Source organism: Anastrepha obliqua, chromosome 4 (genome assembly GCF_027943255.1).
Source record: "Anastrepha obliqua isolate idAnaObli1 chromosome 4, idAnaObli1_1.0, whole genome shotgun sequence".
NCBI classification, from domain to species: Eukaryota; Metazoa; Arthropoda; class Insecta; order Diptera; family Tephritidae; genus Anastrepha; species Anastrepha obliqua.
In genome coordinates, this window is record NC_072895.1 from 62504216 (window position 1) to 62636731 (window position 132516).

Sequence of the window (132516 nt, forward strand, 5' to 3'; positions counted from 1 at the left end):
CTGATAAATCTTCCAAACCAAATAATTTCATCACTGCACAATATTCGATTCGTTCCATTGTGAAAAAATTCACTAGCTCGTGAACTTTAAATGGCTTGTAAACAACGAATTATTAACAGATGGAAATAAAATTGTTTCTATGTGCAAATGAAAAACACAAAAGATCTTTTATGACGAAATGTTGGTCATTAGGTACACTACAGAAAGAAATTGTGTTCAAAAGAAAGATAAGATATTGAAATAAAATAAAACATAAATTTTGGTTCCTCTACTGTCGCGTTCAAAACTTTTCAACCAACCTGTGCATTCGTAGTAATTTTTAATAATTTCCAAGCGTTGCTCGTTTGCGAGCTCCACCCCCTAAAGATGTATACCTTGAATGACTTGTGGACATTACCAGAAACATGGCAGCTTTGTCTAAGACTCTTGAATTCTTTAATCTTATTATCTACAAATGTATGTATGAATGCATTATGCGTATGAAAGCATACAATGACGATCTATTTCGGCCCGCTTCCTGCTTAAGTGGTTAAAAAATCCAGCTGTATCTTATCTTCTTGTGAACACACCTTCTTTGTAAATCGTAACTTCGGTACTTTTGTAAAAGTGAACCAAAAAACTAATAGAGCGTCATCCTCCGACGGCCTCGTCATTTTCAGCGCGAAGGTGTTAATTGAGTAGTAAACTTGAATTTGCACGCTCCATTAGATACTACGTAAAAATTACTATTCCCAAGCGGTTAGTAGCCATCGGGCGACATTAGCAGGCAAGGTGCGTGACTAATGAGCTGCAGTGAAAACGTTGCCAAAAACACATATTTCGCTTAATGTTAAAGTAAATAGTAAAGACAAATCGAAAAATTTAAATCATTTTGGTTTTGTGTACTTTGTATGATTTTGACTCTTTTTGAGTGTTTCAAATTGGGCTTATTTGCTTTACAGCCAATTTGAATTTACTTGGTGTTTAACACCTACAACTTGCTATACATACCTGCGTATGTGCGTATATACAGGTAAATAAACAGTCGTTGAATAATTTGCTGCATACTGAACGGCCACTTGCTAAGCTGGGCTCAACTCAAATCGAGGCTTGCAAGTCTCTAAGTGACAGTCGAATGTGTTGGAGTTGCATTTAGCGAATTGCGGGTGCATTCAGTAGTGATTTTTTTGCTTGTAAAATATTATACTGAGAACAGAGCAAGGAAGTGCAGAGTATAACTATCTATAAAGTCCATGGTGAAATATGGATCCCGACAATGAATGTATTCTTTTCTATGAAAAACGTTTTCATTGGAATCAAGCTAAACTTTTTAGGGGATACTCCACGGAGCTGTATGAATATGTATTTATTTTAAATAGTCCCAGTGCTTGACTTATTGACAAATTTTGACAAGGTATTTGTTTTATACTTCATTTTCATAATACTTGTTTGAAAATATAGTTCATTCTACTACAAAAACCATTCAAATTACATACAAATAAAAACAAGATCAACAAATTTTCTCAATGCTTCTGGAAATTTGCTAAAAAAAAAATTAAGTATACAGTTTTATAAAGGCCTTTAAATTTCAATGCAAGAAAGTGCAAATTCCCACCTGAGCCAGCTGGCGTTGGTTGTTGGCTTTTTTTGTTGACGGTGTTGGGTGTTTTCTTCAGTGTGGGAGCACTCATCTTTATGTGCATAAAGTACACTAAACCAACAGCAAAAAAAAAAATTTCAAAAATTATTTTGAAGTTCGCACATAGCTTAAAACTTGTATTTATATGGTTTTGGAGAAAAATAAATTATAATATATATGTATATTAAAATTAAATAAAAAACAAATTAACTATCAAAATTTGTCAATCAGCTCTTGTACTACAGTTATTTAACGCAGTGTGTTTTAGAATATTTTATTTATTTATTTATAAATAAATTATTAATATAATAAAATTATTTTATTTTATTTAATTTATTTAAAAAATTGTTATTTTCATATTTATTGAAATAAATTTTGTGCACATGCATTATTTTGCAGATCATGTAAGTCCAACTATAATAACTATCCAGCGAACGGACATCTTCGACCGCGAATGTCTCTCTTAGGAAAGCCGCTGGCCTACAATCGCGGCACACGCCGTGACGCTCGCTATCGGCGGCTACAAAGTCGTGTATATAATTTTTTAGAGAGACCCCGCGGATTGCCTGCAGTTTTATATCACATCATGGTGTAAGTGTTATTATTGAAACTAATTTTCATTCATTTTTTTATAATTTTTTTATACTTTTGTCAAGCTTCATGCTTTGAATAAATTACGATATTCTGTTCATTACATTTTTATGTCATAGCAATGAAATTCGGTTGGTGACATATGTACATGAATATTTATGGGTACTACCTAGATTTTTGCACAATTATCGTACCATTTTATTTCACATAAAATATATTTTTTTTAATTCTCTCTATTTAAAGGTTTTTTATGGTATTCACTTGCTTAGCTTTAAGCGTCTTCTCCACCATCGAAGAGTACGAGAAAGATGCAATTTATATACTATTTCGTATGGAAATATTAGTTGTAATATGGTTTTCGTTGGAGTTCTGCTTCAGGTAAGTTAATCCCAAATGAGTAAAGACATCTATGCTTTCCGTGTATCCTTACTTTTACTTATTTCCTTCAAACAACATTAAACTACTATAATATCATTATTACTATTGCGAGGATCTGAAAGATTCTGATGAAATATTGGTGCCGCCTTCAGAGGTTTTCTCTGACCCCAACTTCCTCAAAAAATTGTAGCATTTATCCTATTGTATTGAGTTTTATTTCCTCTATTAGTAAAATATGTTGACCCAGATGTTTTATGCATTAGTTCTGGACATGATGCCAGCACATGTTTGGTCGTTTCATCTTCCTCCCTACAGAACCTGCAAGTCCCATTAGAGTATATGCCCAGTTTAGTTAAATGATAATTAAATCTACAAAGGCCTGTTAGAATTCCAGCGATGATTCTCAAACTCCTTATTTTGCTCCATTCCAATGTAAAGTAGTTGATCTCCTCTACTTTTCTTATACTCGTATATAATAATAATAATATTCTTATTTAATTTCATAAAATCTTTAAAAGGGGTTATGTTAAAGCTTACTCTCATTGATTTTGATTGTTCGAAACCCAGTATGAATAATCCTATTCTGCATTTTTTTTCTGTCCATATTACAACATCTTTATTTGACCCGACTTATCTACGCTAGCAGCGCTACTGAATCTTTGCAAACCCGAAAACCATAGATTTTACAAATAATAGTTCTCTACTATGTATCTAATTTTTTCGAAGGCACGCTAGTAAAACTGATGCTGTTTCCACAAGATATCTTCGTTTATAGTCATTGAGTACAAAGAAATATGCGATCCTTCCTCCAATCTTAACATGGCATTATCTATTCAATAGAGCTTATGACTTTCATTACATTTCCAAACTCATATTACCAGAACTCTTTCAAAACCTCAGCGGATTCCACTGTAGCGGTGGCAAAAAATATCATATTTAGGGGATCTTTGCCCTATGGCAGTGAAATAAATCAAAATTATGACAAAAGGTGCTTTGAGGAACGTCTGCAGTTTTTTTTCTTGTTTTTCAAAGCAGCATAGCCGAAAACGGCGCCTGTACAGTGAAGAAGAAAGCGCGTTCGAGCCAGTTGCACTTACAATTTTTTATTTACAATGAATGAAAATTTTCTTCGATTATATATGTACATGTATGCGAATAGCTATACAAGTACATACACTTTGATAGGTATGTATAATATATGAGTGATTCTACGTCGAGTCATCCAAATATTTGGGGCTTTGTCGTAAATTGTACTGAAAACTGGTTTATTTGCAGGCTTTAGTATAATAAGAATATGATGTTGTGAGTTATTCAATAATTTTGATATGGAGTTTTTTTAAAGTGTAATATCTTCGATTTTTTTTTTTTTTTACTTTTAAATATTTCTTTTTTGTTTTATTTTTGGAAGAAATATGCGGCTTAAAACAATTTTTGTTTTTGAATAAAAAAAAATCTGAGGGGTTTCTTTAAAAAAATGCAAAAAAATTATTCCACAAAAATATTCAACAAAAAAAGCGTTAAGGATATCTTTCAAATAAACAAAAAATTCTTTTTTTATGAAATTTCGGCAATAGCTTAACCTCCAAAATCGTTCATTTATCAATCCGGTTCAAGCAGTGAAACTCGATTAAGGCCAACAAAAATAGAGCCTAGAATTTTAAAGTTATTTTTCTAGCCTGTTGGAAAATCATACTGACAACTTATCAATTATATCAGTAATAAGACTTCAAATTACACTTATAAGGTAATATCAACTGATTAACAATGAAATTTAGTCGTTCATCAAATATGAAACTTTTGTCCGCCAAAGAGGGCATTTTATTTATTTATTTGTTTATTTATTTATGTATTTATTTATTTATTTTTTTAATTATTTATTTACTTATTTATTTATTTATTTTTTTTTATTTATTTATTACTTATATTTATTTGTTTTTTTTTATTTATTTACTTATTTATTTTTTATTTATTTATTTATTTATTTATTTTTTTTAATTATTTATTTATTTATTTATAAATTTTTTTTTTATTTATTTTATTTATTTATTTACTTATTTATTTATTTGCATATATAGTCTATAAAGCAATAATTTGTTACAAACTAATTGAAAATTATACATAAATTAGCATATCATATTCAGAATATCTATGTATAAAAATAGTTTTAGGCAAAGAAAAATCAAGATCGATAGAATGGAGAAGTGCTCACTGGACCTCAAAACATTACGGCGAAGCAAATTTCTGATCAACTAAATTTCGCATTGATCGTAATTACAATATATAAGTTTAGGATCCCGATGTTTTTCAGGTCCCTGAAATCCAAGTTTAGTTTGTTTTTGTCCTGGGATCCCAAAAAATTTTAAATATCGAATTGAAACATGCGAAAAAGTGTTTATCAGGAATTTTATTGCAATAAAAGCTGTTGAATTTCCCAGAAACTTGGTTTGATTTACTTCTTGCTTTACGCCCAGAGACACGAATTTGCATAAGCGCAAAACAGCGTTGCACATAATGCTCGAATAAATGAAACGTAAGGAATTTATGTAATAAAGATTTGAGTTTCGAAAACTATTGAAAGAATTAAATGGGGTTGAACAGTTATGACATTTTCTCTTTTCTAACGTATCCTAATAATATTTAAGAGCTGAAATAAAGTTTTTGTGAAATACCATTTTTGACTACAGATAAATAAAGACCTTGAAACTATACTTTTAAGATTTGCAGCCCAAGTAGTTTTGTGAAAAAGATTTAAATGAATGTATGACGCATGAGGTCACTAATTTAAACGAAACAAAAACGTTTAAGGAATAGTTAGTGGCATTTTTTATTAAATAAATCTGCGCAAGTCAAGATTAGAAAACTGCACTTTATATCCTTTGCTTTCATACATTTTAAATCGTGAAATATGTGATTTAAATATTCAGCTATTAAACTTATACTCATTAGAAAGTTATCCCTAAGGTGAATCCAGAGACGATCGCCGAGATGCCAGGACTACTTAAAAAATATTCCGAAATCGAGGCATCAAAATTTTACGCTAATATTGGCATATCTATGATAAGTATAATACATTGTACTCGATCATTTTGTAGAGCTGAAGCAACTACTCTGTAATCAATTATTGTTGGCCCAGTTTCCTCTTCGGTTTTAAGCTGAATTTAAGAGTATTCGTTTCTTATCTCTAATGTATCATCAAAATAGGTAAAGGTAAAAAACTTTGGAAGAATTTTCTCTGTGCTCTAAACTAAACATCCGCTGCCAAATATGTAAAAAATGCTGGCAAAGTTTTTGTATACAACTCCACATACGCACACCTTATTCTCACTCTCATTACTATTTCCCCTTATAAAGGAGTTGCTCTCTTGGACTAGAATAGGCATTCATTTTGTATAGGCTGCGGACTTGGCTTCGTCAGTTACTGCACCAATAAAAACGAAGAAGAATTTTCCACATATAAGGAATGCGTGCGTTACAAGAATTAAGTGAATTCTCATTAGCAAAATACGATGTAACCGCAACTTTATGCACAATTGAGAATCGAATTAGAAAATTGTTGAATATGCTTTCCGATTATAATTAACCCCTTTTTCTTTGCATGACATTTTTATCAGGTGTTATATTATGTATTATTTGGAAATGGCACTAATCAAACTGTCTACTCCAGTTATATGAAAGCACTGACCCTGAAAGATTCAATCAATCAATAGCAATCTGCAGATAACGCTTGATTAGAGGCTTATACATTTTTAAAAGCCCATGAAATAAAGGCGTTATTCTGATACTTTTTAAAAAAAGTTTAAACAACTTTGGTACATGCACAATAGTTACATTCAGACTAAACTTATCTTCCTCTTTTGAACGGCATGCAACTTAATTAACTTTTAACCAGAGTTTAATCGTATTATTATCATCGCTCACAAACAAGAGTGTCAGAAGTCTACAAGGAATTGTAGAGGTGTAGTCATGGATGATGTACGAGCGAACATAGATTACCATTACTTACATAAATATGCTTATGAGCATTTACAGAACTTTTCCCCCACAACTGTCAGCATTCATTTAAAGTGACTTTTTTAATCCTTATACATTCATAAACCTGCAAGTACTAGTTAAGTGAAATTGCAATATACGAATACTATAGAGTGTATAGTACATATACTTATACATACTACACAGTTAGCCACAGCGAAAATCGTACATTTATATATTATTCTCATAATAGGCAAAATAAAAAAACAGCTCAATTTAGTTTTTGTATTTTTTTTTTTTTATTAACTTAAAAATCATTTGATTTATTTTTTAAAAGCATTCTGAAAGCTTCGCAAATTTTTAAAAATCTTAAAAATTGAATTTTCACAATTCCCAAAAAAAATCTTCTCTCATTTTCTTGGACATTTGTGAAGGCAAATTAAAAACGCAGATTGAATAATATCGATCTGTAATTTTTTTTAATTTTTTTTTTCATTTTATACCAAATTCACGGAAAAGTGCACCTTTTCCATAAGAATTCAATCGTAATTCTCAAAGCGTTGGCGTTAGGTTATTAAAAAGTTAAATTAATATAAAAAAGATGTTTCGATTTTTTAGCTATAGAAGAAATTTGGATAGTTGGCCGAATAAAGAAAAAAAGCGTTTTTTGGCCACCCTAATATACTTGTGCATACAAAGCACGCAGTGAAAAGTACACTCTTTCGTTTTTAGGATATCAAAAAAATGTATTAGCTCTATCGAATTTCAGTACAGCTGAAAGATTCGGAAAGATTGAGGTGTCTACGCAGACCAAAAGCAAAAAAACTGAATGAATTTTAAGTATTAAAAAGTAACTGTAGAACACGGAATCGCCTCGCCAGTCAAGCGATTGCCTCAGTTCATAAGGTTGAGAGAATTATAAATCGTTTTGTGCATGTTGGTATATTAAAAGATGTGGCTTCCGGCTAGTGAAAGATGTCACTCATAGTAGATGGAAGCTCCAATAGGCCAGGCACATAAAAACACCCCTCTAAAATGTATAAAGCGCAAGAGGATAGAAAAGCCTGATTGATCAGAGCAAGGGGTTAAAAATGCCTGATTGGTCTACCCATTCCGCTGATCCTAATTATAGTGATTGAAAGCACAAAAGTTGCTTGAGAAGGAATATCTCAAAATATCATAAACTCTAGGGCACTAACGATATTTTTCGTGATGGCAGTCATCGAATGGACGAACATTAGCATACCAAACATAGGTCGACAAAATTTGATTAACCTACTGAGCCAAGAAAACTTTTTCCGATATTTTTTGGAGTGCAGAATTCGAATCTAAACCGTGAATCGCAACAGGTTTTTGAGATATTCTGACTTGAAAGTGGAAAAAAACATGATTTTTTGGCTTTCTAATAACACGACGATTTTTTAAAGGTAGTGAAAGCAACCGAAAGTCAAAAGCTATTGCTTTTAAACAAATTTGAAGCGTAAAAAGTCTTTATTTGTCTCTGAGATGATTCTTGATTCAAAAATTCATATCTTCTCTCTTTAAGAGATATGCAAGTGTCATCGATAATAATAATGCAAGTAAATTCTCTAATAATTTAAAATAGAGATTCTCTAAAATTTCAAACTAAGTAGTACTTTAGTGTTGTCTATTAAATTATCCGCTTAAAATGTTTCCTTGATCTCAACCCTTATTTATGAATCACTGAATTCTTTTAATTTTCCTTTGTCAATAATAAATTCATAAATATATATAAACAAAACTACAGAATGTAATTCTGAACCTCATATTTGACAGAAATGTCTTAAAGGGTGCTTAAGTTTTAGCCACTACTGTGCCAAGTACGTCAATTAATGTAATGACTTTCTCCAGCCCACCACGCGCATTTCCGCTTATTTCTCCTATGCCCTTTTTTTAATCCATTTTATGTTTCCTACATTTTTTTTATCGCCACGAACAACAACATCAACTAACAAACCAACAACAGGCTGTGGTCATCCGGATGTCGTTCACGCTATCAAGGATGTGTGGGACGTCTGAAATTCGTGAAGCGACCCTTTTGTATTATAGGCAAGTCAAACACCAACTATGTATGTCGTCTAAATTATGCCAGCATGGGAAAAAGAAAAATAAAAGTTAATTAATTTATTTAATTTATGTATGTTTGTATTGTTTTGTGTTGCGCAGATATTATAACAATAGCCGCCTCGTCGGTGGTGTTGGGCATGGGCACCTCGGGTCAGGTGTTCGCAACAAGTGCACTTCGGGGGCTGCGCTTCTTTCAAATATTGCGCATGGTGCGCATGGATCGGCGTGGCGGCACGTGGAAGTTGCTGGGCAGCGTCGTTTACGCACATAGACAGGTAAAATATATAAAATTTTTCTATGTTCAAAATATGTAATATTTTAACTACAAACTTATATAAAATTTATTTATTTTAGATTTTTTTTTTATTGTATATAAATATTGAAATCGCAATACCTCACAGCCAGCGAGAGTAGAAAAATTAAAATTGATCTCACATTTTTAACTTTTGCCAACAATTTAATTATGATGAGAATTTAGCACAAAATCTTATTGAATTTTGTTTTACTTAAAAAAATCGATTAACTACTTTAATGAAAATGTACAGTATGCGAAATAAAAGCAAAACTTAATTCATTTATTTTTAGTACAATAGTTAACAATATAAACCCATATACCCCTACACATACATACATATTTATTATACATATTCATATAAAACAATTCATATATTTTTTTCATATTCTCCTTACAGGAACTCATAACGACTATGTATATAGGTTTCTTAGGACTGATATTTGCATCATTCCTCGTTTATTTAATGGAAAAAGATGTCAATAAAAAATTTAGTAATTTCGCACAGGCGTTATGGTGGGGAGTTGTGAGTAAAATTTCAAAAGAAAACAACTATGCATTTCCGGTTGCAGCTAATATATTTGTTGTTTTTTTTTTATTTTGTATTTTAAGATCACTCTGTGTACAGTGGGCTATGGTGATATGGTGCCTGAGACGTGGCAGGGCAAATTAATAGCGTCCTTCTGCGCGCTTTTGGGCATTTCGTTCTTTGCATTGCCAGCGGTAAGTGGAAACAAGAGATGAGTAAACATAAAAATAAAAACATAAAAAATAAAAAAAAAATAAAAACATACAATTAAGCGCCATTATTTGAAAATATGAACTGCCAGTGCGAGATGTTGTTGGTATGAAATCAATCAAGTTTTTTTTATTAATATTTAACTTGAAAGCTCAAAATTCTATGAGATTACAAAAGCATTAAAGTGAATCAATATTAGGGCACTCATTGCCTGTTCGCAGAATGAAACCAATTTAAGATGGAAGTACATGAGCCTTATAGTAAAACCCGCAAAGTTTTTTTATATTCACAGATAAAATTTTTTTATAGCGTAATTAATTTTTAATTTATGTTCCCGTGCCTATCCAAACGAAATACCTAGTTTGACGTATAGGGGAGAATGGGGAGTTGTGAGACGGGTTTTGTTTTTGGACCCGTATTACTCAAAATCTTAATATTCTGCATATGTCAACGATGGAATCTTTAGTCAATGAATACTGGAAACTATTGGTATGGCCTATTTAACAAAACTACAATTTTCCTTAAAATTAAAATTGTATATAATAATATAAAATATAATACAAAATACAAAAATGTGGGGAGTTGTGAGACACCATGGTTTAAATCAATAAAAATGACTTATTTTAGTTGTTAGTTCTTTATTAAGATGAAAAATAAAAAAAAAGACAATTGTTATAAAAAAGTGTAAAAAAAATGCAATGCCATCAATCTGATGATTCGCAGTGAGAACATGTATAATAACCAGTTCGTAAATTGGCACACTTTAGGTGCACAGCTCGATCGCATACATTGCAATGAATGGAGTTGTTTCTGCTTAACTTTTTCGGCATTTGCAGAAAAATTTCATGATATATATACAAACAATGCAGATGCGTTAAAACGTCGAAAAAAACGGTATCTCACAACTCCTCACATTTGTTGTCTTACAACTCCCCAAATCGTTTTTTTATAAATGGTCGCTTGGTCATAAACACATCGAACGTTCATGCCCAAGTGAATGTGTAAATTCAAAGCTAATAGGACAATGAATAATTTGTATATATTAACATTTGCAATTTGCTTCAGCAACTGATCGAATGTATCGCAAAACAAATGATGAAAAAAACTTACCGAGAAATTCCAAAACACAGTAACTGGAGAGACGCGTCGAATGCGTGTAAATATGACCAATGCTAGCTGAAAAGTGAGATCGCATCGAGAATACTTGTTGACACTTAAAATCGAATGTAAACAAATGAATAATGCCGAAAGGTAACAATGTCTCACAACTCCCTATGTCTCACAACTCCCCATTTTCCCCTACAATATTTTTACAAAATATTTCAACCCATTAGCTTCCTCTACATAAGGTCGCTGGAGCACTAAAATGTTCTAAAAAATTATTTGTAAAATTTGTCAAGTACTAGGGGTCTTCTCAGACAAAATCTGCGTAAAACGAACATAAAAGTCCATAAAAATGAAAATAGCAAATCGTTCTTCAACTCTCCCCTTAAGATATGCAACAATTTTTATTCTTTTACTCGTACATTGCGAATGCGCAGAGCTTCCAGCTGTAATTAAATTTATTATTTATTTATAATTATTTAGTGTCTTAGAAAAGAGTTTGCTTGTTCTTAACTACTTCAAAGAACAGCAAAGCCCAAATTAGAAATTATATGTGATTCAGATATTGATGATTGCGATGATTGTGCTAGTGACGATTTTAGTCCCGAACCACCATCGCCAAAAGTATCTAAAGTTACTTTTATGAACAATAAAACGTTTATAGTTCTGCGCTATATATTTAAATAATAATAAAACTTTTCTAGTTCTAGACTTTTCTCAAATACGCCTTTCATTAGCATATGTATGTAAAATTTTTAGCGAAATATATTTTTGCGAAAATGTTTATTACTTATGGTCATGTACCTATGCGAATTTTTACACGAAGGAAATTCTAAACAAAACAAGCAAGGAACTTCGTTGAAAGATAATATTTTTTAAGGAAGCATCTTAAGCATTTGAAAAGCAGTGGTCAAAAGAATTCAGTGATCTATTCCCTTTTTTACAACTTTAGTAAGACCAATACGAAAATATGGTTTAATTGTCTGACATCCACTCTACCGTATTTACATAGACAGATACTGTTTAAAAACACTTTTTACTTTTTGCAGTAAGAAATTTTCAATATGGTGAGTTCGGCCTTGGAAGTGATTGAGGTCTAACAACGTACCAAGTTTTTTTTTTATTTTTATTATTAGTATTTTCATTGCAACTAGTATAACATTACATATATATACTAACGAGCAATTTTTGTGGAGTTTTGTTACAACAAATAATTTGAGTTTTACGTTTGAGCCTTCGTTTCCATTTTGTATTATCGTTAAGAATCAAGGCTTCATTGTTCACATGCTTGCTTAGTCGCGTGCGACTTTGCAAATTTCTTTATGGTTGCCGTAACCGAATCAATATTGAGGTCAGGTTCTAGATCTTGCGTCCTAATATACCATGGAGCACAAACTGCATGCTTGAGTGCCTTAGTCTGAAATTTTTGTATATGCTGTGTTACTATAGCTGGTGCATCCCCATAGCTGAATCCCATAGGTCCAGATAGGTTTGAGAATTTGTTTGTAAAGCAGTGTCTTATTGTGTGCGGATAACGCTGATTGCTTACCCATTAGCCAATGCATATTTTGGAATTTTAAGTCCAGTTCTTCTCTTTTCTTTTTCACATGCGCACTCCACCTAAGTTTCGTGTCGTGCGTCATACCTAGATACTTTGCTGTATTAGAGTATGGTACTTTAATGCTGTTTATGTATATTGGCAGGTAGTTGGTCTTTTTGTTTGTAAAGTTGATGTGTACAGACTTTGTTTCGTTCAATTTAATGTGCCATTTATCTGTCCAATTGTATATTTTATTGGTAGCAAGCTGCAGTTGTGTAGTAAACTCTATTTCTGTCTTTCCGGCGGTTAGTATTGCAGTGTCATCAGCAAATGTTGCTATAAAGCAATTTCTGCTGTTTGGCAGGTCGTGAGTAAAAAGTAGATAGAGAAGAGGACCGAGCACACTTCCTTGCGGCACACCAGCTTTTATCTCTTTCAGTTCAGAGAACTCATCTTCGTATCTGACGCGAAAATAGCGCTCAGACAGGTAGGTTTTTAAGAGATTAAAACATTTTGTTGGCAGTACATTCTTTATTTTCCTATTTATCCTAAACTCAATAAAATTCCTTATAAAATCCCATTCTAATACACAGGAATTGAGTTTAGTCCCTAGTAAGCAACATCAGGCCTATCTTTTTTCTTAAATATCTTATCAGTCGTCTTGGTATTTTTAATTTGCCTCCTCGGAGTTGCGTTTAGACTGCACTCGATTTTTTTGTGAAATATCGCTATTGTTATGCGTTGTAGAATTTTTTTATTTTTCAAATTTGTCGATCAAATTTTTGCGATATTTTGGAATTAACATTTTTTTTCGAAAATATTTGGTACTGGAATTTAAATTTGGTCATACAGAAATAATCGTTAATTGATTTTTTATTTATCGATTGTATGTTATCGATATTTAAAAATTTTTATTTTTCGAAAATATTTGATGTACTTGGATTTAATTTCTTTAAATCGGAAATCATGGTTGTTCTTGTATGTAAATTCTTTCAACCCAATAGCTATTATTCAATCGAGAAAATATGACTTCAAAACTTTTGCTCAAATATGATAGCAAAATAAAAATCGTGAAATGACTAGTAATAAGGGGTGTTTTTTAGAGGTTAAGTTTTCAAGTTGGCACTACTTTTTTCGTAGATGGTCTTTTTGACAGCTGTCACTTGATTTATGCTCAGTTTGGTTTGCCATTTCATAATGAATAGACTTACACCTGAACAATGTTTGCAAATCGTGCAAATTTATTACGAAAATAATGGTTCGGTTCGCGCGACGCATCGAAGAAAATTTTGTTCAGCGATGAGGCTCACTTTTGGTTGAATGGGTATGTCAATAAGCAAAATTGTCGCATTTGGAGTGAACATAATCCACGAGCCATTGCTGAGACGCCGTTACATCCTCAAAAAGTCACTGTTTGGTGTGCTCTATGGGCTGAGGGAATCATTGGTCCATATTTCTTTAAAAATGAAGCCGGCCATAATGTTACAGTCAATGGAGAGCGCTATAGAGCATTGATTAATGACTTTTTCGTGCCTGAATTGGACGATGTGGACGACGTTTGGTTCCAACAAGACGGCGCTACATGCCATACAGCCAACGCAACAATCGATTTATTGAAGGAAACTTTTGGTGAGCGTATTATCTCGCGCCGTGGACCTGTGGCGTGGCCTCTAAGATCGTGCGATATAACACCGCTGGACTATTTCTTGTGGGGCTATGTGAAGTCGCTTGTCTAAGCAGATAAGTCCGAGACGATTGACGTCTTGGAAGAGAATATTCGGCGCGTTATTGCTGACATACGGCCCCAATTGCTGCAAAAAGTGGTCGAAAATTGGGACTCTCGGCTGGAATTTATTCGAGCCAGCCGCGGCGGCCACTTGCCCGAAATCATTTTTAAAACATAATGGCAAACCCTTATCTTAATAATAAAGCTAAATTCTTGGCCATAACATTAAATTATATACGTTTTATTTCATCTTGAAAACCTAACCTCTAAAAAAACACAAAATGCATTGCATTCCTTTTTTTTAATAATGTTTGTTGACACTGCAACTAGTTACACATAAACTAACGAGCAGTACAAGTTTGGTAACATAAAGCGAGTTGTGTGAAGAGATTTTCATAGTCCCTTTCTTAAGTTAACAGCCATCATGGCAGATCATGTGGTTCGATTCGATGAAGTCATCGCGTTAGGCCTGAGGTGTTGAGGACTTTGCTAGCTTCCTCATTCACGTGCCTTTGAAGCCTGCAGAAGTGGGCTTCTGCTTGTTTTTTAATTTCTTCAGCGACTGTAGGGATTTTCAGGTCTCGATGAATATCCTTATTGAGAACGAACCAAGGTGAGTTTAGAATATCGCGAAGAATTTATTCTGGAGTCGTTAAGAATTGAATTGCAAATAATCTAAAATCATGGAATTCGCAAAATACCACAGTACCGCAACAACAAAATGTATATATGGGCTAAAACACGTCAAGTGTACCCACCTAAAAATTTCATCGGTTCGATTTAGGTATTTTAGGTATCATTTTAAAGGAACAACCTTGCATTCAAGCATCATGTAAAGAAAATCAATAATATCGAATTTGAAATAATAAAAAATTATAATTGGAAAAAATTTTCTACCCAAATTTTTTTTTAATTTGTTACATTTTTTTAATTTCACTTTACGAAGTGTGTCCCGAATTCTTCTCTAAGATCGACAATTATTTGACTTACTATTAACAGAAAACCAAACTTCCATAAAACACACAAAATTTTGAAACTTTGACTCTCGGCAAATACGCAAAATTTAGAGAGCGACCGAGCTTTTGCTTCGGCTTGGGCCATTTTCAGTCGCAAAATTTCAGTTCGCCCAAAAAAGAGGCGATCTTCGGTTAAACATTTCTGTAAACTTCTTTTGATCAAAATGTTTATTACCTTTCAGTTTTTGTTTTTTCATTTGCTCCTCCAAAGGGGCTGCAAGTCTGTGCTATACCACTAGCAAAGTGAAAATGCCGATAAGCTAATGTTTTTGCATTCCAATATAAAAATATTCAACCTTGATATTAAATAATATATATATATGTCTATATGTGTAGAGGAAACAAAATTTTTTTTTACATGTTAACAAACATAAGTACATATATGTAATGAGCTGAGATTAATGTGATTGAGACTTATGCACATTTTTTGCTTTTTATTAATAAAAGTAATGTATTTTTTAAAAAATCTTTACTTATTTATTTCTTCTTAAATAAGTTCCTCTTAAAATATTCCATTCGGTTTCGGTTCGGCTTCGGCTGAAATTTATCGAAGTTCGATTCGGTTAGGCTCGGCCTAAAAGTCGATGTTCTGTCGTTCTATAGTTTTGCCCCATATTTGCCATCATTTGCCCTTAATTGTGAATTTTCTTTTTATAAGTTTGCTCCCTTTTCAATGGCACTTAAATAAAAGTAGGTTATGCTCTTCTACTCTACTGCGTGTCACTGTATTAAACAATTATTGTGAAAGTATTCACTTGACATTGTGGCGTGGCATCTGCCACTTACAGTCTCTTATCATTCAAAACTATATTCGTTTGTATTTGATTTTTAGTCTAAGTACTTTATAAATATAAATAAATGTGTGTATACAGTATGTATCTACGCATGAATGTGTGTTTACATATGTCATATATGTATGTATTTTTAGGGCATTCTTGGCAGCGGTTTCGCCTTGAAAGTGCAGCAGCAGCAAAGGCAAAAGCATATGATACGGCGACGGCAACCAGCTGCAACGCTAATACAGGCCGTCTGGCGTTGCTATGCCGCGGACGAGCATTCAATATCGATCGCCACCTGGAAAGTACACGAAGTGCCTTTACCAAGTCCGCCCACCTCGTAAGTAACAATACATACACATGTATGTACTTTTAAAAGATTTCAAGTTCTTACAAAACAAAATTAGAAATAAATTCTTAAAAGCTTGCGTTTTTTGTGGGCATGCTCTAGACTGTCGCTTAATTACTTTAGAAACTGTCTACTATATAAATAAATAGTATAATGGGAATTTAATTAAAACATGTTGATCAAACAAAATTGTACAACTTTTTTTTGTTTTTGTCTTTTTGACAACTGTTATACATTTTCAAACACCAAAAAGCAAAAAAGAAGCATTTGCCGCAGCAATAAATGTCACATCTACACCCTTAGCACAGCCAGAGCAGCACCATGCCTCAAACAGAATGCTTCACAATGTGCGCAAGAATTTTCCTACACACTGTTCTTTAGAGCTAATGGCACGTTTACACTCAGCAAAATATAAGCGAAGTCCAAAAAATAAACACACCAATTCAACTGAACTTAAACACCAGTTTTGTTGATTTTCTTCTATAATTTTTTCTTTGTCCAATGGGTTCCTGCAAATAACTACAAATGTGTATATATATTTTTTATATCTATTTTGTTTTTACAGTTCGGAATATTGGGATAGATTATTTAAGAATTTAAGTGAATATAGGTAAAAAAAATATATATTGAATATTTACATATATAAACACCAACATCAAACATGACATGAACACAAGCATACAAATGTAACCAAGTGCCACATAGAATACATCAATTCGTCCTAGACACATCCTCCTTTAATTGTGAACTCTCGCTAGAGTGTATAAAAATTTGCGATTGTAGCATTCTTTAAGCAATACATATTTCAAAATATATGTGTGTGCATTTATGTGCCTAACGTCGACTCTTTAACATACAAACACCAACCATTGATTGAAAAACATAAAAAAAAAACAACATTTAGAATAATCTTAGATTTTGTAGCTTAGTGTGTAGTCACTAATGTAACGACGTCAATGTTACTAACTCACTGAAAATTCATACAAAACTATGTATGTATGTTTGTAGCTGCTCTACTTCTATTTTATGTACGTATGTATGTATGTATATTTCTCTATCGATTTAGACGAGCTTCATCTAGCTTTAAGCACAATGCCTCATTCGTTACACGTCTACCAACAATTAGACGGCACCGGAGTCAGAACATGCCGCCACGAGAGGTGAACACCATTATACCGCAGGGTCCGTCAAAAATCACCAAATACACGCGTACAATGCGAGAGATTAATACGTCTGTGGAGAATTTGGGTATGTTTAGTTGCCATAAAGCTAACTAATCGTATATAAAATACACTGTTTGCACCACAACTTTGCACCACTAACGAAAATCAGCAACAAATACCTACATCACTCATTGCGAATGAAATACTTACATTTACCTACTCATGCAATTCACGTTTCGAAATCGCTTCCAACTCATTTAATATAATACATATATATTTAAGTAACTTGTACTCACATAATAGCATACCAACACAAACGTGTACATCGAATACTCTGAGTACTCGCACATTCGTGCCTGTGCTCGAATTCTCAGTCCACACCTAAACGCATCTTTGACGAATACGCGGAGCATTGCCAAATTATTATAGACAATCAGAAATCAATCTACGTTTTAAAGAGAAATTAAAACATTTAATGAACGTTTGCCTTTGCTAAAACACGAAATATACATAGATACGAATATACATTTTGAAAACCATTTTCTTTCAGTTCACAAAAATCTGTATTTATTTGTTAAAATGTTAGTCATGGATTTTGCTCCAGAAAAATTTCTTAATATGTTTAGAGAGACTGCCACCACCCATACAAACTGGAATTTCCATTGGACATATCTCTGAAAGTATTTGTAGTGCAGTAAAAACATTTGCTATGAAAACATTTGTTATCTATCCCATACCCATGGAGAAAAATTGTGGCTTTTGGAAAAGCGGGCATGACACTTTCCATTCAAACTGAAACTTCCATACTTTATACTTCTCAGATGAGGTATGAAAACATATTTTATCAATACGACTTTACTGAATCTTAGTTGGAAATATTAAAAAAGGGCGTAACAACTCCCTTGGAAAGTTGTTTGTAAAAAAAACATGCGTACACGAGCATAAGCAAGTATGATATATAATAGAGGCATGTGAGGCGCTTTTCTATGGCAGATAGACACTCGGGAGCGATCGCTATTAGCAAAAACTTTTTCCATCATTTGGTGCTTCATGCCCACAGTGGGTCTCGAGCCGGGCCCTACCGAATGACAGTCACGCAATCAATGTAAAGAACGCTGGTAAAGAGTATGCCAAAACCACCATGCTAAGAGTGCAGCTGTATTATATTCGTTTAAAATGAAATCCATTATTTTCTCGGTAGATGGCTATAGTGATCGATATCTCGTAAAGTATCGATCAAACAATTTAACTCACAACAGGGTGTTAAGAATGAATGAATAAAAAATAAATAAATAATTGGCGCGTACACTTCTGTTAGGTGTTTGGCCGAGCTCCTCCTCCTATTGTGGTGTGCGTCTTGATGTTGTTCCACAAATGGAGGGATCTACAGTTTCAAGCCGACTCCGAACGACAGATATTTTTATGAGGAGCTTTTTCATGGCAGAAATATCATACAATCGGAGGTTTGCCATTGCCTGCCGAGGGGCGACCGCTATTATTGCTTTCACCGAGATTCGAACCAACGACCTCTCTGTGAATTCCGAATGGTAATCACGTACCAACCCATTCGGCTACGGCGGCCGCAAAGAATGAATATGATATAATAATATCAGCAAACTACAAAAATAATAAACTATATTTATGAGTATGTATGTATGTATATGAAGATTAAGTTCGATTGCTGCTGCACACTTTCTGCATTCAATTTCTTTTTTGTTTTTTTTTTTAATATAATAATTTGGCTACCCTCTATACACATACAATCCTACATATTTTTACAACTAGCTATAATCACTTTTTTCATTTTTTTTTTTGTCGCAATTTTCAAAAATCTACGTAGATATTTTCTAACAATTATTTAATATAAGTTTATAAACTTGCCACACATTTTATTGCGAGTAACTGAAGAATTAAATGCTGCGCATTTCAATTTACGTTTGTGCAGGGTAGCATCCGAGGGGGTCTCGTGGCGCTTCCGATCCGATCATTTTCAGAATACTACCTTTTAAAAGAAATGCTTTTACATACTACATATTTTCTTACTTAATACTCGTTAATGCGTTCGCACTTTTGTCCCCAACGGTGTTAGTAGAGTATAATTTCGTTAGTGTTGTTGTTGTTATTATTATGAAAAAAAAAATATACTACAATACATTTATTTCCACGGTTATTGCATTTTCAATTCGTATTCGCATTAGTCTTGTAAATTTATTTTGTTTTGTTTTTTTCTTTTTTGTTCGTCGTATTTTTGGTGCCAGTTTTTTCCCAAGTACGTTTTGTTAATTTTTTATTACTTTCTGCTGCCTTCTTCTGTACATTTCCAGAAATTATGCAAAATGGCAAAACTTTAGATCCCTGTTTTAGTGAAGATTCGGTGGTAGAAACAAGTGTTTTGAAAAAGAATTCCGATGGTAAGTGCAGTTGTTGTCAATTTCACGTCATTGCTAATGGATGTTGTCGTCTAGTTGTTAATCACTTCTAACCAATTACAAAACAAAAAATAAGCATATGTTAATACTAGAACAATTTCAATATATACAGGGTGCATGGGTATAACTAACATATACATTTACATATATATTTTTATAGGAGAAATTATGAAATTTTCTGCTATGAACATTTTAAAATTAAAAAAAAGATCAATAATTAAAATGCTTTTAAAAGGAAATCTGACTAGGAATAGAAATTTGTTCATTAAAATATTATAATTTGGATCTGTTTTCTGAACGTAAAATCTTGCTGGCTTTTTCTCTTTTGTAGTAGACGTAGTGAGTATGATTTTATTTGAGTTTTTACTCGTTATATTTATTTTAGCCTTGTTTTCGTTGTTTTGTGTATCTGCAGCTACTTAACATTGTTAAAAAGTCTGAGCATATATCACTTTATACTCCTGATTTATTTGTAATGTTTGTTTGTACACAACACTCACAATACATACATGCACTAGACTGTTCAACCTACAGGAAACAAAAAATGGTCGCCATTCGCCCCTGAGTCTAAAGTATTTTTGCAAATAAACTTCGATTTTTTTTTTTTTAGCCGAATGTAGGAGTCGCCTTTTTACATTTTTCGTCATATCTTCGGCATTAATATTCGAATATAATATATATCCACTTTGTGTTCCTCATTGGTCTGAAGCGCCTCATTTTAGTACTTACCCACAAAATCTCAGTTTCTACCACCCTAATGCACCACACTAAAGTTAGGAAATCAAAGCTCGTCTAAAATTATTAAACTTTTGCTAAGGAAGTATTTCGATTATTACAGAAGAAATATTGACAGAATGGCATTACTGTCGAATGTAGAGGTCGCCTAAAATCCGGTTATAAAAGCTGAAGATTTGACGAAAAATATGAAAAGATGACCTACAGTATGTACACAAAAAATGTTTTTACTTATTTAATATATATCCACAAATTCAGGTACCTACAGTTTTAAGCCGACTCCGAATGGCAAATGTTTTTTCTATAGTCACACAGCGACCATTCGGCTACGGCGGCCCCCTTCATTATTTTTCTTAATTACTTGCAAAAATACTTCCGACTCAGGGGTGGTCTGATATATGCGCACTAGACATCGTTCCTTGCAGATTCAAATTATACATAAAATCTAAGAAAAAAGGTTCACTAGAGCAAAGCTCTAAAGTCAATTTAGAGCTCCCAATAATACGAAATGAATATTAAAGTTTGATATTATTGTATTTTTGAAGTTTATTTTTCATGTAAATAATCCCACGATGGCGCTACGAAGCAAATTATTGAAATTTTTCAATATTTTAATAGAAAAAGTGGTTATGAAAAAAACAAAAACAATTTCATTTTACACTATTTATCTTATCATATCATTATCATACAAATAAAAACGTACTTACAATATATTAGTTTTAGATTTATGGAAGGTTTGCACATTAGTTATATTAAAGATTCTTTTTACTTTAAACGGGATGTGTATTTTTTCTCTTTATTGCCCCAACTCCCTCTCAATTTTCTAAAATTGGGGAACCATGAACTGACTTAGGGCTATAATTTAATTTCATAAGATTGTAGAAATATAAAATCCGACTCTATTGGGAACGATGTCGAGAAAAATTGTTCCATACAAATTGACCCACCCTAATGTACACACTATTCTGACTTGCAAAGATTTGAGGAAACGTAAAAAGTTAAAATGGACTCAGTAGCTCTGGAAAAGCTGATTTCCTAAACATTTCTAAAAACAAGAAAGAAAGAAAAACAAAACACAGAGAACTGTTTAATTTGACGAGTTGAGTATATTTCTATTAACTTTTGGTGAAAAACATGTGTGTTGGGAACTACGCACGCAAAACGATTACCTCTCAAAATTCCATGCGTTCGCGTCATTGAAACTTCTCTATGCATTAACGTTCTCCGCAAAATACCAATGCGAATCTATTAAAGGTAGTATCGGTAAATCAGCTGATTTGGTTTTTTTCTGTCGCCGTGTCCATATGGCTGTCAGCCCAGAAAAACAAGGCGAATTCATTCTTTGTTTTCCACTTCGCCAGTACTTTGCTTTGACAATCGAAACGTACAAAACATCGCTGTTGGTTTAGTAATGAATGCGCCTTGCAAAATACAAATGCTCCCACTTTGCAAATGTAATAAATGAAAATTTTAAAATTAAGCAAATTGAAATTAAAAGGCAGAATAATTGTTATTATGCCATACCGGCGATACCAAATATTATATGGTCTAGCATCCTCCGAACCTGCTTTTCTCAAAAATGTGGCATATTATTAGATATCGAAAAAAGTATGCGGCTTTGTAAAGTGTCTGCTTCAAATTGTAACACCCATTTTTAAGAGGCTTCAACTTAATACTCGATAATGCGAAGATGAAGCTTCGTCAGCGAGCAAGACACTGGTCCAGTAATAGTCCCAATTATCTTTCATGTACTCCAGAAGTTTCTTGGTGGGCTTTCAGTGAGCAATAGCTTTTGCAAAGTCTAAGAGCTATTTTAATAGGATTTTTTACCGAGAAAGGGGTACTAGGCGCAGAAACCAGCTAACAGTGAGCAGCATTTATTTTAATAAACTTGCAGAATCTTCATGAGGAACTCTTCTTTCTATTCGCTTACGTGGCAAACTGTGTTTTCGCTTTTTAATTGTTAAATACACAAAAATGCCTTTTTATTCCATTGCAACCCAGAAAAGCTTCCTTTATGGCCCCTCAGATTGGCTTGAGTAATTGTTGTGAAAATGTCTCCATACAAACCAACTGCACTACACTACCATTGTGGAACACATCGATATGAGAGAGTTGGCATTGCGAATTGAACGATGACTAGGCGTGAAACTGTCATTTTGTAGTTCCTGCAACTGTTAACTTTGGACAACTTTAAGAAATTTAGAAATTCTCTTTTCTTATCGTCTGTACATTTGAAATTGTATATTTTGAGAATTCTTCCAGCAGACATACCTATGTCAAAATTTAACCTTTCGTGGTCCAAAACTCCTATTTCTCTTTAAACCAGAGCGAGCAGAACCAATCTGAGCATCTACTGAGATGGCATTTCACCCCCTACTACTGAGATCATTGCGTACCCTCACTATTTTACCTTCTCCTATATTTTGCAGAATAATAATTTGATGAACTCTGGGTCTCCTTCGTAATGGCAGCTTTTTTACTGCCACACTTCATAACTTGAAAACTACACTTCTGGCAACATTTTCACTGATTGCGCCCCCCATTTGTTGTTTTGTTATAGCATTTTTTGGTTTTTGTTTTTGAAACTTTTCCTTCAGACTTTTCCTGTTAAATTTATACTTTTGATTGCTTATTTTCACGCATTTGCTGTTACAATTTTTTGCTAATTGTTATTCACTGTTATTCAGCGCGAAAATTAGGGTTCATTGATGGCAATGAATAGAGGAGTGAGCCCTTTAACAGAAATGGTTGTAATTTACAAAAATCTATTGAAAGGAATAATTTGCAAAGTAAGATAGTTCCACGTGCACGTTGGTTTTAGAGAATTGAATAGTGATCGTTGCTTTCCACAGTGACGTTGTTAGCGATTAGAGATTGAGTGAAAAGACCAACCACGTCTCAGAATGTGCCTTGGAGCAGCTAGAAGGGCACGACGATGTTACTCAAAATCATGAAGAAAATATATTTTCTTTATGTTTTCTACGTTAACAGGCAAAATTTCCCTATTTGCAGCGCGGAAAATCCACGCTTAGTCGTAAAGAGCGTGTAATTGTATGGTGTAACATCTGAAACGCGGGCTCATTTTTCTTGGAACAATGTTACGATTAAAAAAAACGCTTCGAGGACATGCAGCGCATTGGAGATTTAGATGTTGTATATAAGTCATCCACAATGGATCGTTCCCGCAATAATGTCGATGCTTGTGTAACCAGCCGATTTAGTGATGTCACTTGACTTCCATGAAGAGACGGAGCGGAGAGCGATTTGACACAGTTAGGCGTTATTAAAGACGCCAAAGCTATGTTCTTTGGCTGTCAATTTTTTTATAAATGAAAAACTTTAGTTCTGCTTTTGTATTCTGTTTATTTGATGTCTTACTTGTTTGTCAGCCAAGAGACCGCCCCCAGAATTGATTACCAATCAGGCCCGATTTATGGCATTTTCCTAAACTCTGGCATTATTAACCGATATTCTTCAACACTTTAAGAATCTGAGGCTGCCTAAAATAGACTTGTGACTTCAAAAAACCGCCAAAACAAGAAATTAGACGATCCGGAAACGTAGAAATTTCGATTGTGGCTCGTGCTCCGTCCAGTATAAATATAAACAGCACATTAGGCAGTAACTTTGAGTGTGTATAATGGCTTTTCGTGAGTCATACGCGAATTTTCATTACCACAGAGCGATAATTTTGCTTGTTCACATATCTCCAGAGATGGAAATGGTCCTCGTCGCACATAATGATTTTCGATGAATAGTAGTTGTCTTCCTTGAACGTAGGTTTAACACAGTCAGCACTTTGTAAGGGAGCATATTGAAACCTTTAAATAAAAAATTGGAACTTAAGGATAGTTCCTTATTTTTTAAGAAACTGTTTAATTTTTAATGAGTTTGCAATATAAAAGTATATTTTAAATAGAAAAATATTAAAGTATTTAGTTTTAACTATCGACATTTGGAATTATCGACAAAAAGAATGGTTTAAATCGATGCCGCGCACTTGTTTTTGCCTATCGTAACTCTACTAAATCCTCGGCAATTATTTAGCAACATACCAGTAACAGGATAATGATGATCAACTTTGTTGTATGTACATATATACTGGCCGTGCGTACATACCTACATATCTACATGCATATACCCTCGTATGGAGTAGTCATCCAGGCATTTTAACGCTGCACACAAGCCATTCGTAAATCCGCTATTATCTCCCACGTCCACACTTGCGCAGTGGAATGCCATACTGCATACTCGTACACACATACATATGGACCAATGTATTCGTTGTCTCTCTATGGTGTTAATTACTTACTCTTTGAATGTATATGTTCTCCAAATATTTCCGTTTCACACTTAGCAAAGCCCAATCCCCGTAAAAACGATTGTCAACAAAGGTTCAGCTCTATTTCTCTTGGAAGTTTTTGTAGGAATGCAACAAACAGCTCTCCGCAGCAGCAGCAACAAGACCAGCTACAAGTACCGCAACAACACACCGATCAACAACATCCATTAACATCATCACAACAAAAACAACAGAATTTCAAAACGCCACCCACCTCTGCACCAGTTGCAAATCACAATGCCGCGCTGCCAATGAATTCTTCCTGCGCCAAAAATATTGATTTAGAGGCTAATAGCCACAACAGTAGTACTGCTGCTTTGGCGAACATACCTGTGATTCTTTGCGGTTTCATGCAGGGCGACTTTTTTGGTTCGAATTTTTCACTGCCTCAAACAACGAACTGTGATGAAGCGCAAGATGAGAAACGCTACAATCGGACGCAGTATCTTGAACCGCGTCTACTGGCCAGTGTACATGATAAGCGAGGCAATAGTATGGGCGAGGGTCGATGTCGTTTTGGTGGTCTAACCTTAGGCGGTATAGGTGGTGGTGGCGCACGTGGCCGTGGTGGATGTGTAGAAAGTGGGTATTCGTATCTTCGTGAATTTACCGGTATCCCTAGTAAATGAAATGCTGTACTCGTAAAAGTAATATGTATAGCTAGATTGCTGAACTCCATGTCCTCTCTAGTATCCAAACTATGTAGAAATCGTGCTAGATGAAAAATATGCATTTTATGTGTAACTCCAATAAAAACAAACTACTAAAATAATCTTCTTTGGTGTGTATATGTGTGTAAAGCAAAAAACAAAAAAACGTGTAGAAAAACGACTAAATCTGCTGAAAAATTAATGCATCAATAATTATATTGTTGTACCTGTAAATGCCTACGTATATGCATACATGCATTACATTATACAAATGAGTAGCCATAACGGCCTCCAATGATTCAATAACTTTAACGCAGACGTGCCTCTCGCTCAAAAAATGCATTGCCTAAAATTTGTTATCATTTCCCATTGAGTTGTTTAGTTAAACCTGCTGTCAACAACCTTAACTTCATATTTACATATTTCCTAAACTATTTACCTACATACTCGTACCTTATTATTTACCATAGCAACTCTCATACTACATTACTCGTATTTACTCTATTTACTCTATACTTGCCTATACTTGTACTCGTAATTTCCATTGTGATTGTACAATTTGTATTTGATTTGTGTGGACGTAAAATTGTCAAAGAGTTACTTTTGTAGCACTCGTCGTAGTACATTGTCATTTTTTCGCCTTTTTTCTCTCTGTATTCAGATGAAGATGAAGAGCCGCGATATACACAACTGACGAGTCAACACAAAACGGCCATAAGATTCATCAGAAAGGTAAGCGAAGCGCAATAATCATGTGTACGTATGTATTATAATGTATTGTACTTAGTAATTAAATCAATGATGTAACTAATTAGTTAAGTGCAACTAATGGCTAATTGGCTAATGCATGGATATTTAAGTAAGTCACGTCAAACAATACGCAATTTTAGTATGGAAAATAAAACTGAACAAACGCCGTATGAAAACACATTACAATAAAAAATATAAACCAACCAATTCGGTTAAGGGGGTGGTAGGGTTTAGCGCTAAAAAAAAACACTTTTTTTTGAATTTTTTACAGAAATATGGCTTAAGATACTTTAATAAAATCAGTTGCATGTTATTGTACATCTTTTCAATAAGTTTTTAAAAAATATTAATAATAAAATATTGACAAATAAGCCCATGACAGAGTTTTTTTGGAGATATGTTTTTCGAGAGGTGCTCTGCGGTGCCAATCGGCATCCGTCGTAGAATCACCTGAAACTAAAAAAGTCGAATTTTTCAGTTAAAGTATGACGTAATGCTACCCCCCATTAATAAATTTTTTTTTTTTCATTTTTGTAGTTTTGGTGGCAAAAAAACGTAAAACGAGCATTTTTGGCGAAAAATTTCGCCATATTTGTAAGTGAAAAACAACCTTAAAAAAAAAATTAAAAAAAAAACAGTGGGGGGGGGGAGGTATTTTTGATTTAGAAAACGTGTGCCAAATTTGAAAAGAATCGGTTGAATAGTTTCGGAGTTGTGATTGGCACCGACTTTTAAGAAGTCGTTTCGGGAAAAACGCGTTTGAAAAAATGACGCCGACAGCCGAGCCCTTGGGAATTGCCAAACATCTATCGATGCTCCGCATTCGAGGTAGAGTGCCTACAAAGGCTATAACTTTGAGAGTTCTGCTCCGATCCACTTAAAATTTTGACACAACATTCTTGAAATGATTTACTATAAGATGAGTGAAGAAAAAAATTTCGATTTTGTGACCTGATGTGAAAATTCTGTAGGCTGAACTAACCTATGTAGTTAAACAGTGAGAGCCAAAATGTTGAAAGTATAGCCTGCACAAAGTGTTCGACATTATGTTGAGACATATCGCACTCATGGCATAATATACAGTTAATACCCCCATCACCATGAGAAAAAGCTTTTTACAATAAAATATGGACTTTGCGAGGACCGAAAAAAAAATATAAAAAAACTAACAGCCTCCGTTAAAATCGATAGTTAGCGGATTTTCAGTTCATATACAATCAAGAAAGAGATGAAATTTAATTAAAGTAAATTGAATTTCAGCACCGCAGGATGCAAAAATGTTTAGTTTTCGTAACCAGAAAGTAAGAGAAACGGAAACGATTTGCCTGCTATCATTCTAAAAACTTCAAAATTAAAGTTAAATCGCGCTCCGTCCGATCCAATTTCTATTGATTGTGATGCATTTCATCAAATTACGATACTAGATGAAAATTTTAAATTTCTTAAGAGGCTATTCAGTTTTGGTATTTTTTAGCTCCTCTTGTAAAAAATTTGCTAGTTACAGCTTTTTGCATTTCAAGTCACCATATGTAGTTATTGCAAGGAATTTAAACATCCATGACGACATAGACATAGCGCAGCGAATAAAGATCCAGCGGCTACGTTGGCTGGGTCATGTCGTCCGAATGGATACAAACGCTTCGGCTTTGAAAGTATTCGATGCGCTACCAGCTGATAGTAGCAGAGGAAGAGGAAGGCCTCCTCTTCGGTGGAAAGAACTGGTGGAGAAGGACTGGGCTTCACTTGGTGAGTCCAATTGGCGCCGGTTAGCACGAGAAAGAAACGACTGGCGCGCTTTGTGAAACTAGGCCAAAATCGCGTAAGCGGTTATCGCGCCAATTAAGAAGAAGATGAAAATAACTGGTAGCGGCAGGCTAATCACCTGTCCCGTCAGAAAGCAAACTAGATTAAAGAAACCAAAGCAAGACTGAGTCTTGACGAGGCGTTATGCTCCCGAGTGGAGTGAACAAGGAAAATAAAAAACAAATGCAAATAACTAGACACATAAAGAAGTTATGTAGTTGTGTAGGCGCGGCTAACCAAGTTTCTATCTGCGAAATGCTCATTCTCCATAAATAAATATTATAAATATTTTGGGGCTTTCGCCAATTTGTTGATGCCGTTCCGTCAACAATCGCTTGGTCTGGTGTCAAAGTAGTTGTTGAGCCAGATTTTAGGGGTCTCTTTGTTAACGAAGGTGAGGTTTGAGCGGAAAAGATGGTCATCGGTCGGTGCAAGGTCCGAAGCATACAACGGATGTTGAAGGACCTCCCATTCGGGCTCTTGGAGTGCGGCTTTGACGACTTGTGCGCAATGGAGACTGGCGTTGTCACGAAGGAGTATGGTTTGACCATGTCCATCAGGTCTTTTCAGTCGATTAGTCTCATTCACGCGGTGTAACTGGGCAATATGGAGCTCCTTGTTGACCGTGGCATTCTTTTCGAGAATTTTCCAGTGCGCCATGCCCTCCCAGTTCCACCAAACACATTTTATGATCTTCTTTGGATGAAGATCCGACTTGACTCTCGGCGTTGGCGTATCTCCTGGAGCCACCCACTGCTTTCTTTGATGTATAGGCGCTATTTCTCATTTCCTGTAAGGATTCGGTACAAAAATCACTGTTTGTGACCGAGTGTTGCTCGATGGCGGGCGAGATGCTAAGAAGCAAGTTGAAGGCCCCTTTTTTTTGTTTGAGCTCGTGAGGCCCCCAGGCTCCCAATATTTCGGTAAATCCCATTGAATGGAGGTGACTGAGAATCATTTTATGATCGCAGCTCATTTTTTCGCCAATTCACGACTGGTTTGGCGACCGTACCCCTTCAAAAGGGATTTGACTCGTTCTTCATCGAATTCAGAAGGTCTTCCGTTGAAGGACTTGTCATCAACGTCAAAGTCCCATTTCTGAACATTTCCATGCTATAGACTCGCCTATGACACCTTCTCCATATACGTCGCAAATGTCCCGGGTTGCTTCGGCAGCTTTTTGACTTCCATGAAACGCAAAGTCGAGTAGGTGTCGAAATGGTGATTTTTACCTACTGGGTATTCCATTTCTAAGCCTCAAAATTAATAAAAAATTAAATAACTCAAAAATACAATTAACATATATTAGTTTTGTCGAGCAGAAAGAGTTCTATCGAATGAATACTTACTTACCCCTTGCCAAAAAGCGAACAAATCGAAGAATAATAAAATAAGAGAAAATATAAAAACGCTGTGAACTTATTCCCCAACCCATAGATTTCGTAAAAATATTAAGATTTGCTTGAAAGTAATTGAAAAAATCGAGTATTTCATAAATAAAATTAGTTTTTAAAAATCCTCTTTCCAAAAACTCAGCTCAGATGTTAGAAGAGTTCAAGTTTAAAATTAAAAAAAAATGTGTCAACGGAATCAAAATAATAATATTTTCGACTTCAATAGGTACCAATATTTCTTAACTGAGTTATTCCAGTTTCCCTTTCATTATTTCCTATCTTCCAAGAAATAATCAAAAATAGCAATAAAAATCCCATTATTTTGATTCTGCTGATATAATTTATAATTTAATTTAATTTTAAACCTTTTTTTTTGCAAACAAGATTAAACTTTTTACAAAATTGCAAAGGTTGCTGCTTATATTCTGGTCTTAGGCGCTTCTAGTGCTCTCAGGGGACATCTGACGTTTCTATGGAAAAGTTTGACATATGTATTTAACCATAAACCCGCTCAGAACTTTGTGTGAGCCATTTCGTGTTGTTTACAGTGTCTTTAAAAATTCATCTCGACAAGAAAATGGAATTAAACCTTGAACATTTTCGAGAACATTTGGCAAGCATCATCCTTTAGCACCGTAAAAAACTGCTGCAATGAATTTCTCGTAAGCGCTGTTCGCTCTCCGACGAAATCCGGAAAGGTCGTGTAAAATCTATTTTTGTGCCAAAAAATATTGATGCTGTAGGCGAAACGATTGGGCAAGATTTTCACGTAAGATTGAGGCATCCTTGGCAATAGACAATATAGGGTGAGCCATGTACAGTTTGCTTTTAGAATTGGCTATAAAAAAAAAACTAATCAATATTTTTTCAAACTTTTTTTTTTATTTTGAAGATTGAACATTGTCATTTGTGAATGAAAAATAATATCGTTCAAATGACTGCCACGACTGGCTGTACAGAAGGCCATTCGATCAACCCAATTTTTAAGCACATTTTCGAATGTTCGGGCTCTAATTTCATAAATGGCAACTTCGATTTCGTGTTTTAAAGCATCAATCGTCTCTGGATGGTTCGCATACCATTTGTCCTTAACGGCTCCCCACAAAAAATAGTCCAACGAGCTTAAATCACAGCTCCGAGGCGGCGAATTGATATCGGAATTTCGGCTGATTATTCGGTTTTCAAAAACGGTAGCCAAAAGTTCGAGTGTAACTTTGGCAGTGTGACAAGTTGCACCGTCCTGTTGAAACCAAATGTCGTCCATGTCATCCTCTTCAATTTTTGGAAACAACTCGTTGAGATGTCACGGTAACGCTCGCCATTTACTGTATCCGCAGCTCCTCGCTCATTTTCGAAAAAAATGGCCCGATGATGCCGCCAGACCAAAAACCGCACCAAACAGTGACTCGTTGAGACCCAAATCCGACAATTTTGTTTATTGACGTAGCCACCGATGTGAAAATCAGAAAAGAAGAAGAAGGCTCAGCACTTTGGAAATAGGTTTTCAATATTTCACAATTTTGTTCAAGCGTATAGCGTCTCATTTCGTAAATATCAAACCTTTAAGTAAATTATGAACTCATTTGACATGTTATTTGAGTTACCATTCTCAAAAAAATAGGTGGTTCAAAAAGCAAACGCTATATGGCCCACCCTGTAGTTTGACGAGCATCAATCAAATTTTGCGTAATCACCTTGTGGTAAGAAAGTTTTGTTGGCGTTGGATCCCACACAATTTAAAAAACGCTTTAAGGGGGTGGTAGGGTTTAGCGCTAAAAAAAACACTTTTTTTTGAATTTTTTACAGAAATATGGCTTAAGATACTTTAATAAAATCAGTTGCATGTTATTGTACATCTTTTCAATAAGTTTTTAAAAAATATTAATAATAAAATATTAACAAATAAGCCCATGACAGAGTTTTTTTGGAGATATGTTTTTCGAGAGGTGCTCTGCGATGCCAATCGGCATTCGTCGTAGAATCATCTGAAACTAAAAAAGTCGAATTTTTCAGTTAAAATATGACTTAATGCTCCCCCCCCCCATTAATAAATTTTTTTTTTCATTTTTGTAATATAGTTTTGGTGGCAAAAAAACGTAAAACGAGCATTTTTGGCGAAAAATTTCGCCATATTTGTAAGTGAAAAACAACCTTAAAAAAAAATAAGAAAAAAAAAAACTGTGGGGGGGAGAGGTATTTTTGATTTAGAAAACGTGTGCCAAATTTGAAAAGTTTCGGAGTTGTGATTGGCACCGACTTTTAAGAAGTCGTTTCGGGAAAAACGCGTTTGAAAAAATGACTCTGAAAAATTATCGATGCTCCGCATTCGAGGTAGAGTGCCTACAAAGGCTATAACTTTGAGAGTTCTGCTCCGATCCACTTAAAATTTTGACACAACATTCTTGAAATGATTTACTATAAGATGAGTGAAGAAAAAAAATTTCGATTTTGTGACCCTACCCCCCCCTTAAAGACGTAACTGTAAAAAGTAGATAATACCTATTTTGAAATACAATCGAACCGTTTTCAACCACCAATGTATTTTTTCCAGGTAAGAAATTTAATTAGCAACCCTCGTAACAGGAAAAGCATTTTTTTAAATAATTTTATTCATAAAAAACTCGATTTTTGGTGGAAAAACTGTTCTTTTTAGATGAGGCACCGTATTGTACATATATATACTACTTTCTTACCTCTTTTCACAGCTGAAATATTTTGTGGCTCGCCGAAAATTCAAAGAAGCTCTCAAGCCGTATGATGTTAAGGATGTGATGGAGCAATATGCGGCAGGTCACGTGGACTTGCTGGGTCGAGTCAAAAATGTGCATGCAAGGTAACTAAAATTTCTACATATACCTACATACATAAATATATGACGCATGCATAAAAATACTTTATTTCTTTATTTTTGCTTTTTCCAATTTACCCAAAATTCAGACTCGATCAAATCCTGGGTAAGCAGGGATCAAAATCAAAAGATGTTTACGCTTCTAAAATTAGTCTAGCTTCGCGTGTAGTTAAAGTAGAGCGACAGGTGAGGAAAAGCTTCACTACTATATATTATACACACATACATACTTATGCACAGATGTGTAAATTTCTATTTTTGTCAACAAATTATTTGAGCTTACAATTCATATTTTTGCAAAAATTTTAGGTCGCTGATATCGAAGAAAAATTAGATGTACTCATCAAAGCGTATATGGAGGATCGCGAACGCTTCTTAGCACTTCCATTATCTACACAGCCTGTAGTTAAACATTCCAATAATAACAATGAAGATCACTCGAAACGGGACGATTGGGGTACGGGCAATAATAAAAATAGTAATAGTATAAATACTAATAATACACATGCGACAATCAGTGCTAGAAGGGATTTCTTCTCGACGACGAAAATCGGGGTCAGAGATGATAGCAAGGTAAAGTTCAAATTGGTGTTGTGAATAAATCAAATAAAGTAATAGAGAAAGTTTGGCGTTCTAACTTTTCTAGTTTGGGTGAGGTAAAACAAAAGTAATGTCTTATTTTAATTATACATGGAGTCCTACTTTTATTAGATGAAAAAGGGTATACCATATACCGTATTATATAGTAAAATGAAAACACAAACCGACTTCTCCTTAGTACACGTTATATAGCTTTTTATGAGAAGTTGTACAATCAAATAAACTTTTTTAAGGACTAAAAATAAGGAATGGCCCTAATGTCAGCCATCGCGAATGATGCAGCCGTCAGATGTTTTTTTAAAGTTTATACTCTCGTCCGTTTTCTGAAGGAATTTCCAACAATAGTTGAATCCAATATTGCACCATCCAAGGCCTTGACGTCAGCACAGTGACAAGACAAAACTAAAATAGAAGAATAAGCGAATGCAAGAGCAAACATTGCATTAAGAAGATTTGTTATCATTCATGCTAAGACGAATTCATTAAAGGTGATGGCACTAAACCAACAAAAACTTGTTGTACATTAGAATGCCACGACAAAAGAAAGTTGAGTAGTAGTAAAGTAGAACAGGTTTTCGTCATTTTATTTTGTGCTGACATCCCAAAACGAATTAAGTACATTAGATGGAGCGTTTAGGAAACAGTTACTTTATTTTTCGCGATTTTGACAAGTCTGACGTCAGCTTCCTTCGCAATAAAAAACAAACAAACAAAAGGAGGAGAAAATATACAGACATGCTTGTGAAAATTCAATGAATGGCTTGGTAATTGGGATTTATGAGATTTAAACTAAACAAACTAATGAAAAACGAAGTGCCATTTGTTAAATTGCGAAAGCACAAATTAATAGAAAGCCTCCAAATGCAGTGTGTTTACGCTCTAATACGAAAGGCGTCGGCGGCAAAAAAGTATGTCTGTGCGGGTATTGTATGGTTGTTTCCATTGCTTTCGCCTGCTCTTCTTCTTCCCACTCCCTTCCCTTCTTCCCACGCCCTTCCTTTTGCTTGTTTATTCAAGGACTCTTACGACACAGCGAATTCAAAAGGCGCAATCTATTTCTCTATCATTCTTGCTGTCATCCTAATGTAAAGGGTCCGCCATATAACTTTACGGAATTAAAAATGCTATAAAAAAGAAACTACTCAATGTTTTTCCAAACTGTTTTTTTTATTTTGAAGTACAACCCTTCCGGTTAATGATGGAACACAACTTCATTCATATGGCGTCATACGGCGTCATACCAAGGTCTTTACGCAAAATTCGTCTCAATGATGTCTCCGAAATGTCCAATTGTTGAGAACGACGGTGAACTGATGTTCCTGGTGATTCACGAACACTCTCGGCCACAGCAGCAATATTTTGGGATGTACGCACGGTTTTTGGTCGGTCACGCGTTGGTTTGTCAATAAGCAACCCAGTTTCTCTTACTTTTTTCGCAAAGTAACGCACATACGCTTCATTCGGTGCTTTTCTTCTTCCCATTGCCGTACGTAATTTTCGTACACATTCTGCAACATTACCATGATTTTCAAAGTAATGTCGCAATATTTCCCAGCATTCTTTGAGCGTATACACAACCATTTTCGTTCAGCGGAAGAATGAAACTAATTTTCAGTCAAATCAGATGACAGCTAACTGTTACTATGCTTCAAATAATACCTAGTTCAAATCCGTAACGATAGATGGCGGGCCCTGTACCCGGCGAAAGAGAAAAAACAAATCGCCTTGATTCGTATTTCCAAAATTTATGACCCGGCACTTCCTTTCCATTATTTTGCTGAATTTAAAATTCAAAACATTCACTGATTGATTAACAAACAGATAAGTTCATAATAAGGTATACTTATTTCGATTCAGTGAAATTCACCAGTAACAAAGTATCGTTACTGCAATAGCGCAACCTTTGTATTTTCTATACCGTGAGAAATTCCGACATTCACTCTTTGTGTTTTGGTATAAATTAGACAGACGGGAGAGTGATGAAGAAATGCTTAACGTATAATCTCAAAGCGGTTTGTCCTGCCTTCTGCTATTGCTACGAAGCGCAACATACGAATTTGCTATAAGCATCAACTCGATCGTTACTGATCGAGCAATAATTCTGCATGCCAATTACACAGGCCGACAAAATTTAACCAACATTCAGACCCAGAAACCAGACTATATATTTCCGAAGGTTTATGATACGCTAAATCCAAATCTGGCCTCAAAATTGCTCTATCAGCTCTGGTTTTCGAGATATCCTAACCTAAAAGTGCAAAAAACACCGTTTTTGCCCATATTTGAGGTTATGTAGCCTTGCAGATGATTTCTTTCACCAAAATTAAAGGATGGCATCTTTAAATACAAGTCTTCTTCTTTCAAATGGCGTTTTGCTTGCTCACATATAATTTTTTTCGCAGAGATATCGCATTTTGAAATTTTCATGTTTCTAAATTTTCCTACACTTGAAAATCGATTAAGATAACATAGACATGATATAGTCGATTACTAATTTTCTTGAATTAAGTCTTATTTTTCTTAAAATTTTGTCTCACACCATAAGTGTGCTGACTCACCACACCCCTACACTATCTAACCTTTGGGTACCGAGTCACACACAGCCCTAACCTCTAGAAACCACCCCTACCATACCGCAAGCAGGCTAACCCACTCAACCCTGGAGACAGTGAGTTTAGTCAAATATCTTTCTTGAAAAAAATCTTATTTTTCTTGATGTCTCATAACACAAGTAGGCTTAACCACTTAACTCCTAATCCACCAACCCCCACGTATCTCCTAATCCCTAGAAACCATCCCTACCAAGCCACAAACAATTTAAGCCACCTGACCCTAGGGAAAGCGAGTTAAGCCGCATATTTTTCTTGAAATGAGTGTTATTTTACCTGTAATCTCACACCAGCAGTTCACCAGTTGTGAAAGTAAAGTAGCATTTCATTTTGAGAGAAAGCTGATAGTTTCTGCTGGAAAATTTATACTTCAGCTTTTTATATTCACTTTTTTATAGAGATTTTGGTTCGTGCCATTTCTTATTATCTGAGATAAAGTTTTCAACTCAAATTGTTGTTTTGTTTTGGCCCAAAAATGTAGAGCCCAATCTCTGGAGGAAAAGTATAGAATTCTTTATCGAAACTGAAACTTATTAAAGAAAGAAAATGAAAAGAAATTTTCAGTTTTTTAACGGTCTTGCACAATCAGCATTTTTATTTTACTGCATTTTTTCCTGGTATAATCCAACCACTTCTTTTAGCGTGCCAAAGTGCTGTAAAATGATATTGCTAGAGCAGTTAATTTTTTTTTTCTTTGTTTTTTTCCATTGAGTATTTTGAATTTCAAAGTTAACTGCATCTCTGTTGTCGCGTTGGTTGTTTGCTTTCATTCGGATAGAAATTTTGACATTCGAAATATAAATTTGCAAAATCAAAATGTATATAAGTTGACACTACTCACTTTGACTCTATTCATGTGAATTCGAAGCGGTATATAATTTTTTTACGACAGGAATATAGTTTTGTTCATTTTACCCCCGTTGAGCAAAAATGAGTTCTTTTTCTTGTCAAGCACCATTCATTTTTTTTTAATGTATTACTCCATTATATAATTTTAAATTAATTAATTTTCAATTCCTCTTTATAAAATAATTTTAAAATTATTTTTACACACATTTTTTGTAGGTTTCCGATGCGCGTGCGTTTGCGCCATCCTACGAATTAGCCTCGGTTAGTCCTTTTAAACTATGTAGTGATAATGCCATATGCGAAATAGAAAATCCAAAGAAACGAGTAACTTTAAGGTAAGCTACAAATACTTATTTCAATTATTTTGTTACAAATATAACATTAAATCTATACTTCAACATTCAAATCTATACTACAGATCAACCTCCAATCCTTGTGACAGAGGAATATACAAAGACGATAATTTTGCTATAACGATACCTGCTCTAACCGAACCTCTATGTAGTAGCTTAAAACCGAATTTACGAAAAGAAAACTCAAGTAAGTAACCAGCAAAAGTAGTTATATTAAATCCAAGGAGAATAGATAGTGGAAAAGATAATTTGAGAATAACTTCGGCTACCCATGTGACGTCAGCCAATTAGCTGATTCTTCCCAAGAATGATGGATTTACCAGGTTTGGCTATTATGGCTATGATGAAAAACAACGGCTACCAAGTCACAGGGCCATCGGTATCCGGGTATCCGACTTCTGTCCGCTTTTTTCACACCTATTCAGGCATTCGTCCAATTCAGACATTCGGTCAAACGGCAACGAAGTGATAAGAGTGGAGACTGCCTTGATTTTTCATATCACCAACACAATCTCAATTTGTTTGCGAACACAAAGCCTCTTTCGTCACCCTATTAACTGATTTTGTCAAATTCATAGTCAAGGCATATAAAGAGGTAATAACAGCTGATTTGATTATTTCCTTTTTTTGTTCTTTAAAGTTTAAACTATCAATCTTTGTTTATAAATTTTGGCTTTCTAGGGACCAAAAACCAAATCAAAATGCATTGATCTTGTTGTTGTTGCTCTACTGCTGCTACTTGTTCAATGCGCCTTAGCTTGAGTTAATAAAAACAAGTACAGTCAACTAAACTTGTACTCAGAATTTGTCAATAAACCATAAATTGTTTGTTGTTTTAGCAATCAAAATTAATCTTATCTCCTTTGAAGTTTTCAATAATCAGTTGTCAATCCATTTTTTTTTTTTAATTTTTGAGACTTTTTTTTCTATTTATTTTTTTACATGAAATATAATTATAAATTATTATATCACACAATTAAGGCAAATAGCAGCAGCGGGTATCAGCCTGTGAAATATTTTTAAGTTTTGCTTTCTGGCTTCAACAAACACTTAAGGTTATTTTAACGCATATTGACAAACGTGATACATTTGGAATTAAGTTGATAAATTTAATGGCTGAAATCGACCAACAACCAGGCCCACCTTCTTGATAAACTTGAGAACTTTCAGAATGTTGGCACATGTTTAGCTGCGTTTTCTTCGGGTAGAATTCTCGAATATTTTCTTGCAGATAATTATGAAATCTATTCACCTTTTGAATTCTCCTAACGAATTCATAATGCGCACTTCACGAATAACGACGAATTATGAATTCCTGGTAGAAGTTTCACTTAATCAATGAAATTGCAATTTTTATACTAAACAAAAAAGTGCTAAACATTTTCTCTTAGTTATACTCATCGATGAGGTTGAAGATTTCGAAGAGGAGGATCTCAATTGTGAAGGTGAAATGGATCACTACCCCTCCTGGGAGATCGATAGCGACGCTGGTGCAAATGTTGATCTCGATTGTGAAGCGGCTGCCGAGGATACTGCGCTACTGCAACAAAGATCTCATACGAAAATTATTATAACTTCCGTTACACCTGTAAGTCGTCATAATAAAGTAAATTAATATTATTTCTAAAATTCTAAATTAAATTATTTCTTTGCAGGTAAGCTCAGCAAATAATCTCACAGATTTGGATAATGAGTCCGCGGATACACCTACAAAATCATCATTACTTTGCCCTCAATCTGGCTAAATTGTATTATTATTTTTTACGTTTCGCATTTTTTATCCCATTTGTGTTCAGATTTAAGTAAAAAAAAAATTGATTAAAACAAAAAACACATTTAGAAAAGTTAATTCATAGAATTTTAAAATTCATCAATTATAGAAAAATTAAAGAAATAATAGAAAGATTATACTGAAATTTTCGAGACTACTTTTTTTACAATAGATATGCCAAAAATGTATGTATACCACTTTTAAATGGATTTTTACATTTCTGGTTGAATTAATTGTGCGTCTTGCTTAGCCACCTAAGCAATGTGGGCCGCCCCAAATGCGGTAAATTGTCGTTACTTCAAGTGATTTTTCCAACGTAGACTACAGTTCCTCTTTTTTGGAATACTCCAAAAGCGTTCGCGTACATATGTCGCCGGAGATGCTTATTATATGCAGGGTGTGTTGTTAGACCTTAAGGGGGTAGTATGGTATTTTTTTTTTTTTTTAAATTATTCTATAACATCTTAAGATTATTGTGTGAAAGTTTGAAGTGCATTAGAGTAAAATTGACAAAGACACAAAGGATTAAGTATCTCTCCTCTCCAACCGGATTTCACGCTGCCGAAAATCTTTAAACGCGTTTTTCTCACACTTGCCTTTTTTACGGTCGGTGTCCACTGCAGATTCATATCTACTGCACCGATTCTTTTCAAATTTGGTTTTTTTGTTTCTTTACTTTATTCACGAGGTAATGACGTCGAGTTTTTTTTTTTTTTTTAATTTTGTCATATTTTAAAACAACAAAGTTTTCAAGTTTTTTTTATGAAAAATCGGTGTTTTGACTTCAAAGCGCTTTAAAAAATTTAAAAAAAAAAAAAAAAAAAAAATTCGACGTTGTTACCTGCGAAACTTTATTAGCTGATGAAATCAATTTGGTTTTTTGATTTTAGTTGATCCAGTAATGAATTCTGAGGGACAACTTTTTTATGAGACGTCCGCGAAGATTCGCTGCCACCAACTCATTTCTTCATAAAAATCAATGAAAATTTCACACAATATTCTTTAAATATGACTTTATAACGAAGTAATTTTAAAATTTTGAATAAATCAACTGTGTCGACAAAAAAAATTTCGAAAAATATGCTTGTTTTACACCGAATTAACCATACTACCCCCTTAAGGTAATATTCTGGGGTTAATTTCATGATGAAAGAGACCTGCATGTTGGAATCCAACTCGAATCCCCAAGGGATAGCAGCCAGTTTTATTTTTATCTTGCCAAACTAGGAAGGTGTGTGTAAGAAATAAAAAGCGCCTAGATGTTGTTCAGGTTTTCTGATGCTGTTTTCAGTTTCAGGTTTCACTATATTCATTCAAAATAAGGCTCTTAACAATTATATGTGAAATATGACATCATGACATGAGCACGTCTACAGGTGAAATCTGCCAAACAGTCGATTTATAAATGCCTAAATGTAGCTTATGTTGGAGATTGTTCAGCAACACTTCGCTACAGTAGCAAAATTCTCAACAGAGGCACTCTTATTGAACCCGGGACCCTAATTACCGCTTGGCTATCGGAGTAAATATTTACTTTCTTGACAGTTATTACGCAAGTGAGTAGCCAATCAGCTGCTTCTTTAAATGCGGCTACACACTGCGGCGATTCGGTAACCTGATCTGGGGTCTGAAGGGGAGCTCTTCGCAGAATAATCTCCCCTTCTAACTTCGGGCCATCTGTGATAAGGTTCACCAGACCCTGTCACGTGTTGCACCACGTCCTCCCTTCCCTTGATGGAAAAAGAGTGGAGAATGTTCCGTTTGGACTAAGCGAGGGTGTACATTGACCCGTCATGAGGAGGATGAACCCAAAGTTTTTAAGGATATTTGAGTGCCCGTAAGTCAAGCCTGCAACCCGAACGCCTCAGTTTGATTGCGGTACGTTTTGCCCGTGATGTTTACGGGTACTACGAGGGGTGCCTTTTATATTTCGGGATTTGGCAACCCTGGTATTACAATCTGACAACTGACAGCTGTATCGCTAAGTTTGACATTTTTCGGCTTTTACGTACTCAGAACGTTTTGAAATACCAGCGCTATTTGTGTTGTTTACAGTAACTTAAAAGATTCATCTCGATCCAAAAATGGAATTAAATCGTGAACATTTTCGTGCGATTATTTTTTACAACTTTCGACGTGGATCAACTCAGCAACATTGCATGGATGAACTTAATTCATTTTTTGGCGATGAAGCTCCATCAAGGACCAGTGTTTATCGATGGTATGGTGAATTCAATCGAGGTCGTAGTTCACTCCAAGACGAATTTCGCGAAGGTCGTCCAAAATCAGTTGTTGTTCCGAAAACCATTGATGCTGTGCGCGAACTGATATTGCAAGATCGTCATGTGACCTATCGTGAGATTGAGACAATCTTAGGCATTAGTGGGACCAGCATACATTCAATATTGCATAAACATTTGACTGTCAAAAAAATTTGTTCGCGTTGGATCCCACACAATTTGTCAATCGCTCAAAAAAGACTCGTGTCGATTGGTCGAAGGAAATGCTCAAAAAATACGATCGCGAGGCTTCGAAACACGTCTATGACATCGGGACAGGTGATGAATCATGGATTTACGCGTATGACCCCGAAAGTAAACAGCAGTCGACTGTATGGGTGTTTCAAGATGAGCCAAATCCAACAAAAGTTGTTCGCACACGAAGCACTTCCAAGCAAATGGTCGCCTGTTTGTTCGGAAAAACTGGACATGTCGCAACCGTACCACTAGAACAACGCAGATCAGTAAATTCTGAGTGGTACACAACCATTTGTTTGCCAGTTGTCTTCCAAGAAATTAGGAAAACCAATCGCCAAAGACGGATCACTCTTCACCAGGACAATGCGAGTTCTCACACATCGGCTCAAACAACTGCATTTTTGAGCACCCAAAACATCGAATTAATGGGTCATCCGCCGTATAGTCCTGACTTGGCACCGAATGACTTCTTTTTATTCCCGTACGTAAAAAACAAACTAAGAGGTCAACGTTTTTCGACATCTGAAGAAGCGGTTGCGGCATTCAGAATGCATGTTTTGGAGGTACCTCATTCAGAGTGGCAAAAGTGCTTCGACAATTGGTTCAAACGCATGCAAAAGTGTATAGATCTTCATGGAGAATATTTTGAAAAACAATAAAGTGATTTTCGATGATTAAAATTTGTTTTTGTTCTCTAATCCCGACATATAAAAGGCTCCCCTCGTACATTCAACATTGCATTAAGCGCTAGAATACGAGTAGTTGGAAGCGCCTTTGCATCCATACACGGCGATTGTTGCCTTCCTTATCTTCTCCTCAGTGTTGGACTTCCACGTTAGCTTGCTGTCAAGAATTAGATCAGGTACTTCAGCTTGTCAGAAAACACCAACGGAACGCCTCCTATTAAGAGAAGTAGAGCTCTGGGTATTATATATTTCTTCGTGCATGGACGCGGTCCATCTTGAGTGGTTTCACGGATAGTCCCATCCAACAGCTAAGTTCAGTTACCCTTGCATCAAATCGTACAGGGTATCGACAAATTTTCCTCTAACAATTAGTGCCACGTCATCCGCGTAGGCAATCACCCTGCAGCTACTTCTCACCAGCTCCTTCAGCAAGTTATTGACTACAACAATCCAGAGGCACGGTGAAAGAACACCACCTTGCGGAGTGCCCCCACTCAACTTCCGGCAGAGAGAGACGCCACCCCACTTTGCCACGACCATTCTGTCGCTAAGCATTCTATAAATAAATCTAGTAAGGTCTGCTCCAACCCTCAGTTTACACAGAGACTTTGTATATGCCCCCGAAAGGACATTATTAAAAGCCTCCTCAATGCCTTTATAATAAGCGTGTTCGGTATGCGACAAACCCTTTACTATATCTTTTGGGATATCTTATCGGATTAATTTTGTTATGTGCCAACCGCAACCTAGGTACAACTTCCTCATTTTCCTTAATACTGTTGGAGCATAGAATCTAGAGAAATTGTGAGCTAGGGAGTTAAGGTTAACTGTACACTCTAGGTCTAGGGGAGAATTTAACTTCATTGTTCTCTGTTCATTGGATGAAAGGGCGTTGAAATTAACTCGATTGATGAATTAAGAAAACAACTTGCTACTACAGCAGGAAATATCACTTGTGCTTGCAGCTTTTTTTATTTACGAAAACACTATAAATATCATACGCACGTGAACTATTACCAGCTATACCGTTTTTTGAGTTCCTACTAAGTCTATCAGCTCACCAGCTCAAAAACGTCAAGACATACGAAAATGTAAGGCAACTGTTTGATTATTTTGTGAATGTACATATGTAACTACCAAAATGTTTTCTACTGGATCAGACATTAAACGACATTCATCGGGTATCGCTTACCACGTACCTAAACTTCTGACCTCGGAATACCGTCATCGGAGTCTAAGAGGAAAAGCTTCCTCGTGAGACCCGCGTAACTTTGGCTCAATTACGCTCTAAATATTGTAGCAAGTTAAGCTCCTCCCTATCCAGAATTGACCTCAACATATTCAATACGTGTCCGGAATACGAAGGTGCCCCGCGCGATAATAGGACTATGAATAAGTTCGTGCGGTTTTACAACAGATGGCGTAACTTAATTATTATTCCATCGATCCACATTTCCAAACATTCATTGGAGAGCTACTGTCGTAAGGCACAAACGTCAGTATAAGTTTTTTATTTGAAGCGTAAACAACAATATTTTTACCACACTTGAAAATGTCGAATTTCGTGCCAAATAATGTGTTTTTGCGGGGAATTTTTTAATATGAAGAAAAAAGCAGCCGTAGTCATCGTATCTTGGTGGAAGTTTATGGTGAGCATGCTCTAGCTGAGCGAACGTGCCAGAAGTGGTTTGCACGCTTTAAAAGTGGTGATTTTGGCTTGGAGGACGAAGAACGCGAGGGTGCGCCGCCAAAGTTCATGGATACCGAATTGGAGGAATTGCTCGATCAAGATCCGGCTCAAACGCAAGAAGAGGTTGCAAAAACTTTGGGAGTTGATCAATCAACCATTTCCAAACGTTTAAAAGCCATGGGAATGATCCGAAAGGTAGGCCATTGGGTGCCGTATGAATTGAAGCCAAGAGATGTTGAACGCCGTTTTATGGCATGCGAACAACTGCTTCAACGGCACAAAAGAAAGGGTTTTTTGCATCGAATTGTGACTGGCGATGAAAAGTGGGTCCATTACGACAATCCAAAACGTCGGGCAACGTATGGATACCCTGGCCATGCTTCAACATCGACGTCGGCGCAGAATATTCATGGCCTGAAGGTTATGCTGTGTATCTGGTGGGACCAGCTGGGTGTTGTGTATTATGAGCTACTGAAACCGAATGAAACGATTACGGGGGATGTCTACCGACGACAATTGATGCGTTTGAGCCGAGCACTGCGAGAAAAACGGCCGCAATACGCCGATATACACGACAAAGTTATTTTGCAACATGACAATGCTCGGCCACATGTTGCACAAGTGGTCAAAACATACTTAGAAACGCTCAAATGGGATGTCCTACCCCACCCGCCGTATAGTCCAGACCTTGCGCCATCCGATTACTATCTCTTCCGATCGATGCAACATGGCCTGGCTGACCAGCACTTCCGTAATTACGATGAAGTCAAAAAATGGATCGATTCGTGGATTGCGGCAAAACCGACCGAATTTTTCACAAAGGGAATCCGTGAATTGCCAGAAAGATGGGAAAAAGTAGTAGTAAGCGATGGACAATACTTTGAATATTAAATTTGTAACCATTTTACGTCAATAAAGTTTCAAATTTCGAAAAAAACCGCACGAACTTATTCATACTAACCACCTATCCACATGCCGTCACCCTTTGGACCGAACCCGTCATAACAACATGTTTCTTAGGCCAGAGATAGACGATGGAGATCGGTGACTACACCATACTGGCGGAGCTTAATGAACCGTTACGACAACGACAACCAAAATGTTTGCAAAAAATAGGAGTAATGTTTTGGATGGTACTGATCTGAACAACGTTTATTTTCAACAAGACGGCGCTACGTGCCACACAAGCAACGAAACCATTGATAATTTACGGGAAAAGTTTCCGGAACGTGTTATCTCTCGAAGAGGCGATCACAATTGACCACCGAGGTCTTGTGATTTAACACCTTCAAAGATGGAATTTGTGAGGCTATCGAGAACATAGGGCAGCCACTTTGTAATTCGGTTATGGAAAATTTCATGAAAAGGATGTTGTCCTGTAAGCGTGGTCGTGGTGGTTATTTGCCTGATGTTATTTTCCACTATTAACGGATACCTTGCTCTTTATAATGAAATAAACATCGATCATTTATATTAAAAAATAGCATTTTTTTTAATCTCAAAATAACACGTCTGTTTGGAAAACCCTATATGTTGCTTTGCCGGACTTGCCGTGCGGCAGGATTAGACAAAAGTACAAATACAGAAAATCAATTCGGCTGCCAATCAAGTGCGGTGCTACAACAGAATCATGTTGGCCCTATGCATCCGACTAAACAGGTCAGCGTGTGCCAGAAAAAAACCAAATCAGAGGTTCAAAACTACATTTACATTTTGTTGATAGTGCAAATTTTCGAAAATCGTTTCACATCAAATGCAAAGTATAATGTTTTTCTCATGAACAGAACGGTATTTTAATTATCACATGATGTACTCGGTTTTGTAAACAGCCTAATAGTTTTTAAAGTGTTAACGATTTTGAAATAATGCGTGAGATTGTCCTTTAACCCCCAGCAGCTCCTCCAAACAACCAGTTTTTCAATCCTTTTTTGCGAAAAAACTGAGAGTATTTATTATCATAAAATAAATTACATATTAATATTCATGCTTAAATTATATATATAAAATTTTTGAAATAAAAAAAGAACAAAATGACGGCGCTACAGATGCTCAAATGTGGCTCCTTTAATTTGCGCTGTGGAATGTACAGCCTCTTGTAATCAACTGAAACCAACCAGACAAAATTTTTCGGAACAAATTTTTTTAAATATGTTGTTCCGCTTTGTACTTAGCTATTTTTATCGAAAAAAGAAAATTTGAAATGAAAAAGAAAACAATTACACTTTTTTTTATAAACTAATTGATGAAAACAACAATATAGTGATAATTATTAGAAAATTTGAGGTACATGCAAAGACCAATATGTTAAAGAATACCCCTGTTGATATCTTGATTACTTTTTGAGTTATATTCGACAGCGCGGAAAAAAACGTATTTCGAAAAAAACGCGATTAGAGTTTTCGTTCTGATTCATCTTTCCTTAGACGCTCATCACTTCACTGACTTTATAAGGACTTTTTAGCCGCTCTATTAAGCTTAAAACATTAAAAATATATTTTTTAGATTGTAAATGAATTTTTGAAGCAAAAAAAAATTTTAAATTTTAAAGTGCTGGAGGAGCTGCCCCCCATAATTTCCAAATAATTTCAAATAGTTTTAGTACCGTTGTAACCATCATACAAAATTTGATCAAACCTCCTATTTTAGTTTTTTTTTCTACCGAAAAAGTGCATATTCTTTAATTATAGTAGAAACTGGGCATGCAAAGCATTAAAAAATATTTAGTTCGTTAAAAAGCTGAAATAATTTTTTCACAAATTCCGAAACTGATTTATAATACGTTCACATATAAGGATGATCTACCTTTTCGTGATTAACTCCCACTCCGTAATTAAAAAGCGAGATCACCCATACAAAATTTATTTCCAGAAATCTGAGATTGTAAAATAATCCTAGATTATAACCATACTTTTTTAAATACAACCGTGCGTTTTTTGTGTTATCGATAATTATTTTTACGAATGTAAAGGGAAACGTCAAAGTAAAAACTAAATAATATGGACGCCGGCAAAGAAAACAGGTTTGGAGACATGATTCTAATAAAATTTTTGTTAGATATTATTAATTAAGCATTCATATTACAGAAAAAAACCTGTGTCCATAGACGCTTTGGCCTGTTATTGCTTATTAAAAAATATAATATCGAATTTCGCATGCGTATTGCTGCCATCATTTATTCCAACCTCAGAAAACGTCGTTTACGAATTTTCTCCAACTGTTTATTATTAGCAGCCAATAAGGGATAAAAATCGATTTTTTTTTTGCATGTTATTGTATTATAGTAAAACATTTCAAAAATACCGTGTTAAAATTTTAAGTCAATCCGAGCAAAACTTTTTAAGTTATAGAGCATAAAGCCGAGCCGCCTCAAACATCTGCCGAGACGCAGCAGTTGCGCGCGTAGTCCGTTACAAACTTTAAACGCGGTTTTCTCGAACCTTTTTTTTTAAAGTGCGTAGTCATTGGCATTTGAAAACTACTCAACCGATCCTTTTGAAATTTTGCACACATATTTTACATATAAAAAACCTCCTCCCAACGTTTTTTTTCGCTATTTTTTTTATATTAAGGTGGTTTTACACCTACAAAATGGCGGCATTTTTTCGTCAAAAATCACTTTTTACTTCAAACGACTACCAAATGGCTGAAAATGAAAATAAATCGTCAAAATAAACGTTGGGGGGAAGTTTAACTCATACTTTAACTAGATTATTCGATTTTTTTGATTTCAGATGATTCTACGCTGAGATATGCTGACTACTGCAAAATGTATTTTTGAAAAGACGTCTACGTAAATGTGCTCTCATTCGCTCATTTTGCAATATTTTTACATGAAAATTTTTTCAAATATTCTTGAAATGTTACTTTATAATATGCAATAACTTTTAATAAACTGACTTGAACCGTTTTGCTACAATAAATTCATGAAAAAAGTGTTTTTTTTTAGCGTTTCTCTCTTACTTACACCTTGTAATATAATATCAGGTCAGTCCATAAGTTCGTGCGTATTTTACCCATAATTTCACTTTTGTACGATTTTTGCATACAAAATATTATTCGCGGAATATAACGGAACTATTTAAATTTTCTTTGTCTCCAAGGTCAAACAATTTTTTGAGCAGGGAATTAAAAATTTGCCTAAACGTTGGGAAGACTTTGTAAATAATGAAAGAAAATATATTATTGATTAATAAATACTTTAAACATCTTTTTTATTAATTTCAAAACTACCTTTAAAAAACGCACGAACTTATGGACTGACCTGATAGTATAACATAAACCTATTGACGATGGCAAACGACAGGCAGTATCTGTAAAATATTAAAATACACACGGTCTAAAAGTATGTTCACATTTGCATTAATTACCAATAAATCCACAAAATTAATCTACCCGTTTACATATGGCAGATTACCTGCAAAATTGACAATCAGCTCCCAATACAGTTTTTTTTCTGTTATATGAATGCATAGTTAATAATACCTAACAAACATTTTATTTAATTTTTACTTTGACATTTTTCTTTACACTCGTAAAAATAATGATTTTTTACACAAAAAAACACAGGGTTGTATGTTAAAAAGTATGGTTAATATCTAGGATTATTTTATAATCTCAGACTTTGGGAGAGGAATTTTGTATAGGAAATCTCGCTTTTTAATTACGGATTGCGAGTTAAACACGAAAAAGTGGATCATCTACTTATATGTATATGAATGTATTATAATGAGCGCAATTATTTTGATGGCAGCACGACTTCAGGCTGAAAACAGCAAATTTACAGTGTCCCTGAATCAAATATATTTCTGATTTTCTTGGCGAAAAGTCACAAAAGAAGTGATGTAGAAAATATGGCAGCTTAGAAAACTTTATATGAAACTCACGTTATTTAATAGAAAAAAGGTGAAATAACTATGGGCACTTAAATATAGAAACAAAATACCTTACGTAAAACAAAATATCTTAATTTGAAGAGAAATTTTGTCGCTGCCACTTTTTAAACATTTATGAAGCTGTATTTACAACAATTGCAGCCAACAATTTGAATGACGCTACTTCGTGAAGTGTTGTCGTCAGTGTGTTTATGCTATAAGGTTTCAAAGAGCGTATATATTCATACGTTCTTCGTTAACTTTTACGTTCCATTGCGCTACGTTCTGCAGTGTGAAATTGGATGCGATTGCGGTGCTTTGCGATAAAGATTTTCGTTAAAGCTGCGCCAATTATAATTGTGCATTGACCAAAACAAAAATTACTTTTGCGTTGCTGCCAAGAAAAAAAGAAGAAAGTGAAAGTATTGTGAAATTTTCAGCGAAAAACGGAAAATTCGTGGAAGGTAAATAAAAATGTCGCAAATTCCTTAAAAAATAGATTCATTTAAAAGAAAAAAGTGCGTACTTTGTTAAGCAGTAGAAAAGACGTTTCTAGAGATTTCATTATCGCGAATGCTTTGTGATTAAGGAAAAACCAATTATTATAATTTGACGTTAGCACAGCATCGATGGGTTTACATTATCGTGGAGAATTCACAACTATACAAATTGTGTGACCTTAAAATGGCAGCTGGAAAACGCCGATGCTTGTTTTGCTACTATCAATGAGTCACTTTTCCGTTTTCTGCAATCAATCAGCCGCTTCCACCCAACAGAACTGAGCGATTTGAAGCATTTTTAAAGACGATGTGTGCTTTCGGGTATGAGTGCGTGTCCAAGCCCTACATATTTACTGTTGTAAAAACAAGTACTTTAGATAAGTGCAAGTGCACTGGAATAAATGTCGTCATTTTTCTCTTGAAGAAAGGGAGCATTGCAAACTTCATACATATTCTATTCAGTTCTAAAAGAAAAAAATGGAAAAATTACTTAAAAAGGTTTATTTGTTGTGTTAGCTTTCCTATATGACCGATTTTGTTTCGTTTATTATGTCGAAATGGGTGGGCGAAATCAAAGATTTCACATACAAACGTTCCTAAAGGATGACGACTTTTGTTTAAATGCTCTTTTACTACTAATTTTACTACAAAAATAACTTGCCCAAAAATAGTGGTGACAGTCTAGTAGCAGTTGGACTAAAGAGGGTAACTTTTTTGTTGTTTTTTTTTTTTTGGAAGAGCACCTCGCCTACGCTTGAAGGATTTCTGGACACAAAGAGTGGATGAAAAAGAACTCTGCTATAAAGTTCCGTAGATGCGGCTGTGGAAATAAATTTTACGAGAGTCTTGTAAAGCCGCGTTAATTAACCGTTGGGTTAACCACATGAGCCATTGTAACGTCTAAACTATTTTAAAATCTTTTAAGAATTGAGTTGATTTTTTGCATAATTAAAAAATGGCAATACTGCTGTTTCCGTGGCGCCGCAATTTAATGACGGATTCTTATAGAACTCGACAAAAGAAAACGAAATGAAAGAGTACAATTTTTTGATATCTCGCTTAGTTGTCGAGATATTAAATAAAAAATAATAATAATAATAGGACTATGTTTAAGTTCGTGCGGTTTTACAACAGATGGCGTAACTTGATTATTATTCCATCGATCCACATTTCCAAACATTCATTGGAGAGCTACTGTCGTAAGGCACAAACGTCAGTATAAGTTTTTTATTTGAAGCGTAAACAACAATATTTTTACCACACTTGAAAATGTCGAATTTCGTGCCAAATAATGTGTTTTTGCGGGGAATTTTTTAATATGAAGAAAAAAGCAGCCGAAAGTCATCGTATCTTGGTGGAAGTTTATGGTGAGCATGCTCTAGCTGAGCGAACGTGCCAGAAGTGGTTTGCACGCTTTAAAAGTGGTGATTTTGGCTTGGAAGACGAAGAACGCGAGGGTGCGCCGCCAAAGTTCATGGATACCGAATTGGAGGAATTGCTCGATCAAGATCCGGCTCAAACGCAAGAAGAGGTTGCAAAAACTTTGGGAGTTGATCAATCAACCATTTCCAAACGTTTAAAAGCCATGGGAATGATCCGAAAGGTAGGCCATTGGGTGCCGTATGAATTGAAGCCAAGAGACGTTGAACGCCGTTTTATGGCATGCGAACAACTGCTTCAACGGCACAAAAGAAAGGGTTTTTTGCATCGAATTGTGACTAGCGATGAAAAGTGGGTCCATTACGACAATCCAAAACGTCGGGCAACGTATGGATACCCTGGCCATGCTTCAACATCGACGTCGGCGCAGAATATTCATGGCCTGAAGGTTATGCTGTGTATCTGGTGGGACCAGCTGGGTGTTGTGTATTATGAGCTACTGAAACCGAATGAAACGATTACGGGGGATGTCTACCGACGACAATTGATGCGTTTGAGAAGAGCACTGCGAGAAAAACGGCCGCAATACGCCGATAGACACGACAAAGTTATTTTGCAACATGACAATGCTCGGCCACATGTTGCACAAGTGGTCAAAACATACTTAGAAACGCTCAAATGGGATGTCCTACCCCACCCGCCGTATAGTCCAGACCTTGCGCCATCCGATTACTATCTCTTCCGATCGAAGCAACATGGCCTGGCTGACCAGCACTTCCGTAATTACGATGAAGTCAAAAAATGGATCGATTCGTGGATTGCGGCAAAACCGACCGAATTTTTCACAAAGGGAATCCGTGAATTGCCAGAAAGATGGGAAAAAGTAGTAGTAAGCGATGGACAATACTTTGAATATTAAATTTGTAACCATTTTACGTCAATAAAGTTTCAAATTTCGAAAAAAAACCGCACGAACTTAAACATAGTCCTATTAAAAAAAAAATAACCCTCATCAGTCCGACTCCGGCTACGCAATCCACCGTATTTTTGCGTAGAACTCCTTTTCGCGTGGGCGGCCTTCGGCCGCGCTTCAAAAAAATAACCCTCATCAGTCCAACTCCGGCTACGCAATCCACAGTATTTTTGCGTAGAACTCCTTTTCGCGTGGGCGGCCTTCGGCCGCGCTTCAAAAAAATAACCCTCATCAGTCCGACTCCGGCTACGCAATCCACCGTATTTTTGCCTTTTTTTTTTATTCAATATCTCGAAAACTAAGCGAGATATCAAAAAATTTTACTCTTTCATTTCGTTTTCTTTTGTCGAGTTCTATAAGAATTCGCCATAAGATTGCGGCGCCACGGAAACAGCAGAATCCCCTAAAAAATAATTGTTTAAATTGAATTCAGTCCATTCATTTACTCAAACCAAGCGAAAACGCAAGTGCGGTTGTGATATTTTGCCCTTTTTCTAAAAAACCATTGGAGATTCATAAGAAATCTAGGTGGCTAAGGGTTACGTGTTTTGCAAAAGGCAGTTTTTACAATATCTAGATTGGAAATGGCTGTCCTGTGTCCAACGTCCCTTGAAGCATCGGTCATATAGGAAAGTTCCCCTTTTTTTATTATTCAAAGGTGTATGCTTTAGATCGATACGATACATAGTTTTTCACATTTCAAAATCACGTACAATTTACGGAGCCATTTTCGTTTTATGTGAAAACAGGAAATCTCAAGGATTATTAATATTGCATTGCCATCTTCATATTCTTTTTTTTTAATTTCAGGTATTTTGAACTCTCTTTTTAACTAAGTACTCAGTCGCACCTGCACCAATGGCTGGTAAGTTCCAGAGCAGCAATAAGAACTAACGCATTTTCTTTTCTTTTTTATAATTTTCACAATTAAAAGATCTAGTTTAATTCAAAACCTTATTGTATACGTGAGAAACCAAAGCAACGGTGTTTAGAAATATTTGAAAACGTGTTAGTAGCCGGAAAGCAATATCTGTAACTAGAAATGTCGTGGCAAGGCGGCCCAGCGTATCAAGGTTAATTTTAGTTGTTCAATTACTCAAGTACTTACATTGTACCTAAATACTAAAGTAATTGCATGTTGTAAGTGTTCATTTGTTCATTAAAATATGTAAAGTGAGTAAGCAAAAAATCGCATTTCGTAACCAAGCTAATGTTTTACTGGAACTTGAAACACAAAGATAAAAGTTGAATTTACTAATCAAAGAGCATAAGTATTTCATCAAACGATATGTTTTTAGCGTAGCTTCCTCGCTCGAGTACTTTCTTCTTTGAAATTAGTGCATACACTCAGTAACATACACTATGAAATTATGTAGCAACATTGTAAGAAAACTCCAACTTGTTGAATGGAATGCTAAGCAACTTGTTAGTTATATGAAAATGCCTTTTGTTCCAAGAAATACTAAGCAAATACCTAAACAGCTGTATCAATCAAATTATCATAGCGTACATAAGTATAGTACAGTAGGTTCTGTTTTTATGCGGCTTTTTTTTATGCGGTTTTGAAATAGTGCGGTTTTTTTTTAAATTACAAAATGCATGTCGACCTATCGGGAATTGTACATATAAACAAGATTCTAAACCAGCTAAGCAAAAACTCATCACAGATTACATCAGAAATGCTAACCCTACAAGTATGGAACCGCCTGCATAACTATCTAGATCAGACGTGTACATTTCATAAAGTGACGAAAGTGGGTATTGCCTGATTCTATTTCTGACTTAAATTTATTTTTCGATTCTGACGTTTCTTAAATAAAGATATAATTTTCAAAAATACAATATTTTGTTTATGCGATTTTATTTAATTATTTCAGATTCATGCGGTCTATGGAACGTATCTATAGTTATAATATGGGACTAGTGCCCTTTTTTATGCGATTTTATTACATTATTTCAGATTTATGCGGTTTTAGCATTTGAAACGTATCTATAGTTTTACTATAGAACTAGTAGCTTTTTTTATGCTGTTTTTTTTTATGCTGTTTCTTGCGGAACGTATCTACCGCATAAAAACAGAACCTACTGTACTGTCATTGGTATAAAAAGCTATAATCTTTTGCGATCTGTCTATGTATCTTGATATAGTATTCATATGTATATCGCATCATCACACAAACATACACACATACATGTTATGGAAAACAGGTATCGGCATAAATCAGTCTTGTATATTTTGAACGCTTCGAAGTAGTCTCGTTTGACACGTTTTGTTTTGTCTTATCGCCTGTTTGGTTTTGGCGCCTGATTACTTGTTCGCATGAAAAAATAAAAGTATCATCAGTAATATACTGTATATTTTAGTTTCTTAAAGCATATTGTCCTGCAAAGTTATTCATTCATATTTCATTCCTAAATAAATCCTGTATTGTATTTAATTTGTATCAGTAAAACTAATACTTACGTTTTATGTATATTCATCGCGTAATAGACCCCAATCAACAATATTATGGCGGCTATCCACCACAAGGAGGCTATCCACCACAAGGAGGCTATCCACCGCAAGGAGGCTATCCACCACAAGGAGGTTATCCACCTCAGGGAGGTTATCCGCCTGCAGGAGGCTATCCGCCACAGGGTGGTTACCCTCCTGCAGGAGGATACCCGCCCGGTGGTTACGCACCACAACCGGGATTTGTTGTTCCACCTCCCGGCGGTAGTGGATATGGCGCTTACGATGATCCCGAAGGACAACCAAAGAATTTTTCATTCGATGACATGAGCATACGTAAAGGATTCATACGCAAAGTCTATATGATACTAATGGTATGTAATTAAACTATTCTTTACGTCTTTAATGTATATATATTGTATAATTATTATTTGCAACGAAACAGGGTCAGCTTGTGGTTACTTTTGGTTTTGTGGCTCTGTTTGTTTTCCATGAACCCACTAAAAGATTCGCCTATCAGAATCCAGCTATCTTTTGGGTGGCGTTGGCCGTCTTGCTTGTAACAATGATATGCATGGCATGTTGCGAAAGTGTGCGCCGCCAGACTCCAATGAATTTTATTTTCCTCGGTTTATTCACGCTGGCTGAATCCTTCCTAATGGGCGTTTCCGCTAGCCGCTATGCACAGAATGAAGTAAGTACTATTCAGCTTTTCTTTTTCTAGTTTCTTCTCATGTTTGTGATTATATAATATAATTTATGTTTTAAATTCTACAGGTACTTTTGGCAGTGGGAATTACAGCTTTGGTTTGCCTTGCTTTAACAATTTTTGCCACACAAACCAAATATGATTTTACAATGTGCGGTGGTGTTCTGGTTGTTGCAATGGTCGTATTTCTCATATTTGGTATCGCGGCTATATTCATAAAAGGCAAAATTATAACACTGGTTTATGCTTCTATCGGTGCTTTACTCTTCTCTATTTACCTCATTTACGACACTCAACTCATGATGGGCGGAGAACATAAGTACTCGATAAGTCCAGAGGAATATATCTTTGCTGCACTCAATCTTTACTTGGATATTGTAAACATCTTTATGTACATTTTGACAATAATAGGCGCATCTAGGGACTAGAAGTGAATACATTAAAGGCTCACATAGCAGATGAGTGAGCAGTAATCAGAATTGGCTGCATAATATTTTCCAATTCTTTCCATTTTCTTAAAATTTCCTTTAAAAAAAAGTACATGTTTTTGTGCATATTCGATTGTATTGTTTTAGATATTTTATAAGTAACACGAATCTCAATTCAGATTAATTTCGAAATTTTTACTGTGCTAATTAAGTACAAACTTTATGTCATGTCAAAAATGTATTTGCTTCTCGGTCAAATCTTTCCAAAATAATAGCACAGTTATTAACAATTGCTTAGAAATTGGTAAATGCATTTTTGTAAAACTAAATTTATACAAATAATCGGTTAAAGACTAATGTTCTTGTAAGTATTTATCAAAGTAATGCGATCTTGCTATACTTTAGTTTTTTTTTTTTTATTTTGTTTTGTTTTGTTAAATTTTCGTTAAGAATATCACTAAATACCAGTAAAAATATTAACCAAAAAATGGAAACAGTTTACTCGTTATAACTATTATAAACAACTGCATACGTATGTATGTACAGAATTAAGTATGTATGGTACGTATGCAATATTTACAAAATCAACTTGAGAAATATTTTGATTTTTGGTTTCTTGAGCTACTTATGGATTTTGTATTTTCTTGTTAATTGTAGCATTCAAAAATATTTAATACGAAAAATACATTTGATAATTAAAAAAGTTTTCGATTTTAATATTTGCTGTCACGGTATTAACGAAGGCAAATAATAGTACTGAATCTATGTGCTTATTCCAAATAAATTGATAGAACGACTAAGGAGTTGTTATTATTGTTGCAGTACTGCGACTATGGAATTCCTTACTGCGGTTTACACGCAAGTCGTAATTTTTTAACAATTTACTGCGCTACATACATATATGTATTAAAAAACAATCACATGAAAAGTTGTAACAAGCTAATTAAAATGGTTGAGCTCGTCAAATGTTTACTATACCGGTTGATGATTGAATTACATTTAAAATTATATATGTACGTAATTGCTAAAACAAACTCAAATACCAAGAAATAAAGTATTTATTCTGTATATAAAATGTACGTCGTTTCTTTGATAAGAAAAGTTGTTGCAAGATAAGTCAAAACTGGCTGAATAGAACATCTTACGTTAAAACAGGCTGTGTCCGGTGGCAAAATTGGGAATTAAAAGCTAAAACTAAAGCTAAACTAGAAAATAATTACTAATGATAAAAGTTTATTTCAATAATAATTGCAAAACAAAAAAAAATGTTTATTTAATCTTTTTCTCTAAATTTCGAATTTCCTCGATATTTTCTTTTAGTGTCGAGACTTTCATGGACTTTACTTTTAAGGTGCCCCACAGAAAAAGTTCATAGCGGTAGGATCAGGCAACCTGGGTCGCCAGCATATGTCGTCGAGACGGCTTTTCAGTTTGTTAGGGAAGAAATCATGCAGTATTGCCGCATCGCCGTGATTACTCGGGTCGTGTGCGGCATGGCGCCATCTTGTTGGAACCATGTGTGTGTACTGAAAGATGGATGTTGTCTCATTATTGGCAGAAAATAATCGTTCAGCAGCGCCGATAACAAAGACCCTCCACAGAAATTGCTTGCCCTCTGCAATTAAAAAAAATATGGTCGAACTATTCCACTGCTTGACAATGCACTCCAAACCGTCACTCTGATGATCTATTCTTTACGAAAATGGGTTACATCACTCAAAAGGTCGAGAAATCGTACGACATCGCTCCAACATTAGGTATGTTTATATAAAAATTATCCACTAACTTAATTCTCGAGAATTCTCTCTCAAAGAGAAAAATATCAAAAAAGTACGTGAACGCAAAACCAGTAAGAAATAGCAAGTTTTATGAACAGCTGATTAAATTCTTGGCAGGAAACATTACAAAAATAAAAAAAAACCACTTAAGCTACTTCGTATTAAATTAAAAAAAAATGAAGTAAATAAAATGCAAAATAACGAGCTTCGGAATCACATAATTTCATTTTGTCCACAGTAACTTGTTCCATTTCATCATCGCTGTCAGATGAAGAAAATTTCATTAGGAATTGCAATTCGCCAATTTGAATTCGTGTTTATTTTTACTTTACGATCAGCTGTTTTTCTCACTTGCAAATTCTTACAAGTAAAAACTTATCCCGTAAAAATTTTGCAACTTCCCCTAAAAATGAAATATAATTTTGCTCTCTCACTTTCCCCTACTTTGCAAGCTTTTTGGGTACATGAACATCAAAACGTCATAATTTGTAACAACTTTTACAAACCATTTGCTTCATGAACAGACCTATTGCCTCGCAGAAATTTTTAAGCAAATTGTAATCGTTAAGCTAGATATACACGAGGCAACCGTTGAAGCAACGGTTGCCTTTGTTTAAGAAACACGTTGCGACCATTGCTTCAATCTCAGTATTGTGTATAACTGTAGTGCAGGAAAGGTACAAGCGGATGATACGTAAAATTAAATTTTTTAAATGATCGACGAAATACGTAAAATTACTTCTCTTATTATAATTGACGAACTTTTGTACGAAAATGAGGAGAAGAGATGCAACAAAAGAAGAGAAAGAAAATTTGGTCCAAAAATTGAAAAAAAATCGAATTTTCGAACGAGAGGCTGCTGAAAGTACTGAAGGAAAATGAGCCAGCGGACTATAAAATTTACATGAGGATGGACGAAGCCCTGTTTAGAAAATTGTTGGACTTCGTAAAAGCCAAAATAACGAAACAAGATACCATAATGAGAGAGGCAATATCAGCAGAAATTAGACTGGCAATAACTTTGCGATATCTTGCAATAGGAAACTCTTTTGCGGACTTGAAATTTTTATCAATTTTATTGTATTCATTTTTTAATTGTTCGTATGCTTTTTTCTAAAATTTTTGTTTTTATATTTTTCACTACTTATATCCCACAGCTCTCTCAAATTTTTATATTCGTTAATAAAATTAACATAATTTTCATTATTTTCAATTGCCATTTTTTTCCTTTTTCACTTTATTTTACTCCGCACGAACCTTCTTCTTCGCTTGTTTTCAACGAACTGAACGAGTAAAAGCAGTAAACAATGATACCCACGAAGCAACGGTTGCAGAAACCTATCCCAAAAATCAAATTTATTTGATATTTCAGGCAACGGTTGCAGCAACACGAAAATCAATTGGCAACACAGCTACACACGAGGCAACGGTTGCTTCAACATGGCCGAGTTGCTGCAACGGTTGGCTGGTGTGTATTTAGCTTTAGGCCTAAGCGCTTCTATAATTTGAATTTGAAAGGGTGAAGTCTTAAGTTCTTCCCAAGGTGGATTTAATAATAAATTCGCCTTGGTTCTTCCCCAATATTTCATTCACAATAATTTTTGGAAGTTCCATTGCAGCCACTCTCACGATGGCGATTTAAAAAATCACACATTCGCCTTTTGTTCTGGTATTTATGAACAAATTTATATAAATATTTTTTCGTTGTAATTGTAAAATGGTATTAGTTCAAACATATTTTTAATAAAAAATAATATTTATTTTGTCAATGTTTCCATGTGTATTAAAAATTTTCTTTGAAAGGATTCTGCGAAGTGGCAAATCTTTGGCTGTATCCCAAAAATTTAAAGTATCACCACAACTCCCACTTTCCTATTTTTTTAAATACGCAAAACGAAAATGTCAGTACTTTTGTTGCATTACGGAGTACCCAAAGATCCCCAACCCGGTCAGACAAGACTAAATGAATTCATTTTGTTATACTGGATATTTCAGTGATGTAATGTAATTTTCTATGCTTTGCGATATACACATTTACTTGTTATTGTAGCAACATAAACATACCCCATACGTGTACGGCGTTACCTGGCGTCTACAAGCGCCTAGCAGGCCGCGACTATGCAGAAGACATTTGTCTGCTGGCCCATAACTACCTTGACATGGCAGCGAAGATCCAAGCAGTGCAAGAGTCAGCTGAGAAAGCCGGTCTAAAATGCAATATCCCAAAAACCAAGGTCATGCGTTTGATAGACAAAATACGCAAAAATCCCAATTGATGATATTGAACTGGAAGAAGTACACTATTTCTGCTACTTTATATCGGTGACTGGCGCTTCGAGAGAGAATATCAAAAGTGCCAGACGAAGTCGACCCTACACTGACGGGGCTTCTATTACTGTTAAAACACCAACAACAGAATATCGAAAGCCGAATAAAGAAGGCAACAGCGGCATCGGCTCTTGGCAGGCAATTTGGAACGCATCATACATGACACAAAACTTAGATTATTTAATTCTAATGTAAGATCATCTTTACTTTACGGGTGCAAAACGTGGAATGCGATGATAACCGACACAAGCTTACTACAAGTCTTTATAAACAGATGCCTACGAAAAATTCTTGAAATATTCTGGCCAAATACCATTTCCAATGCTGACTTACGGGCCAGAACACAACAGAAACCACTGTAACTAGAAGTCCGAAAGAGAAAATGAGGCAAGATCGGTCATGTACTGTGGAGGAAAAGAGGCGATATAACAAGAGCCGCGATGAAGGGGAGTTCCTAAGGTAGACGCAGGCGAGCAAGACCAGCGACACCAACACCTGAAGACGACTGCTGGAGTCAAAAACCCGTGCCATGCGCCTTAAGGGGGTCTTCTGGTCTCCAGCGAAAAAAAATCGATTTTTTTTTTTGCATAATTTTGTTGTATGTGTATGCGAGAATACGCCACGCATTTTTTCACATTTTTCTGGGCACCGAAGTGTACCCTCCTCCGGCCGTTTTTATCATAAACTTTATCTTTAAACGCGTTTCACCGAAAATCGTGTTTTTTAAGCATTTCATAGTAGTTATACTCCGATTTCAATGGTTTTGGTCTTAAAAGGTTCGGAAAACTTACCGCTAAGTTTCCCCGTGTACGATTTTTGAAATTTTTTTTCATTCCATTTTTATAACCTTTTAAAGTTCAAAAAATGAGCAAAAAAAAAATTTTTTTTTGCAAATTGTTGCATATCTTTTGAAAAAAATTAAAAAAAAAAAATCTGTCACGAGAAAACTTAACCAGGGCAACTCTGAAGACAACGCATATCTAATTTTTGCTTTCTGATTACCCAGGTGGAAAAACCGTGACCAAAATGGAGACCTGTTTCGTTTGGAGGTGGACGTCTTCAGCGCCATTTCAAGGTCGCGGGTGTTAATTTTTTTCAAAGTCAAAACCATTTTTTAAAAGCCAAGACATGTACCTTTAAAATAAAAAAAAATTTTTTTTTAAATATTCACAGGATTTGTCACAATCAATCCCCAAAAAAACCCTTCATTTCAGGGCCTCGAGACCAGAAGACCCCCTTAACTGGAATGAAGTTAAGGCGCAAAACAGACCCGAATGGAAAAAATTCGCTGTGGTACTATGCTCCAACTTGGAAATCTAGGAATTGGTGATGTCGACACATGTACGGGAAATGCTGCTGGAGTGACATTCCTTGGCCGGATATAAACCCGCGTCCTTCCGATGACGTAGAACCGACTGTCGTAGCAACGCAATAAATGTCTTTAATTGCAAGCATTTCATCAACCGTTATAATACGCTGTATACCTACATACAAATAGAGCGCCGGGTATAAAAAAGGGCCGAATCACGGCTCTCTTCTATAGCACACCGACCGCTCTCATGGGTGTGCTCGAATGGCACACAAAATTTGGAAAGTTTATCAGTTCATTTCGTTATCAACAGATAAGTTATGGAACTTTATCTTCCATATTGAAGTGAAACACCTGCATTGTACAAGTCTGTATTTTCATAGTTGAAAGTGATTCAGTACGAATTTATTTAGCCACCAGAATACATTTAACGCTTCCTCGCGATTGTTTATCAAGTTTAACAAGTTTTTTAATTGAAAAATAACAATAATGTATGCAGGCAAGTACAGACATCTGAATATATATGTATAACAACAATTATTCAAATTACGGTGAATTACAAATGTGTGGATCATAACATTGAGTCATTAAACAAAATGCAGTACAACAATAACTAACTATCGAAGTGAAGCGATTAATTAGTTACTAGTTACTCGCTCTGGAGAATTATTTCCGATCATGGGCCGAAATTTTTCTTTGCTGTCACTTCAGTACTGCTCCACATGTATTTACATAGACACGTATGTATGTATTCAGGAGGTGGATTAACTAACGACATGCGAGTATGAGTCACAAGCCAGACGAATGTGAAACTTAGTTAGTTAGTGTTTAGTTACATATATTCGACACTGCTGCATGTGTATGTATATTTCTATATATGTACATATCTAAATACATGTGTATATGCCTGCAAACACACATATATACACAGTAAAAATTTTAGTTTAATATTAATACCAATTTGGTGTTTATATATAACAATTCCAGAAAGTATAAGATTAAACCCATTCCGGTTTCAGAAAAGAGAGAGAGAAGTTAATATAATTAAAATATTCTCTTTAAAAAACCAAGAATGAGACTAAATTATATACTTTTAAGGGTTTAAAAATAAAGCTAAAATGGTTTTGACTTTATACGAGAATTGAAATAAATTTAATAATAATTAGAATTAAAGTTAATCCAAAATTGAATTGAATGTAGAACTTTCTTGGAATTGAAAGTAAACCCTTGAATGATATTTTAATTCCAAAAAGGAATTGAATCCAAACCAAAATTGTAGTAGATTTAGTACATTGTTGACGAATCCTCAAAACAAAAAACAAAATAAATTTTTTAAATAAAAATTTACGTTTTATTTAAAATGACATAAATTTATATACATAAGTGAAATAATAATACATATTTAAATTTTATTCTATAATTTCACATGGAATTAATAAAAACATTTTTGAATCTATAAAGTACACTTCAAATGGTTTTACATTTTTAAGGCTATTAAATTTAATTAGTTCTGAAAGATTTGTTGAAATAATTTCATAACACTGCAAAATGGAATTAAATTCCTTAGTGACAAAGATTTCTAAACTTAAGTAAATTTCGTTATCAACAACATATATATAAGTTACATCAAACTGTATATTAAATACGTAAAATGCTTTAAAATACAAGTCAAAAACTTGCCTAAATTCATAATGCTCGGGAACTGCTATCTTCTTACCATCAATTGTTATAAAATATTGGCAAATTGTGGCTTTGTCTTGTCCAACTGCAACGATTGTGGGCTGACCAGACGTTATTTTATATTCTTCTAAGCTGTAAAAACAAATTTTTTTACTTATGCCCATTAAGAACAAAAAATTTATAGTAAATTACGTTTTCAAAAATAAAACTGTCGACAGATTTTTGGAATTTTGCTTTTTTTTGTTCGCGTCCACTGGCAGTGGATGGCAGCAACTTTAAGAAAATCAAATAAGGTATTACTTCAGACGTCCATTCTGTACAGTTTCCCAAATTAGAACCGCCACTCGCAGCAATAAAAATTTGTTCCACTCTGCTTTCATATTTCCAAAACATTCCACGCAGTTGCGATAAATTTTTGTCTCGATTTTAACGTTTCTCGAAATTTCTGCTGCACCAGATTCAGTTCGTCTTTAACTATGCAGTTTTGAAAAAAACGAAGATCTTCTTCAGAAATTACCTCGCTATCATCGCTTTCCTTCCGCGTGGTATTTCACTTTTAAAAACATGCTTCTAGAATAGTGGAAAAAATGACACAGAGTGAGAGAATTTTTTAATACTTTCTTGGTTTTACTTTAAAGGAAATAATACTAAAGTTCAGAGTACATTAAAATTAATTGAGAGTGAGAAAATTTTTTAATACTTTTTTGGTTTTACTTTTAAACCAATAAATTTAAAATTGAATATAATTAAATTGAAACCAAAATAGCTTGAAACATTTAAGAGAGCATTTTAATGTTTTTTTGGTCTTACGTTAAATCTAATAGGTATTAAATTTCAAAAACGCAACGCTCAGCACCAATTAAAGTTTTGTTTTCAACCCATTTTGGATTTAAAATAATTGCAAGAATATTTCATCGTCTTAAAATAAAACTTTTTAGAATTAAAAATCAAATTTAATTCCAAAATTGTATAAATTCAATAGCAACTGGTATTAAATATAAACCATCATTTTTTACTGTGTACATATATTATATATAACATCAAGAGCTTTTCTTTCAATAAGTAATGTGCCTATTTACTTTTTTCTTCGTATGGAAATTCATACAGCTTTAGGCCGCTTGAGTCTGAGAATATTTTAAAAATGGTTTTGAGCTTACATATGCGTATGTTTAGCTAAAACCAATGTTACCATGAAAATGTATGAAATGAATCAGATTCAAAGCATATATTGAAAATCTAAAAAATCCAACCCGCGACAAAACGGTAGCACTTCAACATTTTGACCAGTTTCGACTGCTTTTCTTTTGTTTTTTTGAATACTCAAATTATATAGCAAACCTTGTGTAAAAAAGAGAAAAATTTTACAAACTTTTCATCCCATTTCCATTATTTTGTAATAGAACTTCTAGAAACATTTTTGGTATGCGGTCTTATAGCTTATTAAATGTTAGTGCAATAAAGTGGAAGTATGAAAATGTCAAAAAAAACCTATTCTATTTTGATAATTTTTTCCCTGACGGTCTTGCGGATTTGCTCCATATAAACAATTTTTTGTTTTTTTTTTTTAATGTAAAGAAAACCTTGGTGGATTTTTGTATAACGCCAAAAATTGAGTCATATTTGTATTATCACAAAATATTGTACTAATAAATCTTATCTGGTGGAGAACTGGGAGAACTTATCCATGCCACCAAAAGAAAAACAGTGCTTACCTGCATACATACATGCATGCAGCAACTATTCACTGTAAAATTTGGTCTCTTTTTGCTTTCATAAATGAAATAGACTTTGGCGCGATATTATTTTCATACCGACACTGTACAGATTTATGGCGGGACAGCTCCGAATTAGAGTAATTCGACAAAGAGCAGCACGCTACAAAGATGCAGGGCAGTCGACTCCAAAATTCACTCTCTTTCACCCTTAGATATAAAGAACTCTATTTTGGGGCACCGTGTAAACATATTCATACGTACGTACATTTATTTTCACATTTACTGACCGAAAAGGTTTTCGAATTTTTTATAAACATACATATAAAGTTAAAGCAATTTATATTAAAATGTCTCACTCGCTTAAAACACGTACATATACGAGTTATGTTCAAAAAGTAAGATGATTTCAAATTTCGTGGGCAACGTACATTCGACTTTTTTTATTTTGGTGCGTTAGTACGCATATCCTGAATATTTTTTAGAGTTTTAACACTGTGGTATATTTAGTTTGTGTTTCTCTGCTATCGGAAAAATAAATTGTTTAACAAATAACAACACCCTAATCTTGTCTCAGCCACCGTACTCACCGAATTGGGCCTTTTGGGAATTTTTCTTCTTTCCAAAACAGAAAGTAGCTATGAAAAGACAGAGATTTGCCACAATTTGTAAGAGCTCAGTCCCCACCAAAGCGCTTTTTGATCTAAGGTGAGTTGAAAAAGCATTTTCACAAATGTATTATATCTGAGGGGTATTATTTTGAAGGGGACAAAATAGATATTGATGAAGAATAAAAATTGTCCAGAAAAATAAACTTCCCTTACTTTTTGAACACCCCTCGTACATAAATCAATATGCACTCACATTAGTAAATAGTTTGCATAAACAATTTGTTTTCATACATTTTTTTTCACAAAAGCTACGAACACTAAAATACATACAAATGTAAGTAGTTCTATAATTTCACGATTTCTAGAAGTTAAGAAGTTGAAGCACATCGAAAAGGTGATGAGTCTAAAATAAAGAAATATAGCGCGCCAGTAGTTTCTAGGTCATTCCAATTAGAAATACTGTACGCTTCTCCATCTAATCCTAATAATGGAGAGTAGGCAAGCTAGACTATGTTGATGTCTTCCTAGAATTTATACTTCTCCATTCTATCATCTGTGGTATCTGACTCAGCTAACGCTCAAAAATACATAAATCTTCCGCATTTTAGAAAATAGAGATAAAGATTTATTCAATTTTCCGGCCGTTATTAGGTCGATCCATCATTGGTACGAATATGATGGGAAGCAGGTGTCCAATGTCCAAGTGCCCAATGTGTCGAGCTGTTGGTACACTGAGTAATTGATAACAGGAAGGAAGTCCTCTTTTCGTCGTTCACATACGGCCCATATTAGAGACGCCTCTTTAACCAGTTGATAGCAGAACGCTCTGTTGAAATCATTTTACTGAACACTGATTTTAGAAGTAAATCTCCATTTTTTTTTTTTAATTTTGTCGGATATAATCTTTTAAATGGCAAAATAACTGAGTAAAAATGCATTTTCAATCGTTCTATTAACTGTCCTAATGTGAGAGAGCTTCTACCTTTTAAGAAAGGTTCTTAAAAAAAAAAGTTCTAAAATTCAGCCGCTTATATTGCTCTATATTAGACTTAAACCTATTTTGCACTGGTTTCCTATGGCTTGGGATTTACGACATCGAATATGCAGGGTGGTTCAATAAGGCCGCAGATTTTCACAACAAAATTTGTGGAAATGATTTTTTTTCTTCATCATGATTTTAGTATACGGCATTTTGGCATAGTTTGCGCTGTATATTATAAAAATCATATGATTTCGATCTTCAACTTTAACTTTAAATTGGCATATATTTTATATATATTTTTCTTGTAGTCCCAGAAGAAAGAGTCCAAAGGTGTCAAATCGCAAGATCTCGACGGCAATTTGACCTCGTTGTTTCGTGAGATAATGGGCAAGTGATATGCGATATGTGGCAAGTGGGGTCATTCTACTGACACCAAATATTCAACTTCATATCATTTATTTGAAACCTTAAAGAGTATGTTATCATATTACGATAACGTTCGCCGTAACAGCGGTAACGGCATCATTTTCAAAGAAGTGCGGTCCGATGACTCCGCCAACCCGCTCATTAACTTATTCTGAGTGCAAAATTTTTCCTTGAATGGCATGTGAATTTTTAGTTCGCCAAGCGGCTGATTATTGATTGCCAAAAATTCACGTCTTGCAAAACAACCATTGTCATAAAAGGTTTTGATCACTTTTACGCGTTGTTCAACTAAGTATCGCTCCACGACTAAGTCTGCCAAACATGTACTCGTACATAGAACCTAACAATTGAGTGAAAGAAATTAACGTATCACAAATAATTGCTATCAAAGCATCGCCCTTGAATCACTATTGAATCACCCTTTATAAATATCGCTATTTTGCTGGAAGAAAGTAATAACCCAAAGAAAAAACTTTTAAGACCATCTGCTCTTCTTTTATGCTGTTTTAAAAAATCATAGAGAGTCTCATTAGATTCGAATTTATTGTTGTTGTTTTAGCAGTTCATCAACATCAACAGTTGGCTTTGGTTTAACTTAGGGCCACGTAGTCAATTGAAAACTGAAGCCGTTTTTCTCGATTTTTTGGATTTTTCGAATTACGTCATTCTTCCAACAAACGACTATTTAGTATTTAAAAAGCTCACATTTTGCAAAATACTACTTGTAACTTTAATTTAGGCTTCTCCCATTAATAAACTTATACCGCTTCACGATGCTCAATGAGTCTATTTCGACACCTTATTTATTATTTCACTCAACACTTTCGCTTATCGTCTTTAAACAAAACTTAAACAATAGCAAGCAAACACACACACGCACACACAATTGCACCCTTTTCACAAACCACAAAAACACTCATCTAAATTTGTATACTAATTTTTTCTTAGCTGCTCACACAGGTGACAACTATGGCGCTTATGATGCTGAGGGCGCGAAAAGCTTCTCTTTCGATGAGGAGAGCGTACGAAAGGGCTTCATACGCAAAGTCTACTCGATACTCATGGTAAGTGCTACTCGTTTAATTATTTTAAAAACAAACTAACACAACTTTCTGTTCCATTCTACATGCATATGTAGGTGCAATTGCTCATCACCTTCGGCTTTATTACGGTTTTTATATATGTGACGGAAGTCAAAGACTGGGTTCATCGTACACAATGGATAGTTTGGGTAGCACTGGCCATACTTTTGGTAACGATGATATGTATGGCTTGCTGCGAGGGTGTACGACGCAAAACACCTTTGAACTTTATTTTCCTGCTTATATTCACATTGGCAGAGTCATTCCTGCTGGGTATAGTCGCTACCTATTATGGTTCAAGTGAGGTACATAAGTAGACCTTTATTTGCAGTATAAGAATTGCTTTCACACAATTGCTTCTCCGCAGGTTATGTTGGCCGTTGGCATAACAGCTGCTGTATGCCTTGCATTGACACTCTTCGCCTTCCAAACCAAATGGGATTTCACCATGTGCGGCGGTGTCCTTTTGGTCGCCATTGTTGTATTCCTCATTTTTGGCATTGTGGCTATCTTTATACCCGGCAAAGTGATAACGCTTGTGTACTCTTCACTGGGTGCATTACTCTTCTCCATCTATTTAGTTTATGATACACAATTGATGATGGGGGGTAAGCATAAATACGCCATTAGTCCGGAGGAGTACATTTTTGCAGCGCTCAATCTTTATCTGGATATCATAAATATCTTCACGTATATATTGGCCATTATTGGAGCGACTAGAGGATGAAGCGGACATACTGTATTTTAACATTTAAGCAAACCACAGAGATTAAATGAGTAGTTGCTGTATCATATCTACGTCGGACGGAGATAATATTAAGCAACTAACTTCAATTTTTATGAATCCATATAAGCCAAATATAAACGCAACATACCTTATAAATAATAATTAAAAATAAGATCTTGTATGCGAAATTGGTGTTACCAAGTAGATTAAGAAAAATTGTAAGAGCTTTAAAAATCACAACTTAAAGGTAAAAGAAAAATTCGGTTAATATTAAAAAAAAATTAGAACAATTATATACATACATGTAAATCCTCCATTAGATGTTTGCCGAGATTTGTTACAATTTGTGGTGTGTGTCTTGATGTTTTGCAACAAATAACAGTCTTATGCCGCCTCCGAATGCTAGATGGTTTTTTACGAAAAGCTTTTTCATACAGAAATACACTCGGAGTATTTGCCATTACCTACTGAGGGACCCTGCTATTAGAAAAAACTTTTTCTGTCATTTGATGTTTAGTCGCTGCAGTGGATTTCGAACCCGAGGCAACGGAGAATGTCCAAGATCTTGCGTTGAATAATATTGCCGAATGGTTTATGTTCACCATGTTTCTGCCTCTTATAAAAAAAAAAGAGAATGCATTATGGGATACTTGCACATATTACATATTTTTGTTCGTTGAGCGTAAATTATTTTTCATTTACTTATCGAGCCCAAAATAACACTCATCTGCAAGAGTCGTTTTTCTCTTCACATCGAGACGGACATTTTTTTTTATTTTTATCGCTAAGCAGGCAAAGTTTTTCGCGACGGCAGTATTGATATTCAGCAATCGTAGATTTCATTCATGGGATGTGTTTTAAGTATACCAAATCACGCTTAACAGCAGATTTATGGACCTTACCAACACCTCGCCACTGGCTTTGAACAGTTGAGCTGGTAGATCACCAGCCCCGGGAGCCTTATTGCTTTTAAGCTGTTTATATTCCAACCTCGCCTTAGAAACAAAACTTCTTCTTTGAATATGGCCAATACAGTGTGGCAAAGAATTTCCTCCATATCTGAAAGGCACTCAAAACGGCTGTTATATTATGGTTTTTTTTTTTTTCAAGAACGCCAGATTTGGTCACATCACTGGCATTTTTTTTTTAATGTTGTTACGCCATAAAATGTATGTATTCAACAGCATAGCCTATCATATTGCACAGCTCATCCAACAATCGTTCTTTTTTACGCAAAGTTCGGTTATTAACCGCCTTATACTTTTTTGTGAGGCGGCCGCCGTAACCGAATGGATTGGTGCGTGATTACCATTCGGAATTCACTGAGAGGTCGTTGGTTCGAATCTCGAAAAAAAAACATTTTTCTAATAGCGGTCGCCCCTCGGCAGGCAATGGCAAACCTCCGAGGTGTATTTCTGCCATGAAAAAGGTCCTCATAAAAATATCTGCCGTTCGGAGTCGGCTTGAAGCTGTAGGTCCCTCCATTTGTGGAACAACACCAAGACGCACACCACAAATAGGAGGAGGAGCTCGGCCAAACACCTAACAGAAGTGTACGCGCCAATTATTTATTTATTTTTTATACTTTTTTGTGAGATATCGTTTTAAATCAAGCTTATGCGGCCAAATTTTCAGATCCAGATATTCAGGTGCATGTAGTTTGACACATTTGGTGTATAAAACCCTAAATGACCAGGAAATCCTTGGAAAAGTCCTCTTTTCACAGGAATAGATCTTGCGAAGCCAGTCGAACCAGCTAAATGAATGAAATTCTGTTCCAGATATAGAGCTCGTTTTGGTAAAGCCATGATACCCCAAAAGAAATGGATTGATGGAAATTCTTTGTTTTATTTCATTTTTAAAAAGATACTCGTATATGGATAACCCTATAAGAAATTAAACTGAATTAAAAATTTCATTTACCTTACACTTCAGTTTCTATTTTAATTTATAATCCCGCACATCTCAAAACTCACCCTTTAAAATACTCTCTAATGAAAAATTACATTTACTCATATGGATTGGAAAATCTTTCACATCATAAATAGAACATAAAATATTGAAGTCGTTGAAATAGATTTATTTACTTTTCCCCTACTCTTTTGAGAAAAGAGCCAATGAACACGAAGAGAATTTAGCTACATTTTATACATCCTCTTTGTCGCCTCCTGCCTGTGTTGACAAATAAAAAAAAAATCAAAATGCGTAAACGCGATTTAGAAAGCTTGAGCTTTGAAGATTTTGATGACAAATACGTGCGCCATGCATTCATCTCGAAGGTGTTCGCTATTCTATCGGTGAGTGCATAGCAGTACATCAAGTCACAAATGACTCAGCCTTAGTGACCGAGCACCGATGATGATTTCTTTCAGGCACAACTCGTTTTGACACTTGGAGTCGTCAGTATTTTCATCTTCGTTGATGCGGTACAAAATTTTATAATCGAACGTCCTTGGCTTATATGGGTGGCCTTTGGTTGTGTCTTTATTACAATGATACCGATCGCCTGCTGTGAAGGAGTCCGCCGCAGTTATCCCATAAACTTTATACTTCTGATCTTATTAACATTAGCGGAATCGGTTTTGGTAGGTTGTGTTGCCATCAACTACTCACCCGATACGGTTAGTACGTGCAACTTTGAAAATTTGTGTTCAAGGTTATTGCTGAATGTCTACCACTTTCTATCACAGGTTCTATATGCCGTTGGCATAACGACGCTCGTTGTCCTTGTGCTCACTATTTTCGCCTTGCAAACAGCAATCGACTTTACCGCTTGTTGGGCCATACTTTTGGTTGCTTTGATCATTTTGCTTATAATCGGAATAGTAGCCATGTTCTTTCCATCACGTACCTTACTAATAGTTTACTGTTCTCTTGGAATTCTCGTCTTTTCCTTCTACCTAATATATGACATACAATTGATGATTGGCGGCAACCATACATACGCGATTAGTCCAGAGGACTATATTTTTGCAGCGCTAAGTATTTATATAGATATTATCAATCTGTTCCTCTACATTCTTAACTTATTGGGCATCTTAGAAAATTAAATTAAAGGGAAGTAATATACCTATACGCGTTTGGCGGAGACCCGAACAGATGTCGATGTATACTATAAACGTACATATTTTTCATCGTACATTTGTATATTTTTAGCTTTGAATATTTTAATATTTTGCTTTACTGTTTTCATACTGTTTAAATGTATATTAAATATTTTTGAGAAATTAATGGCGCACATAGTATTTTACAATATGAAAGTAAGTAAATTTTAGCTGAGTGTAATCCGAAGAGACCAGTAAAGCACTTACGTAAGTTAGTGCTCAACTTCCTTATCGAGCTAATAATAGTGCATGTGCAAGTGCATTTGAAGATGTCAATGTATTTTAGTGAATAACCCGCACATAGCTAACACACACAATACAGGGAGTCCCATTGAGACTGCCTGTTTTTCGCGCTCAGGTCAACTTACATAACTGTTCAGCGATGAGACCCATTTCTGGCTTAATAGCAACGTCAATAAGCAAAAATACCGTATTTGGGCTGAAGAGTAACCCCACGCCATTCAAGAATAGCGATTACATCCCTAGAAAACAACCGTTTGGTGCGTTCAAAGGGCTGGAGGAATCATCAGCCAATATTTCTTCAAAACGAGTCTGGCGCTAATGTAACAGTAAATAGCGAACGCTGACGCGCCATGATAAACGACTTCTTGAAGCGGAATATTGAAGTTCTTGATCTCCAGAACATTTGGTTCCAACAATACAGCGCTACTTGTCACATAGCCCGTGAAAATATTGATTGTTTTGCATCGCCGTGTCGGTGAGCAATTTATCTCTGGTCTAGGACCAGTGGATTGGCCACCAAGATCGTGTGATATCATACCTTTGGGATTTTATTTGTGGGGGTATGTAAAGTTTAAGTGCTTTGTGGATAAACCAGCATCGATTGAGGCATTGGAAGCCAACATTACTAAAGTTATTCACGAGATACCGACCGAAGTCCTTCAGCGGGTCACTTAAAATTGGTGTATGCGGATGGCCATTGCGGCCAACATTTGAAAAGGATTATCTTTAAAAAATAAATATCATGAATGGTTCTACACAAAAATAATAAATATTGCCCATTCAATTTGAGTTTTCGTTGTTTTATTTCAATTATGAAACCTTAGAGGATCCGGATTCTAAATTGAAATAAAGCAACGAAAACCCCGATCACCCTTTAGAACAAAGTTACTTGTACAACCCAGCACGTTATAGAACCTTTTTTCAGTGAGGCAAAGTTTTAAAATTTTTGTGATACAAAGTTTTATGTTACCAGAAAAAAGTGTTATAAGTCGATTTAGAATATTATTGTTAATGTTCTATAGCAGGTCTGCCCCATTTTTATAAAAAGAAAGGCTAAAATATCTTTTGAAATAAATCATTTGAGAACTAAAATATTCTACGAATAGATAAGTATAAGAATATGACTGAAAATTTCAGTCGGAGTTAATGTAATGGCGCAAAATTAATTACCCTATTTTTGCTAAAAAAATGTTGAGTGATGAAAATCTTTATTTTGACCTTTGCAGCTGATACGGCAGCTGTCTAGTTCACAAGCCTCTAATAAAGCGTTTTTCAGTAAGAGCGCTTCAACTTTTTTTTGAATAAAACACAAACGGTTTGACTTTTTTAACTAATTTTTTTTTTATTGTCGAGTTTGAACATATACATTTAAGTATAAAATTCAATTTCTTTTGCATGACCATCGCGTGCACGTTTTACGAAGTCCAATCGTTGAACCCAATTTTCGACCATTCTTTCGCATAAATCGGCCGAAATTCCAGCAATTTCGCGTTCAATATTGGCTCTGAGCTCACAAATCGTCGCCGGCTTGTTACTGTAGACCAATGACTTCACATAACCCCAAAGAAAATAGTCTAGAGGCGTCAAATCACACGAGCGCGGCGACCATTCGACCGGTCCATTTCTGGAAATAATGCGCTCATCGAACTTACTCTTTTTACAAATCAATTGTAGCGTGTGCTGTGTGGCTTGTGGCCCCGTGCTGTTGAAACCACATGTCGTCTAAGTCCATACCATTCAATTGCGGCCAAAAATAATCGTTTATCATGTCGCGGTATCGATTTCCATTCACAGTAACGTGGCGATCGTTCTCGTCAACGAAAAAATATGGGCCAATTATGCCGCCGGCATGTAAACCGCACCAAACAGTCACTCTTTGTGGGTACATTGGTTTTTCGGCAATCTCTCTTGGATTATCTTTCGCCCAAATGCGGAAATTCTGCTTATTGACGAATCCACTGAAGTGAAAATGTGCGTCCTCACTGAAGATGAAGTGCGCGATATGCATTTTGATTTGAACGCCCGTTTTCACAATAAGCCTGAATAACTTTAACACGTTGCTCAAGTGTGTAGCGTTTCATTATAAAATGTATACTAATGAAGTTTACAAATGACAAGCGAAAAATAAAAAATATTGCGTCGTTCGCCCTCCCTATCGGAAGTTGAAGCGCACCTATTGAAAAACGCTTTATGATTGGCCTACGACCGACCCCATTTGCAAAAATTATAAATCTTTCGATAGGGTAATTAGTTTCGCCCCACCTTGTACTGATATATACGCATTAACTTGTAATTGGTGGGAATACCCGCCTACGCTTCAATAGTGCTCGATTGTATGTGTACAAAAAAGAATTACAAAGTAGATATGTAGAGCATCACTTTTTCTTCGGTACCAAACCTATCGACTCATTTTTGCGCACTACATCTTTTCTAGTTCTAGTTTTCAAAATTGAGAAAAGGTTAGATTATATTGAGAAAGTGTAAATTGAAATTGAGAATTATAAGTTCAAAATGAATGAAATGGGGGTAAGGGATAAAAATCGATTTTTTTTTTTGCATGTTATTGTAGTAAAACATTTCTTTTCTCATTATGAACTTGAAGAGGTGCATGTCTACAAGCTATCATATTTCAGGACTGGTCGAAAAGTATGAGTTTAGATCGTTAGGCGGTCCCATTTTGACACCCGTTGGTTATATGATTACTTAATTATGTATGTTCATGCATACGTACCAAAGATTTTGCTTCACATTTAGACGACGAACCCAATCTAAAACGTGTTACAGCACGCTCGATCCGTTGTTACCCAGTAGCTGAAGTTACCGGGCCTGCTATACACAATTGTATTTATGCAGGTAGTTGCCAAAGTGCCTGAGACTCTGTTAAAACTAGTGCATAAGTATGTACGTGTTATAACTAACTGTGCTTTGATAGACGACATGTTCGTCGAGGGGAGAGTGATTATAAATTATCTAATGAGTTATTATTCGCTTGATCTCAAGGCAGAAATTGATGGTGTTTATGAATGTTCTTAAATAAACAGGAACAGGGGCGTACCTGGAGGACGTAGCGCCCATGGCAGCGAACAATTTTTTCAGTTTCATCCCTTTCTACACTTAATAACGCCAAATCGCACAATATTTCTTCACCCATTGTAGCTCTTGAATAAGACAGTATAAGTTTTAACTAGCTGAAGGATCTCTCGCAGCTAGCAATGGAAACTGGTATTGTCAATAGAATTTGAATTGCGACGCGAAGATTCGGGAACACGCTTTCATCTCCGAACTCAACAGTGAATTCGACGAATGTTTCTGGACTTGAAATGGTGTTTTTTCGGCTCGTGAGCAACATCCTGCAGTCAAGAATTTCTTCATAAAGTTCATTTCCATCAATATCACTCACGTAAATAGAATTGACCTAACTCATTGCACTTTTTTTGAGATCGTATTCTTTTTCCTGATAAATAAGACCTTTGGCATCGAGAAGGAATACAAATTTTTCATCGATTTCATTCAACCGTACGAATCTGCCGTTCATTTCTTGAAATAGTCGATCAACTGTTTCTTTCAAGACCCTTTTCATTTCTTCGATGGCACTCAAACCTGCATCAATCGAAATTTCACCATACATATTTTTTATTCTATTCAACAATATTTCACTGTATTGAGAAAAAGAAGATGAAAAACACTGAGCGAAGATTATGTTTACACCAGAAGTACCGTGACGTAGCAAGTTAGTTGCATGCAAAGATGTAAAATGTCCAGAAGGGGGGCGGTCCTTCGCTTCCCACCTCGGTGTTTTCTCTCGATCACACACACTGCTTTCTCCGTCGCACTCGCGCCCCTCCACGTTGTTCGAAGTTTTTCGAATCACCGGCAGTCATTAGCTAAACCGGCTTTGACTTAAGGGGGTATTCTAGTCTAGAAATTTGAAAAAATCGAAAATTTTTGTTTTCAAAATTCGATAGTTTAGGTATTCAAAAATATCTCCCTAAAAGGATTTTGCAAAATTCGAATTATTTTCGAAATTACAACTATTTTTGTGACGCGACAGTTAGACTGGTTTGAGCGGACGGCGAAATTCAAACGCGTGTTTCTCGAAACTACTTCGTTCGATACGGTCGGCACGATATCTCAAGTTCTAATCAACCGATTTGCTTGAAATTTGTCATGAATATTCCTTAAATATGTCTCTATCGTATGAAGCTCGAAAAACTCAATTTTTTAATATGTGTAAACAATTCGAGAAAGCTTAAAAATAAGAGAAAAATCGACCTCAATTTTTTGAGTAGCCGCCATTTTATGGGAAAAATTTTTTTTCCGTTTTTTCTGGTTCATACGATAATGACATTCATATTAATTAAGAATTTGTATTTCTTTTTTTTCAGATGACCACAAGGGTAGAAATCGTGACGACGGGGACACTGCCTTTTTTCCCCCCTTCCACTTCAAGGACGCATAACTCCATGAAAATTCATTTTTTTTTTCAAATTTATTTTGTGTGCTCCTAATATATGAATAAATAAATGATAAAAAAATGTATCGTAAAAATATCAATAGCTTTTTTTTTTATTCATCGTCAAAAAATGCTCGAAATTCGGGCCTCTAGACTAGAATACCCCCTTAAAACAGCGTAGAGGGACGCGGACAGTATACGTTTCAGTTTTTCTCGCTGCCGAGTATACAGATTACAGAGTCGACTATCCTGACTTCTTATATCTTTATTTCAAACTGAAGTTCAAAATTGCGATTGAGGTGTCACTTTGCCAGTTTGTTCGTTTTGGCCGGAGTTACAGCACACATAATGGATAAGCTTGTCGAAAAGGATCAGTCTGCACTTATTATGAATAACAGATATAATTTTTCTAAGCAGATATCCAACCGTCATAGTTTTTTGGCCAAACTGACTAGCGGTTTTAGACCAAATGAGAAGAAAATTCAATTCTCGCAGTCAAAGCAATACGAGTCTTCAGCTTCAATTTGAAAAATGGCACATACAGATGTAAATGCTGTTAAAGGCTTATAAAAATTAGATAGGAAGACTTATAAATTAAATGCTTAAATATGTCGTTGGCCTGTATACTCGTACTTCAAGACTTTTTAAAGACCAATTACTTCGGACTTTTTAACCCCGGTATTAAAGCAACCGGATGGTTTGAAAAGGAACACGTAGAGTAAGGATAAGCTCCAGTGGTATCACAATGGACCTGCCGAAGGTCTAAGTGTGTCTTGCGACAACCACCCTACCTACCTACCTACCTACCCCGGTACAACATTACCATAATTGTTGTTTTAAAACAGCATAAACATTCCCCATACATCATCGAGAAATTCTACTGTAGAGACAGGTCTTGGCCGGATATAAATCAGGGACGTTCCGGTTACGTAGAGCCGACCGACTGTCGTGGGAACGTCTAATCTATGGAGTTTAAACTCTTCGTTATTGTGCTTAAGAACAACCCTGCAACAAATCGGTCTATTTCATGTCTAGCTGAGAACAAGACATTTTAATGGCAGTTAACTAAAGTTAACAAATTAAGTCTCTTCTTAATGGCAACCTCATTTCATTAAATGACGCAATGGACTGGCGGTCCCTTACAAACCGAGTCAGATTCAGCAGACGCCATACAACGTTTGGGATTGAAATATCGATTTTTTTTATATTTTGACAGCTAAAATAACATCCTTGATGTATCAGGAATTTAGTTTATGATTTGATATTTACAGAAAGGATCGCTTTTCGCTTGAGCAAAGTTGGGAAATATTAAAAACCAAAGCGCGTCGATACAAGGTGATATCACTAGAGCTGATTTTACCTGCTTCTTTATTGTTGACTGCCTAATTTTTTGCGTTTTAGGAATGGCGGCAGTTTCGGATTCTATTTGCGCGTCTTTATAGTTTTTCCTCAATTGTTATAAGAATATCTCCTGGTCTGGTTTTATTGCAATGCCACGTTTTTTGCCTCTTAATTTCTTCGTACGAGTACATGAATCTATTTGGAAAATTTTGGTGTTTAATTTTTCAGTTTATTACTTGTGTCGGTTTTATTAGATATTTTAAGAAAAATGTAAAGTGGAGATTCAATTAAATCAATCTGCGTAGATTTCAAGTTACATAATTCTTCATTTTACCGCATTAAAAAACAAGATAATGCTTTTAAAAATTGTATACCCGAAAATACAGAAAGTGCGTAATAAATTGTTTTCAAATCAAAAAATAACAATGTCAACTCAAATTTAAATATCTGCGGAAATTTTGCGATCGAAAGGAAATCAGTTTCAATCCAAAATTTATCCAACAGATTTCAAACAGAGTTTCAATTCTAGTGAGTAAGAATGAAATTATGGATTTAGTTATCGCGAATCTTCACCTTCCGCCGCAGCCCGTGTTTTTAATCAACGGCAAAAATAAACGTTAATGTATGAATTCGACTTGCGAAAAGAACTAAAAAAAGAGGTTGTCTGTAAAGTCGGTTTACTGACGATAGTTTAACGTGATAACGTCATAAGAAAATACTGATTGAATGGTTGCATTTTTCAAAAGAAAATTTTAATTTTATTTGTTTGATAGATATTTGTATGGATATAGAGAATGAGTTAACATTAACATAACATAACATAACATAACATAACTTAACATAACATAACATAACATAACATAACATAACATAACATAACATAACATAACATAACATAACATAACATAACATAACATAACATAACATAACATAACATAACATAACATAACATAACATAACATAACATAACATAACATAACATAACATAACATAACATAACATAACATAACATAACATAACATAACATAACACAACATAACATAACATAACATAACATAACATAACATAACACAACATAACATAACATAACATAACATAACATAACATAACATGACATGACATGACATAACAGAACAGAACATAACATAACATAACATAACATATCATAACATATCATAACATAACATAACATGCTGTTCAAGCAAGGTAGCGCCGCATAAGCAAGATAACGACGCATTTTTTGGTGCGTGCAGCCGGCTACATAGAATTATTATGTCACGTCAAAAAATAATAATAACATTAAAACAACAGGTATTATTAACAAACTTGGTTTTATTTTAAGTTCTTCAAGTAAATCAAATTAATAATAATCAATAAGAAGGCATATGCAAATACAAATACGTGAATTTATATATGTACATATGCGCATATACATACACATATACGCTCAGTTAAGTAGGAGAGAGCAAGATGTCGAACGTTGCCGTTCGTTTGCTTCGTTTGCTTTGTCGTTCGTTCCGCGCTTTCGCTTGCAGTTCATTCAAGGTAACGGCAATGAGCAAGGTAACGACAAATGAGCAAGGTAACGGCAATGAGCAAGGTAACACTAATGAGCAAGGTAACGGCAATGAGCAAGGTAACGACACATTTTTTCGTGCGTGCAGCCGGCTAAATCGAATTATAAGACGTTATCACGTCAAAATGATAAAAGCTTGCATTTTACTTCATTAGACTATTTTTGGTGGAGCGCCCTTAAGGATAAATGTTGCGCCAGCCATCCAGAGAGTTGAAACTTGAAATCAAAGTTGCCATTGATGGGGTAAGTGCCGAAACTCGTGAATATGTACTGAGAATTTGTGTTAACAGAATGGGCTACTGTACAGTCAGATATGATCAAGATATTTGAATAAAATTAAGTACCAATTTAAGATATGCGTAACTCGATGTTATTCTACAAATGGTACCGCCTGTTCACGGTAGATGGTTTTTTATGAGAAGCCTTTTCATTGCAGAAATACACTAAGAGGTTTGGCATTCCCTGTCTAGAAGCGGCCGCTATTAGAAAAAACAATATCTATCATATCGGTGTGAAATCATGAATACAGGGAGTTTCGAACCCGGGCACTAGCGAATGGTAGCCTCGCGCCAACCCATTCCTCCACGGTGGTTGATTTATAAGTAAATTAAATTCCAAACTCTAAATGGACTACTTCGCATTCTCTGCTGTCAACTCTACTTTCTGTATAATAATCAATTTTGGGACTGCAACAACTTCCCGACTGTGAATAAATTTGTTTATGATTTTTTTCATTTATTATCATAAATCACACAATAATAAAATTACTCTTCTACACAGAGCTGTAGCAAGCAAAGGTTTTAGCTACTAGATAAATTATTTGCTGCCATTAAAACTGTCAGGAAGGGAAACTTGTGGGACTAGTACTGCTTTCAGACTGTACCAATTCTTATTCCCTTGGTAAGTTCGCAGCATACGCACGTACATGCATACACATGTGTTTGAAAATAGGGAACCCATGTGGTCTCTGGATATCCCATTGAGACGAAGACCTTGCCAAAGCTATGGTAGCCAATTAATTATAAAGGCTAGTGTGCCCATAATATAATTATGACCAATTGAATTTGCAAATGAAAATAGCGACAGAGCGGCTGAGATTCGCACATTAGGGGAAGAATGAATCGGTGTTCATAAGAGCCACCATTGCGCTGAAAAGATTTTACCGGCAGCTAAATGCACACAAATATGCAAAATTAAGCATTCGCGAAAACGTTTAGGGTGGTCTCCGATGAATGTTTTCCACTAATTTCATTTGTGACGCGCGCGTTCAGTTCCAAGTGGACTTTTGTATCGCACGGGTTTTTTTTTTTTTGCTGCCTCGCAGTCGCTCTCGAGAAGCAGCTAATTAAGGAGTTATGAAAATTCGTTTAACCGTCTAATTATCCTACCATCCATGGATTTCGATGAAGTACTTAAAGAGGTCGGATCCTTTGGTTTGTACCAGAAAATCATCATTTGCTCGGTGCTCTTGCCCGCAGCGCTGCCTTGTGCCTTCCATGCCTACAGGTGAATTTGGAGCTAATTTGAGCTCAAAACGGAAGCTTGTTTTAAAATACTTATAGCTTATTAACTATAATTAAAAACAATAGTCAATTATTTATCGCAGCAACGCCAAAGCACTGGTGTCGTGTACCCGAACTGGAGCCATGGGCGCAGGACTATCGAACGCTGGTGAAAAACCTCAGCATACCTATAAATATGATCAATAGCAGTGTGGAATATGCCAGCTGTACGATGTACCATCGGAATTACTCGGATATTGTGAGATATATGGAATACCGCACCCCAATAGAGTTGCAACAAGACAAGGTTTGGCAAATCGGAAATCCGGGACGTGCACAAGTACTGCAATGTCAGCATGGCTGGTATTACGATCGCACTATGTATGCAAGCACAGTGGTCACAGAGGTAAAATTGAATTCAATAGTTTGTAAAAAACAATTCTTATCGGGTCACAATCTTAGTGGAATCTTGTGTGCGACCAGAGCTTCTTGGTCACTCTTGCTTTGGTTCTCTTTGGCGTTGCAGGCTTGATCGGCAACTACGTGTTTGGCTATTTGCAAGATATGTGGGGTCGTCGCCCCTCATTTTATGTTTATCTTCTTATAGAGATTGTAGCATGTGCAGCCAGTGCCTTCGCTTGGAACTACTACTCCTGGTTGAGTATGCGTTTTGTGGTGGGTCTTACCGTGCCAGCCATACTCGCAAGCCCATATGTCCTTGGTAAGCTGATGTGTGCTAAGTACTCTCTCATTCTATTCTAACTCTGTCTTCATAGCTATTGAACTAGTCGGTCCTGAACAGCGCGTCTTCTGTACAATTGTCTCTAATATCGCTTACTCATGTGGTCTGGTACTACTCGCTGGCATAGTCTATTTAATACGGGATTGGCGCTTTCTCACCCTAACCGTATCGCTGCCATTGCTATTGCTTTTTTCTTGCTATTTCGTGCTACCAGAGTCTCCACGCTGGCTGATCGCAGTGGGTAAAACACGGCAGGCGGCACGCATCTTGAAAACTATCGCTCGTGTCAACGGTCATAATATTCCGCCAGATTTTGTTAAACTCGTGCATCAAAAGTTACAGCAAGCAGAAGCGGCAATAGGTAAAGAAGCGGAAACCACCTATGGCATTTTGGATTTATTTCGAACTACAAATATGCGCCGCAAAACGTTGATTATAACGCTCATTTGGTTCGCAAACACCAGCGTGTATGTAGGTTTAAGCTATTATGCACCAGCTTTGGGTGGCGATGAAATATGGAACTTTTTTCTCGCTGGTATTGTAGAGCTACCCACCTACATAATGCTTTGGCCAGGCTTAAGCTACTTCGGCCGGCGTTGGATACTTTGCATATCAATGTTGGTAGGGGGTGTGGCATGTGTTTTGACATTGTTGTACGATGAGCAGCCAGAGGCGATGCTGTTGCTTTATTGCATTGGCAAGATGGGCATTTCTTCGGCATTTGTAGTGCTGCCGTTACTCGCCTCTGAACTTTATCCGACTGTAGTGCGTGGCCTAGGCATGAGCTTTAGTTCGGTTGTTGCGATGATCGGACCAATTGTCATACCCATTATTAATCACATGGTAAGTAGTGGATTTCAACTACTCCCACATTTTTCAGCATATCCTGCCTGTTCCGCCCTTTTTAGGGTCAGCGTATGTTGGTACTTCCGCTAATTATAATGGGCGCCCTATTAATAATCGGCGGCTTTGCTAGTCTTTTCTTGCCGGAGACGCGTGGCAAAAATTTACCACAAACCATCGAAGAGGGCGAATCAGTGCCATTGAAATTTTTCAATTGTTGTTGCTGTTGTTGTTGTACAAAAACGCCGCGCAGTACCGATCTGAATAATTCGGCCTTGATTGCGAAATACAAGCGACAGCGTGAACGAGAACGAGAACAAATAGGACGGGGGCGTCGACAGCCAATAACAGTATGCAGTATTTGTAAGAATGAAATTAAGGAGACGTGACAACTTTAATAAAATTAATTTTATGTGCAATATTAGAGTTAGAATTTACAGTTAGTAAGAATAAAATACAATAATTTGTAGAAAATATGAGTCTTTGTCGAACAAAAGCGCTTAAAACAAAGTCAACTAATTTCAAATAAAATATTTTTTTAATTTTAGGTTATAATTTACAATTGATCGCATGGTAAACAGGACTCTTTTCAGGAATCGAAAATTTTTTATATCAAAAAACCTCTCGAGTTGTCTATTAAAATTCGTTCAGTTTTTTGTACTTACATACATACATACATATGTAACATACATATGGGAAATATTGAAAACCTATTTCGAAAGTGGTGAGTCTTCTTCTTCTTTTCTGATTTTCACATCGGTGGCTACGTCAATAAGCGGATTTGGGGCTCAGAAAATCCACACGTTACTGTAGAGAAGCAAATGCATCCTCAACGAGTCACTGGCATCATCGGGCCATTTTTTCGAAAATGAGCGAGGAGCTGCGGATACAGTAAATGGCGAGCGTTACCGTGATATGCTCAACGAGTTTTTGTTTCCAAAAATTTAAGAGGATGACATGGACGACATTTGGTTTCAACAACGGTGCAACTTGTCACACTGCCAAAGTTACACTCGAGCTTTTGGCTACTGTTTTTGAAAACCGACTAATCAGCCGAAATTCCGATATCAATTGGCCACCTCGGAGCTGTGATTTAAACCCGTTGGACTATTTTTTGTGGGGAGCCGTTAAGGACAAATGCTATGCAAACCATCCAGAGACGATTGATGCTTTAAAACATGAAATCGAAGTTGCCATTCATGAAATTAGAGCCCAAACAATCGAAAATGTGCTTAAAAATTGGGTTGATCGAATGGCCTACTGTAAAGCCAGTCGTGGCAGTCATTTGAACGATATTATTTTTCATTCCTAAATGACAATGTTCAATCTTCAAAATAAACAAAAAAGTTTGAAAAAATATTGATTAGTTTTATTTTATAGCCGATTCAAAAACCAAATTTTACATGGCCCACCCTATATATTAAAGTTCTTCATCCGTCCTACTCAAAATTAAGGCATTTTTTTGACGGGGGAAATTTGGGCTGCCACAATAATATCAAAAAGTGATTCTTAAAAAGTGTGGCATCATAAATTGATGTAAAAACCGCAAGTGCTAAACAAATTAAATTATTTTTAAGTCGGTAGACAATCCCGACAATAATGATGGATAATTTTTTGACGTGATAACGTCTTATAATTCGATTTAGCCGGCTGCACGCACGAAAAAATGTGTCGTTACCTTGCTCATTAGTGTTACCTTGCTCATTTGTCGTTACCTTGCTCATTTGTCGTTACCTTGCTCATTGCCGTTACCTGGAATGAACTGCAAGCGAAAGCGCGGAACGAACAAAGCAAACGAACGGCAACGTTCGACATCTTGCTCTCTCCTACTTAAGTGAGCGTATATATGTATGTATATGCGCATATGTACATATATAAATTCACGTATTTGTATTTGCATATGCCTTCTTATTGATTATTATTAATTTGATTTACTTGAAGAATTTAAAATAAAACCAAGTTTGTTAATAATACCTGTTGTTTTAATGTTATTATTATTAATTTTTTTATTATATATGAAGGAAAAAATGTATGGTATAATATAATATATTAATATTTACCATATACCTTATAAGATATGTTGTATACTAATATATATATATAAACATGCATATACATATAAAATTTCGCGCAATTTTCAAAAAGAACAAATCTATATGTAAAGATGCATACAAATCATATGGACATATCAAATATACGAAACTATTCCGTACGCAAGCAAATGTAAGCTAATGTGCTTGAACTGCAAGCGAGAGCGCGGAACGAACGACAAAGAGCACAATCGGCCCCCGCGTTCGGCAACGTTCGACATCTGGCTCTGTCCTGCTTGAGTGAGCATATATATGTATGTATATGCGCATATGTAGGTATATAAATTAACATACTTGTATTTGCATATGCCTTCTTCCTGTGTGCATGGTAATGAACCATTTCTCTGTTGAGAATAGGACGCTGATAGAAAAAGTAGGAAATGAAAGGGAGTGTTTCGAGTGTAAAGTGTCTTGAAAAAGGCAAATCGATGATGGTGCCTCTTAGTGTTGTTGACTTATTAACGTCTGATGCACAATCGAAATTGAAGATATCTTTCATGAATTTGATAAATGTTTCGTCATTTTTCACGTTTGTGTAAATGTAACTTGATCAATTCCATTGCAATTCCATTTACCTCCTCCTCTATATCCATACAAAATATCTATCAAACAAATAAAATTAAAATTTTGTTTTGAAAATTACAACCTTTCCATCAATATTTTCTTATGACGTTGTCACGTTAAACTATCGTCAGTAAACCGACTTTACAGACAACCTCTTTTTGGATTTATAATACCCACAGTTGCAGCTGAGATATACATACGTCATCCTAGAACACTACTTTTCGAATAGACTTTCAAGCAGTGAGGCTGCATTTAAATTACTTGGTTTACAAGGCTAGAGGCTAGAGGCTACAAGGGTAAATCACATGACTTTGGCGACCAGTGTACCAATGAATTTCTGAAGCTTTCAATCACCAAACATTTTCTTCAACAAACCAATGGTTTTTCTGCGAGTCTGGTGTCTATTAAGAGTTTGAAGACTGGAAATGATATCACAAAACATAATTATTTTTAGAATTATTATTTTATTCTAATCTGGTAGATAATTTCATCTATTTTTTAATATGATATCTCGAATATGTCCGCCCCTACGGCTACGAGTTACATGGTACGCTCGATCAGTCCAATTATTAACTACTTTTTCCAATAAATCTGGCCATATGACGTCAATGGTGGTTTGAATATTACAATAAATCGATTGTTAAGCGCGCTATATGGCAAGTTGGCCCGTCTTGTTGGAACCAAATGTCGTTGATGTTTAGCTGATTAATAGCTGGAAACAAAAATTCAGTGAGCATGGCTCGATAGTGCTTGTCTTTTACCGAAAGAAATAAGGACCGATGATGTCCAAGGCGGCGACCTGGAGAACAGATTTTTTTTTTCAAGTAAATTTCCACAATTTAAGGCGTTGGCACCATTAACGTTCTCTCGTATACAATTCTCAACTGTCACACTACAGTTATCGATATCGATAGTTCTCAAGCAGCAAAAATAACACCCGATATTACTATCATCTATACATCGATAATTTGTTATGCAAAATGTTATATCTAATCGATAACTTTGGTATATGTCGAATTGTCGCACTATACCAACAAAATATTCACATGTTTAAACGTCAAAAATCTTGGCAAACAACCAAGCTCCAATGTTGGATTTAGCTGAAAATAATATCGAGGATATAGAGGATCTCATCTCAGAAGACGATGTGAAACCACGTGATCGCTATAACAATAAAAAGAGTGTATCCGTCCGCCCAAAGAAGCGTCCAAAAATTACTTGTAATGATGCAGATGGCATACATCAAGATAGGCAGTTTCCAGAGAAAAGAACTTACGAAAGCGTGATACCAGGGACTCAGACGGTGTATGTGAAAACGTGGGGATGTGCACACAACAACTCCGACTCCGAATACATGGCTGGGCAACTTGCTGCATACGGCTACAACCTAACAAACAGCAAGGACGATGCCGATCTTTGGTTACTTAACAGTTGTACGGTGAAAAATCCATCTGAGGATACTTTTCGAAATGAAATTCAATCTGGAATGGCTAATGGAAAACATGTTGTGGTAGCAGGATGTGTACCGCAGGGTGCACCCAAGTCGGATTACCTACGTGGATTATCGGTTATTGGCGTTCAGCAGATTGATAGGGTCGTGGAGGTAGTAGAAGAAACATTAAAAGGCCATAGCGTACGGCTTTTACAAAATAAAAAAGAGCAAGGCAAGCGTGTAGCCGGTGCACGACTAGCCTTACCAAAGGTGCGTAAGAATCCTTTGATCGAAATTATACCTATCAACACAGGTTGCCTTAACCAGTGCACCTACTGTAAGACGAAACATGCACGGGGAGATCTTGCTAGTTATCCGCCGCAAGAAATTGTGGAACGTGCTGAGCAAGCCTTTGCTGAAGGTTGCTGTGAAATATGGTTAACATCGGAAGATACTGGCGCATACGGGCGAGACATTGGCACTTCACTGCCAGAACTTTTGTGGCAACTAGTTGAAGTCATACCAGAACACTGTATGCTGCGTGTAGGTATGACTAATCCACCTTACATACTGGAACATTTGGAAGAAATTGCCAAAGTACTGAATCATCCAAGAGTATACGCATTTCTTCATGTACCCGTGCAAAGTGGAAGCGACTCAGTTTTAGGGGATATGAAACGCGAATATTGCCGTAGTGAATTCGAGCATGTTGTTGATTTTCTTCGCGCCCGTGTACCAGGAGTCACCATTGCCACTGACATAATTTGTGGGTTTCCAACAGAAACAGAAGAAGACTTCGAGGAAACAATGCAAATGTGCGCCAAATATCGCTTTCCTAGCTTATTTATCAATCAATTCTTTCCACGACCCGGTACACCAGCTGCCAAAATGCAACGGATACCAGCACATCTGGTAAAGAAACGTACAAAACGGCTAACAGATCTATTTAACAGCTATTCACCATATGATGGTCGCGCAGGCGAAGAGTCCACAGTGTTGGTAACGGAAATATCACACGATAAACAACACTATGTCGGACATAATAAAAGCTACGAACAGATTTTGTTGCCTATGCGGGAAAATCTGCTTGGCACTGCGGTGCGAGTACGCATTTCAGACACCAGCAAATTCAGTATGATGGGAGAAATCATTGACGATGAATCTGATTGGACACGCTGTACTGTAAAACAGGAGCAGAATGGTCACATTCAAAATGGCAAGATAGCAAGCCCTTTGGAGAGTGAGAGTGAAAAAGAGGACGTCGTACGCAAGTATGTCGGTTTCGGATTGATATTACTGTTCATAGCGTTTATGTTCCAATTGTTGATTAAGTTTTTATAGTTATTTAAAAAACAATAAAACAGCGCTAAAGAAAAAACACATAATTCAAATTTTAAAAAATTTAAACGTTGAACTCGTATTGCTTGGATGGTAGATATTTGATTATGAGAGCCCGAATATTATTTTTTTAGTAGGCACCGCGTTTGGAAACCTGAAGCTGTTGTTGTTATTGTTTTAGCAGTAATAGAAGCCCCGTCAATGTAGGGTCTATCACCGGTCGTCTTCGTCTGGCTCATTTAAAGGTAGGCCCAAGAAACGCTGTCCGTATGGCAGTATTTTGGCATGTCTGTAGCGTTATCCACTGCATGTCACTAGTTCCAGGCGACCAGACAGGCGCAGCATAGTTTAGAACCGGCCGACCAATTGGCTTAAATGTCGATAGCAACAGTTCTTTGTTGTTGTAGCAGTACCTTTGCCCTGTCAGTGTAGCGCAATTACCGGTCGTCTTCGTCTAGCTCATCTAACGGCAGGCCCAGGAAACTAGCTGGATCCAGGACTTGTTGGGTGCAGAGGGAGGGGGTGTTAGATGAGTGGACGGTTCTTTGTCTTCGGCCCAAGTGCTGCCAGCAAGCGATTTGAGGATCTTTTTGCGATTTTGGATCTTAGTGGCAATTGCAGTTGAGTGATCTGAGAAGGAGAGCAAACTGTCGAAGGTTACACCCAAAATTGAGGGGCAGTTTGACCTCCTTTGCCCAGGTGGTAAAAAAGATCGCCGTGGATTTAGCGGGGGAAAGTTGGAGATTCCTCGCAGTGAAAAAGCGAGAAAGGTCGGTGAGATAGTTGTTCACTTTGGAGCACAGGCCATCGATGTCATTGCCCGTCGCCATTACCGTGCAGTCGTCAGCGTATGAGACCACGGTGACTCCCTCTGGTGGTTGGGGGAAGCCCTGAAGCTGTTATCAACAAATATGGTTATTGTATGCTCCAAAAAATTGCAGTAAAAAAAATTAATACTCAGTTCATATTTTTTATTTCTCATTCTGTATTATATGAAGTCATTCTCTTAAGCTAAAATGGCTAAAGGTAATCATCAGAAGGTTCGGTACCGAAATAGCGATCGCCGAAATTACCAATACCGGGTATCACGTAAAATTTATCATTCACCTCTGGATCCAGTGCTGAGGTCACAATTTTCACTTTCGGGAAAGCATACGCAATCGAGTGTACACCAATTTCAGCCATCAACAATGAAGCTAATATTATATTCTCTTCGGGCACATCATGATCCAGTAACACACGCAATGCCATCATAGCAGCAGCACCCGTTGCCACCGTGGCATCCATTAATATTACTTTATAATCTTTTATATCTTTAGGTAAGCGTAAATAATACAGCTCGGGCTCGCCAGTATTTTGATTTGTTTGTATGAGTATCTTGCCAATGCGAATATCTTTGCAAACATCACATACAGCCTGCTCCATTGTTTCACCGGCACGCAGAATTGATACGCCGCATATTTTGCGAGAACCCATGCGTTTTCCTGCAAGAATATATTCAAGTGTAAGTCAAATTTACTTAATCTCTATGAAATTAATATTTATACTCTAAGTATTGTACTCTCGACTTACCTTCATAGAGCACGCCTTGTGGTGTTTCCACAGTTGTTGTTTTGAATGGAAAAAGACTCAATGCATATTCAATAACCAAGCGTATAAGACGCTTAGAATAAAATATGAATTCGTCTCTGGAAGTGCTGCGACAGCGTATAAAAGTGTGCAGCCCTTTAATTTGTGGTGTCGGTGGCAGTAGGTGTAGCGAGTCTGGCATAGGTTGGTCCTTATAGGAATTCACTAATGTTTCACGCAATTTGAAACCACGCTATATTGCAAAAAAATAAGTATTTAGATTCATACAGCCCATTCCAATATGTGTACAACTAACCAATTGCAACTGTGTATGTACATGTTGAACTATGAGATGTATGGCTACTTTATTTTCGCCACCGCGTGGTACAATGATATCGGCATGCGCCATTGTTGGTGCAATATAATTGGCATAGGAAGGTTTGACCATGTTCAAATACTGTTTAAGTACACCACTGAGATCGCGCCCACGTTGAGAAATGTCTCTGGAAAATAAATTTTAAAATTATGAGATTATTTAAAAAAAAAAAAAATCGTGAGTATTAGTAAGTATTAGTGTTAAATAAATACAGTATAGGCGCTTACATTTAAGTTGACATATTTATGTATGTAAATCTAAAATCCAATTTGGTCTCTATAATTTGCGTACCTGGCTTCAAATTACCTTTCCGTTTCTCTCTTTCGTATTTACTTTTACGTAATTGTTGTTGTTGTTTTTTCAAAAAGCTACGCTTTATTTATATTAGTAACTACTTTTTATTTGCACTGGAACACAGTGCAGAGTTAAGAGTTAATAAAAATCATGAAATAGTACCTTCGGATAACGTTTCGCGGTGCCCCCAGCCTAATCAAATTTGGAAAAATAAACGAAATTTTACACAGCTCTTAATAAACTTCATAAATCAAAGATTTTAAGTATTATGTTTGCAACTTGTTTTTAACTACAGTACCAAAGTAAAATAATAATAATTTAAATAAGAAATAATAAAAACCGACAAACCTGACCACCTACAATGCAAACTCGTCACTGAAAGTGATTTAATGTTACAGAATGCAAACATTTATTGGCCTTTCGTGCAGGGGAGGGTTTCCTAAACTAGATGAAAGGTCTTTTAAAAAAGTAACTTCTACCGCTTGTCCAGTTTGTAACTTGGATGTCCCAGAAAATATTCAGCACGTCATCGGTACCTGTCCTGTCTATACATATTTTCGATGTGAACATTCTGGTGAAATGACATTGGATCTCCTAAATACAAACATGATTTTGAACGGTAGTGATTACAAAGCTCTGAACAAATTCTTATCTAGCTGCCTCAAATACAGGGGGATTGTTCTTAATGAATTCTCGTTATTTGTTGTGCACTGATTGATTTATATTTTCATTTTAGGATTAGTTTTTTAATAAGTAAAAAAAGTGCCATGTGCCAAAATAATATTTTTATTTATTATACCTCCTATATACAACCTATTATATACAACTTATGTTACAGTCGTACGTTCTGTTATTTATTTTTTACTATGTCATTGTAATTATTTGAATTTAATATGAAATAAAGAACAACAATACGAGTGTATTTACGTACATAATTTTGGGAAGTGAAAATTAAAAGGTTGAATTTAATGATTTTGGAGCACCTCTTAATATACGATGAGGTAAGTAATATTTTGCACCCTTATTTCTGAGATAAAAAGCCAAGTATCTGCAGGTCTTCCAAAAGTGATTTAAAACGAGAAAATCACTCACCCCAATGTACATACATACATATGTATGAATACGTATGTATTTGCAATTAAATTAGCTATAACTTTTAACAACCGGTCCATAAGCATTATATGCATGGAATTGTTACAGCAACACAAAAGTGCAACAGAATAATTGCCAGTTTTGCCGCTAGGAAAAAATTAATTGGAATGTATGCAAGCTTGCGTGACTCATTGTATGTATGTATGTATATGAAATATTAATTATGGTAATGTAATACATGTGACTGCTACAACAAAAAAAAGTATTTTCCGGAATTAGAACTTAAATACGTTTGAAAATAAACGATTACATAAAAGGTCACAGCTGATGTGACTCTTTCGAAAAATCATTTTCAAAAATGTATAAGTAAAATGATTTATAATGATGAAATTTATAGCGTATTTCTCCCCAACGTAATTTGAAAATGGTATGATGCCAGATCAACTTGTTTGGTATCTGTTTTTTTCCTCCACTTTTTTGTTTAGATGAAAAATGTCAAAATTACAGATTTTGAACCGTTATTTGAAATATTTCCACGCAACTCCGCAATTTTGTGAAATTTCAATTTTTCCACATTTATTTCATTGTGCAAGAAATGTATTCAATTTTAACAGCATTTTTTGTTTATCGCCTAGCACCGTCAACAAAAAAAATTACAAAAATCAACAGTTTTTTTAAGTCACTTGAATTTTGCTCTTTTTTATATATACTAAAACTCAATGGGCTATAAAATTGAAAAATTGCATACAAAGTTTGAATTTTTGCTTTATATGGTTTTTGATGCATCGGGTTTTTTTTTAGCTGCATGAGAACTATCGATATAGATGTCTATGGTTTGGCAGCTAAGAATGGCAAACTTTGTTGGCATTCCTGTTCAGTAAAGTTTGGCAAGTCATCATGAATCGTTTAACGCCAGAGCAACGCTTCCAAATTGTGGAAATTTACTTTGAAAAAATAAAATAAATGATCTCGAAGTTCATAGAGCACTGGCGGTTTCATCGTTCCTTATTTCTTTCGAAATGCGGAAAGAGCTGCCGTTACGGTAAATGGCGTGCCATGCTAATTGAATTTTTGTTTCAAGCCACAATTGATGACCAGATTTATTGTAAAAAGTAGTCAAAAATTGGACTGATCGATTGGACCTTGTAACTCGTAGGCGCGGCGGGCATATGCCAGATATCGTATTCAAAAAATAAATGCCATGAAATTATGTACCAGATAATAATAAAATGTACTCCAATAATAATTATGTTTTGTATTATCATTTTAAGTTCTCAAACTCTTAAAGGAACACCCAATAGTATGAAATATATTATGTGTTTATAATTTTGAAACGGGGTGTATATCGTAAAAATTAAATTAATTTATTTGATTACCTTTTGAGACGCCTTGCTAAACGTATATCTGCATCGGTGTCAACAAACACTTTCATATCTAAAAGTTTAAGTACTTCTGTGCTGTGAAATGCTAAAATACCTTCAAATATTATGACATTTGCGCCATACATAGTTTTCTACAAAGTAAACATTTCGATAAGATTAAAAATACAATATAATAAATATATATTCATGCATATGAACTGGATGAGACCTACAGTCTTTGATTCACGTGAATGTGTTACAAAATTATAGATGGGCACCTCCACCATGCGACCCTCCTTTAGTTTCGTCAACACCTCCACCAATAAGTCTATATCAAATGCGTCTGGATGATCAAAATTATATTCGTTCAATAACGCTTGCTCATGCTGTTTCTCTGTTAATATCTATACAACAAAATATTATAATATTAATAAAATGTGCAAAATAAAATCACTTTGTTCTATGTACAACCGTTGAAAAATACTTAAGAACGATGCGTTGGCAACCATGTTTACCGAGTATGGTGCCGTAACGGTACTTTTTGGGCTTGAATATAATATATTGGCTGTGATAAGATTCATTTAAATGCGGCAATCTTATTTCTCTTGGAGGGTGCTCGCATTGATTTTTTGCGTTTTAATAGAAGCACTCATATTTTTGTGAGAAATATACTGAAGAACGATTCGGTCTTCGTCCAAAACTTTGTGAATTGATTTCTGTTTTATATTGTAACTGGTAACTAAGTAAAAAATAAAGTATCTGGAGTATTCCTACAGCCATTTATTTTAGTTGAAATGACTAAATAATATCGAAAGTGAAAACTTGCAGCCCAGCTCTTCGAAGGCAAGCATACAATTGCAAAAGACCGATTTATCCTATTGTGCTTTTCAATACAATTAAACGTTTCAAAAAACGATGGTTTTTATTACTTTCAAATATTATTCTGAGTATAAAACAGCAGAAAACGTTTCCAGAAAAACGATAGCGCGAAAGACTAATAGCTAGATTGATGGGATGATCGTTAGATTATCAAAACAGGATCTCAGGAAGAGTGCTGCTGGCATCCATCAAGAAATTTGTGTTCCTGAAAAGCCAATAACGAAAATACCACAATAACAGTTGCGCTTTGATTGACATAAGCAGGGATTCACAGTCAACTGGCGCGGAAGAAGCCATTGGTAACAGCCACGCAACGACAACGCCGAATTGCTTTTGCTCGAAAGCACATATCCTGGACTCAAAATCAGTGGCGTTATATTTTATTCAGCAATGAAACGAAAATAGAGTTGGTCCAGATGTTAGGAAGTACACGTGCAACATTCGATCACAATATTGAAGGTAATATGGGTGCGGTCAAGTACATTCAGATACTTAAAAATTCACGTTTCCACGACAGTCGGTTCTACGTTACCGAAACGACCCGGATTTATATCCGGCCAAGGACTGTCACTCCAGCAGCATTCACCGTATGTAAGTATGGGGAATGTTTATGCTGCTACAACAACAACAACAACTTAAAAATGCAATGCTACCTTATGCGGAAAAGAATTTACTGGCAACTTGGAAATTTCAACAAGACAATGATCCGCAGCATATGTACTGCTCGTGTGGCAAAAAATTTATTAGAAAACAATTTGATTACTGTTCTGTACTAGACATCTTCGAGTGCCGACTTAAATCCAATCTTTGAAACGACGTAAGAAATGCACTCAGTACGCAAGTATCACAAAATTGGATAAGTTTTTTGAAAAAGCCAAGGCAGCATGGGAATCCATTCCTGTTAAACGTTGTAAATATTAACGTATACTTTTCCCTTTCGCACTATTATTTTGCTTTGTTCTTTAGTATTTTTATCGTAGGATTTTCGAATCGTACTAAAAATTTAGAGTTCTCATAGATAAAAAATACTAATATAGATTGAAAATATTTTAAATTTATAGAATAAAACCTAATATGCGAAACATTGAAGTGATTTTATTGAAAAAAAAGTCTCAAATGGAGAGAACTTTGTATCGTTCTTAAGTATTTTTCAAGGGCTGTAAGATATGCTTACCTTGTAAAAACAGTCCATCGAGAGCAGTGTTACCCATGGCACACTCAGGCTCTCAATAATTTTTTGTGCTACTGTTGTTTTGCCCGATGCGCTGCCACCGCACACTCCTATACAACAAATTAATTTCATTATCAAATTAAATTCATATCATCACAATTATTTACAACTGATTAAATATTTTCCCAATGAATGTAATATAAAGATTATCGCTATATACATCCGTGTTCACAATAATAGCAGCGTGACATATTATATTGCAGATATTTGATTATTTTATTGTTTTTTTTTTTTTATTGTTTATTTTATTTATCTTTAGTTTTTTATGAAGATGTATTTCATAATACAACAAAAACCGTATAACTGAAAGTTTCAAATCTTGTACAAAATTTTAAATATTCAATAAATTTTCATCAACATTTAGAACGATTTAATAAAATTCTTTTAATGGTGGTCTGAATTTTCTCCATATAAAAAAAATTTCGATTATTTGTTGTATGGAAGAAAATGCATATAAAAAAGTCAACGCGAATTTTTAACCATTTTAAGCTCACTTTATTCCAGAATTGAATGAACAAAAAAAAAATCGGCATAAGCAGAATTTTTCTAAAAATTCTGATTGAAAAGTTTAAAGTTTTGAATTTCATATACTCGTAAGTAAGGTTTTTGTTGTAGTATGAATACATGGCACATTGCACAGGTAGAGCAGCTGATTTTATTTTTTTTTTTTTATTTATTTGGTCTCTAAATTATTAAATGTTTCTTAAATTACTCTCAACCTTTGTTTATCGATTTTGATATTATAAGGAAAAAAAGCAAGAACAAAATACAGCGCTCTTGCTACAGGTAATCTGTACAATGTGCCTTGGTATGAACCATATTTTTATAAATAAATAAGTAAAATTAAATAAAAAATAAATAGTCAAAACTTGGCATTAATTATGTCGCGCTGCTATTATTGTGAACACAGATGTATATGCAGTTATCGCCTTCTGTTATAAATAAAGCGCTCTTTTGAACTTACCAATAACAAATGGTTCCACTTGCTGGCCGGCACAATTATACCACGGCGGACGTCCAGCTGTGTATATTGTGCGATTATTGGCACGTATGATGCACTCAGCCGGATTAGCGGTGGTCGATTGGCTATTTACCGACGTAGTGCGTTGACGACGTGCCGGACGTGTTGGAGTAGTTGTGCGTGCCGGCGACTCTAGCGAATTCGATGAAACAATGCGACCGGGCACAGTGGTGGGTGACGCCGGGCAACAGTACTCCCCATTGCCAATATCCACATATAGATTAGGATCAATATATAGTTGCTCCGTCAAGTCTGGACGATCATCACTGAAATGGCGAAGAAGTTGGGAAGAAATTGTGTCAGACACAAACTTTCCTCGTTTTTATTCAAAATTTATTATTTAAAATATATTTATTGACAACACACCAACTGTACATAATATGTTTGTATGCATATACGAGCCTGAGCAAATTCAAAGAGGTAGAATATATAAAGACCAACACCGAAAGTTATGTGAATGCCTGTGAAGAATGTGATGTTTTCGTGGTAATTTTTGCTTTTAAAATTTACCCGCGCACATAGTAAACAACAAGTCTTAAACAAAATTTGTTTTTTTGTATATAATATTTATTTACACAGTTGATACGTGGGCGATGCTAGCTAGTGCCCTGGATAGATGTCATCCAAGGCTGGAACCATGTGCCAATGAACTAGGACGAGAGGCATCTTACAGAGTAAGGCAAGACTTTCGAAACATAACGACCAAGGGGATAGATATCTTATGCAATGCTTTCGCGGGACATGGCTTTGGTAAAATTCACAGTTAAAAAATCGAGGTACTTACCGGTACCTGAATGTCTTCAAAACTCTTGACCTTGCTATATGCAACAATTACATACACATGTATGTTACTTTTTATCAGCGTTTTTAATTTTTGTTAAGCCTTTGCAGTCAATATACATATCAGAGCGTGTGTGCGTATATGAAATCCCGTATTTCGCCTTTTTTGCAATCGGAAAATAGGCATAAAGGCAAGTGCCAAAGTTCTAAATTGAGTTTTTTTTTAAATATATACATATGTAGGTCTTTGACTTGTCCATGTGATTCTCCATATTTACGTAAACACATTTTTTTTATTTGTATGGGCACACTGCGATCGCCGACACATACTAATGTAAATACACACGCTTATTCCAAAATAATCAAACATTTCACATTTTGAGAAGCACCAGCGGTTGATTGATCTAGTTGAAAGACCGAGCACTCCACAGAGTGGATTATGATTAGAAAATTTCGAGAAAGTGTGCGGATTCATTAAAGAGAATAAAGAATCGTCTATAAGAACCATTGAAATGGAATTGAGCATTTGAAAGCATTTTTTCATTCATAGGATGAATAGGAAAGCATTTGAAAGCATTTTTTCATTCATAGGATGAATAGGCAAGAATGACACCCTCTTTTCTTTAGAGAGGTGACATGCGCAGTCTAGTAAACTAAAATGTTTAAAGATGCTGCCAATGTGAGCGTCACAAAATAATTCAATTTAATTGTTTCACAGATGTTGGCGCTATAATATACGACTTAAAATATTTCATGGCATGGATTGCCAAATACATTCAATTTGCTGTCTCAATTGGCAGTTTCATTGACAAATTGACCATTGAAAGTATCACACATTTAGTGTCGAGATGTCAAGTAAAAGAATGAAATATTTGATTTAAATGTGGCAGCAAGGAATATATGTGCCTCCATAACGTTTGCTATATCGCTGCCGCTTTAAAACTAATTAAGAAATTGGCTTTAAGACATTTGCAGACATGGAAATTTTTCTCTTGCCACGCCGTGAACGCGTCAATGTCTATTACGTTTGTATACCGATCGGTTTTTTTTCTCATAGAGGGCGTAGATCGTCGGTACTCACATGCATACATGTACACGCGTTCATGGCTAAGCTAAATAATATACTCATAGAGTACAGCTGTACTGATATATTTACATGAATGTACATACATATCTCGTTCTGGCCAATTTTAATTTTTACACATAATGTTTAACGTATTTATATATAATTTCTTCGTTACACCTCACAATGAAATTACTAGTGGACATCTATGTTTGGAATTTTAAAACAATCTGATATGAGGGCCAAACTGCAACGGTTTAATAACAAATGTTATATTTTTGGTGGGTTTTCGCACGTTTTGAAGATATATAGAAAGCAATATCGTCAATACTCGATTTTTCATTGCTTAGATAGAAAAGGTGCACGCATGTGTATCCATACATACCTATGTATATACATATTTCTGTTGTAAGTCTATGAGCTCACTGTACATCAAAGCAATGCCGGGCCCACATGTATTACAATTTGCATCAATTCAGCCAATTGTTTCTTATTATGCTAGCAAACAACGTATGCAATGCATGTATTTATTTATACATATCGCTCGCCCACTGCAAGAGTGTCATAATACAATAAAAAAAAAATACCGAGAAAAACGGTCTTAAAGTTTGCGATTTACCATGCCTTCCTATGAAAACGTAAAGACATTGTCATCTAATGAAGTACTATTAATTGTCATCGCCATGAATTTCATACACAAACAGAGATTGCGTTCATTTCAATATACATATTTAGTTATCTGCAAACACTTTTTTTAATTTTTTTGGATATGGCACTCTTGCAGCAAATGACCGATATATAGTTGGATAGGCACGTTCGATGTACAAATGTATAGTGTATGATAAACGCCTTCAGTGACAAAATATGCATGACTAATTTTATTTGCCGGCAACAGCAACGTGTGCAGTGATATCTTCTCCCATGTGCTTCGGCGATATTTCTTTATACACTTATTTATAGAAATGCCCCCCAAAAGAGAGATCGTTGGTTGAATTTGATCAAGCACGAACAAGAGCATGAGTGTAAGACAAAGACACGTAAAAAGCAGCAGATGCCACAAAACATGGATACCAATATTTGATTTATAACCTCACATATGTATGTATTTTCACATCGAATTGCTGTTTGTGCTCTTCCCTAGGTTGCTTAGGAAACATACATATAATTGATTTGTAGTAACACAATGTCACATGCTCCAGAATGCGAGTGACTTACTTCTCCTACTAAATTAGTTTACTGCTGCTGTATTCGAAAAACCCAAAAAAACCACTTTCAAATCAAAAATAGGCCTAATAGAAAAACATTGCATTGCAAATGTACGTGTATATGGATATAAGTATACACACATACATATCTATTATAATGCGGCCGTTTTTAAAGATAGCAGTATCCTCTTCTTCTAAGGTGTTTGGATAAAAGAAATACTTAGCAAATTAACATGCAAATTTTTAAAAACGTCTTAATATTGTACTTATATATAAAGCAAATATGTAAACAAGTGAAGGAATTAATGGAATATAATTGTGTGAGGCTGTAAATGAGGATCAACAATGTTTTACAACTGGAGAGGAAAGGAAGAAAATACAAGGAGTAAATGAAGAGACAGACATATATATCCACTTAACTGGTACAAAAATGATATAAAAGTACGAAAAAGATACTAGAGAGATAAAGTATCGCAAAATAATTATGGTGAAATGTGTAAGAAATTACATGAGACTACCAATGCCACTATCGGTTGTGCACGATAAATGCGATGATGTAGGCGAAGAAGATGACGATGACGACGTGGATGATTTAGATACTGATGCTGAAGATATGGTTACTGACGGTAATTTCTTCACAGGCTGCTTGTTTGGAGTCATCTTTGTGCTGCTGTCAAACTTCTTCTTGATATCGATATTGCAATCCACTCCATTATGTGCCACAGTCACTTTTCCACTCATGATGCTTAAATTTGATTGAGGAACCATAAGCTTCAGATTTCACCACAACGTTAAATATTCATCAGTTTCAGAGGTGAAATTCCTAGCAAACAGTGCAAAACAGCCAAACAATTGCAATTGCACAATACAGAAAATAACTGAAGGATAATTAAAATTTGATGTTTTCTAAAGAAAACTAAGCGTATTTCCAATTGACCGTCATTGATTTTTAAACACTCATCAATTATCCACTACTGGTTTTATCAAAATGAAAATTTAGGAAATGTTAAATTAGCACGCCTCGTTCCGCACCGTATGACAGGCACTTCGTCAGCACATATATATGTATATCCTTATGCAGTAGCTGGGTCCTTTAACGCGAAAAGGAAATAGCTAGCGAAGAATACAGATTTTTATGTTTTCATGTTCTTAATTCTGGTTTAATTTTTTATTATTTTCATTAAAAAAGTTCAGTTGGTTATCCGTCGAGTCGTTTATTGCGCACTGATTTCCTTTGCTTCTCATAAAAGACGACGGCAATTAAAACAAAAACAACAGTGTTATAGATGCACTATGCAATTAAATGTTTGCACAATTTCTATATGAACTTCGCGAGTTTTTGTTCATGTTATAAAAAAACTAAACTGGTCACTTTTAAGCACAGCGATTTGTAATTACCTATCGGAACTGGCTGAGCTGGAAGGGTAGAATTTAACTTGTTTTCCCTGTGTGGACGAAGATACCGACATTTCTTTTATACAATTCGGCACGCGGTACAAGTCGTACGAAATAAATAAAGAAATGACTTGAACGAAAGCAAATGATCCTGCCAGACCTTTTAACAACACTTCGATTATTGAATCAACGGCGTTACTTATCCAACCGGCGACTTCGAAGGTATTCACAAAATCTATTCCCTTTGTGACAGTTTATTTATTTAATGTCTGATTAATTTACTTCTTCATGTGCGATGAGCTATAGATTTCATGGCGTGCGGAGAATTTGTCACAAGTGTATTTTTACGTGGGCATTTCATGGCATAATTTTTCTTTCAAAAAACAAATTCCGTACAAAACATTTCTGGCATTTTCGGGCAAAAAAGTTTATTAAACGGAGAGTTAAGAAAAACTCGGGGAATCCGTTTATCTTTACTTGTATACTTTAAAAATGCTAAATAGGTTAATGAAATTAGAATAAACACTTCGTTTTTTAAATTTCTCTTTTGATTTTATAATGCTGTCACTACAAAGATTTCGTATTAATGTAATGACAAAACACAAGTGACAGTTCATTGCATACGATAAACCTTGCACCCTTTGCGATTTATCGCATGAGGTCTGCGATGAGCAGTCTCCATTTAATAATGGGGACCTTTGGTTGAAGCAACCTTTATTTTTCGCGATTTTGACAAGTCTGACGTCAGTTCCCTTTCCAATACAAAACAAACAAAAGGAGAAGAAATTACAAATTTGTGAAAGTTCAGTTAATGGCTTGGTAATATTGTGATTTGTGAGATTTAAACTAATGAAAACGAAGAGCCGCGTGTTAAAGTATGGAAGCACAAATGAATAGAAATTTGGAATTTGGAGGCAAATGCAGTTTTTAACTTTATCTGATGAAGATGGCGTATGTGTGTGCGTACAACTTCTTGTGTTTAGTAATTTCTATTGTTTCGCCTACTCTTCCTCTTCACAACCAAGTAATTCTCCTTCCTTTTGTTTGTTTATTTATGGGCTCTGACGACACAGCAAATTTTTGAGGCACAGCCATGTATTCTATCATCCTTGGCTTTGTGTTTTCATTCTTCTCGATGTTGTCGGATCTAGACTAATGCTGAAACCAGTGAACGCCGTAAACGCAATCTCCTGTCAGCTGTTACGATCAAACTAATGAGAGCCCCATGTAAATGAAAAATTCCTTCCTTCCGTATCGCAGTATCGTAGATTTCATTTCACGATTTTTAAAAATTCCCGTAATACCCTGTCAGCTGATTGCCCTCTCACCACACAGTGTTGCCAAGCAGTACATTTCGAAATCATTTACAAAATAAACTTAGAAAAATTATAATTTTTATTAAAATAACTTAAAAACACTGTTGAATAATGTTAATTATAGATAAATGAACTATTTGCATTTGTTGGTTTTTGGCTTTATTAGACAATGAAAAATTGTAACTGATAACGCGGATGTGTGAAAAAGTGTGTAATCAAAAATATCAATTGCAACATTGTGTAGATACACCCAAACACATACACACACACACCGATGTATTGTGTAAATATGTAATTAAAAGAACGCAGCTGTTCTCGGGGGTGAGTTTTTGTGCACGGTAAGGGACTGCGGTAAGGAACTGCGTACGGTGTTCACTGTTTTCAGCATTATAATTCGATGTAGCCGGTTGCACGCACCAAAAAAATGCGGCGTTATCTTGCTTATGCGGCGTTACCTTGCTTGAGCGCGGAACGAACGACAAAGGCGCACAATCGGCCCCGCGTTCGGCAACGTTCGACATCTGGCTCTCTCCTACTTGAGTGAGTTTAATAAATGTGAATTTCATGAATTTAATAAATGTTTCGTAATTTTTCACGTTTGTGTAAAAGTAACTTGATCAATTCCATTGCGATTCCATTTACCTCCTTTTCTATATCCATACAAAATATCTATCAAACAAATAAAATTAAAATTTTCTTTTGAAAAATGCAACCATTCCATCAGTATTTTCTTATGACGTTGCCTCGTTAACTATAGTCAGTAAACCGGCTTTATAGACAACCTCTTTTTTTTTTTTTAAATAAATTTCCACAACTCCTAAGCGTTGTTCTGGCGTTAAACGATTTAGGGTGACTGGCAAAATCTTTCTTAACAGTAATGTCAACACAATGGTTATCGATATCGATAGTTTTCTCGCAGCTAAAAAATCACCCGGTATATTGATATAGTGTCTATAATTGGTATTGAACGCATTGACGGTATGCCACACACAAATAAATTCGGCTATTGCCAAGGTGGATTTATTAAGGTGACAGCATTCACCCAGCTGAATTTTTCACTGTAGGTATGGCTTACGTCAAAATGATATGCTTTGTTTGTATGTATTGGTATGTTTACATTCGTATGTTTACATTTGCTTGCTGATTTTGACGTGATGGTTTCACCAAACGCAACAACAAATACATGTAGGGTTTTACTTATATGTGTTTGCTGTCACCTGTAATAAATTCGCCTTGGCTATTGCGTTCGCCTTTGAAAATATCGGTGCTAAGTAAACTTTCTATCGAATAAAAAGTATCGAATCTGTACTTTGTATTTATTTAATACGTCCAATCTCTATTTGTGGCTAGTTAGAATAGCAAAGTATAAATTGTGTCGTTGTATTCGTTAGATAAATTTGGGTTTGTCAAAATTAATAGTATATAATCTTCAAAATTCATTAATTAAGTAGATTTTTTATCGAAAAGTGATATTTTTGTGAAAAACGATGTAGTTATAATTGGTGTTTTCACTGTTGAATTACAAGTGAGATCTGATATCAAAGGCTGGGTGTAGCTTTACGGAACGTCGTGAAAAACGAACATTTTTGCATTGCATTTTTTTAATTTCTCTCAAATGGAAATGGTTGTGGCTGTGCTTGAGAAATAGAGTGCAATAATGGCCTATATCAACGTCGTGGAGTGGACTCCTGACCAAGTGACGGATTGGTTAAAAGGTAAGCTAAAACATCTAATCAGAAAATGTGTGCAAAATAGTATAGTAATAAGAATGCCACTCCCGTATTGTGAATAGTTTAATTAATATGATTATTTTAACAGGTTTGGATGAGTCAATGGAACACTATATAAGTTCATTCACAAACAATGAAGTCGGTGGTCGTCAACTACTCAATATACGTCCTTACGAATTAGAACAACTGGGAATGTACTCAATTGGTCATCAGGAAATTGTATTGGAAGCTGTCGAAAATTTACGAAATTTTGTAAGAGCAGTCAATATTCACATTAAATGCAATATAAGCAATTTTTACTTATTCTCTTCTTTAGTATTACAATTTGGACAAAGAAAATCTTCAATTTATGGCATTACATGTCGCCACTGCAGCTCATAGCTTGCATAGACAGTTAATTACACATAGTGATTCCTCCAAAATTGAGACACAAATTTTAAGTGATATTACGCGCACAATTGGCACAATAAAACCTCTAATCGGTTGGCTTGAGCGCGCTCCTTTCCAAGGGCAGGTACAATTTACGGAAATTTGTCGTAATTTACTGCGTCTTGGTCTAGAAATGGCGACTATGGCACAACGAGATCGTTTTGTCGAGCGTCCGGTGGATCAGATACTAGGAACTGCAGAAAAGCTTGAACGGCTTGCCAATTATATAATACAAGATATTTCAGATCCTATGCTTCTGCAACCGGCTTCGTTAAATCTGGTCACCGTTAAGAAGCGAGAAATGGATCCTGGTTTTGAAATTGAGTCCAATTATCATGGTGTTCACCGTATTACTGAAATTAAATATAATTCTCCAGCACACACCTCTGGCAAAATAGAATATGGTGACGAAATAGTGCAGATCAACTATCAAACAGTAGTAGGTTGGCAGGGCAAAACTGTGTGGCATCAGTTACATGTGTCACCAACTGATGTGCTTTTAACATTGAAAAAGCGGCCGAAACATACAAAAATCTATGGCCAGATTTACATGCAACCGTATCGATTACCCAGCAAGAAACGTACAGTTGGATCCCGTTGGGGTGAAAACCTACCCACTCCAAAAACCAGCTTTCTCACTGTGCCAAACAACTCGGCAGCATTTGAGCTGCTATCTTTGAAGTCTGAAGAAAAGGCCGCTACAACTGCTTCAGATTCGGAGTCTAATTGCAGTGACACATCTACACCCACAGAGACAAAAACATCGGAGAAACGCAGTCGGCTGTATTACGAAAAACCACGTACTGTGCTGCAGCGTCGGCATACGATCAGTGGTGACCTGAAGTGTGGTAATGATGTGACTCAGCATCATAAACCAAACGCTAGCATTGTGGGTGACCCATCATCACCGAGTTTACGCGATAAATGTAAGTCGTTCGGTTTCGGCTTGGAGTTGACTTCACGACCGAAGACTTGCATAGGTATGGGTGTTAAAAACGAAGGGGGATCTGAAATACATGAAGTATTTAACAAATCAAAGGCAACTGATATTACTGAAAGCGGAGAAATTACGGTTGAACGTTCAAAGCCAGGAGTAAGCAAGGTTGTACGTTTTGATGCGAATATGAAATTTGAGGACTATCCAGTGGATGAAAAATATATTTGCAATGTAGAAAATACGATTTTAGAGACATTCGAACCAATACTCTTTGCTGATGAAGAGGATGAAGACGCATTGGATACGCAGCGCAATGTTATTCGTGATGATAGGGTTTCAGCTCCACTTTTGCCAACCCCAGCAACAACACCAACTACACCGAAGCCTCCAGCGCCTTTGCCTGATGCCACCGTTGTAACTCCAGCTCTTGAAACAGTAAATACACAAATTGTAGCTCGACGTGGCCGCCTCGACAAAAGCCATAGTACGCCGGCATACGATAATACAGGCGTAGAGTGCGATACACCTCCCGCTATTGAGCCTCGCAAAGAATTTCTTCAACAAACACCGCCTGTGCCACCGCCCCGACCACGCAAACAAAAAGATATGATACCGCAACCAGTGCCACCACCTCCTCCAAAACCACCAAATTTAATGGGTACTGCATTGCACTCGTCTTCTAATATTAAGTTGGCTACACCAGTTATTAGCGCAGAAGTAATGGGCAATAACCCACTCCATATACCCCTGCCTGTGATGCCATCCATGATGATTCCGCACCCAAATTTAACCAGTACCAACATCCATTTATCAAACGCTCCAACACAAATCAATGAATTACACACTCCAACAAAAAGCCGCACACTGTCGTTGAAGAAAAAACATAGTCTCGTTGCAAAAAGGCGTAACGTTAATCTGAAAGTGCTCGGTACCGGTGACATACAGGGGCATTTGTATCGGCGTACAAAAGATAGACGTGGTGTCACATTTTGGGCCCGACTTTATTTTGTAATGCTCAATACTATTCTTTATGGATTTCGCTCCAAAGAAGCAACAAAAGCTAGTTGTGTTATATTTCTTCCCGGTTTCACAGTATCCTTGGCTAAGGTAAATATGTCTATAATAATCCAAATATAGGAGAATAATTAAAAATGTTTACTTAACATTTTTTTCGTCAACAGGAAGTGCATTCGAAGCCACACGCATTCAAAGTGTATCATGCAGCAAAGACATTCTACTTCGCAGTAGAGTCCCAGGATGCACTCAATCAATGGGTAGAATTGCTAAGACAAGCCACTTTGCATCCGCAACCGAACTCGCACAATGTGCGACAATTTGCATCAGGCGATACAATGGACGATATAAACACCAAAGAACTATTCTCTGAAACGGATAGTTCAGGTGAAGAAACTGAGTCGATAGTTTCCAGCAATCTATGCACGCCATCGCCCCAATCCTCAGGAAAGGATATCATCGCAAATTTATCATCGGCTACATCTACTCCCAGTTCATCGCAACCAAAACAAGAACGTCGGTATTTGGGCTCTCTCCGTAAATTAACTAAGGGCACATTGCCATTCAAAAGCAGCAACTCGGGTGAAAAAAAACCTTCAAGTGACATTCCAGTGCCTACAGATCAGTATCGGAGTTACCGAAAAGTACCAGGAGGCAGTTTCGGATTACAGATTGGAACCAATACGCCTGGCTATCACCACGATTTGACGTTTCAACCGCTTCAAAGTAGTAGCCCTCCCACGCATGCACTGAATTTCTCACAAACACATTTGGCGCCAGTAGTGGCACCCCCGCCACCACCACCGCAAGATTTGGGTCGTAAGCTTTCGCTCTCTTCAAGTCACGTTTCAATCGTAAGCAACGGTACTGATTTTTCGCTCAATTCTTCAGTAGTGTCCACATCGTGCTTAGGTCCACCTTCGTCACCGGCACCAGTGCCTGATCGTAATGCATCCTACACTGTGAGTCAGCAGTCGCCCGGCGCTCACAGTAATTCCACATCAACTTCAAGCATATCATCGAGGTCCATGCGAAAAATACCGTACAATTTCATACATGCATCCAATCCAAATTTAGTCGAATTCGATTTCCAAACATCGAAAACACTTGACTATTCGTTGCCCAAAATCAACTCTGCCAACTCTTGGGATGCACATCATAACATTCAGAGTTTCATTACACTGAAGGATTTAATGTTACGTAAACAGGAGGAGGAAGCCCAGGAAATGTATAACAATCGTGTGTTGCTGGGCGTTGAAAAGAAGGATGTGCAGCAGAATAGGTCTGTTGCTGGCGGCGGTGCGGGGGATTGTGGGGACAGTTGCGCCGGTAGCATCACTAGTAAATTATCGAAAACCCAGAATCGCAGTTTGCCGAAGACGCCCGATTATGAAATTAGTTTTAAACCGGATGATGAAGACATCCGACGAACGCGCACAAAGGAGGGTCTAAAACTGCGAGACTTTGGTTACGAATTAATATCTGGCGACGAACCAATGGGCTCTGTCATTGGAGGCTCCAGTGTATTAATAGCTTCACGTCAAAATTCTAACATGTCAACGGTAAGCAGCAATGCTGACCATCACTCGGAAAGTAGCAGCATAATAAGCAGCAAGTCGCGGTCATTTGTTCTCTTGCCGCACAAAAGCAAGAAACATTCGAGTAATAGTTGCTCCTCCACATCTTCCATTACTGAACTGACAAGCAGTAGTGAAAAGCGTTCTGGAAGTATAAAAAAGAAGAGTAAAAGCGAGCGCATTTTCCAGCAGTTCCACAAGCATACAGGCAGCAACAGCAGTGGGAGTACAGCAATGACCATGACTTTGCCACTAAACAAGCAGAAAGCCAGCCAACGAGACATGGAATTATCCAATAATGGTAGAAGTAGCATCTGTGGCACTGGTATAAAGAAGAGTCATACATATAATCATGATTTGAAAGAAAAAGCGGGTGTTAAATATGACGCCCACCGCAAAAACTCTGTGCCAATTTTGACTAAGTTGAGCACTACATTCGGTGTTGGAAGTAGCAACAGCGGGGGTAATGTTGCTGGATCAATCAATAATAGCAATTTTATAGGCACTAAGAGTGGCAAAGAGAAACGATTACTGGGTTCACCATTGCTACATCGCACCGTATTTGGCACACAACATCATCATCAACAGTACCAACACACTATGAGCGGTATTTCTATGCCCACTACACCAACCTGTACTGGCAGAGAATATGATCGCGAGATATTCTCGCAAATAATATTTCCGAAAGTAAACTCCTCACATCATCACCAATCTAATAATTACCAGAGTGACCGCAGTGGTGGAAGTTACGTGCGACATGCTCATTTGGCGACTTCACAATCCAGTTCAGTAATCACAGCTCCTGACGTAGTGGCGCCGCCTCCACCACTACCACCTCACGAACATCGAGACGGTAACATCAGCAGAAACCTTAAAGATACAAATACCGTCATTGGAGCAGGCGCAGCGACAATCAACTCGCCTGAGTATCCGCATATGGAGTGCCCGCCGGTATTTGAACCCGAAATATACTCATTAACAGACACGTATGCTAGCCAAACACTCCTACTGCGTCGCAAAGACAGCGGTAGCAATGGCGTTGAAAAGCAACAATAGCAATACCAGTCTTAAACAGCGACAATAGGAATATCCTATGTAAAATATCCGAAGAGAGCCGGCTACAAACGTCAAATAATATAGTGTCTTCCCTTAGTTAGTTTTATGCTTTTTGGCTTTAAGTTTGAGTCATGTAGATTGAATATTTTTGAACATAGTATTAGACGAAATAAAGTATATATATTATTTTACGAACATATTCCGATAAAGAATTCAAATGCCTTATAATTTTATTATATTTTATTTAAATACAAAGTACCAAATTGAATGCATTTATATATGGTCGCATCCCCGACAGACGTCATTCACACTCACCGTCCTACAGGGCAGCTATTTCCCGTTCTACCTCTTCTTTCGAAAACATACGGAAATCTTCGTTTGGTCTCATAACCAGCACTTCGACATTCTTCGATTCCAGTTTTTCCTCCATTACTTGTTTGAGAATAGACATTGCCAGTTTTGTCGCCTCTTGTAAGCTCATGTCTTTGTGATATTCATCTTTAAGTGTTTGCTGCGCACCTTCACTACCAGAACCGATTGCTTTGGCACCGTAGCGTACATATGTTCCCGATGGATCCATATGCCAAAGCTGAGGAACACCCTCATTAATTCCGGCAAATAGCATAGCTACACCAAATGGGCGACTCATAGCCGATCCACCATCACTACTGTCGCCAAACTGTATAGCCATAGCAGATACTGCTTGCGCACAAGATTCTATAGGCATTGACTCATTATAGATGAACCAATAGTTTTGGCATTCAACGCGTGCACGGTCAATCAATGTACGTGCATCAGCAGTCAGCCCAGATGTAACGCATCCAATGTGTCGGTCTACTTGTACGATTTTTTCTACACTACTAGAAACCATCAAATCAGATGTGCTACGTTTTTCAGCAGCGAGTACCACGCCTAGAGTTTCAAGTCAAGTCGTTAAAATTATACATGCAAATGGTGTGATTTCTTAAGCTTACCGCTACTTGTGCAAATCCCGATGGCAGTGGATCCCAATTTGATAGCTTCTATGGCGTATTCCACCTGGAATAGTCGTCCCTCTGGCGAAAAGGTGTTCACACCACGATCATATTCAGCACGTGTTAAAAACATCTGAAATATTAAAATTAAGCTATAAGTACTTTGACTTGCTAAACAATGTTCAGGACTCACATTCTAACTCAAATTGGATGGAAATTCAGAAAAAAACGAATTAATAATAAGCGGCTAGGAAAATGACCAAACACTTTTGCCGTCTTCAATGCTGTCAGCAGAAATGTCAAAAATCAGCAATACCAAACGTTATACAGCGAGGCTGCCAATAGGTTGTATGAAGCGAACGTAAAAACACGTTACGTTACAAATATGAAAAGCCTTTCGAACGTTAATAATAATTTTCCTTTCCACGAATCAATAATCTATATTCAGTATTTTTACATTTTTTTTTTGTGAAACAGCCCTCGCATATTTTTTTATGTACGACGCTGCCTTTGGCTCCAGGAATCTTGGACGATGACAACATCCGATGAAGCGACGCTTGGAGTGTTTGAGAGAAAGATATGCGTAAGATTTTTAGACCTTGGCACGTTGGCAACGGCGAATATCCCAGACGATCGATGAGCTGTATGAGCATTACGGCGACATGGAATTAGACCAGCAAATAAGGATCCAGCGGCTACGTTGGCTGGGTCATGTCGTCCGAATGGATACAAACGCTCCGGCTTTGAAAGTATTCGATGCGGTACCAGCTGGTGGTAGCAGAGGAAGAAGAAGACCTCCTCTGCGTTGGAAAGATCAGGTGGAGAAGGACTTGGCTTCACTTGGTGTGTTCAATTGGCGCGGGCTAGCACGGGAAAGAAACGACTGGTGCGCTTTGTTAAACTCGGCCAAAATCGCGTAAGCGGTTATCGCGCCAATTAAGAGGAAGAAGAAGACGCTGCCTTTAGGGCTGCATGAAGATGTTAATGTTGTTGCTGTAGCACATTGTCTGGATTGATGTTTTAATATGTCTTGTCACCGAAGTCATCTAACATTAGGTCCTGACACGTCGAAGAGACGGTTCAAACTCTAGAAAATGTCTACTGGGGAGGTATGATGCGTTCTTTAACTAGAACCTCAACTTGAGAACCATTGTCAAGCAGTAAAGAAGTGAGAAAGTTCATTGTAATGGGTGAATCGCACATAAGATGAGGGAAACTCTCTTATTGGCAAGCTGACAGCATTGAAAAGACTGATAAAATTCGCGATGACGCTTTCCGAAATGGCTGTGACTTTAACGCTACGAATATGCAAACAAAACGAAGAGAAAGTACTTGTTTGTAAGAGGAAGTGAAAGCAATAGAAACCGCCAAAAACCAAAAATTACATACACGTATACACACTTTCTTGCCACGGCGTCATCGACAAAAAACTGCGTTCGGAAATATTTTTATAATTAGTGCCTTCAAAATTTAACTCGCAGCTCTTCATTAACTTAAAAATCACAAATACTAAAATCCCAATATTACCTACACATTTACTGAATATTCACAAACAAGCAACTTTCATTCCTTTTGTTTCGTTTATTTCAAGCGATGGCGGCAACCGTTTGTCAAAATCGCGACAAATAAGTTAGTGGTTTTCGGAAGGCACCACTTTAAGTATTACGTACACCGTGCAGCATTGAGATACAGACATTAAAATGTAGTGGTGGAAGTATGCGATTGACCATTTGGAAAGTTGTCAGTAGGTTCTGCGTTACTAGGACCGTCTTCTCACATATTCGCTACGTTTTATCTGAGAGCTTGTGGTGCTAAGTAATGGGGAGATGCTGGGCTCAGCAGGTGTGTTGGTAATAGGAGAAGAAAGGACTTAAGTATCTTCAAGACATCAGAAGCGGTATGACTTCCCTTGGTTCTTAGGCTCCCCACTTTTAAATAGTTGCACTGTCTCTAAACACTTTCCACAAATCATTTTTCAGTAACGAATAAAGTATTTGTAAATTTTTTCTTGGTTTATATATTGGCATTATATCTTGCATTTAATCTTTGCCCGTTTCGCCTTTTTTTTTCTGAAAAAAAAATCTGGCAGCACTGTTGACGTATATTTTTTAGCAAATAGATCGGCGATTAATTTGGTACCTCAGCAGAGCTCTTCTGTTGAAGAAGATTTGTCATTTGACATATGTCAGCTGACTATTTTCGAGCTCTGCCTTTATTAACATAGTTATTGATCTTAAAGTGGAAAATGGCTTTACATTCAGCAAGAGGAAAATTAATATCGGTTATTGGTGATGAAGTGAGCAAAATAACGAGTTTTAAACAATTAATGTAATTTACGATATTATTTATATTTATTTCTAGGACACCTGTGTTGGTTTTCTTCTGGGCGGAGTTGGTGAAATCAACAAGAACCGTCACGCCAATTTTATGGTCGTCGACAAAAGTTAGTTGAACAATTTGCACCACATCATCGTTTTACATTATTTGACATTAACTAATTGAACATTTAAACAGATACGCCAGTAAGTGAGGTCGAGGATTGCTTTAGGCGTTTTGTAAAGCGCGATGATATAGATATTATTTTGATCAATCAGAATATCGCTGAACTTATCCGTCACGTGATTGATGCACACACTTCGCCAGTACCAGCTGTACTGGAAATTCCATCAAAGGATCATCCATACGACGCTAGTAAAGATTCGATTCTGAGACGTGCCAGAGTAAGTTTAAAAGAAAATCTGTTTAGTACTGCCAATAATATGTACATTTTGTGTTTGTTTTACAGGGCATGTTCAATCCTGAAGATTTAAACTAAATAATAAAGATAATTATTCAAAAGATAATTGTAAAGGCAAACTTTTCATTCTAAACCCAGTATTCCAAAACTTTTTGTTTTTATTAATGTTGTTATAAGTTCTTGTGAATATAATTAAATGCAATAAAATTTGTGACCGGAAATGGCCTTTTCCCACTGTGGGGTTACCTATTGATCTAATTTTGGATGAACGCTATTACAGTATTATTGGAAACAGTAACAGCAATTGCTTGAGCCAGGAAAACTTTGACAATATCTTAAGGTTGCAACGGGCTGGGCAAGTTTTCTATGAATAACAAATAATGGAAGGATTTAGATTTTTAAAATTACATTATAACGGTATTTTATTCTTAAGTATCATATTCAGTGCAGAAAAATAATGAATTAATGGTAATGCAATATGTGTAAGCGGTTGCTCCTACACTTTTAATCAGAGCTGACAGTTGATTTTACGTAACCGGAACGACCCGGATTTATATCTGGCCAAGTGCTGTCACTTCAGCAGCAGTCCTCGCATATGTTGCTACAACAATCAGGGCTGACATTGAGATAGCGGGGAAGGTATTTACTGCGTGTACCAGCGAAAGTTTTATCTGAACTCTACTTTGGTTCCATGTAGTGAAGCGACAGATGGAATCACCTTAATAACTGTTCAGGCTTTAAGCTATACAGAGAGTAGTACACACAGTAAGTGGCTCCATGGTGATACCGCAAACAGGCACCCCGAGCCTCCACGCGTGTAACCTTGGCAAATTGCCGACACCTTTACCTCTAATATCCTTTCAACTTCTTTCACGCTCCAATCACCGTATGAACCCAACCAGTGGCTCTTGGTACGGCACACGGTCTGTTCAGTGCGTCAGACCTGTATATCTCGGAACCTGACATATGTATATCAAGTGCATTACATACTTTAGCTCGTGCTACTTTTGTTGTTGTTGTTGTAGCAATATACTTAACCCTTTCAGTGTTGTGTAGACCACCGGTCATCTTCGACTAGCTCATCTAACGTTAGGCCAAGGAAACATTCTATTTCGACAGGTTGGGTCCAGAGGGAGAGGTGTGTTAGATGAGTTGGTTTGATGAACGGTGAACGAGGACGTCCCCACCAGTAACCGCTATTGCTCGCTCAGTTGCTAGTAAATAGCGTAACATGGGGACCTATGCCATCCCTAACATAAGATCGTTTATACATATACGTATATATTATATATATATATAATTGGCGCCTACACCCTTTTTGGGTGTTTGGCCGAGCTCCTCCTCCTATTTGTGGTGTGCGTTTTGATGTTTTCCACAAATGTTGGGTCCTATAGTTTCAAGCCGACTCTGAATGGCAGATGGTTGTTTATGAGGTGCTTTTATTTATTTATTTCTTAATATCATTTTGTAAAAGCTTAGGTTCTTTTAAGTGTTTCAGCTTAATTCTAAAAGCTTAAAAATAGCATTAAAAATATACGCAGGTGTTTTAGGGGAAAAAATTTGACAAAGGGAAAGAGTAGGCTGTGAAAAGTAAAAGTAGGAAGAGAATAACAAAATAATGCATGAATTGAATCGTTTTGAACTTTTGTGGTAGAGCGTTTCAAAGAAGAATAGCTAAAACGAAGAACTGACGCTCGGATGCAAGGCAACTCTATTTCATACTAAGGAGATTAAGAGATCAGGACGATCTAGCGAATGGAATTCGTTCGACAAGGTATTTGGGCTCACTAGAGTTAATGACCTTGGAAACTAGCATTGGGGATTTTACTTTTAATAAATCATCAAATTTTACAGAAAATATTTTTAAAGCAAAAATTCATATGTGTAGAGGCCATTAATTTTACTACGCCACAGACTATCACAATTGGCATACCGTTCACATCCATATAAAACGTTGGTAACATAAATGTTTTAGTTAAAAGTAATCGAATTTTCATTGGGGTAAAGTGCCGAATAGCCCATAATGGACGGAGCATACCACAGACATTGCCGAATCCAATGTGGTTATTCCACGATATACTTCTATTGAAAAAAAACCGCGCTGGTAGTTCTGCCTTCTCCAAACTAGATGAAGAAGTAAAGCGAATAGGTCTGGTGCTGAAGAAGGACAAAACGACCTCCTGTCATAAAAAAAAACAGTCAGTGCTTTCGCGTATCGGCACCCATTTCACTGTTGGCAGTTATGATTTCGAGGTTGTCAGAGACCGATAGCAATGCCAGCCTTGAAATCCAACGAAGAATCTCTCTTGCCAACAAGTGCTACTTTGGACTAAGTACGCAATTGAGTAGTAAAGTCCTCTCTCGACGAACACTTTATAAGGCTCTCATCATGTCCGCCCTAACGTATGGCGCAGAAGATTGGACGATGACAACATCCGATGAGATGTCCCTCGCAGAGTCTGAGAGAAAGATTATGCGGAAGACTATTGGAGCTTTGCACGTTAGCGACGGCAAGTAACGTAGGAGATGGAACAATGAATTGTATGAATTTTACGACGGCATAGACATAGTGTAGCGAATACAGATTCAGTAGCTTTATTGGCTAGGTCATGTAGTCTGAATGGATACAAACGCTCCGGTTCTGAAAGTATTCGATGCGGTACCATCTGGTGCTATCAGAGGAAGAAGAAGGCCTCCTCTGCTTTGGGAAGATCAGGTGGAGAAGGACTTGGCTTCACTTGGTGTGTCCAATTGGCGCCGGTTAGCACGAGAAAGAAACGACTACCATCCGATACCCAAATTAGCCCCGTCATACAGCTTCAGTCGGATTTAAAACCAGATTAGTACTGATTGACGAGCAGATCTCGACTCAGAAAATAATTTAATTTGGCGCACTATGCGCTCAAGTTCCTTGGACAAAAAAGGCAGTATTGCGATGAGCCTAAAGTCCCTATTAGATTTTCTAATCGGAATGATTTCAGCCGACTTCCAACAGTGAGGAAAAACAGACGAGCTGAAAATGCTTCTTAAGACATACATACATACATAAGTTACTTAAAGTAAAATGTTAGGCAACAAACACTTAAAAAATTTGGAATCAATGCCATCTGGACCAATCGCATTATATTTCACACCAAGGACGGACCCGACAACTACACAATCATCAATATTGTATACTTTTTCCATCGGGTATCGGGTATTGTTCCATTCATACATTCAGTATACGAGTACATTTTACGACATATAAAGGGTGTTTTTTTTAGAGGTTAGGTTTTCAAGTTGGCACTACTTTTTTCGTAGATGGTCTTTTTGACAGCTGTCACTTGATTTATGCTCAGTTTGGTTTGCCATTTCATAATGAATAGACTTACACCTGAACAACGTTTGCAAATCGTGCAAATTTATTACGAAAATAATGGTTCGGTTCGCGCGACGCATCACAAGAAAATTTTGTTCAGCGATGAAGCTCACTTTTGGTTGAATGGGTATGTCAGTAAGCAAAATTGTCGCATTTGGAGTGAACATAATCCACAAGCCATTGATGAGACGCCGTTACATCCTCAAAAAGTCACTGTTTGGTGTGCTCTATGGGCAGAGGGAATCATTGGTCCATATTTCTTTAAAAATGAAGCCGGCCATAATGTTACAGTCAATGGAGAGCGCTATAGAGCCATGATTAATGACTTTTTCGTGCCTGAATTGGACGATGTTGATGTGGACGACCTTTGCTTCCAACAAGACGGCGCTACATGCCATACAGCCAACGCAACAATCGATTTATTGAAGGAAATTTTTGGTGAGCGCATTATCTCGCGCCGTGGACCTGTGGCGTGACCTCCAAGATCGTGCGATGTAACACCGCTGGACTATTTCTTGTGGGGCTATGTGAAGTCGCTTGTCTACGCAGATAAGCCCGAGACGATTGACGTCTTGGAAGAGAATATTCGGCGCGTTATTGCTGACATACGGCCCCAATTGCTGCAAAAAGTGGTCGAAAATTGGGCCTCTCGGCTGGAATTTATTCGAGCCAGCGGCGGCGGCCACTTGCCCGAAATCATTTTTAAAACATAATGGCAAACCCTTATCTTTATAATAAAGCTAAATTCTTGGCCATAACATTAAATTATATACGTTTTATTTCATCTTGAAAACCTAACCTCTAAAAAAAACACCCTTTATTACTGCTACAGCCGGATAATTGCACAAATTCCTCGTTCAGCTCATTTATATTTTTATTTTTGGAAAATAATTACTTTTGTTGCCAATCCCTATTTCTCGAATGTAATTGCATATTTTTTAGAACCTATTCGTGTGCTAATCTGATGTTCGAAGAATTTCAGCTTTTCAAGTTTAATGGTGGCTTCTCTTCTGTGACCCTTGAATACATTACAGGTTGCTGCACATTTCAAGTGATTCCAGTTTAGATATACCTTGGTATGCTTAAGTCCCTTTATAAAATTGTTGAACCAAGGTCTTTTACGTATATTTCTTGATTTTGTTACAAGTGGCATATACTGTTCAAATAGGGAACACGGCGGAAATACTCTTGGACATTTGCCATTGTCTGCCAAGGGACGGCCACATTTTAACATTTTTTCTATAATCATCACTCCCTTGGAGTGTTCGAGAGAAAAATTCTGCGAAAGATTTTTGCACCTTTGCAATGGCGAATATCAAACACGATGGAACAACGAGCTGCATCACGGCGGTGATACTTCAGAGAGTGTGGGCAACATAAGACCGTTAACCGGTTCTAAGCGATTTTGAAGTAATCAGCTGAATTGCTGACATAACAGGGGATTTGAAAGCGGGTTTTTTACAACAGAGGTTGGCAAAAGAATACATGTGGAATGCGCGGGAATAATTCTGATACCGAATCCGCTATGACGTGCCGCCGAAGTTACTCTCCCAATTTTTCTTCGGATGGCCCAATCTTGTAATTTCTCATCCTTGGAACTTTCTGAGTTTTATGCCGACGTCGACACATATATAAGGCACGTACACCATTTCTGGGTGTTTGGCCGAGCTTCTCCTCCTATTTGTAGTGTGCCTCTTGATGTTGTTCCACAAATGGAGGGACCTACAGTTTCAAGCTGACTCCGAACGGCAGATATTTTTTTATGAAGAGCTTTTTCATGGCAGAAATACACTCGGAGGTTTGCCATTGCCTGCCGAGAGGCGACCGCTACTAGAAGTTTTTAAATTTTTATTTTTGCATTTTTTTTTTATTTGATTTTTTAAATGAAGAACCTTTCAAGAATATTCTGTGAAAATTTTAGACGAATCGGAGCAAAACTTACAAAGATACAGCCATGTAAGTGTTGCTACCTACCTGGCTCAACCGCGCGCCATTTGTACTTTAAAGCGTTTTTCCCACAACTTACGTTTTCAAAGTCGGTGCCCCTCATAACTTTGAAACTACTGCACCGATCCTTTTGAAATTTTGAACACTTTTTCTGTAGATGTTTTACAAGAGTTTTTTTCGAATTTGTTGATACTTTTGTTTTGACGGTAACTAATTCACCGATTTTTTACGCGAAAATCGTGTTTTTGACTTTAACGTGTTCCCAAAAATCGAAAAATTTTTAATTTCAAAAAACCCTCTCGGCGTTACCCGGAGAAAACGATTATCTAACGAAATAACTTTGGTTTTTTGATTTCAGATGATTTAACACCGAGTTATGAGGGGCACCGCAAAACTACTTTTTTTTGAGATGCGTCCGAATAATTTCTGCCATTGCCGTATTTTTAAATATTTTTGGATGAAAATTTCACAAAATATACTTCAAATGCTATAGTTTTATGTAGTAAAAGATTTGACGAATAAATTTTAACTGTGTCATCAAAAAAAATCATAAAAATGTGCCTTTTTTTCCATGAATTAACGTGATTTAACGCCGCACTGTTTTGACCCCATCCGATTTATTATTATGGTCAAGGTTAACTCGCCTCTTCCAATCCGTAGCATTCACGGTAATATAAACTAAATCAGTTTCGAATTGCTTTCTAAAGATTTGCTTTGCAAAGATCTGTAGTACAACAAAGAGTGTGAATACATAAGGCCAATAATGGGCATAATTAACTATAGTTACAGTTTTACATATGTATAGACACGTTTGTATGCATGAATTAAGAAGGCAACTATGGAAACAACTAATTCTCAAACGAAGGTCGTTGACCAAAATAAAAAAAGTGTTTCTGAATTTTTTTTTTTAATAATATTCAAAACTTCATATGTATATGGCAAACATGTGCATGTACATATATACCCATATGTACGATAGTAATACGTTGTAGCTCGGCGTTGATCCATGATCCAAGTGAAGCGAATGAAGAAGCATCTTAAAGCAGGTTAGTATGGCGTTAAAAATGGTGAGGAGAATGGGGTGGGCCGATACTTGTAATGAGGTAATGTGCCAACGTTAAGTCTCAAACACCAACTAATATGTATGCAAATATACTTCGAATATAAATGTATGAGTATATAAGTGTTATGTGTGTGCATGTATGTATGTATGTACAAGTACATAGTATTACATATATTATATAATATAAATGTATGAATGCGCTTTGTAAAAATAGTGCCAAACAATAGCGGTCTTGCCACAATTTCCACTATGATCGTCATAAAATAATAGTAATAAAATTAACAACAATGCTGTATATATTTTGAAAGGTTTTGTAACAAATTGAAGTCTATGTGGGCCGGAGTCGTCTTATGAAAAGGGCATTTTTACTGTTCCAATTTTAAAACTCTTTTTATTACAAAACTGATAATTTTAACTGGATTAACAGAAAATTTAGAAGCCCAACAAAAATAATGAAACTATATATGACTGGGGCGCGCTGAAGTTCATTCACTTGATAATAGTCGGAAATAATTCTTGAGTATGCGATTCAATCAGTGTTTTACAACTTCCGACTTTGGTCAAATATAGGGGTTTTCAGTAAGAGCGCTTCAACTTTTGAACTTTTTTGAATAAAACACAAACGGTTTGACTTTTTTAACTAATTTTTTGAAGTGAAAACTTCTTTAGAATCGTTGGGAGTGATTTGAGGAAAAGTGAAACGAAAAAAGCGACCAACTTGGCTACGAAGCGTTATTATATGTTGATATAAAAGTAGCGACGAAATAAATAAAAATAACTTTTATTTTTTCTTGTGATTTGAACCAAGGATTTTGGATCGGAAGCTCACATTGCTAGTCGCTCGGCTACCGCGCCATGCTGTCGTCGCTGGCCTAAAAGTTATTTAGTTACGAAGCGTTATATTATATGTTGATATAAATAATTTTTGTGAGCGTGTAATTCTCAAAAGTTTTATTAGGTTTATTATTTAAAATGTATTGACTAGGTAGTGTGGTTATCAGCTTAACATCTGATAGATCCTCCATCGGAGGACAACAAATGTTAAACTGATTTTTGGAAATGGGCGGAGTGTTTTAGGGGCTTGCTCCTTCTCTGCCACGGGTTGACCCGGTATTGCAGTACCGCCGGGATTTCGGCTTTGAATAAATACAAGAAAAAATATACTAATACATTTAGCTTTGGTGGGAAGAGCCATAAATTTTTATATGAATACATGTAGACGAAAATGGAATTTTTTTTTTGAAATTTGCATTGTAGGACATTTCTGATTATTTATTGAAAACAGTTTTTTGGCTTTTCTATTTTTGGTTTAGATACTGAAAGTCAGTTTAAGTGAATCGGTATGAATATTTCGTACATTAATTTTTGAAGTGAAAACTTCTTTAGAATCGTTGGGAGTGATTTGGGAAAAAGTGAAACGTATTACGTATAAACGTAGCGACGAACTAAATAACTTTTAGGCCAACACCGACAGTATGGCGCGATTGCCGAGCGGCTAGCAATGTGAGCTTCCGATCCAAAATTCTTGGTTCGAATCACAAGAAATAAAATTTTTTTTTTTTTGAAATTTGCATTGTAGGGCATTTCTGATTATTTATTGAAAACAGTTTTTTGGATTTCAGCCTTGAATAAATACAAGAAAAAATATACTAATACATTTAGCTTTGGTGGGAAGAGACATAAATTTTTATATGAATACAAGTAGACGAAAATGGAAGAAATTTGTAAGTCTGTTTCTTCGGTCCGTTTGGGTATTTTTTTTGACAACATCGAAACCAAAGCATTTGTATCATATTTTATCTATCATAAGCCACTCGTATCATTTGTTGAAATTGAAAACATTGAGGATGAATAATGATAAAATGAAGAAAATAAAATATGAACTTTATAGCAATATTATAATGAACCTATAATTATCCCGCTCCTAATGCTGCTTTCGTCTTATTCTCTCTCAGTTTGTTTTACGGAAGGTTTCACTTCTATCAAGTCTAACCGTTAGACTGGTATTTTTTTTTTTTATTGTCGAGTTTGAACATATACATTTAAGTATGAAATTCGATTTCTTTTGCATGAGCACCGCGTGCACGTTTTACGAAGTCCAATCGTTGAACCCAATTTTCAACCACTCTTTTGCATAAATCGGCCGAAATTCCAGCAATTTCGCGTTCAATATTGGCTCTGAGCTCACAAATCGTCGCCGGCTTGTTATTGTAGACCCATGACTTCACATAACCCCAAAACGGGACGGCTTGTTAAATGGACCGTAATGCTCTTAAAGTAGCAGCAACAGAACGATTATTTTCATAAAAAATTTGCACGATTTGCAATCGTTGCTCAAGTGTGTAGCGTTCCATGATGAAATGTATACTAATGAAATTTACAAATGACAAGCGAAAAATAAAAAATATTTCGTCGTTCGCCCTCTCTATCGGAAAAAAGTTGAAGCGCACCTATTGAATAACCCTATAGTTTCGGGGTAGCAATTAACTCAACCTCTAGAAAGCGAGCTTAAGCTTTAGGCTGACCTGTTTCTCAGTAGGTACAGCTGCAAATGTGCGCTTGTGTTGTTATAACAGCATTCTTTAGCAGCTGATTGTGTACTGGGCTTGCGGGCCGACACTTAAAAACGAGTACTAATTCAAAACATGTAGGGAGGTCCAGGCCCGACGAGAGGGGGGGGGGGGGGGATCGGGTACTTTTCCCCCCGGGCCCGGAGTTTTCAGAGGGGCCCGGACTCGAGATTATACGTATTTATATGAATTAGACATCATTGGAAAGGGCCCGCATTTGCAATTTTCCCCCGGGGCCCGGATTTTCCCCCGGGGCCCGGGTATGCTCTCTACGGCCCTGGGGAGGTCTATATTCAGTATACCCGGGCACAATTTAGTAAAATTAATTTGAGCTTAATTCGGTGTTCATTTTTGGAATCAAACAAACTCACAGACAATGGGAGTTATAGCTATAGCTTGTAACATCAGACGGACGGACGGAAATTTTGTCTGAACATACTTGGTTGTTCAATAAGTTTTGCAGTTTGATAAGAGAGAGCGTTGCTACCAGCCTATATTCTAGTATCGAAGTGACATAGTACTTTCTACAATGGAAAAAATCAAATATTGTGCAGTGATTGATTTTTTATTTTTGGAAGGTTTAAAAGAAAAGGAGTTTTATGTACGAATGTTGAAAGCGTATAAAGAATGTTCGCCATCAATTACTACAATAGAAAGACGGGTTGATAAATTTAAACGTGGTCATACATGCTCTGAAGACGAGCCATGTCAAGGACGTCCAAAAACAGCAACAACACAAGAAATTGTAGAAAGAATACGGGGTATCATATTGGAAAAGCGTCGAGTGACTGAAAAATATTTAGTAGAAGTCCTAGGCATCTCATTGGGCAGTGTAAGCAATTTTTTGACTGAAGTATTGGGTTTCAGAAAGCTTTGGGTGCCGCATTTGCTAACAGTGGAACAAAAACACAGTCGAATGTGACTTTCTCTGCAACATTTAGAGCAATTTCGAGAGGATAAAGTGGATTTTGTGCATCGATTCATCCCTATGGATGAGACTTGAGTATATCACCATGATCCTAAACTAAAAAAAGATGCTAAAGAGCGTTGTGATCCTCGTTCTTCGGCTCCGAAAGGATTTCGTGTAAGAAATCGGTCAAGAAGGTGTTAGCATCAGTTTTTTATGGATGCGAAAGGAATTTTGTTTGTGAATTACTTGTAAGCTAGTAAAACAATAAATTCTGAATATTATTGTAACCTTTTAGACCAGCTGAAGGAAAAAATTCGTGAAAAGACCCAGTTTGTAAAAGGAAAAAACTATTTTTTGAAGCATCCACCGTATTCACCATATTTGGCCCCTAGCGACTTCCATCTGTTTCCAGACCTAAACAAAATTTATGCGCGGAAAGTGTTTTTCTTCAAATGATGAGGTCATAACAACTGTGGAAGTGTATTTTGCAGCCCTTAATTCTCACTTCAGGGAAGGAATTCATAAATTGGAATCTCGTTGGAACAAGTTTATTAATGTTCAGGAACACTATACTGAACAATAAAGTCTGTTTGTGTTGTAAAATGTTCGGCCTGTTAATGTCGGGCACATTTGTTTGTTGCCCTCGTAAATATATATGTTGACATTATCGTTATCCAAGAGATGCATTCGATGGGGCAAGGCCAAGAAATTATCTCTACCTGCGACGTCGGAGATATTACGTAAGAGAGCAAAAATTCCTTGCTCGATTTGAGGAGCTCTGGCTACAGAAAGTTGATTCACATCGCTCTATACCGAGAAGCATTAACAATAACGATGTCTATTTCCACATTTTGAAATAAATAAGAACCGACAAACCCATCAACCTATAAACTGCACTAAATAGTAAATTGTTGTGGATGCATTGAGGCTTGATCGCACACTTGTAGATTGTGCTCGTTCTAATAATGGCATCTTTGCTTGTTGCATAGCCGCTGAGAAAAAAATTTCGATGATTATATAAATAAAATAAAATATAAAATACGCGTTTCTGGCCAATATTTCCAGGGCAGCAAAGTCTTATACGGGTGCAGGCCTAAAAATAAGCCGGCTGATCGGCGCTGAATCGACATTTCTCGGTCTTCATCGATTTTGGTTGCTACGACGTCTATGTTTTCTTCACTTCGCGCCAATCTTTATCTGGTTGATGGCTTAAGGTCCACAAGAATGTACTCGTGCTCAAACTTCTCCACTGTACGATGAATTGCCTTCGCATTGAAGTCATCGTGAAACTGCATATGTATTTGTAGTGAAGACATTGGTTGCTTTGGTCCCAAAAATATTGAAAATAGTGTAGACTCAGGCAATCACTTTGTGTTAAATTATTTATACATAAGTATCATATGTACATACATATTTATCCATCTTGAGTATCTTGGTCTAATGGTTTGAAGTCTAACTGGCTGATTCATTGCCTAGCTAAATAACTGTTTAGCTAGCTCCGCATTTTGGTTAGCTACCAATTAGACAATACTTTTCGCGATTTTTAAATTCGAAAAAATTGAGCAATACATAAGTATATTTATAAGTGCATTCGAGAGTAGGTACATATGGCATGCAATGGGTGTTTATTTTGGAGGAATATAACTCTCGATAGTGATATTTGATAAGCCAGTACACTCTAGAAATTGCGGATTCAAATTCAAATAACCCGAAAAGTTATGGGTTCCATAATCCATTACCAAACTTGCAAGGATTACTGAGCGTAATAATATCAGCTACTAATGACAAAACTAAGCAAATCATCTGAGCCCGATGTTTTTCCAAAATTAAAAAAAAAAATTGTTTTCTCAAAAGTTTTGAATAAAAAATTATATGTTTTTCCCAAACTATTTTTTTAATATATTTTATGCTAAAAAATTAGAAAGTTTTTTATAAAAATGGTAAAAAGAACAGAAGATATTTCACATTAAAAAGCTCTATAGCAAAATTTTCAGCAAATTTCTCAAAATTATTAATATTTTAAAAATAATTTTTCAGTTTACTAATTTATAAGTTTTAAAGTTTTTTATTTTAAAAATAATAATTTTCAGTTTACTTCTTATTATACTCAAACCCACAACAAATAAGCCAATTTTTGATTAAAGGCAAAGTCCCAAATACTTAGGTCGTTCTAGTGGAAAACATTAGAAAGAAAAATGTTTTTTGTAAAAATATAGAAGATTACGTCAGCTAAACGCCGGGCTCCGTCAATTTCACTTATAGCCGGTTAGCGGTTCCGCATAATGCGCAATCTTCTGTATTCTCATAGCAGCGGTACGTATCGAAGGTGTCGTAGCTGCTGTGGAAGACTCAAATTTGACGACATATGCCACTATGTAGAATATTTTAATCTTGACCTACAGCCACAAAATGTCCAACTGGTGCACAAATTCAAACCAAGAGCACCATTGTTTGCTTCATTCGTTCGATGAATATACTGAAAATCAGTTGTAGCCGGATGTTGATGCCGGAATCATCTTCAGCGTTGATATTTTTTATAGAGCCTTTACATGGCAGACTAACCATTGCCTGCCGAGAGGACCGACCGCTATCTTTCTAACTTTTTCTATCATTTGGAGTTTCGTGCCCGGGATATCCTAACCACTGGCCTTGACTGATTTTTAAATTACGATGAACTATTTTGATGCCACCATTCGCCACGTTATTAGTGAGATAAGTTCTGTTATGTTGAGAAAAGTGAACTATTATAAATTGATGTGAGCTGATAATCTGCATAAGACGCAGTCGAGGTAACCAAATGCCCGACGTCTTTTAAAAACACTCGGTGGCCGCCGTGGAAACACGGTTTTTACTCAAAAATTCATTACTCAAAAACAACGCATTTTAGCTACTAGGCATTCAGCTCAATTAAAGTTTGAGATGTCCTTTTGATTTGGAAAAAGTTATAAAAACAAAAAAAATACACTTTTTGAAATATTGAATTTCGAAAAAATTTCAATTTTTTTTCTTTTTTGCTAAATAAAAAATTTGCAACTACTTTTTTGCAATTGTGTCTACATGAAGTCGCTCGTGTAAGTAATTACGATCATTTTGAACCCAGAATTATTAAAATCGGTTCATTTTTGACTAAGTTATGGGCATTAAAAAAAAAAAAATTTCTTATATAATTAAAAAAAATCGAGTTTGAGCCGAAAAACAAAATTGCCGATAACTCTTGAACAAAATTTTTTTCGGGCGAACAAAAAAATACGTGTCTCATTATTTTGACCAGAGAGCATCATATTTAAGTTACATCGAAATCGAAGAACATGACCCGAATAGCCCGGCTGAATTGAAATGGAAAGCATCAGTAATGAATTGTAATGAATAATAAATATGATAAATAATTATTTCTTCTATTTTACATTTGTCAAAACTATAAAGTATTAGATATAATATTATGGTAATTGTCTTTGCTTCAACCAACTGCTCAATAGTCCTTAATCCTGTCTACTCTCTTATGCCTGCTTCCACATTTACTTCCTTCCAATTTGCCTCCCATTTTGCCTTGTACAATCAGTTACAACAACTTATTTTTAGGACCACGCATAATATGACCAAAATATGCGGTTTTGCGGCGCTTTATCGTCAGTAAAAGCTCTCTATCCTTTCTAAGTTTCGTTAAGATTTCTTTGTTACTAATTTTGTCTGTCCACGATATTCTCACCATCCGCCGATAGCACCACATCTAAAGCGCCTCTAATTTATTCATACTCGTAACCTTTATTATCCATGCCTCTACACCGTACAACAAAACAGACCAAACTTAACATTTTTGGTGCCGAAGACGTTATTTCATGTTCAAGCTTTTGTTGGAAGGAACTTTCCTGTAATTGAAGAAAGCTTGCCTCGTTGCTTCAATCCGACAGCAAATTTCACTGTCATTTCACCATGTTTCGCTAAGCCAACAGCCTAGGATCGGGTTGTCATATACATAAATGCTTGAATTTTGATTTGTTGAGAGTTTTTTGAAACAACCATGAATTTGATTTTTTGGGTGTTAATACTTAGTCCGTATTGCTGACTTCTTTAACGAGGTATTATACTTCCGGTAGTGGGTACGACACACCAAAAAATATCGTATACATAAATGATTGCCGTAAATTCGCAAACTACTACAACCAAAACATTAATATTTTTTTCTTTTGTATTTTATGTTAAATAAAGTTCTATACATAAAAAAGAGACACCCCTTACTATGCATGTACTCGTATATTAAAATATTACTATGCTTTTACTTGCTAATGTTGATTGCTAAGTCGGCTGTTTGAGTTTATAATAATTTTAGAGCGGCAACTTTAAAATTTCATTTTGTTATTGTAACGAATTTTTAATTGAATTACTACTACCAGATACATTAAATCCACAAACTTAAATATGTGTAAATATATATGTCAAATCCAAACCAAATTGTATTCATATTTACTATAACTCTTAAGTAGTCATTTATTTGAGAAAGGATTGCTGAGAGGCTAAAGAAAACATGAACATCAGTGTGCACAATATATGCAGCATTTTCATGCAATAAAAAGTCTCGCGTTGTAACCACATCTTCGCTTCGAAAATTCATTAGATCTATCAAGTTATATTTCTCAATGCGTATTTTAAAAATAAAAATGTTGAACGTGATTTTATTGTATTTAATAGGATTATAGGTATAGGTATACTCCCTTCTCTATATTTCATTATAAAGGGCCGATGTTGAATGTGCACCACACATAAACGTCAAGTTTTTTTCTTCATTTCATTTGACATTTTTCAATTTCAGACTAACTCAATTTGAACCATGGAAAGATACACAATCGAATAACGCGTTAAAGTTATTCAGGCTTATTATGAAAACGGGCAACAGTGAATAACCAATTTTCGAAGAAAATCATCTTCAGTGATGAGGCACATTTTCACCTCAGTGGATTTGGCAATTAGCAGAATTGCCGCATTTGGGCGAATGATAATCCAAGAGCGATTGCCGAAAAACAATTACAATATTACAATTATATATAAATGGAAATAATTAACATTTCTCTGCTCATTAATTTCCTTTAGAGAAATGACATTTTCTCGCAATAGTGCAAATTTTTTTTAAGATATCCATTGAATGGGGATTGGAAAGTGTTTTAAAATTATTGAATAACACTCAGCAATTTTCGATAAAACAAAGCGGTTATGGCAATATTATAAATATTTCGGTGAAAAAATTACATCGGTAAATGAACTATTTACAAGGAGTGTAATATAACTAATATATATTTGGAAGCACGGATTTAAGCGAGTTGCTTACAATATTTCGCTTTTTGCTCGTTCAAGTTTAGTACTCCGATTTGCTCACGCGTACAATTTGACACAAATCACTTGAATAGTAATCATGACGTAAACTACAATCAATTTCAAAATGCCGCCATCAAAGAAACAAGGGAACATTTTCACTTAGCTGAGAGTGTTGCGTGTCAAAGTTTTGCTCAGCTGTTAAAAACGAACGAAAAATTTCCCATCGTCTTAAAAGACAAATTTTATTGCAAATCAAAAAAAAAAAATTCAGAAAACTTGTGAGTGCAACTTTCAGTAAGCGATATAAACAAACTCGATCCATTGGATCCTTAGATCTATTCAGTATCGGACGGTCATAATAAGAGACTTATAAAGTGTTGGTTTTGTTCGTCGAGAGAGAATTTTACTACTGCATTGCCTACTTCTCCGTTGTCTTTCAAGGCTGACATTACTATCGTTAATAATGCTGGTTCCTAAATAAACAAAGTTTCTTACAACTTCAGCATCATAACTGTCAACAGTGACATGGGTACCAATACGCGAGTGCGGCGACTACTTGTTTGTACTTCGTCTTCGCAATGCTTTTCTATCCAGTTTGGGAAATTAACTAAGCAACTAGGAGTTTGGTTGCTAAGACCGATGATGCCAATATCATCGGCATACGCCAGCAATTCCGTACGCTACTAAGGGCTGAGTTTTTTCCAAGACTTGGCGTATTGTGAATATCTGGTCGATTGTGGAACTTTAGCTGTATTCTTTTACAACCGATTTTCGAGCTCGTTTACATATGTACATATGCATTAGGATAGCCAAAACAATATATTGGGTTGTTACTTTCCATGTAATTTGCTAAACTATTTACAAAGGCAACTAGATCACCATGGGCGGACAAATTTTACACAATGGATTATTGTAATAAGGACAAAGTATTACAAAAATTAGCTTATGATTTAAAAATGGTATATACCAAAATATATTTGGTTGTAATGTAGTGGACATGGCAGTCGAACTGATGACTAGAATAGAACATTAGAAGAATCTGTTACTACTGGGTCCGGCACTCGAAGTGTAACCCACTTCAGACCGCTCGCGCAGCTGATGCGCGGGCATCAGTCCAGAGTTTTGTTTACAAACACGTGGAAGCATTTTGCCGAGAGTAAACGCAAAAACAAAAATCAGTGATGGATTTCAAACGTAATAGCTCCAGCACCTTAAAGTAAATTAAGTTTTTGTTTATCGCACCATTTACTCGTTACAATGATACTGGTAGCATCGCGAAACGTCATGGAGGTGGTAATACACAACTAATACACAGACTGCAAGGTCACGTGAAATGTTTAAAAAGTGAAAAAGCGACTTGAGCGAAAACCCCGACTAAGTGCCAATAAAATGGCGAAAGAACTGAAAACATCTGACCGTAGCATCCGCCGCATACTGAAAAATTATCTCAAAGTCAAGCCTTACAAGATCCAAGTCAGACTTGAGAGAGCGAAGTAGTTGCTTCGCTTGGCCGAAAACGGTCAATTTCCGAACATTGTGTTTTCTGACGAGAAATTTTTTCAAATTGAGCAATTCGTAAACTCCCAAAACGATACGATTTATTTGACCTACCGTTCATACGATAATTTGAGTCATCGATTGGCCACCAGCACCCGCCACAGGTAATGGTTTGGGCCGCTGTAACCGCAAGCGGGCGCTCTCCAATCGTTTTCATCGAGCCTGGCGTCAAGGTAAATGCGAAAATCCGAAATAATATCGGGAAGGTATTCTGGAGGTTGCTTTGAAGCCGTGAGCAGACAAACATTTCCATGGACGTTTCAACAGGACTCGGCACCATCTCACAAAGTTCGTGTGAACCAGCTAAAAACCAACGTAACGAACTTCCTAACGTCCACACAATGGCTCTAAATTACCTAGACGCGAATCCGATGGATTATTCTCTTTGGCCCATTTTGGAGAGTAAGGTCCGAACTAAAAGATTCACCAGTCTCGAGCCGCTGAAAAAAAGTTACTGTCCGCGAGTGACCCAAAATACCAGCCACAACAGCCGCATTCGAGCAGCTTGCGATTCGTTTCTGGACCGTCTCAAGGCCATAGTCAAGGCAAATGGTGGTCATATCGAGCAAAAGTAAATTGATTCTTAATTTTGTATTATTATATATATATATTACATTTTTTACTTTTAAATCGAATAAAAGTCACTTTCCAAACTAAGTTTATGGCCTTTTGAATTGGTTACACTTCGAGTGCCGGAACCTAGTAGTTGTAAGTACTTGTGCAAACTTAAGGGGTTAGGGGTAGTCAGAATTTTTGAAAAAATCGATATTTTTTTTTTGCATTTTCTTAAAGTATAATGTTTTAAAAATATTGTGTAAAAATTTGAAGTGAATCCGACAAATACTTTTCAAGTTATTCAACAATTAACAAAGGGCGCTCGGCCGCTCCGGAGCCGATAGCAAAACTTTAAATGCGTTTTTCTCAAAACTATGTTTTTCAAACTGGTGAACACTGTAACTTAAAAACCGCTACGTAGATTTCAATAAAATTTATACAGCTTTTGAAAAACATAAAAAACTTGTGCCTGATCGAAGGATTTTTTTTTTCAAAAATTTCGATTTTTTTTTAACAATTAACTGTTGGTTTTTTTTTCTAAAATCTGGAAAAAATTTTCTGAGGCCGCCATTTTGTTCATTTTGAAAAAAAAAGGCTTCGATCAGGCACAAGATTATCTATTAATAAAACTAATTTTTCTTGTCCGATTGGTTTTAGATGAATCTGCAAGGACTTGTGATGTTCACCGCAAGGGACTTCTGGAGAAACGGGCTTCACACAAACAGCGATAACTTTTGCAATTATTAATTTTTTTTTTTTTGAAATTTTGGTGAAGTCAAGTTAAAACATGATGTTTTTATGCTATGTTTTTATTTTTGTTAAATAAATTAATTAAGTAGCAAAAAAAAATTCGTGAAAATCATCATTTTTTCGGGCCTCTGACTACCCCTAACCCCTTAAACCGTGAAACTGAAACCACTTGTTATATAGCGTTTAATGGGTTTAATTAACATGTTATATAAAAAAGTATTTAGAAAACAAAAACTTGAGTGATACAATGTCGTATGTACTATATGCACATATGTATGTGAGTAGTTTCTATTTTTGATATTGTGAATTTCCACCAAAATTCATTCTATTCCACCAATCTACTAGCCCATAGGTATATATCAAGAGAATAGAGAGAGGTGATATACCTATATATCAAGAGTAAAGGCTTAAACACTGATTGGGAACGAAAAAATAATATTTGTCAAAACATAAAAAGATAGCAAAAGACAAAAGGTTGCTTAATTATTGCACAGTTACTGAGTATAATTTTTGCTTCAATAGTTTTTTAACTAATACATAAATCTCCGTTGACTATTATTATTAATATTAATATTATTATTTCTTATGGTTCCAAATAGGCAATTAAATGATTTTTAAGAACTATAATTATTATTAAAAAGTATGTACGCATATACCTGTACATATACATAGGAGCCATACATACATAATTAGTTATGTTTACGAAAATTAAGTTTTTTACATAGAAAAATGAAAAGTTACTTAAATAGCAATGCCTTAGCACTCCAGTCCATGTATTTAATCTCATACTAATGAAAGAATTGTGTTGTACATAGAATTACATCGCTTAAGGCTTAGGCTTGAAAGTGCGTTCATAGTTACCTTTTCATATAGCCAAAGGGCCATCAAGGTCTTTTCCATTAGGACAATTACGTCTTAGCTTGTTAATGATTATATTATGGAGCAAATGCACCAAAACAAACAACAACAACACGCCAACCAAAAAAAAAATTCAAAAATTAACTATTTTTTGAGCCACTTGGAGCTTGCGCTTTATTATACCAAATTCAATGGCCTATAAAACTACATACAAAATTTTTATAAAAACTCTGATTAAAAATGTGAAATTTGTTTGAAAATGTTGTTGTTGAAAGATAAGAAAAAAATATAAATGCTAGTCAATAAAAACTGCTCAATAAGTCCCTGTGCTGTAGTTATTTAACACAGTGTACTTATAAATGGCCTGAGTTTTTGAACGAACAATGTATACAATTTTAAGACTGCGCACGAGAGTGGTGTGAAACGAAAAAGTTTTTTTAGTAAATTAGTTTTTTTAACGAATTTGCTCTCTGCTACGGTGCATAATAATGCCCATAAATTATTCCTTATTTTGTGTTCCATATAACCCTTTTCTTCGATTCTGATAAAAGGTCGATTCCTAATACTTTTCTGATAGAATGTATTATTGGAATACAAAAGAAATTTTAGAAAGCAATGTTCCTTCGTTTAACTTCTCTCAATTTTAAATCTATCATCTATCTTTACCATATATTTCGCAACGAGACTCGATAATCGGAAGTATTGTTGTGCATACCTATGTATGTATTTCCTATTCACTTTCGCTTTACATGAAAAAAATTTGCAATAAATATGGACATACAAATGAACCTGCACATATGTACATACCGCATATATCAAAATGTGAAGCGAAAAATAAGTACAGGCATTTCTACTTCCGGTTTCAACGTGTTAAAATTTTATTCAATGTAATGGTACAAATACTAAAATATTTACATGCAGACATATTTTTTAATAGGCACACGCATGGATTTTCTCTGAGAAATAAAAAAAATAATTCGTGAATACAACTATACATAGTATTTTTTTCCGGTATGACGCCCGTGAAGAGGAAACTCTCATGAGTACTACTGTACCGACATAGCAGTATACACGACTTGTAGCCTCACAGCTACACCTACGTACCAAACACCTCTCCACACTCTCCATCACTCTCTCCGCGGAACTGACAAAAAGGTATTACCTCACGGATACTACCATAAATATGCACCTCCTACACTTGTAAGCAAGTAAAGGCGTGCTTCGCATCTAATGTATTGGCTAAGGCATAGGTGCACATACATTCCATATCTACATATTTATACCTGTGTATATGTATGTACCATACATGCGCACACACATACACAGCTATACTTACTATTGCGAAATAATGGCGAAAAATAAAAAATGCAGAAATGCAAGATACAAAATATAAAATATAAAACTGCAGGAAGGCCCAAGTATGTACACCCTGGCCTATCAGGTTTTCAATAACAACTGTTAAATGATTTACTGAAGATCAACAACCACTGCGCTTGGCTAGTATGCATTAGCTATGCACTTTCTTCCGTAATTGAAAACGAACTCGAAGACCTACACTCGGCAACGAATGGTGTTTTGAGGTTGCGGATTATCGGTACAATTAATGAGGGTTGTTCAAGTTCATTTACATAATTTAAATTTGGTGTCAAATAACCAAACAACCATAACGGAAGCTGCGTATGTATGTGTGTATATCTATCTATACATATACATATGTAATATGTAATTAATGCCTTCATTGTTCGATGTCAATGTCTGCAGCGGTTACGTACATACATACACATGTTTTTGTGTCACTGAACTGACTGACTGAAAAAAATCACAGAAAACATAAATTGACATACAAACATACATACATATATAAATATTTACAAATGCATGCGGACTGTCAGCGATTTCGTAAGATCTCTGCGGGCATTGTGCTAATTTACATACACACATACATATGCATACATAAAAATTCGCTTTCATTTGTGTGAGTTGATGATTGGCGTGTGCAATGCGCTGTTGATTTTCTCTCCAGTATACCATTGTACCATTTCCTTTTGGTAACTGATCACGTCGATGCATGAATGCACATTTGAGTGCGGAAAACAGGTCGTTGATATAATCAACCAGGCGTTGAATGCTTTCCTCTTGTGGCGCTTTTTGGGAAACTTGCTACCAAACAGGTCGTATTCTAAATACCCTGCAACAATATAAAGCTATGTAAGTAAAATAATTGGTTTTGGCGCAATCTTTTACAGCATTTCGCATAAAATTTTAAAACTTGAAATATTAAGGTCGAGTCGAGTATCTTTTGGTGTTCGCCTTGAGTTTTTGGGTTAGCTCTCAACTTTAAGATGAGAGACAGAAAGGCATTGGAAGCTTTACCTGTTTTAATAATTTTATTGCTTTATTAGGAGAATTCGGGATTGAGCCCACATTTTTTGCCACATTTTTAATTAGCTTTTAATAATACTAATACAGATACCTACTTTAAAAATATTTCTCTTCTGATTTGTGATGCGCAATTTAATACTGGCTCATAGAATCGAGGGACCCACAGTTTGAAAAAAATATACTCAGAGGTTTGCCATTTCTAAGCGTGGACCGACTTGTACGTTATACGTAACAAAAAAATATCTTTGATGTTTAACGACTGCAGTGCCCATGGCACCCAAAACCAGCTCCAGGTAGGTTTTGCACAAACAAAGCACCGATAAAGTGTAAAATTTGGTGCACGATATTAGAGATACAAAATAGACTCAGGCTGCTTTGGTTCCAGTTTGCCCACAGAATCGAGGGTCCTACAGTTTGAACACCTGATGACCTTTTATGGGAAACGTTTGCAAGACAAAAATATACTCGGAGATTTGCCATTGTTAAGCGTGGACCGCCTGCTACGTTATACAGAAAAAAAAAAATATTTGTAATGACCGCAGAGCCCATCGCACCTAAAATCAGCTGCATGTTGGTTTCGCACAACTAAGCACCGATAAAATGTAGAATTTGGTGCTCGATATTAGAGAAATAGATAAATAAAATCGACTCAGGCTGCTGTGGATGCAGTTTGGAACACGAGGCGCAACGCAGTTTCACCTGTTTCTAA

General features: G+C 36.0%; 10 protein-coding genes and 1 pseudogene across 19 annotated transcripts; 9 read left to right on the forward strand and 2 right to left on the reverse strand.

Annotated features, from left to right (window-relative positions):
• The first annotated feature begins 1211 nt into the window (after window positions 1-1211).
• On the forward strand, window positions 1212-38630 carry LOC129245088 (potassium voltage-gated channel subfamily KQT member 4). 2 transcript variants are annotated; one of them, XM_054883068.1, is made up of 19 exons: window positions 1212-1331; window positions 2018-2209; window positions 2453-2587; window positions 8544-8626; window positions 8744-8919; window positions 9337-9462; window positions 9549-9659; window positions 15990-16177; window positions 16752-16796; window positions 17253-17434; window positions 24874-25440; window positions 26170-26240; window positions 32161-32288; window positions 32393-32489; window positions 32613-32876; window positions 36578-36696; window positions 36780-36901; window positions 38106-38302; window positions 38370-38630. In XM_054883068.1, exons 1-19 carry the CDS (start codon window positions 1243-1245, stop codon window positions 38457-38459), a joined length of 2982 nt encoding a protein of 993 aa, XP_054739043.1. In that variant the 5' UTR covers window positions 1212-1242; the 3' UTR covers window positions 38460-38630. The 2 variants fall into 2 exon arrangements, with proteins under 2 accessions (XP_054739043.1, XP_054739044.1); XM_054883069.1 differs by lacking the exons at window positions 16752-16796; window positions 24874-25440 and adding an exon at window positions 19674-19760 and having other exon boundaries at window positions 1216-1331.
• A 9876-nt stretch (window positions 38631-48506) lies between these two features.
• LOC129244826 (protein lifeguard 1) lies at window positions 48507-55726 on the forward strand. Of its 3 annotated transcripts, XM_054882700.1 has the most exons (6): window positions 48507-48673; window positions 51873-51927; window positions 51997-52135; window positions 53554-53888; window positions 53960-54208; window positions 54292-55726. In XM_054882700.1, exons 3-6 carry the CDS (start codon window positions 52105-52107, stop codon window positions 54649-54651), a joined length of 975 nt encoding a protein of 324 aa, XP_054738675.1. In that variant the 5' UTR covers window positions 48507-48673; window positions 51873-51927; window positions 51997-52104; the 3' UTR covers window positions 54652-55726. The 3 variants fall into 3 exon arrangements, with proteins under 3 accessions (XP_054738675.1, XP_054738677.1, XP_054738674.1); XM_054882702.1 differs by lacking the exon at window positions 51997-52135; XM_054882699.1 differs by lacking the exon at window positions 51873-51927.
• A 4738-nt stretch (window positions 55727-60464) lies between these two features.
• Window positions 60465-67592, forward strand: LOC129244791 (protein lifeguard 1). 2 transcript variants are annotated; one of them, XM_054882633.1, is made up of 4 exons: window positions 60465-60565; window positions 66426-66541; window positions 66616-66864; window positions 66927-67592. In XM_054882633.1, the coding sequence occupies exons 1-4, from the start codon at window positions 60556-60558 to the stop codon at window positions 67284-67286; spliced, it is 735 nt and encodes a 244-aa protein (XP_054738608.1). In that variant the 5' UTR covers window positions 60465-60555; the 3' UTR covers window positions 67287-67592. The 2 variants fall into 2 exon arrangements, with proteins under 2 accessions (XP_054738608.1, XP_054738609.1); XM_054882634.1 differs by having other exon boundaries at window positions 66438-66541.
• Window positions 67593-69304: 1712 nt separating this feature from the next.
• On the forward strand, window positions 69305-70513 carry LOC129245204 (protein lifeguard 1-like). The gene is made up of 3 exons (XM_054883235.1): window positions 69305-69583; window positions 69659-69907; window positions 69977-70513. Exons 1-3 carry the CDS (start codon window positions 69488-69490, stop codon window positions 70334-70336), a joined length of 705 nt encoding a protein of 234 aa, XP_054739210.1. The 5' UTR covers window positions 69305-69487; the 3' UTR covers window positions 70337-70513.
• Window positions 70514-79150: 8637 nt separating this feature from the next.
• LOC129244695 (beta-alanine transporter) lies at window positions 79151-81621 on the forward strand. 2 transcript variants are annotated; one of them, XM_054882474.1, is made up of 5 exons: window positions 79151-79509; window positions 79593-79911; window positions 79968-80226; window positions 80282-81090; window positions 81156-81621. In XM_054882474.1, exons 1-5 carry the CDS (start codon window positions 79397-79399, stop codon window positions 81477-81479), a joined length of 1824 nt encoding a protein of 607 aa, XP_054738449.1. In that variant the 5' UTR covers window positions 79151-79396; the 3' UTR covers window positions 81480-81621. The 2 variants fall into 2 exon arrangements, with proteins under 2 accessions (XP_054738449.1, XP_054738450.1); XM_054882475.1 differs by having other exon boundaries at window positions 79431-79509; window positions 79610-79911.
• Window positions 81622-84785: 3164 nt separating this feature from the next.
• Window positions 84786-86561, forward strand: LOC129245891 (threonylcarbamoyladenosine tRNA methylthiotransferase). The gene has a single exon (XM_054884325.1). The coding sequence runs from the start codon at window positions 84832-84834 to the stop codon at window positions 86515-86517; it is 1686 nt and encodes a 561-aa protein (XP_054740300.1). The 5' UTR covers window positions 84786-84831; the 3' UTR covers window positions 86518-86561.
• A 909-nt stretch (window positions 86562-87470) lies between these two features.
• LOC129244443 (uridine-cytidine kinase-like 1) lies at window positions 87471-98918 on the reverse strand. 5 transcript variants are annotated; one of them, XM_054882073.1, is made up of 9 exons: window positions 98784-98918; window positions 98011-98130; window positions 94281-94603; window positions 93260-93366; window positions 91440-91610; window positions 91222-91358; window positions 88400-88586; window positions 88087-88336; window positions 87471-87998 (listed from the first exon to the last, which is right to left on the reverse strand). In XM_054882073.1, exons 1-9 carry the CDS (start codon window positions 98852-98854, stop codon window positions 87535-87537), a joined length of 1830 nt encoding a protein of 609 aa, XP_054738048.1. In that variant the 5' UTR covers window positions 98855-98918; the 3' UTR covers window positions 87471-87534. The 5 variants fall into 5 exon arrangements, with proteins under 5 accessions (XP_054738048.1, XP_054738045.1, XP_054738047.1 ...); XM_054882070.1 differs by having other exon boundaries at window positions 97894-98130; window positions 98784-98916; XM_054882072.1 differs by having other exon boundaries at window positions 97894-98208; window positions 98784-98880.
• Window positions 98919-101447: 2529 nt separating this feature from the next.
• On the forward strand, window positions 101448-107051 carry LOC129243784 (uncharacterized). The gene is made up of 4 exons (XM_054881086.1): window positions 101448-101811; window positions 101915-102078; window positions 102143-104299; window positions 104374-107051. The coding sequence occupies exons 1-4, from the start codon at window positions 101754-101756 to the stop codon at window positions 106837-106839; spliced, it is 4845 nt and encodes a 1614-aa protein (XP_054737061.1). The 5' UTR covers window positions 101448-101753; the 3' UTR covers window positions 106840-107051.
• A 10-nt stretch (window positions 107052-107061) lies between these two features.
• On the reverse strand, window positions 107062-108133 carry LOC129243785 (proteasome subunit alpha type-5). The gene is made up of 3 exons (XM_054881087.1): window positions 108007-108133; window positions 107814-107946; window positions 107062-107751 (listed from the first exon to the last, which is right to left on the reverse strand). Exons 2-3 carry the CDS (start codon window positions 107944-107946, stop codon window positions 107159-107161), a joined length of 726 nt encoding a protein of 241 aa, XP_054737062.1. The 5' UTR covers window positions 108007-108133; the 3' UTR covers window positions 107062-107158.
• Window positions 108134-109975: 1842 nt separating this feature from the next.
• LOC129244800 (V-type proton ATPase subunit F 1) lies at window positions 109976-110808 on the forward strand. Its single transcript, XM_054882648.1, has 4 exons — window positions 109976-110109; window positions 110175-110256; window positions 110328-110533; window positions 110599-110808. Exons 1-4 carry the CDS (start codon window positions 110059-110061, stop codon window positions 110626-110628), a joined length of 369 nt encoding a protein of 122 aa, XP_054738623.1. The 5' UTR covers window positions 109976-110058; the 3' UTR covers window positions 110629-110808.
• Window positions 110809-117880: 7072 nt separating this feature from the next.
• Window positions 117881-118064, forward strand: LOC129246532 (U2 spliceosomal RNA; annotated as a pseudogene).
• Window positions 118065-132516: the final 14452 nt, after the last annotated feature.

Excerpts from the sequence above, each read along its gene's own strand:
- LOC129244800 (XM_054882648.1), top strand. The coding sequence starts at position 110,059 with ATGGCTTTACATTCAGCAAGAGGAAAATTAATATCGGTTATTGGTGAT. Across the intron at positions 110,110-110,174 it reads TATCGGTTATTGGTGATGAA|GACACCTGTGTTGGTTTTCT; the intron begins GTGAGCAAAATA and ends ATTTATTTCTAG. Across the intron at positions 110,534-110,598 it reads CGATTCTGAGACGTGCCAGA|GGCATGTTCAATCCTGAAGA; the intron begins GTAAGTTTAAAA and ends TTTGTTTTACAG.
- LOC129244791 (XM_054882633.1), top strand. Across the intron at positions 66,542-66,615 it reads AAGTCTACTCGATACTCATG|GTGCAATTGCTCATCACCTT; the intron begins GTAAGTGCTACT and ends ATGCATATGTAG. Across the intron at positions 66,865-66,926 it reads CCTATTATGGTTCAAGTGAG|GTTATGTTGGCCGTTGGCAT; the intron begins GTACATAAGTAG and ends GCTTCTCCGCAG.
- LOC129245891 (XM_054884325.1), top strand. The coding sequence starts at position 84,832 with ATGTTGGATTTAGCTGAAAATAATATCGAGGATATAGAGGATCTCATC.
- LOC129245088 (XM_054883068.1), top strand. The coding sequence starts at position 1,243 with ATGGATCCCGACAATGAATGTATTCTTTTCTATGAAAAACGTTTTCAT. Across the intron at positions 9,660-15,989 it reads CGTTCTTTGCATTGCCAGCG|GGCATTCTTGGCAGCGGTTT; the intron begins GTAAGTGGAAAC and ends ATGTATTTTTAG. Across the intron at positions 16,797-17,252 it reads AAGAATTTAAGTGAATATAG|ACGAGCTTCATCTAGCTTTA; the intron begins GTAAAAAAAATA and ends CTATCGATTTAG.
- LOC129244443 (XM_054882070.1), bottom strand. The coding sequence starts at position 98,854 with ATGTCGGTATCTTCGTCCACACAGGGAAAACAAGTTAAATTCTACCCT. Across the intron at positions 94,604-97,893 it reads AGTGGCATTGGTAGTCTCAT|TGATGATCGTCCAGACTTGA; the intron begins GTAATTTCTTAC and ends TCGCCATTTCAG. Across the intron at positions 88,337-88,399 it reads TACATACACAGTTGCAATTG|CGTGGTTTCAAATTGCGTGA; the intron begins GTTAGTTGTACA and ends TTTGCAATATAG.
- LOC129243784 (XM_054881086.1), top strand. The coding sequence starts at position 101,754 with ATGGCCTATATCAACGTCGTGGAGTGGACTCCTGACCAAGTGACGGAT. Across the intron at positions 101,812-101,914 it reads AGTGACGGATTGGTTAAAAG|GTTTGGATGAGTCAATGGAA; the intron begins GTAAGCTAAAAC and ends TTATTTTAACAG. Across the intron at positions 102,079-102,142 it reads TCGAAAATTTACGAAATTTT|TATTACAATTTGGACAAAGA; the intron begins GTAAGAGCAGTC and ends TCTCTTCTTTAG.
- LOC129245204 (XM_054883235.1), top strand. The coding sequence starts at position 69,488 with ATGCGTAAACGCGATTTAGAAAGCTTGAGCTTTGAAGATTTTGATGAC. Across the intron at positions 69,584-69,658 it reads AGGTGTTCGCTATTCTATCG|GCACAACTCGTTTTGACACT; the intron begins GTGAGTGCATAG and ends GATTTCTTTCAG. Across the intron at positions 69,908-69,976 it reads TCAACTACTCACCCGATACG|GTTCTATATGCCGTTGGCAT; the intron begins GTTAGTACGTGC and ends TTTCTATCACAG.
- LOC129243785 (XM_054881087.1), bottom strand. The coding sequence starts at position 107,946 with ATGTTTTTAACACGTGCTGAATATGATCGTGGTGTGAACACCTTTTCG. Across the intron at positions 107,752-107,813 it reads CGGGATTTGCACAAGTAGCG|GCGTGGTACTCGCTGCTGAA; the intron begins GTAAGCTTAAGA and ends TTGAAACTCTAG.
- LOC129244695 (XM_054882474.1), top strand. The coding sequence starts at position 79,397 with ATGGATTTCGATGAAGTACTTAAAGAGGTCGGATCCTTTGGTTTGTAC. Across the intron at positions 79,912-79,967 it reads CAAGCACAGTGGTCACAGAG|TGGAATCTTGTGTGCGACCA; the intron begins GTAAAATTGAAT and ends TCACAATCTTAG. Across the intron at positions 80,227-80,281 it reads CGCAAGCCCATATGTCCTTG|CTATTGAACTAGTCGGTCCT; the intron begins GTAAGCTGATGT and ends CTGTCTTCATAG.
- LOC129244826 (XM_054882700.1), top strand. The coding sequence starts at position 52,105 with ATGTCGTGGCAAGGCGGCCCAGCGTATCAAG. Across the intron at positions 53,889-53,959 it reads AAGTCTATATGATACTAATG|GGTCAGCTTGTGGTTACTTT; the intron begins GTATGTAATTAA and ends GCAACGAAACAG. Across the intron at positions 54,209-54,291 it reads GCCGCTATGCACAGAATGAA|GTACTTTTGGCAGTGGGAAT; the intron begins GTAAGTACTATT and ends TAAATTCTACAG.